This window comes from Microtus pennsylvanicus, chromosome 1, assembly GCF_037038515.1.
Source record: "Microtus pennsylvanicus isolate mMicPen1 chromosome 1, mMicPen1.hap1, whole genome shotgun sequence".
NCBI lineage: Eukaryota > Metazoa > Chordata > Mammalia > Rodentia > Cricetidae > Microtus > Microtus pennsylvanicus.
In genome coordinates, this window is record NC_134579.1 from 62851430 (window position 1) to 62994816 (window position 143387).

A 143387-nucleotide genomic window follows, 5' to 3' on the forward strand; every position below is an offset into this window, starting at 1 on the left:
TACGTGCAGTAGGATCAAAAACCCATTGCCATTGTTCTGGAGTTCTCAGTAGACCTCATTGTCCGCTATGTTCAGAGAGTCCGGTTTTATCCCAAGCTTTTTCAGACCCAGGCCAGCTGGCCTTGGTGAGTTCCCAAGACATTTAAGGTCATGCTCAACTTCCTTAGCGATCAGGGAAATGCAAATCAAGACAACTTTAAGATACCATCTTACACCTGTCAGAATGGCTAAAATCAAAAACACCAATGATAGCCTTTGCTGGAGAGGTTGTGGAGAAAGGGGTACACTCATCCATTGCTGGTGGGAATGCAAACTTGTGCAACCACTTTGGAAAGCAGTGTGGCGGTTTCTCAGGAAATTCGGGATCAACCTACCCCTGGACCCAGCAATACCACTTTTGGGAATATACCCAAGAGATACCCTATCTTACCACAAAAGTATATGCTCAACTATGTTCATAGCAGCATTGTTTGTAATAGCCAGAACCTGGAAACAACCTAGATGCCCTTCAATGGAAGAATGGATGAAGAAAGTATGGAATATATACATATTAGAGTACTACTCAGCAGTAAAAAACAAGAACTTCTTGAATTTTGCATGCAAATGGATGGAAATAGAAAACACTATCCTGAGTGAGGTAAGCCAGACCCAAAAAGAGGAGCATGGGATGTACTCACTCATATATGGTTTCTAGCCATAAATAAAGGACATTGAGCCTATAATTAGTGATCCTAGAGAAGCTAAATAAGAAGGAGAACCCAAACAAAAACATATAGGCATCCTCCTGAATATTAACCTTCATCAGGCGATGAAAGGAGACAGAGACAGAGACCCACATTGGAGCACCAGACAGAAATCTCCAGGTCCAAATCAGGAGCAGAAGGAGAGGGAGCACGAGCAAGGATGGTGGCGCACATCTTCAATCTCAGCACTGAGGAAGAAGAGGGAGGAGGATCTCTATGTATCTGAGGCCAGCCTGGTCTACAGAGTGAAGTGTATGTGTGCATGTGTGTGAGAGTGAGAAAGGGTGGAGAGAGATTGATTTTTGCTGTGTTTCTTAGGCTGGCTCAAAAATTCGGGGCTCTAGCTGGATGGTGGTAGTTTATGCTTTTAATCCCAGCACTCGGGAAGCAGAGTCAGGTGGATCTCTGTGAGTTTGAGGCCAGTTTGATCTACAGAATAAGATCCAGGACAGGCTCCAAAGTTACACAGAGAAACCCTGTCTCAAAAAACAAAGGAAAAGAAAGAGAGAGAGAGCGAGAGAGCGAGAGCGAGCGAGAGAGAGAGAGAGAGAGAGAGAGAGAGAGAGGAAGGAAGGAGAGAGGGAGGGAGGGAGGGAGAGAAGGAGGGAGGGAGGGAAGGAGGGAGGGAGGGAGGGAGGGAGGGAGGGAGGGAAAGAAAGAAAGAGAGAGTGAATCCGAGGTTCAAAAATATTGTTCTGTCTCAGCCTAAATGGAACAATATAGAATGGAATTAGCAAGTTCTTTGGAAAACACGAGTAAATAAAATGGATACGAAAGAGAGAAAAACATCTGAGCAGAGCTATAAACTGAATCTGTAATTAAAACTTCCCTCTAAGAAAATTCCATTTCCAGATGGCTTTGCCAGCTACCAAGATGTTTAAGGAAGAAATATATTCTTCAAGAACATTTCAGTAGTGGGGAAAAGAATATTTTTCAACTTCAGTTTTGTTTTGTTTTGTTTTGTTTTGTTTTGAGACAGGCTCTTACTATGTGGCCTGGATTGTCCTCTAAATTGGAATCCTCCTGCCTTAGCCTCGCAGGTGCTGGGGTTATGTACCATCATGCTTACTTTAATTTGTTTGATTTTTCGAGACAGTGTTTCTTTATACAGCCCTAGGCTGTCCTGGAACTTGCTCCATAGACCGGGCTGGCCTTGAACTCACAACACTCCACCTGCCTCTACCTCCAGATCTCTAGGGCTAAAGGTCTGCACCACTATGCCCTACCCAAATTGATTTGAAATATGCATAATCCTAATATCAGACCTACAAATGACATTGCTAAAACAGAAGATTGTTGAATGATACCTTTAATGAACCCACACACGACTACTCTACATAAATAGAACAAATCAATCCAGAATTATTCAAGAAAAGACACAATACCTTTTAAGGAACCCACCCCCAACACACACACATGGTGGGGGCTTCCTCCTAGACCCCAATAAGGCACAAACTACACCCAAACACTGGTTTTCACAGAGAGATCCTTTATTAAGTGAGGAAGAAAAGTTAAAGTAGCTGCTTTCTGGCTAAGGCAAAAAAAAAAAAAAAACCAGCAGCAATGATCTTGTAGGTGCCATTTCTGTGCTGGAGTGGATTAGGATGCAGTGGTTGCAGTGGTGCTGAAGAGGAAAGAGGAAGGGCTACCTGTCCCAGAGGGACAAAAGACTGCCTCTGGATAGAGAGGACATCGGGTGTGGTGCATAGGGAATGATGATTTCTAAAGGTAAGGGGAAGCCCCGTGTTAGGATGAGGTGTTTAGTTTTAATTGGGCATGTTAATTAGGTGAGCCAAAGGGGGCTTGTGATTGCTGGATTTCAATACTTTAATAGCTGGACCTTGGTAGTCAGCCTCAGGATGAGGAAATGGCCAAATAAGGGAATAGACCTTGGTGGCTAGCTTTAGGACTGCAATCTAACCGGTTTTTTAACAAGGCAAAGGGAATGGGAGAGAAGGGCAAGGCCTACCAGAGCCAGCCACACACTCAAGTGTCCCTTGAACCTGGATTAGGAATGCCAGGTTTATCCAAGGAATATGAGATCAACATATCACTCCAAAATCAGCAATGCCAGTCTACCGTCAACACGCTAAGAGCAGCTGCAACTGCTTCCGTGTGTCAAAGGCCTGGACAGAACATGGCATTTGTTTGTGTCATGATGCTTAGGAAACCAATAGCAAAAATTTCTCTAATAAGTTGTATGCATCTATTAAAAGCTTATAGGTGCCAAACTCAATACATTAATACTGAAATGTCATTTCATGGCCCCGATATCAGAAGCATGTCGGTAAGACTGTAGTGTATGCTCACCCAAATACACAAGAAAATTGAGATGACTACTTAGAAGAACAAAGCAGAGGAAGATTTTGAGTTCAAGGTCACTCTGAGCTATAGAGTAAAAAGAGCAAAACCCAAATCAACCTGGGCTATGGAGTGAGACTGTCTCAGAAAATAAAAATAAGTAATTGAGATTATTTTTAAAGGCACTATTTAAAAAGTGAAAAGGCAAACCTTGAACTGCACTTTCACTTTCCAGCTGCCCAGACCCGAATAATCACACAAAAACTCTATTAATTACAACACTGTTTGACCAACCGCTCACTCTTATTCCTAGCTAGCTCTCACATTTTAAATTAACCCATTTCCATTATTTTATATTTTACCATGAGGCTCATGGTTTGTTACCTCACATCTTGCTTCTTGGGTAGCTACATGGTATCTGCCTGACTCTGCCTTTTTTCTCCCTGCATTCAGTTTAATTTTCCTGCCTAGCAATATTCTGCCCTGCCACAAACCACATGGTAATAAAACACATTCATAGCATGCAGTGGGGAATCCCACATCACTTGACCTGGGAGAAGAGATTCTTAATGTGTGTACCCAATGAAGGACTCACTATCTGTATATATAAACAACTTATAAAATCAATAAAAAGTCAGTAGAAGGGGCTAGAGAGATGGCTCAGCTGTTAAGAGCACTTGTTGCTCTTGCAGAGGACCTGGGTTCAACTCTCAGCACTTACATGGTGGCTCACAGCTACTTAAAACTCCTTTTCTGGGGCATCCTGCAGCACTCTTCTGACCTCTGAGGGCACCAGACATGCATGTGGTACACATACATGCATTCAGGCAAATCACTAATAAGATGTGGGGTGTCTTTCTGTATATGTAATGCTTTTGCTGGCTTATGAATAAAGTTGTTTTGACCTATGGCAGGGCAAAATATAGCCAGGCTGGAAGAGATATATATAGAGAGAGTAGACAAAGTCAGGGAGATGCCAAGTAGCTGCCAAAGGAGACAGATGCCAGATCCTTACCAGTAAGCCTGATACTGATACACAGATTAATAGAAATGGGTTGATTTAAGATGTAAGAGTTAGTTAATAAGAAGCCTGAGCTAATAGGCCAAGCAATGTTGTAATTAATATAGTTTTGTGTGATTATTTGGGTCTGAGTGGCTGGGAAACAAACAAGCAGTCTCCGTTTACAAAATGGCATACCAACATGAGACAACTACATCCATATAAAAACTGAGAGAGCTTGAGAAGAAATTTTAGACACAAAAGAACAGAGTTAAGCACAGCTTCTTTATTTATTTATTTATTAAAGATTTCTGCCTCCTCCCCGCCACCACCTCCCATTTCCCTCCCCCTCCCCTGATCAAGTCCCCCTCCCTCATCAGCTCGAAGAGCAATCAGGGTTCCCTGACGTGTGGGAAGTCCAAGGACCACCCATCTCCATCCAGGTCTAGTAAGGTGAGCATCCAAACTGCCTAGTAAGCACAGCTTCTTGGTAGCCACACTTTTTCGGGATAGACTCTGTTTTCTGTCAGTGAGCAGAGAGGCACAGCTCCTTTAAGATCCGGCTTCCTGGTTCATGCTGACAGAATGAACTCTGGCTCTTTCAGGAGGTCCTGCACTTAAATGGGGTCTGTGAGCAGAGTGTTACAGATTGTTTAATGGTGACATAGACCCACTGAGTCCCTGGAGCTGGGGCAGTGTGCACAGCTCACAGAGGCAATGAACATGCCTCTGCCATGTTGGACTGGGTAGAACAAATTCTAGCCATGCTCGCTTAGCATTTTTTTTTAAAAAAAGTGCTCCTGGTCAGAAAATGATTACAAATATGCAATAAAGACAGATTCAGATGAAAAAAGACCTCTGAATGGGTCACTGTGTTGGACAAATATACGTAGGCTTGGGAAAAGAAAAAAAAGAATATAGACAGTTAAAAAAACAAAGTCTTTAAAGAGACAGTAAAAGTAATATAAAAGAGCACAGACAAACATAGATTAAAGGAGTAAAAGTAATTTTTAAAAAGCCACCTAAAGTTGGAAAACACACAGAAAGTCTGGATTATGTATACTATTGTGTTTTCTTTGAATTTATTGACTGCATAGAGACATTTGATTCTGAGGGCTGCTAAGCTAAGCCACCATATCCATTTTAAATGTATCTTGACTTCAAAATTTGACTGTAAGAATATGTTGCTTTGGAAAATAGGTTCTGCTTTTGTTTCCATGGAAGAACAAGAACCTGTAGATTCCTCCCAGGCTAATGTGGTTTGATGGACCAAGATCCCCAAAACATCTCCATGAACCCCAAAAATACTTTGCCCAACAAAAAGCAGGAATCAGTTTGGAGAGAACTACATCCAAATTCCCAAATATTGTTTATAAATGTTTGTTTTCATTCAAATGGGGATACGATATAGAAATGAATACATTGGTATGGATTTTGATTTATTGATACAGATTTAAGGTCAATTTTGTTATGTGTATATTTTTGCTCTTGATTAAGGTATTGTGTTTGTACAACTCATTTAAAACTGTAATGTTTAACTAAGAAATACAAGTTAATAGATAGTCTATAATAGTCAAGCTTGTAGTCATGTTAGGTTTTCTAGAATGTACAGAGATATATTTCTGAAGGATAGGTATTCTACAAACCTTTCAAAGACTTACAGAATAAGACTTTTAAATGTTTTAAGATCTTAGACTTTTCTCAACAATGAGATGCATCTGCTCCTGGCAGCACCAATCTACTGCAAGAGGATGATGGGCATCGAAGAGGCTCCTTATGGAGTTTGTTAGCCATTTGGGCAAGAAACTGCTCTTGCTTAGACTGCTTGATGGTATGCTGTATAAACTGGACATGCAGGACACACAGAAAAAAATGACTGCTGAACTTGCCTAAAGGTGAGACAGTTCTTCAGGTTTCCTGCTTCATGAAAGAGTCTGCCAGACATTCTGTAGGACACAGAAGAAAGTGACTGACAAACTGCCAAGACAGACAAAACAGTCTTTCAAATTTCCCGCTTCATGGAAAAGTCTTTTGGAAAAGTCTGCTGGATATTATGGGCCTACATGCTGAAGATGGATGCCCCAATGTTATTTAAGAACTTTGGGTGGCTGTCCAGACAGTGAGATATCTCTGTCAATTCTAGAGTTTTGGAAGTTGCTTACAATGTGCTTTCTGTTAACTTAGGTAATATTATATCCTTCTGGGGTCTTTGAAGAGTTGAAATTATAGTTTTCCTTAGTTATAATAAATGATAAATTAGATGTAAAACTTTAGACTCATGAAAATAGGATAGATGGTAGAACATTTTCCTTAATTTGTCAAATGTAAATGGACTAAACATTGTAACTATAATTCTTGCTTGATACCTGTGTAATTTTACCATGTTAAAGTTAAAACCTTCCTTTTTATTTAGAATGAATGGGGAGATGATGTGGGATTCCCCTCTGTATGCTATGAATATATTTTATTATATTCTATTATCTGTTTTATTACCATTGGTTAGAGTAAAGCCAGGTGGGAAATCTTGAACAGAGATATAAAGAGAAAGTAGTCAGAGTCAAGGAGACACCATGTAGCTGCTGAAGGAGAAAGACACAAGCCACCAGCCAGAACCTTACCAGTAGGCTACAACTTTGTAGTGATTCACAGATTAATAAAAATGGGTTAATTTAAGATGTAAAAGTTAGCTAAAAAGATGCCTAAGCTATTGGCCGGACAGTGTTGTAATTAATATAGTTTCTGTGTGATTATTCAGGTCTGAGCAGCCTGGAAATGAATGAGCAGTCTCTGCTTACACAAATACACATCAAATAAAAAATAAATAAGTCTAAAAAAAAATCAAACACCTTTTTGTCGTGAGGTGGTGGCATACACCTATAATCCCAGCACTCAGGAGGCAGAGGCAGGCAGATCTCAGAGTTCAAGGCCAGTCTAGTCTATGGAGAGAATTCCAGGACAGGCAGAGCTACACAGAGAAACCCTGTCTCGAAACAAAATAAAAATTAAGCAACTTAATTTTTATATATCTGTATGAGTGTCTGCCATGTGAGGTCAGGTTCCTTGGAGATCAGAAGATAGTATAAGGTCCTGTCTTAGTTAGGTTTCATAGTGAAAAAACACTATGACTAGGACAACTCTTATAAAGGAAAACATTTAATTGGGACTGGCTTGCAGTTCAGAGGTTCAGTCCATTATCATCATGGTGGGGAGCATGGCAGTGTGCAGGCAGACATGGTGCTGGAGAAGGAGCTGAGTTCTACATCTTGATCTGCAGGCAGCAGGAGTCTGTGTGCCACACTGAGTGTAGCTTGAACATATAGAAGACCTCAAAGCCTGCCCCCACAGTGACACACTTCTTCCAACAAGGCCACACCTCCTAATGCCACTCCCTCTAAGCCAAGCATTCAGACACGGGAGTCTATGGAGGCTGTTCCTATTCAAACCACCACAGGCCCCTTAGAGTAACAGGTGGTTGTGAGCTTCCTCACGTGGGTGTTGGCTGTCAAATTTCCATCCTCTAGAAGAGCCGCAAGTGCATTTAAATGTTGAGCATCTCTGCAGCTCCAGTGTCCAGCTGAGCAAGGTGGCTCATTTCCTAAAATGCCAGCACTCAGGAGGGAGATGCAGGAGGATTGCCACAGGTTTGAGGCTAGCCAGGGCTGTGTTGCAAGACCCTGTCTTAGAATCAGAGGATTCCAAATAAAGCAGAAAACACATAAGATGCAGATTCAACCTCCAATAATTTACTAACACCCCCCTACAAGAAAGGGCTTGTCTTTTTTTAAAAAAATATTTATTTATTATGTATACAATATTCTGACTGCATGTATGCCTGCAGGCCAGAAGAGGGCATCAGACCTCATTACAGATGGTTGTGGTTTTTTTTTTTGTTTGTTTGTTTTGGTTTTTGGTTTTTGGTTTTTTTGTTTTTGTTTTTCGAGACAGGGTTTCTCTGTAGCCATGGAGCCTGTCCTGGAACTAGCTCTTGTAGACCAGGCTGGCCTCGAACTCCCAGAGATCCGCCTGCCTCTGCCTCCCGAGTGCTGGGATTAAAGGCGTGCGCCACCACTGCCCAGCCTTACAGATGGTTGTGAGCCACCATGTGGTTGCTAGGAATTGAACTCAGGAACTCTGGAAGTGCAGGCAATGCTCTTAACCACTGAGCCATCTCTCTAGCCTCGGGCTTGTCTTAAAAACACTTGTGATATCAATTTTTTCAGTATAGGGAATCACTAATCTTTGGTAGGAAGGCAAACGGAGGCAATCTGGGGAAGTTTTATGATATTATCTACTAAAGCAAATACAGGATAGATATGTATGTTTTCTATGATCCGGCAATGCCATTCCTACCACACAAGGGAAAACAAGCCTGACAAAGGCATTTAGATGAACACTTGGCCTTATTCACAATCACCCTCAACTGGCAAGAGTCTACAGATCTGTTCACAGGGGGCTAGATGACCAAACTGTAACACGGCTGTCAATGGAATGCCACACAGCAATTCAAAATAGTAGGCTGCCACTGCGTGTCACATGCCACTGAATATCTGCATCTCACTGTCCTGGGCTAAGCAAAGAAATCAGCCGCCGGAGTGCACACTGCAAGATCCAGGGATGTTTAAGATGGGAACAACTGTGTGTGCAACTGAGAACAGTGCCTTTGGGGCACTGGACCTTGACTAGGGAGGTGACCACACAGGACACGGAAGCAGGTACACCTTGCTGTACTTCCACAAAGTGAAAATAACTACAGGAGAACAATGACGGACAACTAGACAACAGGCAAGGAAAGCAAATGTGGAGACAAGGTGAGGCTCATGAGACTGATCCTTGGGGACGTGGAAGAACCGATAAGGACATCGCCTTAGAAGAAAGGAAGGGCTAAATCCGGCATCCAGTGATGAACGCATACGCGCACTTTCTTTGCCCCATTCGTCTTACATTTGAAAGGATACTGATTCTTTAAGTACTTGATAGAAACTTTTTTTTTCTTTTGGTTTTTCTTTTTTTTTAAATATTTATTTATTTATTTATTATGTATACAATGTTCTGTGTGTATCCCTGCAGGCCAGGAGAGGGCACCAAACCTCATTACAGATGGTTGTGAGCCACCATGTGGTTGCTGGGAATTGAACTCAGGACCTTTGGAAGAGCAGGCAATGCTCTTAACCGCTGAGCCATCTCTCCAGCCCTCTTTTGGTTTTTCCAGAGAGGGATTTTCTGTAGCTTTGGAGTCTGTCCTGGAACTCGCTCTGTAGACCAGGTTGACCTTGAACTCACAGACACCCACCCGCCTCTGCCTCCTGAGTGCTGGGATTAAAGGCCTGCACCGCTACTGCCGGCAATAGAAACATTTTTCAAAAAGCAAATCACCAACTGGTGTGGTAGCACCTGCCTGTTATTTGTTAAAAAAAAAAAAAAAAAAGCAGCGCAGGAGAGAAAGACACGGTGGACGGGTTTTTATTAAGGGAAAGGGAATGTAAAAAGAGGGAAGGGGGCCGGGCAGTGGTGGCACACACCTTTAATCCCAGCACTCGGGAGGCAGAGGCAGGCGGATCTCTGTGAGTTTGAGGCCAGTCTGGTCTCCAGAGCGAGTTCCAGGACAGACTCCAAAGCTACAGAGAAACCTTGTTTTGGAAGAGAGAGAGAGAGAGAGAGAGAGAGAGAGAGAGAGAGAGAGAGAGAGAGAGAGAGGCAGGTGTGTGGGGGAGACCGGCCTCTGCGGACAGGAACAGCGGGGGTGGGGGGTGGGGGGTGGGGGGGATGAGAGACAGACAGAGAAGCAGAGAAAGGAACAGAGAAAGAGGGGGGGGAGGTGGGAGGGCCCTTTTAAGACAGACTAGCAAGTGTCCACAGGAGGTGCTCTTAGTGGCTGTATCCTGTCAGGACCCCAAGGACAGGCCAGTACAGATGCCCGAGTACAGAGTGAGTACTCTGCTAGCCAGGCTACACAATAAAAGCCTGACTCAAAAAACAAAAGTCTGGGAAGGGTGGAGCACATCTTTAATCCCATCGCATCGAGACTAAGCAAGGGGATCTCTGAATTCAATTCTATGATTCTATGTAGCACTTTTTAGGCCAGCCAAGGCCAAATAGTGATACCCCATAAGCAAAAACAAACAAACAAAAAATAAACACCAGAAAGAAAGGAAGGAAGGAAGAGAGAGAGAGAGAGAGAGAGAGAGAGAGAGAGAGAGAGAGAGAAAGGATTACCTAAATGTTACAATCTACCTTAGGAAAATTTGTTGCAGGGCTTGTCCATTATTGAACACAGCTTGTGTATAACGCGTGCTGTAGAGAATGGTCCTTCAGCCAGGCTGTGTTAGTGCCTTTAATTCCTGCAGAGACAGGAGGATCTCTGTGAGTTCAAGGTCAGTCTTGTCACTAGAGTGAGTTCCAGGACAGCCAGGGAAAGGGTAGAGGTTTCCTCTACTAGGACATGAAGACCTTTCTCTCCTGGAAAATATGTTCGCTAGGGAGATTTTTGCTGAAACAGGTGTGAACGAGATATCGTGAAACAGCCTAAGGCAAATTACAGGTACTAGGGTCTACTGACCTGCTACCTTGATGCCACAAAGAAAGGAAATAGCCCAAATTTGGTCACATGTGTACAATGTTTATTATAAGGTACAGAGAGAAATCATCTTAAAACATGCTTTGTGGGTTTATGAGGCCTTGGGTCTCTGTCCTTCCAGGCACCCCTGTTCTCCCACAAGGAGGCGGCTGCCATCTTGTCAAGTCTTTCTGGTCATCAGGACCGGTTAGAAGAGGCTAGAATGCCCTTCAGTCTACGGCATGGGTGCCACAGGCCTGTGACCCTGCTTGGCAATGGCGTGATTTCTCAGCGGAAGACATAACGTCAAGGTTAGTGGAAGTGGCCAAGCCTCTCTCTTTGCTGTTCAGTACACGGCAGGAAGGACTGGAGATGACAAAACCTTGGCTGGGATCTGGTTCCTTTGGTAGGGTGCTCACCTAGCATGTGTGAAGCCCTGCGCTCCATCGGAGCACCAGATAAAACTACTATCCCAGGTGCTGCACGCTTGTAATCCCTGCACTTCAGAGGGAGACAGCAGGCTCAGAAGGGCACAGTTATCTTCAGCTGCGTGGTGAGCTTGAGGCCAGCCGGGGGTACACAGGACTGTCTCTAAAAGGGGGACGGGTGTGGAGAGCTAGAGAGATGGCTCGGTGGCTCAGAGTACTTTCTGCTCCTGCAGAGGACTGGGTTCAGTTCCCAGCACCCACACATGGCAGTTCACAATCACCTGCAATTCCAGTTTCAGGAGATTTGATGTCCGACACCTCACACACATGTACACAAACACATAAATAAAAGAAAATGGGGAAAAGAACAGGAAAAATTACAGTAACATTGTCTAATTTTTTAATTTAGTTTTTAAATTTTTTTTCTAGTTTTTTAAGACAGGGTCTCCCTATGTAACAACAGCCCTAACTGTCCTGACTTGCAGGGATTTGCCTAACTCTGCCTCCCAAGTGCTGGGATTAAAGGTGTGAGCCTCCACTGCCCACCTGTTCTGTTGTTTTCTTTAGTTAGCAAGAGGGCGGTTGCAGAGATCAGTTATAACTTCCAGTGAGCTCGAAGCCACGGACTGAGCTGCCTCTGCCATTCGCCAGTTTCTAGGTCACCTACTGCTCACTTCACCCACTCCTAAGTATAAGGGCACCAGAAATTCCTACTAAGGATCTCACAGAAGGCCCAACCCTGGCAGGCTAAAATGGTGAGTCACCAGAACACTACTGTCCCCTGGTGGCAATATTTAGAACTGCATGGACAGGGCCGGAGGCATGGTGGGGGGGCAATGTGGAAACCACTGAATGAAATCCTCTTGCCTCCCTGTCCTGTCCTATGCCATCACTGTCCACTATGCCCTGCAGGAAGTTCCAGAAGCCGCCCACCTACTCACAGGAATTGAAGTTCCGCAGCTTTTTTTTTTTTTTAATTCTGCTTTAGTGAACTTGGATCTGTTCCTGTCTTCCTGTCATTAGGGGATATGATCAGAGTCCAAGCCTTGGGAGAGAAACAAAATCCAACCAAGAGCAATTTAAATAAGTAGGCCCTACAGGACATGGGCAGCTGGAAGAACAGGGAATAGACTCAAGATTGAACAAAGCAGTAAAGTGATTAATTGGGTTTAATTAAGGGGAAAAGCAGTTGAGTTATGGAAGTCCCGCCAACCATAGCAGGTGCAGGAGTAGGAGTCAGGCTTTCAGGGGAACTCAAAGCAAGGGGACTACAACTCCAACCCTGCTGGCAGGGCGGCTTTCTCCTTTAAAAAATCAGTATTTGATTTGTATATATGTGTGTGGAGCTGGAATGGGAGAGGGAAGCAAACAACAGAGAAGAGAAAGAAAGAGGGGGGAGGAAGAGTCTAGAGATGGGGTTTGAGTGAAGAAGAGGCAGAACCAAGTCTTTGTATTTAAGTGCTGACCCCCAGCTCTGGTTCTGTCCCTCTGCAGCTGGCTGCCATAGTTGGGGGGCTGGTCAGGTGGTGGCGTGGGTGGTGGGAGGGATTTAGAATATGCCTGCTGTTTGGCAACGTCCTTTTCTCAGTTAGTCATAGAGCCCGAAGCTCTTTCCGGGTCACTGCTCTGGCATTCCCTGCTTTTGCTAGCGTCCCCGGTGCGTGCATAGAGTGATAGGGGTTTTTTTTTCCCCCTCCTTCTTGAGTCCTGGTTTCTCCGTGTATCCCTAGCTGTCCTGGGACTCGCTCTGTAGATCAGGAAGGCCCCAGAGATCCACCTGCCTCTGCCTTCTGAGTGCTGGGATTAAAGGTGTGCGCCACCACCCTCCAGCAGCATGATGGGTTAGTCTTTTTTTTTTTAAGATTTTATTTATTATGTATATATTCTTCCTCCCTGTATGCCTGCAGGCCAGAAGAGGGCGCCAGATCTCATTACAGATGGTTGTGAGCCACCATGTGGTTGCTGGGAATTGAACTCCGGTCCGGTGGAAGAACAGTCAATGCTCTTAACCACTGAGCCATCTCTCCAGCCCGATGGGTTAGTCTTAACCATCAGTTTGGCCCAAGAAGGGAGTCTCAAGTCCAGATTAGGGTGGCCCTCAGGTGAGGAATTTTCCCAGTTGAGGCGGAAGACTCCTGTTGACTGTGGGCGGCACTGTTTCACTGGCTGGGCGTTAGACAGTAAAAAGGACTCCTGAGCCGACAAGCCGCGTGCACTAGTTCTCTCCGCGCCTGGCTATCATGTGACCTGTTCTTCCAAGCCCTTGCCACCGGGATCTCGCTGCTGTCGAGAACTGCAGCCTGCAAGTGGAAGCTAGGAGTTTATGCTCTGTAAGGACACTTTATCGCCGGAGCCGGAATGAAGGTGATCCAGCTACCACAGCTCCACAGCTGATTTCACAGATGTCTTCCTGATGGCTACGTGGTCGGTTGTTTCCAGGGGCCCCCTGCCATTAATGGTCACTTCTCACTTGTTTTTTTTTTTTTTTCAAAACCGTCAAACTGGCAGGCAGTCTTGCTTCCCCATTTTACCACTGTATCTCATTTCCTATTGAGCAAAGCTTCCTCTCCAGGTCAGTTCTTGCCACACCCTGCAGGGGCGAGCCCTTTTTCCACAGAAAGAAGAAGTAGAAGGATCTGCCCTGGGCCCCAGGAAACATACCGGTTCCCCTAGTGGCTGCACACTGTCTCGCCCTGGGGCTCCCCGAGAGCTCAATAATCTGCCGGGACAAATGTCAGGATGACTTGCGCAGGTCACAGTGGTCCTGGCAGCAAACGGGCCCTCCCGTGGAATAATGGACTCCCTCAGTGCTGTCCCAGGACTTGCTCCTGCTTTCCGGGTCACCAACAACACGATTCCCGTGTCAGCAATGCCCTTCCCTCTTCCTCCTGCAGAGATAACTTTCCCTTGGAGGATGAACTTGAACCTAGTCTGCTTTTTAAAGTGTCCCAGTTGTCTCTAGCCTACCTCACTCCTTCCTCTGCACAGAGCCTGTGTGAGGATGAATCCTCACAGGCCCAGAGGGTTGTGGCTGTGGGGAGGCTTGAATGGAGGGCCGTAGATAAACCTGGATCTAGTAGAATTATTGTGAATGTTCCATAAAGCAGAGACCACAGTGGGATATGGTGGAGTTACCAGAACAAAGGAAAATTGTGGATTTTCAAAACTGAAGAACAAAAGCCTAGTACAGTGGTTCCCAAAGTGTGGTCCGGGGACTATTAGACTGCCAGGCGTCGTGGCGCACGCCTTTAATCCCAGCACTTGGGAGGCAGAAGCAGGTGGATCTCTGTGAGTTCGAGGCCAACCTGGTCTACAGAGCGAGTTTCAGGAGAGCTAGGGCTGTTACACAGAGAAACCCTGTCCCAAAAAACAAAACAAGCAAACAAACAAAAAGAATGCTGGTTTCTGTCCTTTCCCAGGCTTGTGGAGTCGGAAGCCCTGGGCCAGTGACCCGAGTGGTGACGGGTGGGTCTGCCCATCCTGGCTAGCTTGAGTTAGAGGCTCGAAGGTCATGTCTTGATATGACTCAAAAGTCCCAGAAATGTGAAGAAAGTGGAAAACAATTACTACTATCCCATTTTCTGCACCAGTGGGTGTCAGTGAGGTGGCTCAGTGGGGAGGGACCCACCGCCAAGCTAAAGCCAGTTTGAGCCCTGAAATCCATGTCTGAAGGAGAGAACGGACTCCTGGCCTGGGAGCTGTTCTCCGACCTCCACCCACACTCCTGGTAAGTGCTAAACTCCATCTCCAAAAGAAGTATGAGTTCAAAAATAAAATTGGTGCCCAGACAAGATCTGAGGAGTATTTTCTTCATTGAGGTTTTCTTTTGGGGCCACCAGTCTCAGGGATGACCAAGCATACGGATGCCGCTGTCTATGCAGATGCCTGAGCTGCAGCCTACAGCCTCAGGGGAGGAGGAGGTGCCAGGCTTAGCAGGGGTCAGATGACGACCTCTGATCTGGAAGGAGAAAGAGCTGCTGGCCCTTTCCACACGGGGTGACAGGCTTCCGGCCTTGTGAATGAAGCCAGAGGGAAAGAATGCTAAACCACAAGGATAAAGTTGGATTTAAGCATAAATTTCTATAAAATGTGACTTGGTCGTGCGGTGATGGCAAACGGCGGCTCTCCCTGGCTGGTTCTCTCTGCCGGGCTCTCTCTACCTGGCTCTCCCTGGCTGGCTCTCTCTACCTGGCTCTCCCTGGCTGGCTCTCTCTGCCGGGCTCTCTCTACCTGGCTCTCTCTGCCGGGCTCTCTCTACCTGGCTCTCCCTGGCTGGTTCTCTCTGCCGGGCTCTCTCTCCCTGGCTGGCTCTCTCTGCCGGGCTCTCTCTACCTGGCTCTCCCTGGCTGGCTCTCTGCCGGGCTCTCTCTGCCTGGCTTTCAGACCCTGCAGCAGGAGTGACGATGGCGGAGGACAGACCTCACGGCACCCACTTTATCGGCACAGCACTTACGGCCATCTGATATTTTTATTGATATTTCTCCTTACTGAAATGTGAGCTGCTTGTCCTCGGTGTTTGATTACTGGGGACAGCGCTTGGCATCTTGTCAGGGCTTGAAATGGATCATATGGATAACGAAAGACTCTAATACATCCAGATATCCCGCATCCCGAAAAGACTGCTAAAAGGTACCTAGAGGTTGAGCAAGGCTCACCACAGAGGCTGACTAAGGCACATGGCTTAGGTTATAGAACACATTGCCTACATCCTTCTGCTGCCTAGTGAAGGGGCCTTTGGATAAGTGAAAAACAAATACTGCCCTCTGATGGTAGTTTTTTTTTTTCCTTCCACTTTTTGTTTCAGCAGCAATAAACATCCTGCTTTTCTTGTGGTGAAAATGTTAAGAGTGCAGGCTGGGCATGGTGGCGCACACCTTTAACCCCTGCACTCTGGACATAGAGGCAGGTGGATCACTGTGAATTCGAGGCCAGCCTGGTCTTCAGAGCAAGTTCCAGGACAGCCAGAGCTATACAGAGACACCTCATCTTGCGGTGAGGTGCTGGATCTTGTTGTTTCCAGCTTCCAGCACTTTGGAAGCTAAGATAGGAGGAGGATTGAGGACAGCCTGAGATAGGGTGAGATGCTGTCTCAAAACAGGGGTGGTGGGGCTGGAGGTTTGGCTCAGTGGTTAAGAGAACCTGTGTTTTTTTTTTTTTCCAGAGGGCCTGAGTTCAATTCCCAGCACCCATACAGTGGCTCACAACCATCTATACCAGTCCCAAGGTATCCACGGCCCTTTTTAAATCTCCAGGGACACAAGACACACATGTGGTGCACATGCATGCAGTAGTGCCTATCAAATTATAAAATAAATAAAATTTGCTAAGCAGTGGTGGCACGTGCCTTTAATCCCAGCCAGCACTCAGGAGGGAGAGGCAGGCAGGTCTCTGAAGTCAAGGTCCTCCTGGTCTACAGAGTGAGTTCCAGAACAGCCAGAGAAATTCAGTCTTGAAAAACCAATAAATAAATAAGTTTCAAATTGCAATTAGGAAGGCATGTCTAAGATGGCTTAGTGGGTAAAGGAACCTTGCATCAAATTTCACGACCCGAGCTCAAGCTCCAAAATGCATATAGTGGCAGGAGAGAACGGACTGCCATTACCTGTCCTCTGATCTCTACACATGAGAGAAACTCAAGCTAGGTATGGTGGTACACATCTGTAATCCCAGTATTCAGGAAGTGGAGGTAAAAGGATTAGGAGTTCAAGGCCAGCCTTGACTACAGAGTAAGTTTAAGGCCAGCCTGGGTTACGTGAGACTATGTCACAAAAGAACAAGGATAAAAACTCAGGTTGACTACGATAATGCATACCTGTGACCCCAGATCCTTGGAAGACTGAAGAGGGGCTGTTTAAGCCCAGCAGTTCCAGACCTGTCTGGACAACACAGTTAGACCATTGTGTGTGGGAGGAGGGCAGTGAGATGGGTTAGTGAGAAAAGGCGCCTGCCACCAAGTCTAACAATCCAAGACTCACATAGCGATGAGAAAAGATTCCTACAAGTTGTCCTCTGCACAAGCATGTTTGTGCTTGCATGTGCATACATACACACACACACATACACACATACACACACATACAAATGCAACTGAAAAATAAAGAACTCATGTAAATATAAAATGGATACATATTAAGATATATTAACTTGGGCCAGGTGGTAATGGCGTGTGCTTTTAATCCCAGCACTTAGGAGTGTAGTAATAGGAGCTGCAGGCTACGTTCTTGCTGCCCGGCCACCGGCTAGCTTTATACCTGAAATAATTACATGGAAACTGTATTCTTTTAAATACTTCCTCGCCCATTAGTTCCAGCCTCTTATTGGCTAGCTCTTACATATTGATCTAACCCATTTCTAATATTCTGTGTAGCACCACGAGCTGGCTTACCAGGAAAGATCTTAACCTGCATCTGTCTGGAGTGGGAGAATCATGGCAACTCACTGACTCAGCTTCTTTCTCCCAGCATTCTGTTCTGTTTACTCCACCCACCTAAGGGTTGGCCTATCAAATGGGCCAAGGCAGATTCTTTATTAATTAACCAATGAAAGCAACAGATTAGAAAGAAATCACTTCCACATCATAGGAGGCAGAGGCAGGCGGATCTCTGTGAGTTTAAGACCAGCCTGGTCTACAGAGCAATTTCTAGAACAGCCAGAATTGTTATACAGAGAAACCCTGTCTCAGAAAAAAAATGTATTAATTAGTGACTAGTATAACAGGCAAGTCTGGCTTACATACTTTAAATATCCCGCGTGTGTGTCTATGTGTTTGGATCAAATCACTCTCTATTCCTCCCCTCTAATTCTTCCCCTTCCCCTCCACCATTTTCTCTCCCAATTTATGTGGCCTTTCCCTTTTTCTTGTTGATTCAGATAATCTTGAAGAACTGAGAATTTACAGGCATTTACAGAAAGATGTTAAAATGATTTTTGGGTTAGACATAGACTGGCTAATAGCAATAGGAAAATAAACCATATTCTCTATGGCTATCTTCTTTATTGGACAGAAATCTTCAAGTTAACATAAAAATGCACAATACCGCCTGGCGGTGGTGGCACACGCCTTTAATCCCAGCACTCGGGAGGCAGAGGCAGGCAGATCTCTGGGAGTTCGAGGCCAGCCTAGTCTACAAGAGCTAGTTCCAGGACAGGCTCCAAAGCTACAGAGAAACCCTCTCTCGAAAAACAAACAAACAAAAATGCACAATACCTGGGCTCTAAAAAAAATGTAAACAGCAAAGTTAAGCAGTCATGTCACAGAAGACTAGGGTTTGGGTTTAGATCAGTGGTAGAGTGCTGGGTTCAGTCTGAACCTCACAATAAAGAAATCCCAAATAGAACTTCTAAGAAATGCTTAGAGAAGACACATGGCCTTACCTCTTGCCTCATTCATAAAACTGAAATGTGGATAATCACTGTAAGTCGATACATTTCCTCTTGTTACTAGCTGGTGACCCCACTTTTAGGGTGTGGTGGAATTGTGAGGAGTGATGGGAAAAGAAGAAATGGGGGAAAAGAGATTAGGAGTTTGGGATAAAATGAACTTAAGGATTATATTAAGATTTCATTTTTATTGCCTCGCCTAATGTAAATGGAGGTTTCTCTGTCCCACCCTGTCCTGTAGCCACTTCCAAATAATCACTCAGAGGCTTATATTAATTATTAATGATCAAGCAGTAGCTCAGGTTTATTACTAGCTCTTACATTTAAATTTAACCCATATTTCTATCTGTGTTTACATGTGGCTCAGGGCTTGTTACCTCATTTTCTACACATCCTGCTTGTTTGGCCAAAAAAAAAAAAACCCTCCAACTACGGTGCCCTTATCTCATTCCTGATTGTTTAGAATTATACTGCCTAAAGGCTTGTCATATGTACATCTATTTTATTTTTTCACTCGAGCAAATAACTATATTTCCTTGAGCAGGTGAAAAGCCAAGGTAAGCACACTCTCTATTGCAAAAGGCAACAGTAGTGTGTTTGTCGCGTTGTGATATCTCCCTTTATTTCTAGTTTCTCTGGGGCTTAATCATGAAAGAATGTTGAACTTCATCAAAAGCCATTTCTGTACTGAACTGGTCATGTGATCTCTATCCATTTATGTAGTGTATTACATCTATTAATCTGCATGTACTAAACCAATCTTACATTCCTGGGATGAAGCCAAGTTGGTTATGATAGCTGGTCTTTCTTAATGAGTTTTGAGGTATTTTATTTAAAATTTCTACATGTATGTTCATGAAAATTGGTCTGTGATTTTTTTTGTTTTTTGTTTAAAAGATTTATTTATATATTATATATACAGTGCTCTGCCTACATGTGTGTCTGCAGGTCAGAAGAGGGCACCAGATCTCATCGCAGATGGTAGTAAACCACCATGTGGTTACTGGGAATTAACTCAGGACTTGGAGAAGAGCAACCAGTGCTCTTAACCTCGGAGCCATCTCCCCAGCCCCCTGGTGTGTGGTTTTGTTGTTGTGTCCTTACCCAGCTTTGGTGTCAGGGTAAGGCTGGCTTTGTGCAATGGTTTTGATATTTAATGTGGTCCTTATCAAAATTCCAGTGACATTCTTTACTGCTGTAGGAAAAAAAACTATTAAAATTCATATGACAGCATAAAAGACCTTGAGGACAGGCAATGGTGGCACAGGCCTTTAATCCCAGCACTCTGGAGGCAGAGGAAGGAGGATCTCTGTGAGTTCGAGGTCAGCCTGGTCTACAAGAGCTAGTTCCAGAACAGCCTCCAAAGCCACAGAGAAACCCCGTCTCAAAAAAACAAAACAAAAAAAAAAAAAGAAAGAAAAAGACCTTGAGGAGCCAAAGCAATCCTAAAAAGAAAGAACAATGGTGAATGCTTCATTTCTGTTCTCAAACTACACGACAGAGCCATAGTAACAAAATCCGCATGAGACTAGCACCCAAACAAGATGTCAGCCGGCACAAGAGAATAGCGGATCCACATAATTACAGCCGTCTAGTTTTCAACAAAGGTACTTAAAACACACATTAGAACAAAAAGAAAGCCTCTTCAACAAATGGCGCTGGGAAAACCGTATGCCCACATAGAGAAAATGAACCAGACTCGTATCTTGTAGTCTACATAAATATAAATTCCAAAAATCTAACCAGCTCCAAATGGATCAAAGACCTTAATGTAAGACCCAAAATTCCGACACTGCTGAAGGAAAAGACTTTAAAGTTAGGTGTAAGGCAAGGACTTTGTGGAAAAGACTCCTTTAATCCCAGCACAGGCATAGTAAATAACCCTAAACTTGACAAAGGTTCTGTACAGAAAAGGAGACAATCAGCACAATACAGAGATAATCTACGGGATGGGAGTAAGGAGTGAGAACATATACCGCTCTTGCAGAGGCCCAGAGTTCTGGTGTAGGAGGTCTTCTGTCTATGTGTTGCTTTCATTGGTTGAATAAAGAAACTGCCTTGGCCTTTTGATAGGGCAGAACTTAGGTAGGCAGGAGGACAGAACTGAATTTTGGGAGGAAGAAAGCAGAGCGAGAGAGCCGCCATGGAGCTGCCAGGTCAGACATGCTGAATCTTTCCCCGTAAGCCACGACCTCGTGGTGACATACAGATTATGAGAAATGGGTTAAATCAAGATGTGAGAATTAGCCAATAAGAGGCTAGAGATAATGGGCCAAGCAGTAATTTAGTGAATACAGTTTCTATGTGATTATTTCGGGTATAAGATAGCAGGTGGCCAGGAGGACAAGCAGCCCACTCCTTCTGTTACAGAGTTTGGTTTCTAGTACCTGCATTGGATGGCTCATTGGAATGGGTGGCTACATTGTAACTCCAGCTCTAGGGAACGTGATGCTCTTTTCTGGAATCCCCAAGCACCCGTCCTAACAGTATGCTGTGGAATAATCCTTTTGTACACCATGACTATGGTTTGCTTTCATTGTTTTAATAAAGAGCTAATGGCCAATAACTAGGCAGGAAGAGGTTAGGTGGGATTTGCAGACAGGGAAATGCTGGGAAGGAGAACAGAGTTGCCAGCCAGATGCACAGGAAGCAGGAGATGAACATGCTGTGCTGAAAAAGGGTAGCACAATGTGATAGAGCATAGGTAAGAAATATGGGTTAAGTTGTAAGAGCTAGTTAGTAATAAGCCTAAGCTATCGACCAAGGTTTTATTTATTTATTTATTTAGGATTTTCAAGAAAGGGTTTTCTCTGTGTAACTTTGGAGCCTGCCCTGTAACCTGCTCTGTAGAGCAGGCTGGTCTCAAACTCACAGAGATCTGCCTGTCTCTGCCTCCCTAGTGATGGAATTAAAGGTGTGTGCCATCACCCTCTGGCTTTGGCTAAGCATTTATAATTAATAAGTCTCTGTGTTGTTATTAGGGAGCCAGGTGGCAGGAAAGAGCTGACTGACAAGACAAAAAAAAACTCTGTGTACACACACACACACACACACACACACACATTTTCAAAAAATGTGCTGGTTGTTTTTTGTCATGTTGACAGAACCTAGAGTCACCTGGGAGGAGGGAATGTCCACTGGGAAATCGCATCCATCACATTGGCCTATGGGCCTGTCTGTGGGGCATTATTTTGATTGTGGTTAATATGGTAGGATTCAGCACACCATGAGTGGTGTCACCCCTGGGCAGGTGGTCCAGGCTGGGCAAGCCAGGAGGAGCAAGCTGGCTAGAAGTGTTTCTGCCTTTGCGGTAGACTGTAAACTATATGATGAAATAGACTTTTTCCTCCCCAAATTGTTTTGACCAGTGTTTTATCATAGCAACAGAAAGAAAAAGATGACAAAAAAAATCTAAAAACAATGGGCTAATGTTTGCCAACTACACATTATATACCTAAAAATCTATCACCTTCTATTAAAGACCTTAGATTCTCTCGAGAACTCACAAACTCCCACCCCAAACCATACAATCAACAAAAAAGCTGACTAAACAGTTCTCAGAAGAGGAAATACTAATAGCAAGTAACTCATTGAGAAGTGTTCCCATCTGTGGCCCTTAGAGAACCACACACTGAACTGCTTTGTGGCCCAGTCAGAACGACTCGAGAATGAGAGGAAGGAGGAACCCTTGTGCACGCAGCCACTGGAAATTTGTATGAAGGCTTAGAAAAAAATCTATAAATGGGACAACCAAATGACCCAGGTATCACACTCCCAGGGGAAGACGCAAAGGACTCTAAGTCAACTACTACAGACACACTCGCACATCCACGTCTGCTGCTCCTAAGTCAACTACAGACACACACACCCACGTCTGCTGTTCCTAAGTCAACTACTACAGACACACACATCCACGTCTGCTGTTCCTAAGTCAACAACTACAGACACACTCGCACATCCACGTCTGCTGTTCCTAAGTCAACTACTACAGACACACTCGCACATCCACGTCTGCTGCTCCTAAGTCAACAACTACAGACACACTCGCACATCCACGTCTGCTGCTCCTAAGTCAACAACTACAGACACACTCGCACATCCACGTCTGCTGCTCCTAAGTCAACTACTACAGACACACTCGCACATCCACGTCTGCTGCTCCTAAGTCAACTACTACAGACACACTCGCACATCCACGTCTGCTGCTCCTAAGTCAACAACTACAGACACACTCGCACATCCACGTCTGCTGCTCCTAAGTCAACTACTACAGACACACTCGCACATCCACGTCTGCTGCTCCTAAGTCAACTACTACAGACACATTTGCACACCCATGTCCTCTCCTGCTAAGTCAACAACTACAGACACACATCCATGTCTGCTGCTGCTGTATTCACAACTAGGAAATGCAACCAGCCTAGATATCCATCAAGAAATTAGTAAAGGAAATGTATACATACACACAATGTAATTTTATTTACAGGAAGTGGAGACAAAAGGAAATCATCATGCTATATAAAATAAACAAGTTTAGAAAGACAAAGGCTGCATTTTCTCTCCTATACAACATCTAGGGTTTTTGTTATTGTTGTTGGAGACAGGTTTCTCTGTAGTCCTGGATGTTCTGGAACTCACTCTGTAGACCAGGCTGGCCTCGAACTCACAGAAATTCACGTCTCTGCCTCTTGTGTGCTGGGATTAAAGGGGTGCAAGGGGTGCACCACCACCACCTGGCCAAACTCTAGTTTTTTATATGGGTATGGATGTGTGTCAGGGTGGGTGGGGCTAGAGAGAACACTATGAAGGGGGAGTAATGAGCTTAAGGGGTACAGAAGGTAATGGCACACACGGGACACAAAAGCAAAAAGGGGTGACTTGGGAAGAAGGGGGTCAGCAAGAAGACATGGGGACACAGAGTGGGGGTGGAGCAGGAACAGATGACATCGATGCAACTGTGAAAATGCCATAACAAAGCATGTTGCTTTGTCTGCTAACTTACCTGAACCCTGACAAACAAAACACGACTGAAGGAAAGGAAAAGAAAAACTGGTAAGACTCAGGACTCACAGGTACAGCTTTACTCAATGAATAGTAGTTTCCTTGTAGAAAACAGATGCTTTCTATCGCAGAGAATATTCTAGTAAGAGCAAACACACCTGCACACGGTGGCCTTGTTAAACAGAGATCACACTGTACCTCTAAATTCCTGGGCAGGTTTCAACAGGCAGAACCTATTGCTCACTTGCGGGTGGACTTCCCACCGTGTAAACCAGCCTCTCACAGGAAGTGGTTCTGGGTTTCAGAACAACTTTAGTGTACATTTCCTGAGTGTGGAGGGCCAGAACTGCCTTCGTCTGCTGCGTTGCATGCACCGGCAGCTGTGAGGCATTTGCAGGTGCTTTTGTCTACCCCAGAGTTAAATTCGCAGACATAATGAACACAGGTTAACTCCAATCTTGTCGGACTATAATTATTCACTCGTTCTCAAAAATGTCTATGCAGTGTCCTCCCCCTTTGCTTCATCTAGAAACATCTGTGGCCTTCGGGGGGGGGCATGCACAGGCCCCTTTCTGCTGAGGGAAGTCTTCCCTGCTATCTTCCCGTAGTAATCCAGGTTCTCACCTTTTCAGCCTTCATCAGAAATCAGGCTCTAATCTCTTTCCCGAGTAATATTATTAAAATATCTTTTTACAAGTTTCTGAGTTACCTTCCCTTTGGATTGCCATCTCTAACGGGATTCCTAAGCTGTGTTTCTCATAGGCCTACGCAACACATGCAAGTATCTTGGTTTTATATTCTGTTAGCGTTCACAGATTTTTCTGGGACCGAGCTTTGTTCTTCGTGGACATGGAGCAGGAGGTCTCAGAACTCGTCAGCTGACTCTGTGTCCCAGCTGCAGGACAGCTGCTCATCCTGCAGGAACTCAACTTCAATGTCATACACAAAACCGGGGTCATCCTTTCTCTTCTGATTTTTCTCAAAAAGTTCATCCATGATGCTCTTCCTTTTGGCCAGCTCCTTGTCATCGAGTTTGTTCAGGTCTTCCTCGGGGTCAATGGTTGTTTCCCGTTGAATTTGTTCCATCGTCTCTGCCAAGCTCTGCCCCTGCAAGTAACCTCGTAAAAAACTGAAGAGCTTCTCCAGCTGCTTCAGGGACACCTGCTCCAGGTAACTCTTGTGCCGTGGGTTATTCTTTAATTGCTCAGCAGCTCTGGTGCAGTCTGGGAGGAAGAAAAGTATATGGACAGACACATTCATCACCAATACTGGAAAGACTGAGATAGATCAAAACCCTGAGACCACCAGTTCCAAGCCTAAAGGGGCCTATAGAAATCAATAATTATTCTTTAGAACTACAGTTTTATAGTAAATTGAGTTTTGTAGGGTATAATCATGCTGTTATATAGCAGCTTATTTATTTTTTTCTGAGATTAAAACATACCAGCCAAACAGCCCAAATGAAGCAAAAACCAGTGGAGCTGCCTAGAAGAGGCTCAGACCAATGGAGTCAACTAAAAAGGACGCTCTCCCACCTGCTGAGCTGCCTGCAGACTGTGCGCTCCAGGTTCCCAGTTTTGTGAGCTGTCGCCCATGCTGGGGTAGATGTCGGTGATGCAGCTGCCTGTGAGTCATTTCTGCTCCCGTAAGTAAGGATCTACTATCATCATATTCCTATAAGTAACCCCACTAAAGCTCATTGGTTCACCACGCTGAACTTCATGCTACCTGTCATGGCCTCCCTATCTGAGATAAACACGTAAATATGTAGTGTCTCCCTAGGAAACGATTGTCACACGATGAGCACACGCCTGCACTCCTCACATTTGGAAGAACTGGGGAGAAAGAATGTTTGAAGTTAGCCTGGGCTACTTACTAGATCCTGCCTTATAAATGAAACCATAACTGCATGGCATGATGGTGCATGTTCATAATTGCTTCTCATCCCCGCATCAGGGAGGTGACCTAGAGAGCTCCTGTGTCATAAAATACCCAAAGGAGCTGGCTGATGGCACCAATGCTTTTAATTCCACACCTTTAATTTCAGTGTGACTGTTTGCCTGAATGTACGTATGCATACCATGTGTGTGCAGTGCCAGGAGAGACCACAAGAGGGCATCAGATCACCTGGAATTGGAGTTAGAAGATGGTTGTGAGCCACCAGGTGGGTGCTGGGAACTGGACCCAGCTATAATAGTAGCAAGAGCTTTTAATTGCTGAACCATTTCTCTAGCCCCCAAATGAAATATTTTAAACAAACAAACAAACCTAGTTTTGGTGTAGAGAAAGACAAATGGATTTTTTTCTTTTTTCTTCTTCTTTTTTTTTTTTTACTTTCTTAACCAAAAATTACTTTGTGGGATGTTAAAAACTGCCAACTGAAGAAACTGTCTAAGGATGAAAAATGCCATAATTTTTACTTATTTTAGAGATTGAATCTCACTATGTAGCCTTTGTAGGCCTAGAGGTCACTGTGTAGACCAGGGTTGGCCCCCAACTCTCAGAGATCCTCTGCCTCCTGGTGGCTAGGATTAAAGGCATACATAGCTGGTGAAAAAAAAAACTATAGTTTTTAAAAGGCAGCCATGTGATGATGGAGGAAGGTCATTGGCTAATAAAGAAACTGCCTTGGCCCATTTTATTGGTTAGAACATAGGTGGGTGGAGTAAACAGAACAGAATGCTGGGAGGAAGAGGAAGTGAGCTCAGAGATGCTATGCTCCCCTCTCCCGGGCAGATGTGATAGCTCTGCTCTCTGAAGCAGAAGCAATGGAGCAAGCCGCCAGGTCAGACATGCTGAATCTTTCCCAGTAAGACTGGTGCTACACAGTTTATTAGAGATGGGTTGAGAGGTTGAAACTAATGGGCCAGGCAGTGTTTAAAAGAATACAGTGTTCGTGTAATTATTTCAGGGCATAAGCTAGCAGGCGGCCGGGGTGCTGGGGACGCAGCCCCGCTGCTCAAATTACTACAATGTGACACTAATAAAATGCTGTCTACAAATGAAAAACATTTGGAGATAGAAGAAAATTTAGTATTATTAAACAGTAGTATATCATTTAACTCATGTAACCATTCTAAAATGTTAAATCATCAATTGACTGTTAAAAAGTACAGATTAGGAAATTCTTAGTCAGGGCCTCTATTGCTGTGATAAAACACCATGACCAAAAGCAAGTTGTGGTGGGAGGGTTTATTTGGCTTACACTTCTATGTCATTTAGTACATGACTGAAGAAAGTCAGGACAGGAACTCAAACAGGGCAGGAAACTGGGGGCAGGCGCTGGTGCAGAGGCCAGGGAGGAGTGCTGCTTACTGGCTTGATTCCCTCTGGTTTGCTCAGCCTGCTTTCTTATTCCACCAGGAGAGTTACACCACCCACAGTGAGCTGGGCTCTCCCACATCACAAAGGTTTGTCTACAGACCCAGCTGTTGGGGGCAGTCTTTCAATTGACACTCCCTCTTCCTAAATGACTCTAACCTGTGTCAAACTGACATAAAATACCAGTACAGAAGCTGAAGTTTATGAATGACAATCTAGTCCCTGATAGTCATGATTTAAACCTAAGTTTAACTCTGAAGAACCTCTCATTCCGTTGCATGAAACTAAAACCTCCCCCTCTTTGTCTCTCTCTGCCTCCTCACTCCCTCGGTTCTCCCTCTCAGTAGGGACTGCATCCAGGACTCCCTACATGTTAGGTAAGTGCTCTTTCACTGACCTACATTCCCTTCCCAACCCATCAGTTTTTATTTCAAATTTTAAGGCAGGTTATCTCAAGCTATCCAGGCTTGAATTTGCAATTTTCCTGCCTCAGCCTCCTAAAGTACTTGGATTATGGGTATATGCCACCAGCCCTGATTATGTCAGGCTATTTTTATTAAGACAGGAGGCAAGGGCTGGAGAGATTGCTCAAGGTTAGGTGTGCCTGCTGTTCTTGCAGGGTTTCCAAGTTCAGCAACTCACAGGCTCGTAACTCCAGTTTCCTTCCAGGCTCCATAGACACCCACATGCATGGCGAACACTCACAGAGACACGTATACATAAGTTAAACAAGGTAAGAGGCAGGATAAACTAGGGGTACCTGAGAACTTCGAGAAGTTTCGGACTGGCATAATGCGCTGGCGGCTCTTTCCCTCCGTCTCATTGTCGTAAATCAAGACGATAGCCGGGGGCTGGAATCTAATTCCACATTTCTTGGCAACACATTTCATGTTGACATACAATTCAGTGTACACTGGAGGAACTCTGAGAAAGACAGAATAGCTGTGGAACAAGTTTCAGAAAAAGAAAACCCAAATTGAGGTCGGTATTGCAGAAATCTGCTTTCTCCTTCTCCTTAGCGGATCTGACTGAAGTCTCAGCCCTGGAACTACAAACTCAGCTAACAAAGTTCAAGACTTTGAGGGCCACCTTGAAAGTTCAGCTGGCCAAGGCTAGCCTCGTTTGTTGGATCTCTGCTTGTTTGGGATGCAGGTCCTTCCCACATGTCTTTTGGTCTGGCCCCTTAGTGTACAGCATTCTACCAGAGGTTACACAGGAACCTCAAGCAAGCCCAACAGGTGACCGACTAGCCTACAGAAGCATTCTGATTTTTCATTTAAAGGATGCCTGAATCACCTTCTATCAATATTATGGTCTTTTAACTTTTTCCTTTTTTGAGTCAGATTCTCATATAGCCCAGACTGGCCTTGAACTTGTGATCTTCCCGTCTCTACTCCCCCAGTGTTAGAATTACAGGCATGTGCCTTCAACCTTGGTCTATGGGGTGCTGCAAATGGAACCCAGGGTTTCGTGCATACCAGACAAGCACTCTGCCAGCTACGCTACCTCCCCAGCACGTTTTTCTTTTAAATAAACATTTTATACGAAGATGTTCACTAGACCAGATCTACCCCACCCTGTACTTTATGAACTCTTTTATTCATCAAGAGGTTATTTTAAGCAGTCGGGAGATGGTGGTGCACACCTTTAATCCCAGCACTCGGGTGGCAGAGGCAGGCAGATCTCTGTGAGTTCAAGCCCAGCTTGGTCTGCAGAGCGAGTTCCAAGACAGCTAGGCAGAGAAACCCTGTCTTGAAAAAACAACAAAAAAGGCTATTTTAAAAATCATTACTTACCATCTATGGTCCCTGTTAGTCTCCTTACTCTAGGGAGGCAAGAGTGTGTCCATTTTCATTTAGCTCTTAGCACATATCTGCAACACAAGAAGGGTAATACTTATTTAATGCTATGCATTCATATAAACGAAGGTTTCTATATATTATCCTGGGGCACTGGGGCAGGAGCTGAGCGCTGTTATACATTGTGAAATAATATTAAGCACTGTTAATTGTTGCTCGGATTGTTAGTTCTGTGTGGCTTCTTTCTGTGAATGATTCAGACCATGTAGGGCAGCGGCTTCACGGGTCCTTCTCTTACACCTAGGGCCTGGAGCAGGGACCTGTCAGCAGCCCCTTCACTGGGCAGACCCAGCTTTCCTTCCTTCCTTCCTGTTTCTCTGAGAATGCCAGAGAACCACAGCCAAAGACAGCCATGGTGAGTTCTCCAGCAGGCAGGCTCAGGTCTTGGAAGGCGCACACTGGGCACAGCCTCACTGAGCATTAGTAACCCTAGGTTCACAGTGCCAGTGTGCAGTAATCCCGGTGGCTCAGCAGCAGCTCTGGGATGCAGATCACGACATCCACTTGCATGAAGGGCTGTGTAAACATCCTCGGTGCAAGCATCCTTGCCTAGCATCCATCTGGCCGCTCACTTCTGGAGTCACCTGCGATACACCCTCTTTGTTCTGCTCCAAGTGCTCCATGTTACAACATTAGGCTCATTCAAATGCTTTGCAAACAGCCTCGGTCTTTTCTTTCCCGCTTTTGATCTTTAGGACTAGCAGACCAGACTTCAACTCCAATAAGACATGGTAAAACTGGCACACTGGGAGCAGCCTCCATCCTGGTAGCAGCAGTCACAGCCCCACGAAGGCAACTGAAGGTTCCAAGAGTAGGTACCTGTGGTGGTCTGAATAAAAATGGCCCCTACCAGGAGTGGCACTCTTAGGAAGTGTGGCCTTGCTGGAGGAGGTGTCACAGATCTCTTCCTCCTACCTGAGGATCAAGATGTAGGACTCTCAGCTCCTTCTCCAGAACCACATCTGCCTGCACACCACCATGTCTTATCGTGATGATAACTGTAAGCCAGCCCTCATTAAATGTTTTCTTTATAAGAGTTGCTGTGGTCATGGTGTCTCTTCACAGCAATAGAAACCCTAAGAAAGCAACTGAAGCAGAAATAGTAGAGAAGTTATGAGGCCTAGGTGCCGAAGAGTTTCAGGGGGGCTTCCAGGCCTGGAGGGCTTAGGGCTCTTGTACCCTGGTCCAGCAGCAGTAAGACCAGCCATTGCAGGAAAGGAGACACTCAAGGCCCCAGGAGCTGTAACTTAGTTCTGCTGGAGAACAATTATAGGCATATTATTTAAGAAGTTGACAGTATTTGTACTGGTTCATTATAGAAAAATAGGGACAAAAGAGAGGAAGAAAACATGAAATATTCACCTAACTTCCATCTTTATGTTTTATGCTTGCCAAGTAGACTTGTCATACAGGACCGTAATCTGTAGTCTTACCTCTGCTGTTAGAGGTGAGAATTTGTATTCCTCTGAGAGTAGGCATAATAAAGAGCTGGTTTTCAAACTGCTGTGCCCTGCCTCTGATCTGAGTCAGTGGCTAGGCACTACTCCCAGGTCACCTCATTAAAGTATGATGTTAGTGTACTTCCTAAAACGACTACTAAACACATTATAACAGATGACCACACTTTTCAATACAACTGACGATAATGTAGGGCGTTCGCTATAGAGTTTTCCTTTTTGAATTTATTTTTAGGGACAGGATTTCTCTGTCTAGCCCTAGCTGTCCTGGAAACTAGCTCTTGTAGACCAGGCTGGCCTTGAACTCACAGAGATCCTCCTGCCTCTGCCTCCCAAGAGCTGGGATTAAAGGTGTCCGCCACCACACCTGGCTGTCCATATTTTTTAACTGCAGGCTTGTAGTGTTATATTACACCCGTTCCCACTCCGAGACCTCATGCCTGGTCAGCACTAGCACTCTCCAAAACTGCTAATGCGTCCCAGAGTTGGGAGGAGTGACAGCATGTTTCCCTAACTGTTCTTGGCCGCATGAGTCCCAGGGATCAACGACTGCCCCTCAAGCACCTAAGGGGGTACGGATTTCCTCCTGATGTCCTCACTAGTGCAAGGCGACCCTTCTTACCCTTGAAGAAGTACAGGAAGTGCACATCTGAACAGCAGTGAGAGGGTCGTTTCCATCCAACCTCATTGCACAGAGGACTCATTATACCGACTTTGAGGTGGAGCGGAACTTGGCGCTGCAGGAAGAAGCGACAGCCATACCCTACAGGGGTAACCATGGGGTGAGCTCAGAGGCAGGAGGCCTAGCCCACACCACCCGGCTGCGGACAGGAAGCCGGCTAGAGCTCTGCGAGTGTGGTCCTGAGACCGTGCTCGGTCTAGAGGCCGGTCGGGCGCCCCCTTAGGATGGTTTCCAAGGCAACAGCGCGGGCACGCAGACAGCGCTTGCGCGGCTTCTCGCCCCGCCCCGGCTGGGACGGCAAGGGGCGGAGTCAAATGCGGTCCTCTCGGGAACTTGGAGTTACAGGGATTCTGAGCTGCCCAGTGGGAGCGCTCTGTGGGTTCAAGGACGTTCGCGCACGGAGCGCTCCGTCCCAGTCACCGGGGCCGGTGGGAGTACAGCCTGCCTCCGCGACCGCAGCTCGTCCCGCGCGCCCCTCTCGGGCGTCGGCGCTCCGGCGTCCTGGCTGCCGACACTGTGGCCTGGCTGCTCCTCTGGGCGGCTGGGCTGGTCGGCAGGCTCGCCGCTGACATCAGCGATGCCCCCTTCAGCTCGGGTAAGGGCCCGGGGCGTGGGCGCGGGTGGGGAGTACCCGCGGTGTTACGGGTACCAGGGCCGGGAGGAGGTTAGCAACAAAGGCCGCGTGCGCCCCTGCCCTCCCCGTGATCTTTGCGCGGTGTTCCATCCTGGACATCGGACCCGGGCTTTGTTCTTCCGAGGCTGACTGGCCACACTGTAGCAAAAGTACTAAACAAGTCCAGCCACGAAGCGTCTTGGGATGCTTATGGTACCCCCGAAGCTGCTTTCTGCATGCTGAGAGGCCAGGGAACCCTTCGAGTCCCGGGACGTGTGAGAATGCCCAAATTGCATGTAAAGGAGAAGGGGTGAGGTAGTGTGATGCGTGACAGACTTCCCAGGGAGATGCAACACACACACACACACACACACACACACACGAGAGAGAGAGAGAGAGACAGAGACAGAGACAGAGACACAGAGAGAGACAGAGACAGAGAGACAGAGAGAGAGACAGAGACAGAGAGAGAGAGAGAGAGACAGAGAGAGAGAGACAGAGAGCACATTCACCCAGAAAGGTAACCTTTGTACCAGTATCCAATTTGATGAACCAATGAATTTTTTTATTGGCGTTACCAGTGGAAATGTGGGCGAGGAGTTACAAGGAGCAGGGATAATGCAAAAGAAGCTGCTTCACTAGAAAGCCCACCCCAACATGGGTGACACCCCCACCCCGAAACTGCAACCCTGGAGCTCGCTAAGCAGCTTGCAGGCAGCTCCACAGCCCCAGCGTCTGGTTTTTCCCCCTATCTCTTTCTGCAGTTTGTCCCCAGCAACTCTTGATTCCCTTTCATAGGGTTGGTAGGGACCCTCAAGAATCTTCCAAGTCTTACTCTCCTGGGTTCACGTGCTTTCTTCAAGTTCCTGCGGAACAGGTTTATTGCAGTGATTCACACTCCCTTACTGTCCTTCCCACACATTTCTTCTCAAAGTTTTATAGCAAGGTATCTGACAACTGAATATTTAATGTCTTTTTTGCTTTTTGTTTCTTTTTTTTTTTTTAATTTTTGACACAGGGTCTCACCAGTCTTGAATTTTTACCCATTGAGTAATAGTTTTAATATCCAAAATATGCATGGAATCAGTTTATGAAGACTTCTGTTTACCCCGCGTTTGTAAATGAACTCTTTGAATCTTCAGGTGCCTCTCCTTTTCTTGCCTTTTTCCCCCCCTTTAACTCTCCGAACATCTTCACAAAGCATGAGTGTCCAATCTTCCAAGATGCGTAGACATGGACCAGGGAATACAGAGGGTGCTGTTATGTCTCTGATGAGGTTTGGTGAGTTAGGAGGATGGACAACCTCAGAGAAGGGCTCTCACTCAAAGACACAGCTGTTAAGTGGTGGACTAGGATCTGAAACCAGACATTCTCAACCTCCATGATTTATATGTAATAGATTTATGTGGAGCTCAAACTGCTTGCATTTAAAATGTTTACCTTTCCGTTAAATGATTAGATTTTTCTAACAAGTAAAGCTTTTTCTAATAGTTATTTTCTAATTATTTAATAGTTCTCTTAATATGCTTATTTTCATTTTTAATGTCTTGATCTTTATAGGTATAAGGGCCACTTGTTCTGAAATCATTTTGAGGCAAGAATTCTTGAAAGATGGTTTCCACAGGTAAGTTGCCCACTGATTTCTAGTTATATTCAAATACTGGCTCATAATTTACAGCAAGAAATTGATAGTTGAAATATGGATAAACTGAAAAATTGTTTTCATTTTTGTTTGTTTTGAGACAAGATCTCATAAAGTCCAGGCTGGTCTCCAATTTGCTAAGTAGTTTGGGATAACCTTGAACTCCTAATCCTCCTGCTCATTCAATACTGGGATTACAGGTTTGTGCCACCAAACCTGACTATTATTATTATTGTTATTATTTTCTTTCTTTTTCTTCTTTTTGTTTTTGTTTTTGCTTTTTTGAGACAGGGTTTTACTGTGTACCCTGGCTGTCCAGCAACTCACTTTGTAGACCAGGCTGACCTCAAAACTCAGAGATCCGCCTGCCTCTGCCTTCCAAGTGCTGGGCTTAAAGGCGTGCGCCACTACCGCCTATCTTTTTCTTTCTTGAGACAAAGTATTGCTGTATAGCCCATGTTGGCTTGGAGCTTAAAATAATCCTTCTGACTCAGCCTTCCAACTTGCTGGAATTATAGGTGTATACCATGATTCCTGACTGACTTTGTTTTTATTTTTGTTACGAATTATCTTTTCTTTAAAAAAAAAAGTCATTTCTCAGCATTCTGTTTATGATTAAGTATACTTTGCATGTTTTTCTTTTTGTAGAATTTTGTTCCCGATAGCTCATTCCAGACTTTCTCTTCTGGCTTATTCTTGTCTTTGTTGTTCTCTATATTGTATGAACTTTTATTTTGATACCTTTGTCTCCAGTGACTGACTGTACAGTAACATGCTTTGGTGTGGTTTTGTCTGTGTTTTCCCTGCCTGAGGGTTGCTAAGTTTCTTGGGCTTAAGGAATCATAGTTCTCATGAAATCTGAACAGTTTGGGGCTATATGTCTCTGTTCCCTGCCCTGTCTTTCCCGGTACCATTGAAGCGGTTCCTAGATTGTGTGCTTTATTTTGAGTTCACTGCTTCAGTTCCTTCTTCCCTGCCAGTCTTTTTTTGTTTATTTTTCTCCTTTTTATGATCCAGTTTTCCTTGTTTTCTGTGGCTTCCTCCAAACCATCTTTTATTAGTCAATGTTTAATTGCTTCTAATCATACATTTAGAAATTTTATTTTATGTAATTTGAATTTACATAAATCAAGTCTTTAAAAATTGAAAACAAAATTGGGCTGTTAAATGGCTTAGTGGGTAAAGGTGCGTGCCACCGAGCCTGATGACCTGAGTTTGGGCCCTAGGACTGATGTGGAGGAGAGAACCGGCTCCCACAAGTTGTCCTCTGACCTTCACCTGTGAGCCATGGCAAGTGCATGCCCACACATGTGTACACACAGAAGAAAAGTAATTATTAAAAATGCTTCCTTTTGAGCCGGGCGGTGGTGGCACACGCCTTTAATCCCAGCACTCGGGAGGCAGAGGCAGGAGGATCTCTGTGAGTTTGAGGCCAGCCTGGTCTACAAGAGCTAGTTCCAGGACAGGAACCAAAAAGCTACGGAGAAACCCTGTCTCGAAAAATCAAAAAAAAAAAAATGCTTCCCTTTTCCTTATAATATTCTTGTTTATCTTTAAATCCTTTCACATATTAGGTATATTTATAAGATTTGTTATTAAAATTTAAAATTTTTGTTAAATTTATTCATTTTAATTTATGATATTTTACCTGCATGTATATTTGTGTGTGTGTACCACATGCATGCTTGGTGCCCAAGGAGGTCAGAAGATGGCATTGGATCCCCTGGAACTGAAGTTACAGATGGTTGTGAACCACCTTGTAGGTGCTGGGAATCAAACCTGTGTCCTCTGCAGGAGCAACCAGTGCTGTTAATCCCTGAACCATCTCTCCTGTCCCATATAAAGACTTTTAATGTCCACCTGCTATTCCATTTCTTTTTTAACAACATAAAGAAAAGACATTTGTTTAGGCCCCTTATTCTGGAGGTGCGAGGTTCAACTATGTCTTAAGTTAGGGTTTCTGGTGCTGTGATCAAACACTTGAATCAAAAGCACCATGGGGAAGAAAAGGTTTGATTCGATCTTACAACTCTGAGGTTCCACTCCATCACTGAGGAGCTGGAGCAAAGCCCCTAGAGGAATGCTGCTTACTGACTTGCTCCACATGGCTTGCTCTGTTTGCTGTCTTGTCCAGCTGCCCAAGGGTGGCACCACCCACAGTGGGCTGGGTCCTTCCACATCAAACCTCAGTTAAAGCCACCTGATGTAGGCATTGTCTCAACTGAACTTTCCTCCTCCCATAGACCCTAACTTATGTTGACAAAAACTAAACAAAAACCCTAACCAGCCCCAGAGGCCGTACCTGGTAGTGGTTTTCTTGCCGATCAAATCAAAGGGTAGCTCAGTGCATCAGTTACATGACAAGACAGAAAGCAGCTTTGGCAGTTGTAGACTTGGTTTTTCTTCCTTTAAAGACTGTTGGTCTCTTCTCCTGTTAATAAAGGTTTTAATTTATCGTCCTGATCCTATAAGCTTTTTGTTCAGTTATAAAGTTACAGTGCTCTTCGTTTCAGGGCTAATCTGTCTAAGACTTTACCCTGTTGGGGTCTGCTGTGAATGTTTCTGTTTTACGTTTTGATGTTAGAACTCGAATGCTTTCTGATCGTTCATGAAAGTTTGGAATGTTTTACTTTTCAGCTCCTTAGTCACTTTTGTTTCCTGTTCTTCTTAACTTCTTAATTACACTTACCTTAGCATTCAGCAAAAGCAAAGAATTTCTAGTTGGATTTTTAAAAAAACTTTATTGGTTTTTTGAGACAGGGTTTCTCTGTGTAACAGCTCTGACTGTTCTGGAACTTGCTCTGTAGACCAGGCTGGCCTCGAACTCATGAGCTCTGCCCACCTCTGCCTCCCAAGTGCTGGGATTAAAGGCGTGTACCACCACTGCCCAGCTTTTTTTTTTTAACTTTAAAAAAATTATTCATTTATCCTCTCATATCATATATCCCAACGGCAGTCCCCTCCCCCTTTATTTTTAATATGAGCTCCTTCCTTTCTGGATTTTCTTATGTGTCTTCCCAGCCACTACAGTCTCTAGCCGCCCATCTTGCTATTTCCCTAAGCAGAAGCCACCATGCTGTGCTTGGGTCTCCTCTGCACTATAGTCCAGAATTTGCCTCTGAACAGAAAGCTGGGTAGGTGTGTGTACCTGTGGTATGTGTACGTGAATGCAGGTGTGTGTACCTGTGGTATGTGTAAGTGAATGCAGGTGTGTGTACCTGTGGTATGTGTACATGAATGCAGGTGTGTGTACCTGTGGTATGTGTAAGTGAATGCAGGTGTGTGTACCTGTGGTATGTGTAAGTGAATGCAGGTGTGTGTACCTGTGGTATGTGTAAGTGAATGCAGGTGTGTGTACCTGTGGTATGTGTACGTGAATGCAGGTGTGTGTACCTGTGGTATGTGTACGTGAATGCAGGTGTGTGTACCTGTGGTATGTGTACGTGAATGCAGGTGTGTGTACCTGTGGTATGTGTAAGTGAATGCAGGTGTGTGTACCTGTGGTATGTGTACCTGTGGTATGTGTACGTGAATGCAGGTGTGTGTACCTGTGGTATGTGTACGTGAATGCAGGTGTGTGTACCTGTGGTATGTGTAAGTGAATGCAGGTGTGTGTACCTGTGGTATGTGTAAGTGAATGCAGGTGTGTGTACCTGTGGTATGTGTACGTGAATGCAGGTGTGTGTACCTGTGGTATGTGTAAGTGAATGCAGGTGTGTGTACCTGTGGTATGTGTACATGAATACAAGTGTGTGTGTACCTGTGGTATGTGTAAGTGAATGCAGGTGTGTGTACCTGTGGTATGTGTACCTGTGGTATGTGTACATGAATACAAGTGTGTGTGCTTATGGGTATGTGTATGTGAGTGCAGTTTTATGTGTGTGCCTGTGGGCATGTGTGTGCCTATGGGTATGTGTCTATGAGTGTAGTTGTGTGTATGCCTGTGGGCATGTGTGTGCCTGTGGGTATGTGTCTATGAGTGTAGTTGTGTGTGTGCACCTGTGGGTAAGTGTGTATGCCTGTGGGCATGTGTGTACCTGTGGGTATGTGTATATGAGCGCAGTTGTGTGTGTGTGCACCTGTGGGCATGTGTGTACCTGTGGGCATGTGTGTACCTGTGGGCATGTGTATGTGAGTGCAGTTGTTTGTGTATACCTGTGCGCATGCTGTGGGCATGTGTGTACCTGTGGGTATGTGTATGTGAGTGCAGGTACCTAAAGAGAGATATCTGATCCCTTGGAGCTGAAGTTACAGACTGGTGTAAACCACCTGGCATGGGCGCTGGAAACTGAACTCAGGTCGTGTGCAAGAGCAGCACTCTTAACGGAACCATCTGCAGACCTAAGCTAATTTTTGTGGATGTTTATGACATCATCGCTCCTTTTGTTTGTCGATAGCCAGTGTCAGTACCACTATTGAAAAGACCCCGCTTTCCTGTCAAATAATATTAGTTCTTTTCTTGGAATATTAACATGTGTGTGACTTTTGGATTTTCTTTCTGTTGATCTTCATCTGTTTTTACATTAATGCTGTGCTGTGGCTCGCGATAGGAATTATGAGATATCCAATGGGTGATTTCTTGTGGTGTAAATATTTCACTTGACATGATAATCTACTCTTGGAAAATGAGTTTGAAATGTAGTGTCTATGCTATAATGGATGTTATGTTAATCTATCTTATTTAATAACTGAGTGAAGAGATTTACTTTGAATGTCCTTGTCTTACAGAGACCTTTTAGTAAAAGTGAAATTTGGAGAAAGCATTGAGGACTTACAGACTTGCCGACTCTTGATTAAACATCACATCCCAGCAGGACTTTTTGTGGATCCCTATGAGTTGGCTTCATTACGAGAGAGAAACGTAACAGAGGTACAGCTATTGGGGAATTTTTAAAGAGAAATTAATATAGGCATGCAAAGATTTGGATTAAGGTAAAATGTTAGATAAGACAACATTGTAGTTTAAATTTTGTTGAAGTTTTTAAAAGTCTTTTTTTTGCAATAGCGTTCTTCAACAAATGAATGACATTTGTCAGGACTAAGCCACCTAACCTAAAGGATCTGAATGCTTTTCAGCAGTATAGTTCATAGTTTAGTGACTAAGAAAGTTAATGTGTATTTGTGTATGTCTCTGCATCTAAGATTAAGGATTAATAAATTGTGCTTAGCTTTGTTAATAGGAAAGACATACTGGCTTTTTGTTTTTCTTTTTATTGTGTATGTGTGCTAGCATTTGTGCATGCACCTGTACACATACATGTGAAGGCCACAGGTTGACATAGGATGTCTTCCTCTATCTTTCCATCTTACTTTTGTTGTTGTTGTTGTTTTCAAGACAGGGTTGTTCTGTAGCTTCGGAGCCTGTTCTAGAACTAGCTCTGTTGACCAGGCTGGCCTTGAACTCACAGAGATTCGCCTGGCTCTGCCTCCTGAGTGCTGGGATTAAAGGCATGTGCCCAGCATAATACATATTTCTAAGGGAAATAAAAAATAGTGAATTAAGGTGAGCATCCAAACTGCCTAGGCTCCCCCAAGGCCAGTACATACAGTAGGATCAAAAACCCATTGCCATTTTTCTTGAGTTCTCAGTAGTCCTCATTGTCCACTATGTTCAGCAAGTCCGTTTTTATCCCATGCTTTTTCAGACCTAGGCCAGCTGGCCTTAGTGGGTTCCTGATAGAACATCCCCATTGTCTCAGTGTGTGGGTGCACCCCTCGCGGTCCTGAGTTCCTTGCTCGTGCTCTCTCTCCTTCTGCTCCTGATTTGGACCTTGAGGTTTATGTCCGGTGCTCCAATGTGGGTCTCTGTCTCTGTCTCCTTTCATCGCCTGATGAAGGTTAATATTCAGGAGGATGCCTATATGTTGGATGCTCACCTTACTAGACCTGGATGGAGGTGGGTGGTCCTTGGACTTCCCACAGGTCAGGGAACCCTGATTGCTCTTCGAGCTGGTGAGGGAGGGGGACTTGATCGGGGGAGGGAAATGGGAGGTGGTGGCGGGGAGGAGGCAGAAATCTTTAATAAATAAATTAAATAATAAAAGAAATAATGAATTAAAGAAAAGTGAAAATAGACCCTCACAATTAGTGGGTTGCTGTTGTAGCAGGAGCGGCGGGGCTGCGTCCCCAGCACCCCAGCCGCCTGCATGGCTAGCTTTACCCAAAATAATTATACGGACACTATATTCTTTTAAACATTGCTTGGCCCATTAGCTCTAGCCCTTACTGGCTAATTCTGATATCCCGATCAACCCACCTCTAATAAACTTGTGTAGCACCGGTCTTACTGGGAAGGATTCAGCATGTCTGACCTGGCAGCTTGCTCCATCGTGTCTGCTTCAGAGAGCAGAGCTATCACATCTACCCGGGAGAGGGGAGCATGGCGTCTCTGAGCTCACTTCCTCTTCCTCCCAGCATTCTGTTCTGTTTACTCTTCCCACCTATGTTTTAACCTATCAGGGCCAAGCAGTTTCTTTATTGCTTAACCAATGAAATCAACAGATTGATATATGACACTCCCACATAAGGTTGCTACTAAAGATACTTAGGAAGAAATTCATAGCACTAAATGACTATATTAGAAAGAAGAAAAGCCTCAGATAAATAATTATGGGTCTGAGTCTGGCAGTGGTGGCTCACACCATTAATCCCAGCACTTGGAAGACAGAGGCAGGTGGATCTCTGTGAGTTCAAGGCCATCCTGGTCTATAAAGTGAATTCCAGGACAGCCAAGGCTACTTACACAGAGAAGCCCTGTCTCGAGAAGCAAACAAAAATTAGTAATAACCCAGAAACTCACGAGTTAGCTAGGCTTGCAGTGTCCCAAATAAGTTGGAAGGCAAGGACTGACACCTGAGGCTGTCCTGTTGATACTCAAATTTGCACATGGATGTTATTTGAGTGTGTGTGTGCACATGTGCGTGTATACTCACACACAGACAAAAAGGACCCCAGCTTTCTAAGTGCTGGGATTATAGGTGTGTGCCACCATGTCTGGCTTGGGATAGTTATTTTGAAATAGTTCTAACACATTTAATTTTTGTTTGCTTTTGTTTTCTAAGACAGGGTCTCACTATGTATCCCTGGCAGGCCTGGGACTCACAATGTAGACCAGGGTAGCCTTGAACTTATACAAATTCACCTGTTTCTACCTCCAGGTGCTGGAATCAAAGGCTTGTGCCACCATGTGCTCTTAGTACTTTTTAAAAAACACATAATTTTTATTTTAATTTTAGTTGTGTATACATATGTGTGTGTTGTGTGGACATGTGCTTGTATGTGTGGATGCCTGTGGGAACAGAAGAGGAATTAGATCTCCTGGAGGTGGAGTTACAGGCAGTTATGAGCTGACCGACGTGGGCACTGTGAACCAAACTCAGGTCCACTGTAAGAGCTCTTCACCACTCACTGAGCCGTCTGTCTCTCCAGCCCCTCTTTTATTTAGTGTTGTGTGCCAGTGTGCATGCCGTGCACACATACAGATCTGAGGACAACTTTTTTTTAAAGATTTGTTTATATTTTTATTATTTATATTTACATATGTGTTTGTGTGAGTGTTTTTGCACATGGGTGTCCACAGAGTCAAGAAGAGGATGTCAGATCTTTTGGAACTAGGGTTCCCAGGTGTTTTTGAACTATCCAACGTACTTTCCATTGCTGGTCTAGAAGACAGAGAAGCATGTAGTCCTAACCACTGAGCCATCACTTTAGCCTGGTGGAAAACCTCTGGGCGGCAGCTCTCTCCTTCCAGCATGTATTCCAGAGTTTGAAGTCAGGTGCTCAGACTTGCATGGCGAGTCCTTCTGTCTATGGAGCATCCCCCAGAGCTTTGCTGGTTGGGAATGATGTAAGTATAGTATAGTTTTAGCCCTTGGGTAGGGCAAGGCAGGAGATTGGCAATTTTGTGGCCAGCCTGAGCTGCAGAGTAAGGTCAAAACCAGCCTTAGCTACACAGTGAGACAGTGTGTCTGTGTGTATGTGTGTGCACGCAATTTGTTTGAGGTTGGTAAGTGTTGTTCAGTGGTAGATCCCTTGCCTAGAGTGTATAAAGTCCTGGTTTTGAGCCCCAGCACTACAAAAATAAAATTGTTTTTCACATTTCCATTGTATACCCACTCTAGAAAGTTGCTGACCTTTGCCTGGCTTCCTGCCTGCGGTGCTCTGGCTTATTCACTACCGTTTACCTCACCGAAGAACAGGAAATGGCCAGGACGATACCAGTCATTTCAACCTAACACAAGTTAAACGGTTTTGTCATAGTTGTTCCCCCGTTTGCTTTTATTATTTGCGGATCATATCCTGCGTTTTCTACATGCAAGTGAGGATGGAAACGGAGTGGAAATGGCCTGTAACAGGAATACACTTGATGTTTCTGCCTATCTGTACAGCAGTCTTCAGGTTTTACCTTTGTCTTTTTTATTTTTTTTCATTAGTATTTTCTTCTTGATTAATATTTGTTTTCTCTTCCACAGGCAGTGATGCTATCAGAAAGTTTTAATATAGAAGCTCCCAACTATTTGTCCAAAGAGTCTGCAGTCCTCATTTACGCACGACAAGACGCACAGTGCATCGACTGTTTTCAGGCCTCTTTGCCTGTGCACTATCGCTATCACCGGCCCCATAGGAAGGATGGAGACACCCTGATTGTGATCAACAACCCAGACCTACTGATGTACTGTGACCAAGGTGAGGGTAGAATTAAGACTAAAGGTGTGGTGGCGGGCCTTAGTCGAGAACAGAATGGCAAACATGTCTTCCTTTATTAACTTGTAGTGAATTGTTGTGAGATGGATACCTACGGAAAATAAAACTACAGGCCTGAAGACGGCTTGGAAGGTGAAGGATCGTATTGCTAGGCCTGACCAGCTGTATGCATAATGAAGGAGAGCCCAACTCCTGCAAGTTCTCTGACCTCCACGTGTGTGCTAGGTGCACACGTACACACACATGCACACACACACACTAACTGTAATAAAGCATTTTAAAGGAGAAACAGGACTTTCCCACCTGCTCTCAGAGCTGTCCCATGTGTTCTGTCCCTATCATAGTGTCCTCTTTCCTTTCTAAGACTAACTCATTTTACTGACTTTATCAGTCACTTCCGCTTTCATTTTAGGATTTTTAACACTCTGTGTATATTTGGGTGTCTATTTGTGGGTATGTGAACCTGGGAGTACAGTGCCTGGAGAGGCCAGAAGCAGGTGTCCAATCTCCTAGAGCTGAGTTAAAGGCAGTTGTGATTCACCCACTGTGAATGCTGGGAACCAACACAGGTTCTCTGGAAGAGCAAGAAGTGCTCTTAACCTCTGCGCCTTTTCCCCATCCCCGATCCTCACTTCCTAAATGGACGTGAATCTTTTGGGGGGCATTTCGAGACAGGGTTTCTTTGTGTATCCTGACTGTCCTAAAACTCACTATGTAGACCAGGCTAGCTTCAAACTCGAGGTCCACCTGCCGCTTCCTCTCGAGTGCTAGGATTAAAGGTGTGCCACCACCATCTGTTTGTGAGCATGAGGCTTAAATACTATAATTTTAGTCTTGTCCATAACAATAGCAACAAAAAATGTTATTTCTATTAAATTTCTTTAGTTTTGCTGTTTCTCTCCTGTCTCTCTCTTTTCCTTAAGATTCTTTTGGAAGGCCCATTGATCTGAAGGTTTCTTTCTTACGGTTTGGGCCTATTTGCATTCATGTAAAACGCTTATTTCCTGGGATTGACTCCATGTAGTCAGAGATTGCTCATTTGTTTCCTGGCCTCCCAGACCCGAAGTAATCACACAGAAACTGAATTAATTACAACACTGCTTGGCCAACAGCTTAGGCATATTCCTGGCTAACTCTTATGTCTTAAATTAACCCATTTCTATTAATCTGTATATTGCGATGTGCTTGTAGCCTGCCAGTAAGCTTCCATCCCGCATCTGTCTCCTGCGGCAGCCCATGGCTTTTCTCTGACTCTGCCTGCTCTCTTTCTACATCTCTATTTAGATTTTCCACCGGGCTTTACTCTGTAAAGCCATTGGCCAAAAGGAACTTCTTTATTAATGAATGCCAATAAAATATATTCACAGCATAGAGAGGGGAATCCCACATCACCTCCCCTTTTCTGTCTAAATTTAACATAGTAAAATTACATATAACAAAACAGATATCAAACAAGAATTACAGTTACAGGGCTGGAGAGATGGCTCAGCGGTTAAGAGCATTTCCTGTTCTTCCAAAGGTCCGGAGTTCAATTCCCAGCAACCACATGGTGGCTCACAACCATCTGTAATGAGGTCTGGTGCCCTCTTCTGGCCTGCAGACAGAATATTGTATACATAATAAATAAATATATAAAAAAAAGAATTACAGTTACAATATTTATATCTATTTTATCTTTTATCATAACTAAGGAAAACTATAATTATGACTATCTGTTCTTCAACTCCATCAAAGACTTCAGAAGGATATAATATTACCTAAGTAAACAGGAAGTGCATTGTAAGCAACTTCCAAAACTGTAAGATTGACAGAGACATCTTGTTGCCTGAACAGTCACCCAAAGTTCTTCTGTAACATTGGAGTATCCATTTTCAGTCTACAGGCCCATAGTATCTGGCAGACTTTTCCATGAAGCAGGAAATTTCAAAGACAGTTCCATTTATATTGACAGTTTGTCAGTCACTTTCTTCTGTGTCCTGCAGAATGTCTGGCAGACTCTTCCATGAAGCGGGAACCCTAAAGGACGGTCTCACCTTCTTTAGGCAACTTCAGCAGTCATTTTTCTGTAGATTCTGTACGTCCAGTTCATATAGTATAATATCAAGCAGTCCTGGCAAGAGCAGTTTCTTTCCCAAAGGGCTAACAAACTCCATAAGGAGCCTCTTTGATGCTCATCTTCCTCTTGAAGTAATTGGTACTGCCAGGAGCAGATGTGTCTCATTGTCATGAAAAGTCCTAAGTTCTTAAAACATTTTAAGTGCCATAATCTGTTAGTCTTTGAAAGATTTGGAGAATATCTATCTGAAATATATCTCTGTATATCTAGAAAAACCTAACTAACATGACTACAAGCTTAATTATTATAGATGATTATCTATTAACCTACATTTCTTAATTATACATTACATTTTTAAATGATCTGCACAAACAATACCTTAATCAAGGGCAGAAATATATATATATATACATATATATGTATATATATATTTATATGGTCAATTTATATATATATAACAAAATTGACCTTAAATTTGTATCAATAAACCAAGATCCATATGAATGCAAAGCATTTATCTTTATGTCATATCCCCCTTTAAATGTAAACAAACATTTAGCAACAATATTTGAAATTTGGGCATAGTTCTCTCCAAACTTCTTACTGCTTCTTGTTGGATGAAGTAATTTTAGGGGTTTACAGAGATTTTTCAGGGGATCTTAGTCCATCAAACCACATTAGTCCGAAAGGAATTCACAGGTTCTCATTTTCTGTGGAAACAAAAGCAACATACCTTTAGACCCAAATTTTGAAGTCAAGATACCTTTAAAATATATATGTTGGTTTAGCTTAGCAGCCCATATGATGAAAATGTCTCTCTGTATTTAGCTCATTTACAGTCAAAAAATTCAAAGAAAACACAATAATATACATAATCCAGACTCTCTCATATATATTCCATCTTTACGTGGCTTATTATTCTTACCCTATTACTTTTTCTACAAGTTTAATATTTTATCTTTACTCCTTTAACCTATGACTGTCTTATATTATATTATGTATATTATAACTGTCTATACTCTTTCTCTTCTCTCTCTCAAGCTTACATACATTTATCCAACACTTTGACCCACTCAGAGGTCTTTTTCATCTGAATCTGTTTTTATTGTATATCTGTAATCCTTTCCTGACCAGGACTGCTTCTTAACATGCTAAGTGGCGTGGCTAGGACTAAGGCTGCTTTGCCTTTTGGCTCCACCCAGTCCAACGTGGCAGTCTGCAAGACATGCACATTGCAGCAGGTCTATTTTGTGCCATTAAGCAATTTGTAACACGCTGCTCACAAACCCCATTCAAGTGCTTGGCCTCCTGAAGAGCCAGAGTTTGTACTGGCAGCATTAACCAGGAGCTGCCATTTCTTATGCTGAGTCAATAAGCCTTTTCTTAAAGGAGCTGTGGCACCCCTGCTTGCTGCCAGCAAACAGAGCTCATCTGGGGGAAAAAAATGCAAGAAGCTGCACTAAACTCTGTTCTTTTCTGTCTAGAATCTCTTTTCAAGCTCCCTCAGGTTTTATGTGAATGTTGTTGCCCCACGTTGGGCGCCAGTCCAGATGTATGATCAGTTTCATTCATGTTTGGTTCCTTTGTCAAGAACATAGGTAATACTAAGTTCTTTTATTAGTAGGCATGTAACATCTGGCCATTTCTCTTTTCAGGGGAAGGGAATGAGATAGGATCTTCCTGTGGAGGCCACTCTTGCCTTAAACTTCCTTTATTGCCCCATACTCCTAAGTGGTGGGATTGCTGTGCTTTGAGGATGTCTCCTTTTTATAGTGATCTACCTCCCCTTTGCTGCTTTCTGTTTTGCTTTTAGATATATTTTACATATAAGTATTTGCCTGCATGTGTGTATATGTACCACATACATACCTATGCATGCTTGTGAGCCACCTTATAGGTGTTGGAAACTGAACCTAGGTCCTCTGTAAGAAGAGCAAATGCTCTTAACTAAGAGACTAGTCCCTGCTTTCTTACAAAGCTAACGGTGTTGTTACTAATAGATAGCAGAGAGGGATTTTTAATCTTACGTTACGTTGTTGCTGTTCAGCCTTTCCTGACAGGAATATTAAACGCTTTTCCACTCTGTCCGCTTTCTTTATCCAGTGGTGTTTTCTGCTCCTGTTCAAGATGCCGTTGCTTGTCCTACCTAAGCTCTGAAGAAGTGTTTCTCCTGAGAGAACACACAGGATTCTGATAGTTTGTTTTGATCTGAGTGCTTTGTGTTGATGTTTGATATGGAAATTTATCAGGCTTTGTAATGAAGATGTGTTCATTTTTTTGAACATAATTTATATCCTTTAGAACAGGTTTTTGAAGTAATGATGTCTTTTTTTTAAGTAATACTTCAAAAAAAGTCACATATTTTTAATGGTATCTGTTAACAAAACATGTTTCATTAATGTGGTTACCATTGCAATTTCATGTTTCTTAGGTATCCACATAAGAAAGAACACCAGCATACTAGCATGTGATGATGGATGGGTGTGGGCTGTCCTTCTGTATATGTGTTACTTTTATTGGTTGATGAATAAAACTGTTTTGGCCAATGGCTTAGCAGAGTACAGCCTGGCAGGAAATCTGAACACACACACACGAGAGAGAGAGAGAGAGAGAGAGAGAGAGAGAGAGATAGAAAGAGAGAGAGTAGGTGGAGTCAAGGAGATGCCATGTAGCTGCCAAAGGAAAAAGACACCAGAAAACCTTATCTGTAGACCACAGCCTTGTGACAATACACAGATTAATAGAAATGGGTTAATTTAAGCTGTAAGAGCTAGCCAGGAATACACCTAAACTATTGGCCAAACAGTGTTGTAATTAACATAGTTTCTGTGTGATTATTTGAGTCTAGGCAGTTGGGAAATAAAGTGCAGTCTCTATCTACAGGTGGGTCCAAGCCATCTACACTGTGTGTAGAGATGTCTGAATTCTCATATCCCAGCATGAACAGTTCCTGATGAAGTGAAAGGCAAGCTGTAGCCTTGAATCCAAAGATGAGGTTTCTGACGTCTTGTTTTTACCCCTTTTTTCAGAGTTCCCTGTTTTGAAATGCTGGGGTCAGTCAGAAGTAGCAGCTCCTTGTGCTTTGAAAAGTGAGGAGATGTGCCGGTGGAAGAATATGCAGTATAAATCAGTAAGAAGCTTTATGCTGTTTTTAAATAGCACTGTCTCACTTCAGTCTCTGCTGTGTTGAAAGGTTAGCATGCTGTATTCTCATACAGAGCACCTGTGTTGTTTTAAGGTTCTTTGCTACTGATGATCACAGTGAGTAAAGTCAGTGTCATTTGAATTGGGAGCTGGTGGGGAGTGAGTCCCATGCCTCCTTAGTTCAGAGTATACGTGTTACTGGGATACTTTGTAAAGGTGTGAAGAAAAACTGCAGATGCATTCAGTTTTCCTTCAGCAGGAAGGCCATCCTCCGCTACATAGTGATTCGCAGCCAGTCTATGCTGTGTGAAACCCTGATTCAAACTAAAATAATACAAAACCATAAAGGAATATACCATTTTTTAGGAAAGGAGACCCAGAATGTAGGTTAGTGGAAGAGTATTTGCCTATCAAGTGGAAGACCTTGGGTTCGAACCCCAACATAGAAAAATTAAAAATTTAAATGAAAGTATGATATGTGTGTATTCCCAGTACCCAGGAGGTTAAAGCATAAAGAATATGAGTCCCAGGCCAGCCTTGATGACATAGGGAATTTGAGGTTAGATCCTTCTCTCTTTCTCTCTTTTTAATTTTCCTTGTTATTATTAGTGGTGTGTGTATGTGTATATGTAGAGGTCAGAGTACACTTTTAGGAGTTAGTTTTCTCCTCCTATCCAGGGTTTCTTTCTTTTTTTCTTCCTTTCTTTCTTCCTTTCTTTCTTTCTTTCTTTCTTTCTTTCTTTCTTTCTTTCTTTCTTTCTTTCTTTCTTTCTTTTTTGTCCTTGGACAGGGTTTCTCTGTGTAGTCCTGGCTGTCCTTGAACTCAGATCCTCCTGCCTCTGCCTCCTGAGTGTTGGTTAGCACGCCTTTCTGTACTACTGTGGCTTGGCATAGCCACCGCTGCACAACAAGGGTTCCTTTCCCTGTGGGTTTGGGAAATCAGACCTAAGACATCAGACTTGGATAGCAAGTGAGTGCTTTTACCCACTGAACTATCTTGTCAGCCCAAGACCCTGTCTCTTAAGAAAAGGTAGTTAGAATTAATACAAACTTTTGAGTTAGAGAATCAAAGAAACGGTGTGATCACCATAAGATATACATTTAAGTGACTCTAATTTTTCTTTTTCTGGTTTTTTGAGACAGGTTTTCTCTGTGTACCCTGGCTGTCCTGGAATTTGTTCTATAGATCAGGCTAGCTTCAAATTCAAGAGATCTGCCTGTCTTTGCCTCCTAAGTTTTGGGATTAAAGACATGGGTCGCCTTACCTGGCTAAGAAAAGAAAACTTTTAAGAATAAAAAAATAGTCTTTTGCCGGGCGGTGGTGGCGCACGCCTTTAATCCCAGCACTCGGGAGGCAGAGGCAGGCGGATCTCTGTGAGTTCGAGGCCAGCCTGGTCTACAAGAGCTAGTTCCAGGACAGGAACCAAAAGCTACAGAGAAACCCTGTCTCGAAAAATCAAAAAAAAAAAAATGGTCTTTTAAAAAAGAAAACAAAGATGGATGGTGGTGGCGCACGCCTTTAATCCCAGCACTTAAGAGACAGAGGCAGGTGGATCTCTTGAGTTCGAAGCCAGCATGGTCTGCAGAGCCAGTTCTAGGATAGCTAGGGCTGTTACACAGAGAAGCCCTGTCTTGAAAGGCAAAAAAACAAAACAAAACTTTATGCAATGTATATATATATTTTTTTTTTTTTGGTTTTTCGAGACAGGGTTTCTCTGTGGCTTTGGAGCCTGTCCTGGAACTAGCTCTGTAGACCAGGCTGGTCTCGAACTCACAGAGATATGCAATGTATATTGATAGTATCTATCAACCATTACTCCTCCTAGTGCTCCACACCCTCCCAAGTTCATGTCCTCTTTTTAAATAGTATGTATAACCTAATGAATCTGGTCAGGGCTCTCCATGTACACATGGGTGTGTGGCCATCCACAGGGGCATGAGCAGCCTGCCAGTGACATGTCCCCAAAGGAGACTAACTCTTCCTCCCTTAGCAGCCATCAACTGCTGTAGCTCCTCCACTAGCTGTGGAGCCTCAGAGGCCCTGCCCCCAACTGAGCTGGAGTTTTGATTGACTTGATCTTACACATGTCTTGTGCATGTAACTGCAGCTTCTGTGAGCCCATACAGACAACAGCCATGTCATGTCCAGAACTATGCATTTCACAGCTGCCTTCCATACCTTCTGGCTCTTCCATTCTTTCTGCCCCTTTTGTGAGAAGTTCTAGCCTTGGTTGGTAGGAGCTTGATGTAGATGAGCACCTAGAGTTATTAAATTTTCTGTTTCCCTCTCTCCACAGATCCGGAAGAATTTGACCCTACAAGTTCCAGTGGGACTGACGATCCACACCTCTTTGGTGTGTTCTGTGACTCTGCTCATCACCATCTTGTGCTCTTCTTTGATCCTTGTAGCTGTTTTCAAATACGGCCACTTTTCCCTGTGAGTTTTAGACAGTTAGATGTTTTCTATGAACCTAATAAATGGGACCGATTCACTTGTGACAAGGCGTGTTAACTGGCTATTTTGTCTTCTTTATGGTTAAAATTTCATTTCCGGGCAGAGCTCTGTCAGTTCATGGCTAGCTTGGTCTACATTGTAAGAACCTGTCCAATAAAACAAACAACAAAAAATTTTGTTTCCCAGAGGAAATTTTGGGTCATTGCCAGCTAAATTTAGTGTCTGTTCTATAACCTCAAATACTATTGGGTAGTCTGGTAGAGGACGCTTCTTTGTGTTAGATTAATACTTAGAAGTGCTGTCTTCATCTGGTATAGAATGAGTAGAATGAGTTCTTTGTTAAATTATTTACTTGCATTTTATGTGCATTGGTGTTTTGTCTATGTGTATGTCTGTGTGAGGTGTTGGTTCCATAGGAACAGAAGTGCAGACAATTGCTAACAGATGTCTGGGTGCTGGGAACGAACCTGGGTCCTCAGGAAGAGCAGACAGTGCAATTAATCCCTGAGCCATCTCTCCAGGCCCCTAAGCGTATGTTTTACAAGCATTAACTGTGAGATTAATAATGTGACATTGAAATGGGATTAGCTTTTCTTTTTTCCTTTTTTACTTTTTGGAGTGGGGATATGACATTTATTGAATTTATCTGCTAGAGTGGAAATGATGTCTATAAACATCCAAATGTTTGTTACTATACTTCTACAACACAATTAAAGTCCAAATGGTTTTTGCCAGATAGTGGTGACACATTCCTTTAGTCTCAGCACTCCAGAGGCAGAGAGGAGGGTGAATCTCTGTGAGTTTGAGGATAGCCAGGAATACACAAAGAAACTCTTGACTGGGGGAGAAAAATCCTAGTGGTTTTTAAAAAGTAAATTCAATCAAAACTCATTACTTCAGAACTGATAGTTTCTTTAAGGCCACAGTAATACTTAACTAGGGTGTAAGAATTGAATGCCGACATTTGGTTAGTTGGTTGGAAAACTAAACTTCCAGCTTGCTCAAATGGAATCACAGTGTCTTCAGAGAGGCAGAGTCCACTAGATTCACTAACGTTGGATAACTGTCAGGAAGTTTTAGAGCCAGGCATAGTGGCTCGTGCCTCTAATTCCAGCACTTGGGAGGCAAAGGCAGGTGAATCTCTGTGAATTCAAAGCCTGCCTGGTCTACATAATGAATTCCAGTACAACCAGAGTTTTGTGTATTTGTTTAGTGTGTTTGTGTTTAGTGAGGCCCTGTTTTGTTATGTTGTATATTTGTGTTTAGGGAGACCCTGTCCCCCCAAAACAAAAAACTAACAAAAAATAGGCTATTTAAAGTGGGAAGGGTATTGGGGTTGAATACTCACACCTGTAATCTCAGCACTTCATAGTAAAGGAAGATAATCAGGCTTTAAAAGCTAGCCTGCACTACATAGCCAATTCAAGGTCAGGCTGGACTATGTGAAGAGCAGCCAGTGCTCTTAACCACTGAGCCATCTCTCCAACTCCCCAGAAGGAAGATGTAGAAATAAAAACAAAGCAGAGAAAAAACTAGTCAGATAAACACCTAGATCATACTACTTACTCCTTTATCCTATGGAGAGTCAAACTGCATTTTAAAAGTTTCTTTTTGATTTTATGTGCCTGAGTGTTTGCCTGCATGAATGTATGGGCACTGCATATCTTTGGTACCCGTGGAGGCCGCATGAAGGCATTAGATCACCTGGAACTGGAGTTACAGATGGTTGTGAGCTGCCACATGGGTGCAGGGAAACGAACAGGTTCTTTGGAAGATCAGCCAGTCTTAATTGCTGAGCTGTCTCTCCATCCTTTCTAAAACCTTTATTTAATAAATTCCACCTTTGCTTAAGTGTGGGTATACGTGTGTGTGTGTGTGTGTGTGTGTGTGTTTTGTGGGAAATCCTTCTATGTTTTACTTTTATTGATTAATGAATGAAGAAGCTTCTTTGGCCTGTGGTAGGGCATAGTAGACCTAGGTGGGAAACCTAAACTGAATGCTGGGAGAAAGAAGGTGGAGTCAGTGAGAAGCATGTAGCCGCCAGAGAAGAAAGACGCAAGCCACCAACTGGAACCTTGCTTGGTAGGCTACGAGTCTCATGGTAAAATATAAAATAATAGAAATGGGTTAATGTAAGATGTAAGAGCTTGCTAGGAATACACTAGAATCATTGGCCACGCAGTGTTGTAAATAATACAGTTTTCTGAGTGATTATTTCGAGTCTGGGCAGCTGGGAATGAATGAGCGGCCTCTACCAACATGTGTGCATTTAAGAGAAATATTTGTTTTCAGTTTAACCAAATTTCATTAGTCTGCAAGTGTAAAGTTAATATTTAAGATTGTGTCCTATTATATAATCCAGTTTTGTAGTCATTTAGATGGATGTCAAGAAGCACATGAAAACTATGGGAATGACACCCCACAAACATTGACATGACTCACTGCCTAATTTTGATACAAGCACATGTCTGTGTTTGGCTTCCTCATATTATCTTCCTTTGATAGACATGAGTAGGTGTTTATGTTTTCAGTCAGTTTGTAACTCCATGTGTGGTCCTTTTTGTTTCAGGCCAAGAGAAGGGATACTGCTGTCTTGTTCATTATGTCCCAGTGTTTGTTCCACTTTTATCATTTATCTGTCTTAAAGATTGGTGTTAGGCTCTTTTGGATGCAGAGAACAGAAAACAACTCAACCAGGGTGGTGCTAGGCCTGTGTATTATTACACATCCTAGTTGTTCAGCTAATTGTTTTGGAGAATGCTACATGGTAGGAATTAGAATGACCCTTTGCAGCCCTAATGACTTGGAATATAGGGAATTTAAGGACTGTTCTAGGGAAGCTACTTATTTTGATAGCCCATGTTCAGTGCTAATTATATGGAAACGGAATCAGAGTAAAGTGACGAACGTCCATCTCTCAGACATGCGTCCTGTGTTGCCAGCAGGCGGCTGAATGCAGGCTTGGGTAGACTACAAGAGAGTAAAGTGGTGTGCACTGAGTATGCCGTCAGAATCGGCCTAAGCAGTGAGCGTATAGTTACTCATTTATTGTTCCTTTACCTTAGCCCCCCCCCCCTCGGGTGTCATACAGCTTATCTGGTCTCCCACTCACTATGTAACCCTTGAACTCCTTATCTTTCTCCTGCCTCCCAAGTGCTGGGATTTCCAGCTGGCACCACTATGCCTGGCATGAATTACATCTTTTCTCAATCTCTGTTGCTAATGTTTCTGTTTTAGTTTGATGATTCAGCTACATGTACATTTCTAAGTTATTTCTCTCAGTACTTTCGGGCATTTCCTCCATTACAGACTGGCACCCATGGTTGCTTTGGTCAGGCTCACCTGTTACAGCCCAGGCTGACTCAGATTCACAGGTGTGACGCACTATGTGCAGCTAAGAAATCTGGTGTGGGTTCAGTGGTGGAGCTCATCTGTGGAGAACTGTCTTTCTTCAGTTTTCCCCCGGTTGCTGTATCTTTGGTATTCTGCAGCTCCACCGCTCTCTCCTAAGCAGCTATCAAAACCCTAGAGATTTCCAAGGAAAGTTGGTATCTTTTAACCCCAGCAGACATGGCTTCGTTCACTCTGCTTTTCTCCTTGTTTGGGGCTGAGCCTGTGCCTTGGAGAGCTACCACCAGAGAGAGGCATTCTTCGCTAGTGACAAGGATCTCACTTGATTATTTTATTTTTTGGGAGGGGGCAGGAGTGCAGGTGTGGAAGTCAGAGTTCCTACCCTGTGTGTCCTGGGGATCACACTCAGGTGGAGTCTAGAGGCAAGTACCTTTACCTGCTGAGCTATCTAGCTGTTCCCTTTCTTTTTTCTTTCCTTTTTCTGTTTAGCTAAGTCTTTATGCGTGATCCAGAGTAGTGTTGAACATTCCTGCCTCAGCCTCCCAAATGCTGATAGGCATGCACCATCGAACCTGACAGTCTCATGAGCTTAAAGGGTAAACCAGTAGGTAACATTACTTCTCTGCTTAAAATTGTTTAATGGCTCCTGGAAGTAAAGGACACATTTCTTACCGCATCAGTCCTGTCTGCTGCCAAGTTTGTTTGGCTATTTTGTTTGGGTTTTTTTTTTTTTTTTTTTTTTTTTTTTTGGTTTTTCGAGACAGGGTTTCTCTGTAGCCTGTCCTGGAACTAGCTCTTGTAGACCAGGCTGGCCTCGAACTCACAGAGATCCGCCCGCCTCTGCCTCCCGAGTGCTGGGATTAAAGGCCACCACCACCGCCCGGCCGTTGTTTGTTTTTTGAGACGGGGTCTTGTACTCAAGCTCCTCCTCTTTCCTCAGCCACCCTTGTGCTGGGATTGCCTCTTTGCTCCGTCATATCTGTTGTGCTCTAGGATTTCCTCATAAACCCGTCTTGCACCAGACTGCAACTATACAGGTCTCCTTACGTTCTAGTGAGCCTAACCTTCAGTGGCTGAGTCATCTCTCCACCCCTACATGGAGCTGAGGACTGAGCCTAGGGCCTTGCGCTGGAGCTTGCACTCTACCTCTGGGCCATGTGGGTGTTCTTAACCAACACGGCATTCCTTTTCCTTCCTGCCTGTAATCCTTTCCTCTGGGTGTTTCTGGCTTTCTCTTTCTGTTTTCACTTTAAATATCACCTTCTCTGTCCAAAGTAATCTCCCTCAATTTTTTCCTTGTAACAGATATAAATGCTTTATTTTGTTTTCATTATTTATGTTTTACAAAGACTATGTAAAACATGTCCATCCCTGAATCCATGGTACCTAAAGGTGTCCTTTATATGCATTATACACTGACATAATTGTAGAATAAGAATACATAAATTAGATCTGGCAGTGGTGGCACACGCTCTTAATCCCAGCACTCAGGAGGCAGACTCAAGCGGATCATTCCAGGAGAGGTTCCACAGCTACAGAGAGTTTCGGTCTCGAAAAACAAAACAAAAAGTTACATAAATTAATTCCTCCGTTGATAAAATACAAAGGTATTTGTTTGCAAAGAGGGGGGACCTAATTTAGCAGCATTATCTGGTCTAATTTGTAGGTTTATAAAAAAGCAAAGTGGTAAATGGATAAATGCTCAGAAACAAAAATCTTGTATACGCAAACATATAGAGATCAGATGTTCTCCGTCAGCATCTTCAGACAATGCAGAATGCTGAATTAAATGAGGGACAATTTTTCTCTAATCCCAGAACGACATCCCCGCTCACCCTCCCGTCAGCAGACGACTGGACTACGGTTCCCAGCAGCCCTGTGCGAGCCCGCCCCTCGGGAGTGACGCCACCGGCGAGGGCGGGTCTGTGCTCTGGCCCCGCCCCTCGCCCCGCCGACGCCCTCCCCCAGGGTTGTGGCCACGCGCAGCGGCTGCAGTTGTTCCGCTTCCCCCCCGGCCCGGGCCGTCGCCATTGCCGAAGGCTCCTGCCCTCCCCTCCCTGGCCCAAGGGGCTCCGCGCCTCACGGCCTCGGTAGCGACGGCCGCGCCCCGAGCCGCTCCCCTCTGCCCTGCCCTCCTCCCTCTCTGCCGCCCAGTGCAGCGTTCGCCCGCGTCGTCCCGGCAGCCCGCCCCGGGTCGGGTGGAGACCTTCCCTCTCTGGTAAGTGCGGACGCTCTCGCCCGGGCCGGGCCGCCGCCCTCCTCCCGCCTCCGCGGCCTGGGCCCAGCGGCCCGGGACACAGGCACCTGCGAGCGGGCCCTCGGTTCCGGGCGGTGGCTCATTGTCTGCTCCCGGACTCTCAGCCTCGGCCGAGAGGAAGCTCGCGGGGCTGCGCGTACCTGGCTGTACCCGGCCGTCCTCGCCCTGCTCTACCGCGGCGCTGCACCGGACGGCCCGGGTTTGTTCCAGGATGTTCCCTCCTTTACCAGCTGCGTTCGCGGCAGCCTTGTGGCTCCGGATTCCTGTCGCGAGCCCCTTAGGTTCCGTCTGTGAGCTCTTCCTCATTCTCCACATCAGGAGAAAGTTTTTGCAGGGCTCCGGGAGCCTCCGCTTAAGAACAGAACTTAAGGATCTTCTCGTAGTTTTTGCTTGATCTTCAGCCAGGAGGTGAATGTTTGCTTCTTAAGGTTAACTTGGGTTGAGGTTGGCTTTTCACCATGTTTGGCTGTCTGAAACACGCGCGCCCTCACTCACAAATACGTTGCCGCAAATAACTTAGTGGGCTCAACCTTTCGTTTTAGAGATCAGTCATCCAAGACAGAAGTGTATAAAACAGTTGCCATTGTGGCTTGATGGGAGATTCTCCCCATCCTTTATCTTAATTTTAATAGGGCTAGGTAGAGGGGAGAGATTTGTTTCCTCTTTGATAAATAACCAACTCCTGTTTGCGGCCAGGTTCTTCTTTACAAGTGACCTATAAGTTTTCTATCTTTTAATTTCTAATCTTTTAAAAAAATGACAACCAGACCGGTTAGGCCCAAACCTAGACTACCCAGGACGAACTGTGTTTTGGATGAAGGTTGTGCGCGTCACGTTTTCCCCCCCGCTGTGCTTGACTCTTCCGCTCTTATAAGTAGGCAGGATATTGAAATAAATACACAAGAATTTGCTCCGGAGATTTTTTTTGGTAGAGTTATCCAAAAGAATAGCATGAATAAAATTAGGTTGGGATGAAGGCAGTGAATTGTAATTTTTAAAGCAGGTTAGGGCATGTCAACTTTGTCAGAAGCCCTGTGGCATTTGTAGAACATTCTTGCCCAGCTCTTCAGTGTGTGTGTGTGTGTGTGTGTGTGTGTGTGTGTGTGTGTGTGTGTGAGAGAGAGAGAGAGAGAGAGAGAGAGAGAGAGAGAGAGAGAGAGAGAGAGAGAGAGAGAGTGAGTTTAAGGGGAAGGCCTTTTCATTGCTTTTACACCCATCCTCTGCCCTTTTTCTAGGCGGCCTCATTCCTGCTCAGGCTGGCCTGGCACTTCCTAGGAGTCTCAGCCTTATGTGCTAGGATTACACATGTGAGCTAACATACTTGGCAGCCCCTGCTTTTAAATCTTTCTAGAGATTAATTAGCCAGGAACACTATTGTACATTTACGTCATGGAAACTGAACTTTGCTTTGGTAGGTAGGTAGGTAGGTAGGTACTGAATCTCATGTTGTTGCTTAGGTAGATGCTCATTTTAAAGTAACTTTTGGATTTTGGTAAAGAGGTTGACCTGATTCAGAGTGTTTTGTTTTCCCTAAACCGTCTATCATTACTTTTCCCTCTGCTGGGCTGTGGGGACACGGCCCAGTACTTCAGTCCTGTCATTCCTTGGTACTGTCAGTTGTTCTTACGCTAATGACATGTCTTGCCGTGAGAGGTTTAGATGTAGAAATGCCAGGGAATGAAAAAGTACCTTGAGGTCACCTTCTGCTATTTCTTTTCTTTCTTTTTTTTAAAACCCCTTATACTGCATTGAACCAAAGCCCTCCCTCTGATGCTAGGTAACCACTCTATCGCTGAGCTCTAACCCAGCCCTCTTTAACTTTTGAAACAATCTCACTTAGTTTTCCAGGCTGGTCTTGAACTCGTTCTCGACCAGGCAAGTCTTGAACTGGTGTTCTTCCTGTCTCAGCCTTCCTAGTATCTGGGATTGTAAACCTGCACCAGAAGAATGACTCATTTCTTTCCAAAAGCAGGTGTCTGTTTAATTTTCTTTTGAGACTGGCTCTTTTCATGATACCCTGACTTGTTTCAAACTCCTGGCTCCTAGTAACTGAGATCACAGGTATGCGTACCATTGTGGTGAGCAAGGAGACACTTAAAAAAAAAATAAATTCTTGGGTATTTCACTTCTCTTGGGGCCATGATTCCAAGTTTACCCTCAGAGAGAAAGATTGATTCTTCTGAATTTTGTGTTACATGATACCAACACTGCAAATCTAAATTCATGAAGTACAGTTTTTAGTTGATGTATGTCTGATAAAGGAGTGGGAGTTCTTGTGTTTCTTTGATCTTTATGATAGGCAGGTTTCCAAGTAGACACGATGAGGGTAGTTTATATTTCAGTTCAATTACATGTTTTAAGTGAAGGAACTTAGAACTTGTTCTGGTTAGCTAAAGATAAACTTTGAATTATACTTTCACAGAAGTCAAGAGCTTTTATAAGAAGTCAAATATAAAACAAGTAGGTATGGTTGAATCCTTACTATTTTTGTCATTAATGATTATTACAGTAGTAATATTCAGTATACATTTCCTTTGGCTTTCTGAGTTTTGTTTTTGGGTTAAATTGGACTTTGGTTCAAGTCTTGAGATTAAATCAGGTCTTTTCCTGTTTTGAGTGCTTCTAGTTACAGAATTAGCTGATTCTTATTTAATGAGAGGAAGGTTGTTGTTTGTAAATTGTGCTTCTGAGTTCTTGTATCCTTTATGTTCAATGTTTTGTCTGCTTGCATGTCTGTGAGTGTGTCAGAAGTCTGAGCTGCCATGTAAGTGCTGGGAATTGAACCTGGGTCTTCTGGAAGAGCAGTCGGTACTCTTACCTGAGTCATCTCTCCAGCCCCTCCTTTTTACTTTTTTAAGGAATTGTTCTTTATGTATGTGTGTTTTTGCCTTCATGTGTATATGCAACATGTGGATGCCCATGAAGGCTAGTATAGAGCGTCTGATCCCTGGAACTGGAATTACAGACAGTTGTGAGCTGCCATATGGGTGATAATTGAACACTAGTCTTCTGGAAGGGCACTCAGTGGTTTTTACCGCTGAGCCATCTCTCCAGTCCCCCATGGCTAACAGTTTTGTTTAATAAGAAGTTAGAAGTAAGCATTTGTTCAGGGTGTGTATTTTTTAGTTGATTTAAATTCTTTTGTTTAGTGCTTCTTGGACAGAGTCTCCAAGTATAGTCTGATTGACCCGAGTGCTTGGGTTATAGGTTGAGCTACCACGGCCAATTTACCTTTATTTTTAAAGTGGGGGTGGAGCCCTTGTGTGTTGATTTCCATATCAATACATACAGTGGTACCTGTCTCTTTAACAGTTATGAGTTACCCCGTTATATGGTACTCTATCTGCTCATTATGGTTTTCTGGTGGAGTGGGGAGAGTCTTAATGACTATCCCTGTTGTGTATTTTCACACAATTCCCAGCAATCACATGGTGGCTCACAACCATCTGTAATGAGATCTGGTGCCCTATTCTGACCAGCCAGGGAATGTAGGCAGAACACTGTATACATAATAAACCTTTTTTTTTAAACTTTCTTCAATGTATGTTTTCTCATCTATATTTCTTTATCTAATGGGTATTTATTTTGCCTGTGTTGTAAAATCTTGCCTATTTCACTTTTTACTAAATAAAATCTATTTTATTTTGAACTTTTAGTCGTAATTATTTATATGTGTACATGTATATATGTATTTATATGTGGTTTGAATGAAAGTGCCCCACCTCATGTTTGAATGCTTTTTTTTTTATTTCAATGACAAATGTATAATAACGTGTTGAAGAAACACACACAATCGTTTCCTATACAATCAAAATTATTTGTGCTGGCCTGGCATGGTGGTACAGTTCTTTAATCCTGGCACTTGGGAGGCAGAAGCAGGCCTGGTCTACACAGTGAGTTCCTGTGTAGTCAGGGGTACATAGAGTGGCCCTGTCTCGAAAATTATAAAGCAAACCAAAAGAATTGTCTGTTCTTTCTATTCATTCCTCTTGAGCTCAAACCTTTGGGTGAGCTCGGGCCCTCGGACTACTGAGTCATGTCTTGGTTCTGTCTGCCATATGTTCCAGGTGATCCTCTTGTCTCTGCTTCCTGGCTCACTGTAGCATGCCCACACACAGCGTATAGCTCTTGTGATTCTGAGGTCAAACTCAGGTCATCAGGTTTCCATGGCAAGTGCGTGCTTTTACATATTGAGGTATCGTCTCAGCTCAGGGTCTTGTTTTCAGTTTTTTCATTGTGGTATGAAATATACCTAAGAATGCTTGCCATCTTAACGGTTTCTAAATTTACGGTGCCATGGCATTGCATTTCTTCACTGTGCTGCACGGCAGCACTACCACCCCACTCTGTAGCTCTTTTCATCTTGTAAAACTAAAAGTCTGTGCCTACTAATGAGTAATTCCTTGCTTTACATCCAGTCTCCATGATTCTGACTGCATGTATAAGTTAATTGTACCTTTGTCTTATTTCACCTAGCCTAATATGCTCAGTGATCATCCATGTTGTGGCATGTGTTAGTGTACCCTTCCTTTTATGGTTGAATACTTCGTTCTGTGTATTACCATAATTTGCTTAACCAAAAGAGTCAAAGAACATTGAATGATGCTATATAGATATCAATATAGACAGATATTTCTTCAAGAATGTCATTTTCTCCAGAACAAACTGCTGGCTTGTATGGCAACTACTTTTACTTTTTTAAAATTCATTTTTATTTTATGTGCGGTGGTGTTTTGCATGCATATATGTCTCTTGTGAGGGTGTAAGATCCCCTGGAACTGGAGCCACAGACAGTTGTTAGATGCCATGTGGGTGCTGGGAATTGAACCTGGGTCCTCTGGAAGAACTTAACTGTTGAGCCACCTCTCAAGTTCTACTTTAAATTTTTTGAGGAGTCACTAAACTTTTCCATGGTGGCTGTATTGTTTGACTGTTTTACCAGCAGTACACAGAGTCTTCAGTTTCTCCACATCCTTGCCAGTCTTAGTTTTCTGTTTTTTTTTTTAAACAGTAGCCATCTTACTGTGTATGAAATATCTGATTGTAGTTTTGATTACATTTGTGTGCTAGTTGTCACTTAGTATCTTTGGAGGAATAGCTCAGGTTCTTACAGGTCAGTTTTCTGAGGATATAACTTTTCTGCTGATGGGGTTAAAGAACTGGATTGGGTAGTGATATATTTAGTTGCATGAGAAACTTTGTACTGTTTTTCAAAGCTGCGTTTTCTTGCATTCCACTCCCTGCTAGCATGTGGTCGATTTAGCTTTTCTAAAACGTGTAGTAGCAGTATATGCTTAGTTATTGTCTTTTAAAATCTCATAATGATGTGTAATATTAAACATCTTTTTTTTTTTTTTTTTTTTTTTTTTTGGTTTTTCGAGACAGGGTTTCTCTGTGGCTTTGGAGCCTGTCCTGGAACTAGCTCTGTAGACCAGGCTGGTCTCGAACTCACAGAGATCCGCCTGCCTCTGCCTCCCGAGTGCTGGGATTAAAGGCGTGCGCCACCATCGCCCGGCTTAAACATCTTTTTATAAGTCATTTATATGTCATCTTTGAAGAAGTGTCTCATTAGGTTTTTTTTTTTTCTTTTCTTTCTTTTTTTTTTTTTTGGTCAAAATTTCTCTGTGTAGCTCTGGGGGTCCCAGAACCAGTTCTGTAGACAGAACTGGCCTTGAACTCTCAGAGATTCACCTGCCTCTTCATCGTCTCTGCGTCCCAAGTGCTAGGATTAAAGGTGTGCTCTGCCACCACCTGGCTGTTTTGTCCATTCTTACTAGAGTTGTCATTTTCCTATTGCTGGGTTATGAGTTCTTTCTATTTCATATAATAGTCTTTTATATCGTGAACATCTTTTTTGTCTTCTAGCTGATGGCTTTATGATGTGTTTGGATGCGAGAGTGTTTGGTGACTGTTCTTCACTACTTGATCCTTTTTACTGATTGTGTGTTATCAGTAAAATAACTATCCTATTTAATATTTTTGTATGAAATGTTTATTTTTGGTATTTATTTCTGTGGTGGGGCACAGATGTATCAGAGGACACCTTGCAGAGTTCTCCCCTTGCGGGTTCAATGGATGAAACTCAGATGGTTAGGCTCGCCATCAGGTGCCTTACCCATCTCGCCAGTCCTTCTGTTTGCTGTTTGAGGAGTCTCAAGCAGCCCAAGCTAATCTAGAACTCACTGTAACCGAGGATGATCTTGAACTCCTGATTGATCTTCCTGCCTAACCCCTTACAGCCATCCGCCTAAGTGCTGGAATAACTGGCGTTACAAGTGTGTGCAATTCTGCCAGGCTACCTTAGTGTTGCCTTAGGAGCGGTGGGGCTGCGTCCCCAGCACCCGGCCGCCCGCCCGGCTAGCTTTACCCGAAATAATTACACGGAAACTGTAATTCTTTTAAACACCGCTTGGCCCATTTCTATCTAGCCTCTTCTAGGCTAGCTCTCGCACCTGGACTAGCCCATTTCTAATAATCTGCTGTAGCCCACAAGCTGGTTTACCAGGAATGATCTTAACCTGCGTCTGCCTGGAGTGGAAGAATCATGGCGACTCCTTGACTCAGTTTCTTTCTCCCAGCCCTCCGCTCCGCTTACTCCACCCACCTAAGGGTGGGCCTATCAAATGGGCCTAGCAGTTTCTTTATTGCTTAACCAATGAAATCAACAGATTGATATATGACACTCCCACATCACCTTAGATTTTTTGTTTTGTTTTGTTTTTTTGTTTTTTTGAGACAGGGTTTCTCTGTGGTTTTGGAGCCTGTCCTGGAACTAGATCTTGTAGACCAGGCTGGTCTCGAACTCACAGAGATCCGCCTGCCTCTGCCTCCCGAGTGCTGGGATTAAAGGCGTGCGCCACCACCGCCCGGCTATCACCTTAGATTTTTGTCTTAAAATCTTATCTGTGTCTTTTTGGCTCAATAGATTAATTAATCTTTGTCTTCCTTTCCATTTTGGTTTTGTTATCTCCTTTAAATTGCTTGTAGTCTGGCGTGGTAGTACGCACGCCTATAATCCCAGCACGTGGGAGACTGAGGCAAGAAGATGGAAAGTTGAAACCTAGCCTTGGTTACATATTCATACGAAAGACCTGTGTACAGTTTATCTTTGTTTTATTCAAAAATGGGTTTTTTAAAAATTTCGGCTGGAAAGATGACTCAGAGGTTAAGAGCACTGGCTGCTCTTCCAGAGGTCCTGAGTTCAATTCCCAGCACCCACGTGGTGGTTTACAGTCATCTATTATAGGATCTGGTGCCCTCTTCTGGTATGCAGGCAATGCAGGCAGAACACTGTATATATAATAAATAAACAAGCCTGTAAAAAATTTTATGCTTTATTGTAGTAGATGATTAATGATTGGTTTCTAATGTTTGCTTTACTTAAAGATTGCCTGCTTAATTATTGTCAGAAGGTTTTTATTTTTAAACTTTTATTGAACCTATGTACTGTGAAGCTATCTTAACTATCTTAACGTTTTTTATGGTACAAAAAGGTTTCTTATAAGGCATGTGCCAGGCATTGGTGGCACATGCCTTTAATCCAGCACTTGGGAGGCAGAGGCAGGTAGATCACTGTGAGTTCGAGGCCAGCTTGGTCTACAGAGCAAGTGCCAGGACTACACAGAGAAACCCTGTCTCAAAAATAACAAAAAAGGCATATGTGGTAGTGCACGCCTTTAATTTTAGCACTCAGGAGGCTGAGGCAGGAGGAGTTTGAAACCATCTGGACTATGAGCTCCATATCACCAGGGCTACATAATACACCTGTCTAAAAGGAAAAAAGTTGCAAAATAAATGCGACCAAAATATCTAATAATTTACATTGTCACCAGTGCTAACTACAGACCTCTGTCCTACCTTTCCTGTCTGAATTGGTGTAGGGAAGGGGTTTTTCTCTGGTTCCCCAGCTCTCAGCTTGACAAGGAAATGAACACCTCTCCTAGTGCATGAACCATGTTGTCATCTGTTTTTACTCTTTGCTCTTTTGGGGGACTGCCACGCAGCTCCCAAACAAATCACACAGTGAAACTTACTCTTTCTTATAAATGCCTGGCCTTAGATTCCCCCCCCCCCCCGGCTTTTCTTAACTTTAAATTATCCCATCTACCTTTTGCCTCTGGGCTTTTATCTTTCTCTATTTCTGTTTATCTTTTCTTTCTTTCTTATGCTGTGTCTGGCTGTATAGCTGGGTACTGGCCCCAGAGTTCTCCTCTCTTCCTTTTCTCCTTCCTTGATTTTTTTTTCTCTCTGTTTCTCCTTCTGTTTATTCTCTGTCTGTCAGCCCCACCTATTCTTTCTCCTGCTTTGCTACTGGTCATTCAGCTCTTTATTAGACTAATGAGGTGTTTTAGACAGGCAGTGTAACACAGCTTCACAGAGTTAAACAAATGCAACCTACAAGAATGCAACACATCTTTTCATCATTAAACAAATGTTCCACAGCATAAGCAAGTGTAACACATCTTAAAATAATATTGTATGACAGTCATCTATAAAGTTCCCTTTTCAAAACTGCCAGGTTGAGTTGCCTCCCCCATCCCCACCGACCCCAGCACTTTTCCTGTATCATTTGCTTGTTATTTTTTATTGTTTTATTTATTTATTTTTTCAAGACAGGATATCTCTGTGTAGCCCTGGCTGTCCTAGAACTCACTCTGTAGACCAGGCTGTCCTTGAACACACAGAGATCCTCAGGCCTCTGGCTCCCAGTGCTGGAAATTAAAAGCTTAAGGCACCACTCCTGGCTTTCTTTGTATTTTAATTACATTTATGATTTCGTGTTGGGCCACATTTATAACTACAGGTTGAACTCGCAGCATTTTGCAGGCAGGGAGTTGAGACGAGGGTGTCTGGTTCCAAAGATGGGGGGGGAGCAAGATTTTTAGTTTCCAGAGGGGTTGGTTCCCCTGGGCTGGACAAGTCAGTCTCTACTCAGGAATTCTTATCTGCTCCCATCCTTTTAAGATGCCTCCTGTGGTGACCACACAGGAGGCTGTTGGAGCTGTGGAGGCTGCTGCTGTGGGGAGGGGAAGGTTGGTGACCTGCTGGGAGCTGGCACCAGTTTCACAGGGGTGATTCTTTTCTTTTTTTTTTTTTTTTTTTTTTTTTGGTTTTTCGAGACAGGGTTTCTCCGTAGCTTTTTGGTTCCTGTCCTGGAACTAGCTCTTGTAGACCAGGCTGGCCTCGAACTCACAGAGATCCGCCTGCCTCTGCCTCCCGAGTGCTGGGATTAAAGGCACAGGGGTGATTCTTTTTTTAAAAAATATTTATTTATTTATTATGTATACAATATTCTGTCTGTGTGTATGCCTGCAGGCCAGAAGAGGGCACCAGACCCCATTACAGATGGTTGTGAGCCACCATGTGGTTGCTGGGAATTGAACTCAGGACCTTTGGAAGAGCAGGCAATGCTCTTAACCTCTGAGCCATCTCTCCAGCCCCAGGGAGTGATTTTTAAACACTAGGTACACTCCCAATATTGGACAGCTGTCACTGTCATCCTCTCCAGAACGTGCCTCTTCTCCAAGAGCACTCACTTCCTGAAACACTAGCCAGTCTGCCTAGTGATCGTCCTCTGATAACCTATGTCCCATCTCTGCTTTCTGCCTCTGAATTTGCCGCTTTTTGGATGTTTTATAAAAGTAGAATCATACAATGCTTGTTCTTCTGTGGTTGACTTATTTTAGGGTACCATAAAGTCTTCAGGGTTCATCACATTGTGAAAAGTACCAAATTTCACTAATTCATTTACCAATGTTTTATGTTTTGAATTTGTAAAGTATATTTTGTTTCCTTTGGTCTCAGGTGTTTGAAATGAATGAGTTCTATAAAATACACTGGATTGAATGAATATTGGTGTCTAATTTCCCCACCCTCTTTTTAAACATCAAAAGCAGAACCATACTTTATAGGAAAAGTTCTGGTCCTTTTCTCCCTGGTAATTTAAATCTTTTGTTTTGTTTTTTGTTTCTGTTTTTTCATTCAGGGTTTCTCTGTGTAGCCCTTGCTGTTCTGGAACTCATTCTGTAAACCAAGAATTCTGTAAATCAAACTCAGATCTGCCTGCCTCTGCCTCCCAAGCCCTAGGATTAAAGGTATGTGCCACTGTACCCAGCTGATATCTAAATCTTAATTTGTCAGTCTAAAAATTCTGAATTCAGCCACACTTTTAACTTTTATTTTTCATGTTTTGCTGATAATTATATTCTGTGAAAGTAGATTCAGGTTTTCCCTTTAAGGGTGGCCATGTGCAAGTCAGCATGCATTGCAGGAGCACTTGGAGGCCTCTTGCAGCATTGCTGACCTCGGGACTTGTGTTAGTAATGTCTGGTGTCATCTCTACTTATCCTTTTGCCTTGGGTCGTCTTTGGCTCCCTCCTGGTATTCCTTGTGTCCAAAGGTAGGATCCCCTGCTCCTTCCTTCCTTCCATTTTGACAGCTTATGTCTTGTAAATAAAAGTTCAGTGGTGTTACCTGAAACATGACTTGACGTTTCATTTCCATAAATACCTCTGATTACTTGTGTTTAGGTTGTCCTGTTTTCTTCCTTGCATACGTCCGTCATTATTAGGCTGGCTCACTATCCTGTCCTCTCTGTGAGCTACTCAGATGTTTGCTGTGTTTACCTCTGACATCAGCTTTATTTCTCTTATTATACTATCATATCATAATTCTTTTATATATATTTTTAAATGTACTCTAGTACATTTTATTTATTTTTTTAAAAAAATATTTATTTATTTATTTATATATACAATGTTCTGTCTGTGTGTATTGCAGGCCAGAAGAGGGCACCAGACCTCATTACAGATGGTTGTGAGACACCATGTGGTTGCTGGGAATTGAACTCAGGACCTTTGGAAGAGCAGGCAATGCTCTTAACCGCTGAGCCATCTCTCCAGCCCTCTAGTACATTTTAAATGATATTAAAATGTACCCTTTTCTTTTTAAATTATTCATATTTCATCTTGGTCTTTTATCCCCATATGTACCTGTTTCATGGAATTTACCAAACAGCGTTAGCTCCATGTTGAAGCATCTGCCTTTCCAGGCAGATTCTCCCTGTTTGCAATGATCTTTCCTTTTTGTTTTCTTAGCTTTATGATGGATTTTTTTTTTGGTTCATCATTGAGTAGTAACTTAATTATAGCGGATGTGCATTTGAAGAAATGTCTGTGAGCTGGGCGGTGGTGGTGCACACCTTTAATCCCAGTGCTTGGGAGACAGAAGGGGGATCTCTAAGTTTGAGGCCAGCCTGGTCTACAGAGTGATTTTCAGGACAGCCAGGGCTGCACAAAGAAACCCTGCCTCAGAAAACCAACCAACCAACCCAATAAATAATAAAAGGCCCAAGACCAACTATAATATGTAACATCAAGTTTTTTAAGACTTCAAGCAGTTATTTGAATTTTTTTTTTTAATTTTAATTATGTGTCTGTGTGTCTGTCTGCATGTGAGGTTGTACAATGCCCGTGAAGGCCAGAGACATTCCCAGAAACTGGAGTTACAGGCAATTGTGACCAACTTGACATGGGTGCTGGAACCAGACTCTGAGAGCAGTGTGAGCTCTTACCTCTGAACCTCCCTCCAGCCCCAAGACTTCAAATCTTTCATTCCAAATTATCGCTCACAGGTAAGGTTTTTAGAAGATTTGTTTGATTATTTAATCCCCGTCAGCTGAAGGGAAAACTCGTTCAGGAGCTATTGCTGCTCTTCCAGAGGACCTGGTCTGTCCAGATGTGGGACTCAGCACCCTCTTCTGGCCTCCCACACAGTGACAACATATAAATTAAAATCTTTTTTAAGGCTTTTTTTTCTCTCTGAAAACATGTGACTTTCTAGATTTGATGCTTGTTGTTATTAGAGTCCCCCCCCCCCCCGCACACACACTTTATAAGACTGCATACACTAAGCACATTTTGTACCCAGCCATATTTGGTTTGTGCGCCTGTATATATGTGTGTGTCAGAGAGAGAGAGAGTACCATGGCTTGTGTATGTTTGCATATGTGTGGAGACCACAGGCTGACATGGGGTGTCTTCCTTGGTCCCTCTCTGCCTTATCCAGTAAGTCAGAGTCTTTAGCTGAACTCACAGCTGGCCAGTAGTAGTAGCTTACTCTGGTAAACTAGCTTGCTCCTAGGATCTTCCAGTGTGTCCACCTGCTTGGGAATGGGGTTTCCAGCAGGCCAGCAGTTCCACCTGGCATTTATGTGAGTTCTAGAGGTCTGGACTCTGGTCCTCATTCTTGCACAGTACTTGAACCACTGAGCCATCTCTCCAGCCTTATTCTGGATTTTTAAGACATAGTACACTCCAGGTTTAGTAGACCAACCCTGTAAGCCTAACACTCCAGAGACTGAAGTGAGAGATGGGGGGGGGGGGTTCCAGTCTCAAAAGAAAGAGGAAAGGGAAGACATAATGATCCTTAGTCAGCCCAGTCTTTACCCTCATCCTTTAGTAAAAAGTACTTTGTTTAGACTCTGAGCATGACTTTAATAGGAAAGAAGCATGTTGTCCTAATTTGCACCTCTTTGCTATTGAGTGAAACTGTGCTTCTCATGTGTTTACTGTCCCCTTTGTCCTCTGCTTTGTGTGTGTGTTGTCGTTATTTTTTCCTTTCCCATTTTTGATTGCCATTTAGTGGTTGTGACCAAACTTATGGAAACCTATATTTCTAGTATTTAGTCCATGCTTTAGTTTTTAGTAATCTTTGTTGCTCGCCTGTTCTCTTTGAGAGCATTTTCCTGGCCATGACACTTCATTGCTGGTCATGTTTTTTTCTATGAGTATGGTGCTTGGTTGGAGACAAATGAAGAAAGAAAGAATCAGTATGGATTGCCACAATTCTCTATACTTGCTGTCTCCTCTGAATACCTGGCAAACTGCTTCTTTAGTTTCAAAAGCCACCTGGCTAATAATGCGTAGAACCAGGAGTCTTTTCCCCACCATGTCTCACTGGCTCTTCATAGCCTTGCCTTGTTGCAGTATGGTACTATTTTCCCAAACCCCTTGAAAGGCTTTTATGCAGTGAGCCAATACAATGCAATATTTCTAAAGTTGCTAACTGCCTTGTGAGGGGTAGTCTCTGGGAATCTGAGAGTGAAAAGTAAACTTGGATAATTGGAAGCAATGATTAAATCATAGGCTAGAGTGATTTGAGAAATCTGTTTTGGAAGTCGCAGGAAGTTTGGAAATTGAAAATTAGAGCAAGGTATGGAAACTTAATGATTTTTTTAAAATCATCTTCTAAAATATTAGTTTCCTTTTTTTGTTTGTGTGTGTTTTTTTTGTTTTGTTTTGTTTTTTTTGAGACAGTGTTTCTCTGTGGCTTTGGAGCCTGTCCTGGAACTAGCTCTGTAGACCAGGCTGGTCTCGAACTCACAGAGATCCACCTGCCTCTGCCTCCCTAGTGCTGGGATTAAAGGCGTGCGCCACCATCGCCCGGCTTGGAACTAGCTCTTGTAGACCAGGCTGGCCTCGAACTCACAGAGATCCACCTGCCTCTGCCTCTCAAGTACTGGGGTTAAAGGTGTGTGCCACTACCGCCTGGCTGAAATGTTAATTCCTTAAAAATGAAAAAAAAAGAAACAAAATTTTTAGCATTATTTTATGTGCATTGGTGTGAGGGTGTCAGGTCCCCTGGAACTGGAGTTACAGATAGTTGTGAGCTGCCATGTAGGTGCTGGGAACTGAACCCAGGCTCTCTGGAAGGACAGCTAGTGCTCTTTCCCACCGAGCCATCTCTCCAGCTTTTTTACTTTTTTTTTACTTTAATTATTTTTGTCACTAGGTGGAATTTTTACTAGAAGAATAGTCTAGATAAACAGATGTCTGGCATACCACCCTCCAAATATGCTCAAGTACATTCTGTCCAAAAAACTTTGACAGCCTGGCATGGTGGTGCACATCTTTAATCCTAGGATTTAGGAAGCAGAGACTGATGAATCTCTGTGAGTTCAAAGACAGCCAGAGCTATATCATGAGCTCTTGTCTCAGAAAGCAAAAACAAAGCAACGGCATAAAATACAGAATAATGTTGGGTCCAGTGGGGTCACGCAAAGATGGGGACAGACCACCAAAGTCTAATAGACCAGAAGCAAACTTTATTCCAGAAACCAGAATCCAGGAAAAAAATAAAATAAAAAAATCTCTATGGAGCACAAAAAGCTTATCAGCTGAGACCACAGCCAGAAATGGTTTGTGTAAAGCTGTGGCCAAGGCCAGTTTCTAAACCCACCTTTTTATAGTAGGGGCACCAAGCATTAGGTCTGAACAAAGGAATTGTTATAATCTCGAGGTAAAACTCAGATACAGATTGCCTTACTTTACAATCTCCATTAACAGTTTTTTAGTTAAACTAGTGTTTGCACTTAATCTTTCTTGGTACTTCCAGATAGTGTTTACTGAAGCTGTGCTCTCCCCTTTGCTGCTGCCAGTTTCACATACAGGGATAATGCATAACCCAGAGGTCATATATCTATTACTAAAAGTTGACTCAGCTCATATACTAGACTAGCTCTAGTTTGCAGAGAGATGCTTTGGTCTTGTAAATAGAGCTATGGGTTGTAAAGCAGAGTAACTCACTGTTAATAGTTAATCCTTAAGATATCGAGAAAGCTGCTGACAGTCTATTCTCATTCTCCTAGGCTTACAACTTATTTATTTCTACGTTCCTGTTTCTGGAATCTACATTTTTATATTCTTATTCTTGAACCCTTCAGATAAAATCATGAAAACAATTCTTTCTGAGAACATAACAAAATCTATATAAATGGTTTTGTCGTTTTTTAAAGTAGATGCACTCAAAAGCTGTGTGCACTTAAATACTAAAATAAATCGGGCATGGTGGCACACACCTTTAATCCCAGCAGTTGGGAGGCAGAAGCAGGCAGATCTCTGTAAGTGTGAGGCCAGCCTGTTTATGTAGTGAGTTTCAGGACAGGGTATAGCACACTCCTACCACTGTTGTGCCTCATGTTGTCTTTCAGACAGGTGTAGCTGAGATTGCCCTTGAGTTCTGATCCCTGTCTCCACTTTCCAGATGCTAGAGTTACAGACATATGCCACCACTACTGACTTGATTGGTCATCTTAATTCTTGCCAATATTGACATTATAAAGTGATATCTGCTGGTGGCCTTATTTACATTACTATAGTATCTGAGGTTGGTCATATTCACATGCTGTTTGCTTATTATTTATTTAGATTTTTATTAAGATTTATTATAATAATCACTTGTTCAGAAAGGATGGTATATACCGCCACCCTCCTGAAATGGGGGAGTTTTCTGGCTCCCATTTTTATATATTTTCTATGTCTGCGTGAGTTCCTGCATGTATGTGTGAGTACCATGTGTATGCCTGATAACTCAGAAGGTAAGAAGAGAGAGGTATTGAATCCCTGGAACTGCACTCACAGGTAGTCCTGAGCTGCCAGGTGGGTGCTGGGTGTCAACTAGGTCCCTGCAAGTGTTCTTAATTGCTGAGCCATCTCTCCAGCCCCATTTGCTTTCATATTTAGTTTGAAGTATTTTTTGATGCTATACCTATAAGGTAAAGTTGAGCTCTTTCTTTGCCTGGATCCCTCTAAGAGAGGCTAAGGGTTTATGTGACTACCGTATTAGGAAGTACATTCCCAGAGAACAGAAGTGTGAGGAAATGGAAGTGGAGCCTGGAAGGAGTCGTCGCCAAAGGGAAATCTAACCATAGGCTTCTTGCATTGTCCCATCCAGACAGGGTGAGAATGGAGTGGTCCACCCACAGTTAATCCCCCGTGCCACCAGATTGCATATGTTTGGGTACCACATAACATATCCGTGTTGTGAAGTGTTATCATGTTGTCCTGAATGAAAAAGTTGACCTCATCCAAAAGCTGTTTGCTGGGGTAGTAGTAGTTTGAGAAGATATGTCCAGAGGCTCTGAAAAGCAGCAGGTAATACAATATCAGAAACTGATTGTGTAATATAAAATTACAAAATATTTTCCTATTAGGTATTTGTGTATTATGTATGTGTGTATAATTATTCTTCCAAAACATCCTTACTGTTTCGTGGGCTTTTCGTCTTCCGTATAAATTTTAGAATTGGTGTCCCATTGTTTCACAAAGGCTTCTTGGAATTGATGATGATGATTGTAATGAATCTATAGATCAGTTTGAAGAAAGTCTGCATCTTTACAATTTTGAGTAAATTCATAAACATTATTATCTTTCCCCATAACAACAGACCTCTGGGCATGTCTGAGGGAGTGTCTAGATTGTGGGACAAGCCACCTTTCCATGGGCTGGGTGGGACAGACTGAATAAAAAGTAGAAAGGAGCTAAGAACTAGCATTTCCCCTGCCTGCTTCCTGAGTGGGCTAGAGTGTGGCCAGCAGCCTCATGTTCCCACCACCACGCCTTCCCTACCAAGATGGACCGTGCACTCAAACTGTGAGCCAAAATAATAAGGCTTTCTTTTGTAAGTCATTTTTGTTACATATTTTACTACAGCAACAAGAAACGTCACTGATGAAACTTCAAAATACTTCGTCCACATCTGCCTTCTCCCCAACCCTACTCTTTGTGAAAGAGTAGGCAATACAGAGTATTATTCAACTTACTTAGTGATTGAACAGAGTCTAAAAGTAAAGGTTGACTTTGTTTTCAAGATACAACTTGAATGGCAGCTGTCCGTTTAAATTTGCTAGCATTATTTATTTGAAAAACATTTTCAGATTTTATTTAATACCTTGCTGGGTACTTGTAGTTAATTGAAAAACATTACGTCAGACGTGGTGGTACACGTATAATCCAACATTCTGTAGGCTGAGGAAGACAAACTTCAAGTCTACCCTGGACTATGTAGGGACCCTCTGTTCCTCCCTCTGCAAACCTATAAAATTAGTGTCTCCTCACAAAGGATAGAGTTCAGGAGAGGATGTAAGATACATCAAATCAGGTAATGATAGTGGCAGTGTCAAAATCTAGTCAGTATGTTTAATACACAGTGCAGAAAACTCCTATTGTAGGTGCTACTGTCTGACTGTGTAAAGATGAGAGTTAGCAGTCACTGCTCACAGTCAATTTTGTTGAGCCACACACATTTCAGTTCAGCATCCACATGGCAGCTCACAATCAACTGTCTGTAACTTCAGACTCAGGGGATTTGATGCCTTCCTCTGACTTCCACCAGCACTAGACTTGTATGTGTGCAGACAAACACTCATACACAGAAAATAAATCTTAAGAAGTAGCTGTGGCCAAGCACACCTGTAATCCCAGCAGTTGGAAGATAGAAGTTGAAAGTTACCAGGCATGATGGCATATGCCTTTAATCCCTGCATTTGACGTCGGGAGCTGCATGGTGAGACTCTGTTTCAAAAAAGCTTAAAATTATCCTCCATAAATAGCAAGTTTGGAGGCCAGCCTGGTCTACATCAGACCTGTTGCCAAATGTGTATATTCTTAGGTATTAGTTGATAGTTGTTAAAGCTCATTTCTCCTGAAGAAGTTTTGTATTGTTTTTTGACTCCCCAGAGCATGCTACCAAATGAAGCTGTATCCCACAGAATGAGTTTAGACCATTAAAATGTATTTAGAGCTGGGAATGGTGATTCATTCCTGTAACCTTAGTGTACACTAAGGATCACAGGTTCAAGGCCAGCCCTAACTACACAGCAAGCAAAGGTACATGTGTGGGTGGGTTGGGGGGGTGAGCTGTTAGGATTTCTCGGTGGTTTTGTTTGCTCCCTTTCACTATGATGAGGCTTGCTAGTTAAGGTATTTTCATTTCCTGCCCAAAGAGATTTATTTTGATTTGTGCCTGTAGAATACAGCTTTTTAGATCCTAGCTTTATGTGAAAGGGACTTCCATTAAAGTTTTCAAACTCAGGCATACTGGTTTTGTTGCCTGTCCCTTCTGATGCCATCAAAGTAGAAGTTTTTGGTAGGTTTAATCAAGCATTGAGAATAATGGCTTAGTCTCTCGAGTAACTTTGCTTTGTTTCTGGACTTAATAAAATCGTCTCTCATCTATTTACTAATATCATTTGTGCACTATAAAAACTTTCCTTTTTACACTCATTTGTGTATGCATGTATGGAGGTCATACATGGTGTGGATTCTGGAGATAGAACTAGGCCATTGTGCTCAGCAGAAAGTATCTTTGCCAACTGAGCCATCCCCCAGGCCCCATGAGTTAAAATCTTTTCATCAGTTACCCAAACTTGTATTTATATGAATTTGATGCAATTTGATTTCCCTTTTTTCTTCTCTGCCTTGCCTCTTTGCTATGGAGCTTTGCCATATTAACCTGGCATTTGACTGGTGTTCTCATCAGGTGGACGCCTGCTTCCTCTGTTTGGAAGCCTCTGTGTGTGGCAGCACTGTAGGTAGTTTGGGTGTGTTTTCATCTGTACTTACGCTCTCAGAGGTTCTTAACGTTTGGGGTACGATGATACCAGCTTACGGCGAGAGTGTTAGAGTTCTGCTTAGTGTTGCTACATTAATAAGTTACTGAAAATATATAAAATTTAAGTATGAAATTTGAATTAGAATTCCACTTTCTTACCATGTTTTCTGGTGATGCGTTTTTCCCTTGCTGTGCCACAGTCTATCCCAGTAGATTATAATAAATTAATTTCTGCTGGTTAGACTGACTGGTTCCAGACACCACTTCTTTATTTCTGCCGTGTATTTAACTACCCCTGGTCTTCTTCAGTACACAATTGAGTAATTGTTTGTGTTTGAGGCTCGTCACAGTTAAACAATGGGCCTGTTAAAAAGTACAGTGTGTTTTGGGCGCACTTTTTGTTTCGCCTACTTGTTTGTCACTGAAAAGTAGCAAAAAGTGAACAGTCAAGAGCGACACTACTTACTTGCTTTTTTTTTTTCATATGTTTTTGAGTAGTGGTAGAACAGAATATAGGGCACATTATCAGTTTATCATGGAATTTGTTTTAGCTTGGTTTGATTTTGAGACAGGGTCTCATGTATCTCTGGCTGACTTCAACTCCTTATGCAGCCAAGGATGACTTTAAACTTCTCGCCTCCAACCTCCTTGTGGTAGGATGCATGCACCCCTTGTCTGGTTGTGTACAGTTCTGGGAGTTGTACCCAGAGCTTCATGCACACTGAACAAGCAGGCACTCTACTAGCTAAGCTGCATCTCCAGTCCCATAAGTTGGTTTTGTGTCTATTGTTCTTGCCTAAATATAAGATTAAAGAATTTTATCACATTATTAGGCACTTTTTAGGCACTTAACACTGTCAATAGAAGCAATACACAAAAAAGCTGCTTTGTAGAGAAGAGACTGAGGTCATAAGTCAGCTGTGAGGGACAAGTACGAAGGCTTTCAAAGGTAATCCTGTTAATATGGCATGCTTTATCTGTGTCTAATAAACTGCTGTGTGAGAAAATGACTCCTACTGTCAGGAAGGATAGACTTCGTCAGGGAATAGAAGAATATGGTCGACATGAGTCATTCAGCATTCCTGTCTAAGATATGCAAAGCCCTTGCCCTTTGGACTGAGTGAAATGTTGAAGAAGAAAATGACAAATCATGACTAATTGTCACAGTTGTAATTCAGTGCCAAAAGTCATCCAGTGCACCGTGTTAGCAAAGAGACAAGCATGAGGAAAGAGCTAGGATTCTTGGATTCTGGTAGTAGATCTGCTGCACAGAATAGATCTGTGTGCAGGTTTTAGGTAAGTCTCTTATTTTCTGGTAGGTTATTTCTTTGACCTATCAAATGTGTCAGATAATGTATGTCAAAGTAATACACCAGAACAAGTAACATTTGTGACATACTCTGAAAGAAATAAAAGCTGCAGGATTCAGAGGGAAATAATAATGTCTGCATCTCATTCTCAAATTATAGCTGCTTTTCTCCGAGTCATAGAAATTGAGCTAAATTGAAGAAGTAAAGATTATTTTAAATTTTATAGCCGGGCGGTGGTGGCGCACGCCTTTAATCCCAGCACTCGGGAGGCAGAGGCAGGCGGATCTCTGTGAGTTCGAGGCCAGCCTGGTCTACAAGAGCTAATTCCAGGACAGGAACCAAAAGCTACAGAGAAACCCTGTCTCGAAAAATCAAAAAAAAAAATTTTTTTATATGGATGCAGTTGGCCTCCTTTTATTGTAGATAAACGAAGGTTTCCTCACAAAAGATCAATATCCAATTACCATACAAAACTTTGTTTACTGAGGAGTTGTTTGTTTTCCTAACATGAATACTTTTATATCAGAATTTACATAAGGTAGGGATCTTTAGCTGCTGTAACTCACTCTTTTAATAAGACTAAAGAGCCAGTGAGATGGCTCAGCTTTCTCCAAGCCCGATGACCTGAGTCTGATCCTCAGGACCCACACAGTGAAAGGAGCAAATTCACTCCCTCAAGCAGAGAGAGGTAGGACTGGATAGATGGTTCTGTGGGTAAAGCACATGGCAAACTATCATCAGGACCCGAGTTTGGATCCCCAGCACCCATGTAGAGCCAGGCATGGTAACATATGTTCTCTGTGTTCCTACAACAAGATGAAGACAGAGACAGGAGAATTTCCCAGAAGCTCATGAGCCAGAAAGCCTGTCATACTGAGCAGTAAATGATTCAAAAGGTGGTGGAAAGCAAGGGCTCATACCTGAAGTTGCCCTGTGACCTCCACATGCATCCACGTGCACACTTTCAGGAAGATTAAAAAACAAAGGATACTGGAGAGGCAGCTCAGCAGTTATCCTCAAGAGGACCAAAACCGAGTTCAGTTATTAACCCTACATTTGGTGGCTCACAAACTCAGAGAATATCAACACAAGGGAATCAGATACCTGTTTGTCCTCCTCAGGCACCCACACACAGGCAAAATATACTCACACAAGCACACACACACAAGATAATTTAAATATAAATGTCGAATTCATAACTATACTTGAATGTAAATGAGGTTAGCTATGGGGGTGTGTCACCTATGTTTCTGAGCAGAGCATTACAAGGTGACAGATAGTCTTGGCATCGTAGCCACACTGATTCTTGGGCATGTTATACATTTACCTTTATCATTGTACTCAGATCAGTCAGGTTCCATGTGTCAGCTTTTCAGAGCCTGACTCCAGCATCCATAGCACACAATGCCCTGTGCTCCATTCTCCTTGCCTATCTCATTAGTTCACTTTGTCCCTTTAGACACTTGTACTTCCAAGTCACATATAGTCCCGATTTTCTTTATCCTCTTCATGGTTCCCTATGTCTGTGCTATAGTATAGCTCTGGAATAGTGCTGTAGTGAGCACTGGCCACTGGCCTTCTTGTCTCTGACATGCTGAATAGGAGTCTGTTGGTAAAACCATCAGTGATATAACTGGGTCTCAACAGAAGTTCTTGTTTTAGTTTTGGGAGAAGCCTCTATGGTCACTTTTTTAATTGTATTCTTTTTAAAAATAAATAAATTTTTTTTTTCATTTTACATACCAATCCCAGTTCCCACTCCCTCCCCTCCTCCCATTCCTTCCACCTTCCTCCCTCCCCGCTTCCGCTCCTCAGAGAGGGTAAGGCACATTACTTAGAGGAAGGACCAAGGCCCTCCCTACAAAGAGAATGGGTTCCAAAAAGCCAGTACAAGCAGTAGGGATAAGTCTCATGCCACTGCCAGTGGTCCTGCAGTCTGCCCCAGCCCTATAGCTGTCACCCACATTCAGAGGATCTAGTTTGGTCCTATGCTGGTTTCTTCCCTGCTCATCTGGAGTTGGGGAGTACCCATTAGCTCAGGCGAGCTGTTTCAGTGGGTGTCCCCATGATGGTCTTGACCTCTGCTCATGTTCTCACTCGTCCCACTCTTCGACCATGGTTGCTTTCATAATGACTGGACACTCCAACCAGTAATGCTGAAGGGGCTCCCTTTGGACTCTCAGATAGCATTTATTGTTACTTGTTTTCTTAATGACTGCTGTTTTTAACAAGTGTTAAGCTGGAATCTCAGCCTAGCTTTGATTTGCTTTTCCCTGATGGTTTATTGAGGTTGGATATTTTTTTTTATATTTATTGCTGTTTGTATTTCAGATTTATTTTGTGTGCATGTGTTTGTGACTAACAGCAGTGCCAGAGGAGATGGTTGGAATTCAGTTTACTTCCTGTCACTTTGTAGGGTTGTCAAAATGTCAGACCTGGATGCAAGCACCTCTACCTGCTGGGGCACCCCACTGTCCTGTATTTTGATTCTGAGAATTGTTCATTTCATTAGCCCATGTATTGATTAGGGTGTTTGATTTCTTGTTATTTAGGCTTTTTAGTTTGTATATTGTCAGGCATGTCCAACCTGTGGTTCATGGGCCACATGGATAGAAAGAGACCCAAAACAAAATATTAAACTTAGTTCAAATATTATGATTTTTTTTAATCTCTTGTGTGTGAGAGAGAGACAGAGATTCAGTTCTGCTTTGTAGATGACAACGAACATAGCTGTTTGATATTAAACCTCTATAAGCTATATAGCTAGCAGAATTTCCCTATTCAGAACATCCTTGCCTACATCAGTATTGGAATCTTTTTTCCTCTAGCGGTTATAGATTTTCAGTTCTTACATTAAGATCTTCGATGCATTTGGAGTTGACTTTTGTGAAAGTTAAATATGAAATTCTTCTGTATATGAACATCCAGTTTCCTAGCACCATTTGTTGAAAGGCTATCTATTATTCAGTGTATATTTTTAACATCTTTGTCAAAAATCAGGTGTTTTTATCTGTGGGATTGATATCTGGGTCTTCTATTCTGTTTATCTGTGTGTCTGTTTTTGTGCCAGTACCACGGCTCTATAGTGTAACTTAAGCTCAGGTGTGGTGTTACCTCCCACATTCTTATTTTTGCTAAGGATTATTTTGACTCCCTTGGTATTTTGTGCTTCCATGTAAACTTTAAGATTATTCTTCCCATTTTTTTGTTTTTGTTTTTAAGACCAGTGTGAGTGGGGTGTGTGTGTGTGTGTAGCTTCCGAGCTACAGAGAAACCCTGTCTTGAAAAACCAAAACCAACCAAACAAAAAACTCCAGGTGTTTGTTACACTCCCAGTACTAGGAAGGTATAAACGGGGATCTTTGGGGCTTGCTAGCCATCCATTCGATCCAGTTATTGAGTTCAGGCTTCAATAAGAGACCCTGTCTAAAAAATAGAAGGTATAGAGTTATTGAGGAAGACACCTTTATCCACTTCTGGCCTTCGTTGCATGTGTGCACATCCATGCACATATAAAGGAGAGCCAAGGACCATCTCTGCTTCTGACAGTAGACCTACCAGAGATATCCAGTGTGGCTGTTCCCTGCAGAAATTAATTTTTCTTAAGACTCCATATTATGTGGCATGCCATGCCTTTAATCCTAGCGCTTGTGAGGCTGGAGCAGGAGGAGCCCTACGAGTTTAGGCCTAATTATTTAAAAACAAACAGGCTGGAGAGGTGACTTGGTGGATAAGAGCATGGCTGCTGTTGGGAAGATCTGGATTTGATCCCCAGTATCCACATGGTGCTCACAACTGTCTGTAACTCCAGTTCCAGGGAATCTGACGCCCTCTTCTGGCTTCTGCGCCCACACACACACACATAGAGGCAAAACACAACACATTACAATAAAAACGTTAAAAAAATTGAATTTTTCTAATTTGCTTCTCTAATGCTGTGGCAAAACACGGATACCTTATGAAAAATTTAAAACAAGATATTGACCAAAAGCAAATTGAGGAAGGGAAAGAAAGAAAATGTATAGATTGCACTCTGCTATCAAGGAATGGCGCGGGAGGGATGCTGCTTACTGACTTGTTCCCCATGTCGTGCGCAGTTTGCTTTCCCAGGACCTGCCCGGGGAGGCACTGCCAGAGTGGGCTGGGCCCTCCTACATTGTCATTAGTCATGAAACTACCTCAGGCCAGTCTGATGGAGGCAGTTCCTCAGTTAAGGTTTTCTCTTCCCAGGTGATTCTAGTTTGTGTCATGTTGACCAAATGAGACAATACACAAACATGTTCATTTTTATTTTGGAATCATCTCAGAATCATTGGTTAGTTAAATCACTTGTAATGTGTTAGCGTGAACATATTCTTCAAGCGTTCAGTGCAGACTGGTTTTATTGAGGCAAATTTGTTTTATCTTTTATCATGTATTTACCCAGATTTTGCTAATATAACTAACTGGATCACATTTTCTAATTTGCAATTGTAGTGATTACTGTCTGTGCTGTCTTTAACCTTGTTATTAATTGAATGTTTTGCATGTTACCTCTCTTCCAGGCCATTTCATAATTCTGAATCATGTCTGATAACGGAGAACTAGAAGACAAGCCTCCAGCACCTCCTGTGCGAATGAGCAGTACCATTTTTAGCACCGGAGGAAAAGATCCTTTATCGGCCAATCACAGTTTGAAACCTTTGCCTTCTGTTCCAGAGGAAAAGAAACCCAGGAACAAAATTATCTCCATATTCTCAGGCACAGAAAAAGGTAAACAGCTGCTATAATTTCGGAAGTCTCCTATTGGCACATGATATGTTTCCTATCTTGATACTGTCTATGGTGAATAATAGACGGATCTACGAGAACCCTTGAGGGCTGGAGAGATGGCCCAGGAGTTACGCTCATTTGCTGCTCTTGCAGAGGATGACCCAGGTTTGATTCCCAGCACCCACGTGGCAGCTTACCACCGTCTGTAACTCTAGTCCCAGGGGATCCAACACCCTTTTCTGGTCTCCACAACTGCTGCCTATACCTCTCATACATGTGCTGCAGGTACATACACTCAGGCAAACACCCATACACATAAAATAAAAATAAATAAACCTTAACAAAGAAAAAAGAAAACTCTTGATATCGGCACTATTAAACAGACTCTCGTGGGCTTGATGCCTCAAACCCTTACTTAGTACTTGGAAGACTGAGGCAGGAAGATCAGTTGAACTCAGGAATTCAAAGTCAGACTAGAAAACACAGGGATACCCTGTCTCTAAAACAACAACTACCCCCCCCCCCAAAAAGATGTATTCATTCATTCAGCGTCTTATTGTGTAGCCAAAGCTGTTGGTCCTCCCGCCTGCAGTGTGTGCTGTCACGCCCAGCAAAACTACCTTATTAAAGTGTGAATGCTTGTTCAGTTTGCTTGTTACATAAAGTGAATTTCTGTTCTTACCTTCATTTTCTGAGACCTTTATACAGCTTCCTGACATTAGTGGGATTTGTGATTGCTCTAGTCTATTTTGTGTGGCTTTAACAAAGTATCTGAGAAGATAGGTACTTTATGTGGGTGTGGTGATGTGCACCTGTAATCCCAGCACTCAAGGGGCAGAGGCAGGTGGCTCTCCATGAGTTTGAGGCCAACCTGGTCTGCATAGTAAACTCCAGGTCATCCAAGACTATGTAGTGAACTGTCTTAGCCCTCACTCCACTCCCCCCAAAGAGGTTTATTTTGTCTGTGCTTCTGATGGCTAGAAACTCCAAACAGCACAACAACCCCAGTGTCTAATGAGGTCCATGTCACAGCGTGGTGAAGATTCAGAAGAGGACCCAGCTACTTATGAGAATGTTTAAAACCCAGAAGCAGGGGGCTGGAGAGATGGCTCAGTGGTTAAGAGCACTGGTTGCTCTTCCAGAGGTCCTGAGTTCGATTCCCAGCAACCACATGGTGGCTCACAACCATCTGTAATGAGATCTGGCACCCTCCTCTGGTGTGCGGGCATACATGAAGGCAGAATGTTATATACATAATAAATAAATATTTTAAAAAACAAAGCCCAGAAGCAGAAAAGTCAGGAGGGGCAGCTACCCTTTGTGAGAATCTGCTCCCTCAGAAATTACTGTGGTGACACCATTAATCCATTCTGAAGGTGGTCATTACTCCTATGAGGTCCTTCCCCTTAAAGTTCCAACTACTTTTCTATACCATTTTTATTGTTTGGTTGATTTTTGTTTTGTTTAGACATTCCCTATAACTGAGACTGGCCTCAAACTCTATGTAACTGAGACAGGTCTTATGACTGCTAGTACTCTTGCTTCCACCTCTCAGGGAACATGAGTGATTACAGACATGCAGAACCATGGCCTGCTTTTTTATAGAATACTGCTTACTGGGGATCAAGCCTCCAGGGTATGAACCATTAACAAACAAGTCATATATAAACTAAACTATAGCAGTGATATTTGAGGTACATGCTCATGATGGTTAATATCAGTTGTCAGCTTGATCTAGAATCAAGATGGAACCACCTGCCCACTGTCGTTGGCCCACTGGCTGGGATCCTGAACTATATCAGTGGGAAAAGGAAGAAGAATGGCAATTTGAAAGCCTGTTCAAGTATCAGCATCCACATAATGAAAGAGAACAAACACCCACAAATGGTCCTCTTATTTAAACACATACCACATGCACACATAAATTAAAAAAAAGGAGGGGGGGCAATGTGGAATGAGATTCAGTGGGTAAAGTGCTTGTTCTGTAAGCATGAAGGTCTGAAGTCGATCTGCAACCCCTATATAAAAAGCCAGATTGCAGTGTGTACCTGTAACCCCAGAATTGGGAGGGAGGGGACAGGCAGATCCCAAGGGTTCACTGGCCAGTCTAGCCAGCTGATGAGTTCCAGGTTCAATGAGAGACACTGTCTCAGAAAGTAAGGTAGGGGATGATACAGACAATGTAGACATCTGGCCTTCAGGGTATGCACATAAAAAGAATTAGGCCTTTTATAACAAATTCACAGCTTGGCGGTGGTGGCGCACGCCTTTAATCCCAGCACTCGGGAGGCAGAGGCAGGTGGATCTCTGTGAGTTCGAGGCCAGCCTGGTCTACAAGAACTAGTTCCAGGACAGGAACCAAAAAAAGCTACGGAGAAACCCTGTCTAAAAAAAAAAAAAAAAATCACTGAAGGGATCCTTTGCTTGCCTGTTAATGTTTGCATACTCTATGTGAATCATCAGGAATTAAATGATGAGCAAAGCAGACAGTGTCCCTACTCCTACTATACACGTCCAAAAGCTAGTGGAACTGGGACTGTATCTCATGGGTAGTGCACTTGCCTTAGCATGTTGTGAGGCCCTAGGTTCATTTTGAGGGATGGATGGAGTGTCGTAACATGTAGTTGTGAACTGTGAAGACTGACACAATGGTAGTGTAATATGTCTGACTAATTTGGAGTTTTAGGAAGGCTTTCTAAGGCAGAACAGAGCTTGAGGGTGTGACATTCACATGGAACTGCACACAACAGAAATGAAAAAGTGGGGAAGATCTGGTCACAAGGGCCTTGTCTTCTATGCTGTAGAACTCGAATTTTTCTTGTTTCCTGAGCAACCATTGCAGAATTTAAGGAGACTGGTAGCAGTATAGAAATTAGGTTTTCTTGGAGGTCTAAGACTACCTTGAAAACTGTGGGGCTTTTGCAGGAGGCTTAAGCCAATTTAGTAGTTTTAATAATGAAAATGACAATGAGCCCTTGTCTTGGCTTATTATAGGCTCTAGTTAGATAGCTAGTGTTGAGTTGATAGAGTGTTCATCAGCCGAGGCAGTTTTGCACCCAGTTATTAAGCTTGTGTGCACTTTACATATCCGATGGGGTTTGAAGAATGAAGATGTTACGTAAACATCCTTTCTTGTCCAGAAATCCAGTACTAATATTAATACTGGTTTATACTTCACCTACTTCCTTGAGAATAAATACTCTTTGTTCTGTGTTATGAAACAAACTTAGTTTCATGAATTTGGAGATAACACTGATTGTTGGACTGGAAACTGAGGAGTCTTCATTTAAGTAGATAAGTGTTCTTTCTTCCTCTTTTCTGTTCTGGAATGCACCACAATCTTGTGCCTCATTCTGCCAAGTGCTGGGATGGTGGGTATGAACCCCCAGGCCCAGCTGCTCAAGAGGCTGTTCTGTGACTCCAGCTAGGTCAGTTGTAGAAAAAAGCAGTGACTTTAAATTTCATGTCAGCATGAGCCTCAGGATTTTATCTCCTGTCCTTCCCGCCACTGCTGTTTTGTTATTTAAAGATTTTAGAAGTGAGTCAGAGAAGTTTCCATGGTCTGTTACTTCCCATCAAGTGATCTGTTATTTGTAGACATCTTATAGATTATTATTTTTGACAAGCAAAAGTGGGAAGTTGACTTATTTTTAAACATGAATAGATTTCTCCAAAGCTAGGGTGTCTTGCAGAATTATTTATTCCTGCCCAATGTTGGCATCTATAGTTACAACCAATCTGTAGAACAGGTCTGTCTAATATGTGTTTGTTCTGAGGCTTACTTTCATATCTTTTTATCAGTTGCTGTTTCTAAAACTTTGACCCTCATCCAGGGGCTACTAAAATATGACCAGTACTTGTGAAAAAAACAAGTGAAATTCAATAGACTTTAGTTTTAGGATATTGTGTCGTTTTCTTTCTTTTTTTCCTTTAATTGAAAAGATAAGCACATAGTTGGGCAGTGATGGCACACACCTTTCTTTAATCCCAGCACTCAGGAGGCAGAGGCAGACGGATCTCTGTGAGGTTGAGGCCAGCCTGGTCTATAAGAGCTAGTTCTGTGATAGCTAGGGACTGTTGCACAGAAAAACCCTATCTCAAAATAAATAAAGATAAGCACAAACAAACAAAAGGGTATAGTGGTGCATGTCTTTAATCCCAGTACTCAGGAGGCAGAGGCAGGTAGATCTCTGTGAGTTCAAGACCAGCCTGCTCTACATAGTGACTCTGAGACAGCCAGAACTACACAGAGAAACACTTTCTAAAATATATATATATACATATATTAGGCCAGGTGACACATGTCTTTAATTCTAGCACTTAGGAGGCAGGCAAATCTCTATGAGTTTGAGGACAGCCAGAGAGCTATAATAGAGAAAGAGACAAGAGACCCTGTCTCAACAAACTAACAAGCAAAAAAGATTTATATTTATTGTAGGTGTGTGCATACGTGTGCCTGTAAACTGTGGTGCATGTGTAGAGATCAGAGCACAGCTTGTGAGACTTGTTTGTCTCCTTCCAGGATGTGCGTCCACAACATGGAGCTCAGTTGTCAGGCCAGGCAGCAGGCATCTTTACCCACTGAGCCACCTGGCTCTCGTCATTTTCCTTATCTAGGTCCATCTCTAGGCTGTTATTCTTTAACTTCTCAAAGGTGGAGAAGCTGCTGGACCTTAGATACAGTAAAACCTAGCAATGCTTTTGCTCACTTCTCTTTCTTACTCTTCCCCATACTTATTTGCTGTTCTTTGCTGATTTAAACTGGACTTCATTTTGTTAGGAAAGGGAACTTTCACACCAGCTGTCCTTCCTTATAATCTAGTCAGTGGAGCTATGCTGTTTTTTTGTAATTCTGGCATAGCTCAGTCACCCTGTGAAACAGTTGGCTGGAATGTTAAATGAGGGACTGGGGCTGTTGATGCCCACCTTAGATTGGTTATCTGTGATCAAGGTCATATAAGAAAATGACATTGTTTTCCAGTCGTACACATTGGGAAATGGTGAAGAAGTACCTGATGTAACAGGAGAAAAGCCTCTGCAAAGGACTTTTTTGGTTTTTTGAGACAGAATTTCTCTGTAGCTTTAGAGCCTCTCCTGGAACTAGCTCTTATAGACCCGGCTGGCCTCGAACTCACAGAGATCTACCTGCCTCTGCCTCCCAAGTGCTGGGATTAAAGGCTTGCGCCACCACCGCCCGGCTTGCAGAGGACTTTCTAAAAAGAAGAAAGATCACTGGAGAGATGACTCAGAGGTTAAGAGCACTGGTTGCTCTTTCTGAGGTCCTGAGTTAATTCCTAGCAACCACATGATGTCTCATTAACTATCCGAAATGAGATCTGCTGCCCTCTTCTGGCCTGCAGGCATACATGCAGGCAGAACACTGTATACAAAATAAATTTTTAAGAAGAAATAAATAAAAAAAAGAAACATTTTCTTAATACACAAGCTTTGTTTCTCTCATCTTTACAAAAATGGTATACAAGCCGGGCAATGGTGGCGCATGCCTTTAATCCCAGCACTCGAGAGGCAGAGGTGGGTGGATTTCTGTGAGTTCGAGACCAGCCTGGTCTACAGAGCTAGTTCCAGGACAGGCTCCAAAGCCACAGAGAAACCCTGTCTCGAAAAACCAAAAAAAAAAAAAAAAAAAAGGTATACAAATTAAACTATTAGTTAGTGGCTGACAAATCCTTTGTCCTGTTTGCAGTATAATGAGTTTTAGAAGCCTGGGGACATGAAAAGAACTAGAGGTCCTGACCTGAGATTACTCAGGTCAATCTGGTGGAAAATGTAAGGTTGCTTATGATAGATGTGATTGTGTGTTGTAGTAAAGACAACAAAATTTTATGCAAGCTTAGTAGTTGCCTTTCCACAGTTGGCATGACCTTCCTTCTTGCTACATCTCTTGTTGGTAGATATGTATATCTGGAGAATCTAGAGAAAGCATGGACATTTTGCAGAGATGTGTCACTACTGGCCAAAAATGGTATTGTTTCCTGTGAGTGTTAGATTAGTAGTGTCTCTGGGAGCAAAGAACAGCATGCACTAGCATGTCTATGTACAGATTTATCAAACAGCAGTGCAGTGGAATCTTGTTGATTAAATATGACATATTGATCAATTTTTAATTCTTCAGATTCTGTTTGAAAACCACTTTGCTCTTCCCCCTGAGATTACTAAAATACAGCAAGTACTTGAGAAAAACAAGTGGAATTAAACAGATTTGGGTTTTAAGATACTGCAATATTTTATTTTTTTATTTTAAAATCTTTATATTGTGTGTGTGTGTGTGTGTGTGTGTGTGTGTGTGTGTGTGCCAAACCCCAAAACCTAACTAAAATGTCAGCTTAAGTATTGTTTGTTTTTAAGTCACTATAAGGGTAAAGGAAAGGAGAAGGCAGTAGTGTCCAAGATTCTCATGTGCACTGGGAAGATTGCAGTGGAAAGAAGACACCTGCCTGAGTGGACAGAGAGACGGCGATTGCAAGATGGAGTGTGAGAGAGAAGGGATCCATTTTTCTCTCTTAAGAATCTGAGTGACAGCTGGGCGGTGGTGGTGCACGCCTTTAATCACAGCACTCGGGAGACAGGCAGGTGGATCTTTGTGAGTTCAAAGCCAGCCTGGTCTACAAGAGCTAGTTCCAGGACAGGCTCCAAAGCTACAGAGAGACCCTGTCTTGAAAATAAAAAAAAATAAAAAAAAATCTGAGTGACTCAGGATTTAAAGACAGTAATGGAGGGGAGAAAAGTTTAGGCATCAGGATAAAAAAATACAGATTTGGTCCAAGTCATCACACAGAGCTCCTTTCCTCTGTCTTGTGAACGTTCCCAGTACTTTGTGTCTGTCCTGGCCCTCAGACCAGATGTGGGGGCTTTCTCTGGATAAGCAGAGTGTTCTGGAGGAAGGTGCTTTATATACCCTGAGCCTGAGCCTCATCCTCATCTTTGATCTAGCTGGTCTCCCAGTTAGTTGTGTAATGTTTTTCTGTAAGAGTGAACAGCAGCGGGTCACCAGACATCGGAAGAAAACATCTAGAGCACCGGATAGCACATGCCTTTGAGGCCTGCCTGGATTACTAAGTGAAATCAAGGCTAGCTGGGGCCAGATAGCAAGACTCTGACTCCAAAAATCAGGTAATTTTATTAAACTGAAAGTTAGAAGCCTTCCACTTTAGAAAAAACCAACAACCAGAAAACCCAGCCTACATCATGTATCTACCTACAACATGGTCTTTGAGGAACAAAGACAAGTTCATGAACAAGATAAGGGTTTTCAGAAAGAAGAAATGATTGAAGAATGAAGAGAAATAATTCTTGGAAAATCAGTATTAAAATTGACAGAACAAATGTGATAGGAGGAAATTATTGATAAATACTGATAAAATAATCAAGAAAATTCTCCCACAGTTTTTTTAAAGCATTCAAATGGGAAATGTAAAAGAAAACAGTCATATGTTGAAAATAATGAACAAATTAAATAGAACGAGGGAAATAGAAATAATAGGGAAAAGATCCATGGCCGGAAGGTGACTTACCGTTAGAGCACGTGCTGCTCCTGCAAAGACTTGGGTTTGATTCCTAGTACCCACAGAATGGTTCACAACCATCTGAAGCTCCAATTCTAGGGATCTGATGCTATTTTCTGACCTCCATGAGCACTTCACATAGGTGGTATGCTTATATGTAGAAGGAGCTGCAGGCAGGCCTGCTTTTTGTCCCGCACGGCTCCCGCACGGCTAGCTTAACACCCGAAATAATTACACGGAAACTGTATTCATTTAAACACTGCCTGGCCCATTTGTTTCAGCCTCTTATTGGCTGATTCTCACACCTTGACTAACCCATTTCTAATAATCTGTGTAGCACCACGAGGTGGTGGCTTACCGGGAAAGATTCAGCATGTCTGACCTGGCAGCTGGCTCCATGGCAGCTGACCCGGCGGCTGGCTCCATGGCGTCTGCCCCCATGGCAGCTGCCTCACTGCCTTCTACCCAGCATCCTGTTCTGTTTACTCCACCTACCTAATTTTCTGTCCTATCAAAGGGCCAAGGCAGTTTCTTTATTAACCAATGAAAGCAACACATAGACAGATGACCGACCCTCCTACATCACTTATATACTTGTGTAAAATACTAACACATGTTAAGAAAAATAATTCCTTTTTTAAAAAACTGGAGGATAAAGAGATGAGTCAGTGGTCAAGATTGCTGAGCACTGCTGTTCTTACAGAGGACCTAGGTTTGGTTCCCAGTACTCACAGCGTACCGCTGACAGCTTGCTGTAACTCCATTTCTAGGTCATCTAATGTCTTCTGGCCTTTGAGGTACCTTGCACACAAGCAGTGGACGTATTCTCAAGCAGGCATATCCACATACACATGAAAATAAATAATACTGAAAAAAGATTATTATTTGATGAAGGGTTACAGTAAGGTAAGAGTAAAAGTGCTAATGGATACAAGGTTTCTTTAGGGGATGATAAAAATATGCTAGTTACATGGTGATAATTTTATGGAATTCTAGATATACTAAAATTCGTTGGATTGTACAATTTAAACAGGTAGATGTGACACAAGAGATGGAAGAGAATAATAAAACTTGGTTCGAGTGATTGCAAAAACAATAAGTAAAGTAGCTGAAACTACCTTTAGGAAATCCACTTCTTTTTTTTTTTTTTTTTTTTTTTTTTTCGAGACAGGGTTTCTCTGTAGCTTTGGAACCTGTCCTGGAACTCGCTCTGTAGACCAGGCTGGTCTCGAACTCACAGAGATCCGCCTGCCTCTGCCTCCCGAGTGCTGGGATTAAAGGCGTGCGCCACCATCGCCCGGCTCCACTTCTTTATATAACATTTTTGTATGAACTTACATGTTAGGGTAGAATCAAAGGTTTGCTGGGGTTGGGGGTAAAAGTCAGGGTAAAACATATAGAGTCCAGGTTCAGTCTCCACTGAGAAGACACAAGGTAATGTTTTGTACAAGTATGTACTGATAAATTCAAATTATGGAAAATGAATTATTTTATATGCCAATACAGGGTTTCTCTGTGTAGGCCTGGCTGTCCTGGTACTCGCTCTGTAGACCAGGCTGGCCTCGAACTCACAGAGATCCACCTGCATCTGCTTCCCAAGTGCTGTGATTAAAAGTGTGTGCTTGACACTACCTGACTGAAATTTCTTTTCTTAAAAGATACAGATTTTCAAAGCTTATTTTAAAAAAAGAAAGCAAAGATTAAAGAAGACCGTATTTCCTAGAAAAGCTAAACTCTTTCTGCTGTGTACTTGTACAATGCTCTTGTACGCTGTAAAGATTTGTCGCTAATATTGGTTTAATCAGGAAGAGTAAGCCGGGCAACCACACTAAGAGAACTGAGAGAAGAAAGGCAGTCACAAGCCAGATGCAGAGGAAGCAAGATGAGAATGCCTTACCGAGAAAAAGTACCAACACACATGGCTAAACATAGACAAGTATTATGGGTGAAATAGTTGTAAGCGCTAGTTAGTAATAAGCCTGAGCAATAGGCCAAATAGTTTATAGTTAATATAAAACTCTGTTCATTTGGTACTGAATGGTTGCAGAACTGTGTGGGACAGAAACTTCTGGCTACATCTTTCCACAAAGAAAATCTTATGACCTGCCTGGCTTCATTAGTACATCAATGAAATATTTAAGGGAGAAGTAATTACCAGTTCTATACAATTTCCAGAAAATTGAATAGAGGTAATGTTTCCCAACACATTTAATGAGCTTCACGTTACCTGGATACCCAAATCAAAAACATTACAAAAGAGAGAGCGCTCCACATTTCTTGAACATAGATAGACAATCTTGGCAAAATTTTTACAGTGGTAATCCAACAGTGTTTTAAAAAATGCAATGGGTGAGGACCAAATACAGTAGCACACACCTTTAATCCCAGCATTTGGGAGGCAGAGGCAGGCCATCTCTGAGTTCAAGGACAACCTGGTTTGCAAAGTGAGTTCCAGGACAGCCAGGACACAGGTTAAAAAAAAAAACAAACCACCTGTCTGGGGGTGGGAGGAAGCAAAAACCAAAAATAAATAAATAAATACCCACCTTCATTGAACCATGTTGTAGACTAGGGACTAGCCAATTTAATTAGGTTAAATAAGTAAATAAATGAATAAGTAAATTGTCCAAATTTGAAAAGGCATGCAAGCTTTTCCTTACTTTACCACAGCATGTTACTTTATCCTGTGGTGCCCTCAAAAAAATTTAAAATAAGTAGAAGAAAGTCTCGGAATATAAGATCAGTCCTGAAGAATGTGTTTTATTTTATATTTTCTGGTGGCACTGACCCAAGATTTCAAGCATGCTTAGACAAGCAAGCTTTCTCTGAGCTACATTCCCTAACCCCAAAACTGCCATTTTTAGTAGCATTAAAAATTATTAAGTATTCCTCTGCAGAAGTATGATGAAGGTAGTAGAAGGATCTGTATTCTGTTTTCTAGTACTAGCAGACATGGCTGAAAGAAAGACCTAATTAATACAGATTTGCTGTTGGTCATGGGTCAGAAGGCAAGGTGTCAATAAACTCTAAATTGATTCATAGAATTAAATGCAATTCCTGTCACAGTCCTAGAAGGCTTTTTGTAGAAATTTAAAATATTCTTAATTTCATATTATAATATAGAGAACCTGAAATAATCCCAGCAGATTTGAAAATAAGTTAAAAGAAAAATAAGGACTTAGACTGTTCTTTCAATGTTTGTATGAGGATGACAGTAATCAAGGTAAACAGGATTGGCGTAATGATAGACAGATGACTTTAGGGGAGCAGAGCATCCAGAAATAGAACCACAGGTTTAGAAGCTGCGGGTTAGAGCAGGAAGACGGAGGAGGAGAAGGAATTGCTGTTTGAATTTGCAAAGAATGTTATATTGATAGTGCAAAAAAAAAAAATGTGCAGTGAAGCCATAAGTCAGTTGGGTAATTTAAAGATGAAACATTTACAACTGTAACAAAAAGGAAAGTGTACTCCAGGTGTGGTGGCTCATGTGTTCAACCTTAATATCTGTAGGCTGATACCAAAGAATTACCATTAATTTGAGGCCATTGTAGGCTGAATAATGAGGCCCTGTCTCAGAAAAGCAAGGTGGAGGAGGAGGAAGGGAAAGAAGGCTTTAACTTGCTCAAGTGACCTCTGTAAATGTGTCTTTGGAGGCACCTTCCAGCAGGATGAATGTTTGTGTGCCAGTTTCCTGTCAGCCACTGTTCCCAGAATAGGATTCTTTTGCAATAACTTCATTCCGAATCAGTTTCAGAAAAAATACAAAATAATAAATGCCATAAATAGCCTTGTTTAAAGAGATTATTTTTCTCTCCCCACCCCCATGCCCTCTAGGAAGTAAAAAGAAAGAAAAAGAACGGCCAGAGATTTCTCCTCCATCTGATTTTGAACACACCATCCATGTTGGCTTTGATGCTGTTACTGGAGAGTTCACTGTAAGTTTACCTACTGGAGGTTTGTGTATGGCAGTTAAACAGTGCTGAAGGGTTGCGGGAACACTCGGTGAAGAGAAGCGCTTACTGTACAAATGTGAGGACCCAAGTTTAAATCCCCAGAATGCATACAACACAGAATACAGAAGTAATTGTGATACTCGTACAGTATGATGGGAGACGAGAGTCTCTGAAGGCTCCAGGGCAGCTAGCGTGGTATATGATGTAAGTAGTGAAAACAGGAGACCTTGTCTCCAGGTAGAAGACAGTGATGACTGAGATGATCCTCTGACCTCTGCAAATGTGCACATACTCAAGAAACAGAAAAGGCGTACTCAAGCATTTTTAGGATTAAGTTTTAAATCAGTTTTTCTCTCTGGTTTTTTGAGACATGATTATTATGTAACCCAGGCTGGCTTCCTATGTACTCATTTTGTTGTTGAGGCTAGTCTTGAACTCAGCCCTCCTATTTCTGCCTTCCTGTCTGTGTGCTGGGGTGACAGCTATGAGTTAACATGACTGGTGTTGAACTTTTCTATCCCATGTGATTAGTTCCTTTTCCTTTGTCATCATTTCTTTAAAGCAAATTCTCACTACGATCCCAGTAAAACCTGAAACTCTGAATGCCCCTGAGAGAGTGGGGTTACACGCTATCATGACTAGTGTTAGTTATCAATTTTTTACTGTTTTTTGCTTGTCATAAAAATATTAGTAATTGGGGCTGGAGATGTGGTTCCGAATTACATACATGCAGGCAAAACGTTCATATTCATAAAATAACCTTTAAAGAAATTAGTAATTGGATGACCTTTTTCTCTAGAGAGCTGAGCCTATAAATTATAGTTATGAAAAAACAGATACAGAGAAATGGAATTTTAGGTCTAGGTAATGGCTCAGTTGGCAAAATGCTTGCTTTGTAAGCATGAAAAGATCTGAATTCAGGTCCCTAAAACTCAAATAAAATCCAGATGCTATGCTGGGAGTGATCCTGCATTCCCAGCATACTTGTAACATTTTAGGTCAGTTGAAGACCGTATTTCAAACAAATGTTGGAAGCCACCTGAGGATCACACTAGAATCTGTCCTTTGACCACATAGTCCTTTAAAAAAAAAAAAAGATTATACTTTTGGTCGGATATGGTAGCTCAAGCCTTCATCCCAGCTACAGAGTCTACAGGATAGCCAGGGCTACGCAGAGAAATCCTACCTCAAAAACAAGCAAATAGAAAAGCGTATACTTTTATAATCCCAAAGCTTAGGCACCTGAGGGTAGTATTGTGAGTTCCAGGCCAGGCTGAGCTATATAGTTAAAACTTTGTTTCAAAACTAATAAATAGGGGCTATATAGAGATGGCTCAGTAGTTACTAGCACTTGTTCTTGTAGAGGACCTGGTTTCAATTCCTAGCACTCACATCACAACTCACAACCATCCATGACACATACTGTACAGACAGACATATATATGGACAAAACATTCATGCATACATCAAAAAAATAGTAACTTTAAAAAAAACATCATTTTAGCCAAAAATTTATGTGTGTTGGTTGGTTATCATTGATCTATGAAAATGTTCTTTACTAGAGCAATTCAAATCCTAACTGAATTGTGAATTTCTTTCTGTTAGGGCATGCCGGAACAGTGGGCGAGACTGCTGCAGACCTCCAACATTACCAAACTGGAGCAGAAGAAGAACCCTCAGGCTGTGCTGGATGTCTTGAAGTTCTATGACTCCAACACTGTGAAGCAGAAGTACCTGAGCTTCACTCCTCCTGGTAAGACACCAGACAGTGCCAGAGCCTTGTCAGATGAAAAGATTCCTCTGGGAAAGTGAAAACCGGAAGGATTGCTGTTGTCCCTCCTCTCCTGCATAAATCTGCCTTTAGAGAGTGAGGAGGTTGACCATGATGCCATGACTGAGTGTCCGGAGGTTGTAGTAACCTCATCATTTGCCAGAAATGGAGTTGGTGGATGTTTTGGCTCTGTTTATTTAGTCTTTTCTTCTTGGATGCTTTTAAATGACTTTCAGCAGTAGAAGGCAAAAGGTCTGAATTAATAGACAAGCTCATGCTAGAGATGGTTATTGTTAGTGGTATAAATTGAAGTGAGTTTTATAAATAAATGGCAGGCTTTGAAATGAAATGCTTTTCCACTATCTTGAAAAACCAAAAAGAAAAGAAAAGAAAAATGCTTTTCTAATCTTCTGAGTGTGCTGAAAAACACCTTAATCCCATTACACAGGAGGCAGAGACAGGCAGGTCTTTGTGAGTTCAAGGCCACTCTGGTCTACATTTTGAGATCTGTACCAGCCAAGGATACACAACAGTAAGACCCAGTCTCAAAGAAAAGAAAAAAAATTCTGTTAAAAAATTGAAACTTCCTGGAGAGATGGCTCAGGGATTAGGTTAAGAAGTGCTAGTTGTTCTTTGAAGACCCAGGTTCAGTCCCCAGCACCCATGTGGTGGCTCACAATCATCCCTAACTCCAGTTTCAAGAGATCCAGTGGGGTCACCAGACACATGTGCACATGCATGAATGCATGAAGGCAGAATACATACGCACACGAAAGAAAGGAAGTCTAAAACTTGAAAGATTATTCAGGGATTATAGCAGATACCAGGCCAGCCAGAGCTACATTGCAAAAACCCTGTCTGCCTTTTTGCACATACATTTATTTATTTATTTATTTATTTGTTGTTTTCTCTCTCAAATTGGTAATGTCTTTTCTGTTTCACATTTAGAGAAAGATGGCTTCCCTTCTGGAACACCAGCAGTAAGTTAATCATTTATTATAGTTTATGTTCTAATTTAGGTGACCTAAAACAAATCTTTATTTTGCTTGCTAAAATATAAAAACAGATGTCATAGCTCATGTCTCTGACTTCATAACTCACCAAGGTAGTGAGTTCACTGTATATTTGAAGGACTGGATAACTAGTAAGATCATGTCTTAAAAAACCAAAAGTAAAATAAAGTTAGCCATCAGATAAATAACTACTTTTTGTTTTTGTTTTAAGTTAGCTACTTGATTAGTTGAAGAGAAGAAGTAAATAGGATTTTGGTGGGCACTTTAAAGCCACTAAACTTTATAATGCCCTCCAGAGCAATTTAGCTACTTCTCCAGTGTTTCAATATCGAACTTAAATATGGTGAACTGAATGGCATAGTCTCTTCTCCTATCAGTACCATTCGGAGTATGATAAACTATGGCACATTCTAAGTAGTTAAAACATACCAGCACTTTTTCTTGCTTTATTAACTGGTAAACCAGGATCTTTCAAATGCCTCAAAGTGAGGTTTGTGTCTATATCATCCAGAGGACCTTTGCTTTGCTCCCATGAAGTCGATTCCCTACTTATAGAGCACTGTGTGTGCGTCTGTAAAGGGCAAGAATAGTACTCCAGTGGTTCAGTGCTAGAGCAGTTACAGCATACACAGGCCTTGGTTCAGTCGTTAGCAGAGCCTCCTCCCCACTAAAAATTATATTCACCACATATATTCATTTACTTTTTAATTCATTGTATCAGAACCAGTAAAGTTTGATTGTTTTTAAATGAGCTGTTGAAAAAATAAACTTTTTTTTAAAAATCCTTTTGTTTTTATTGAGCTATAGATTTTTCTTTAAAATATTTTAAAAGGGAGTCACATTTTAACCTTTTAATTTTATTGGTTTACCCTCCTTTTTTGCTCATGTGATGAATGCAGCTGAATACCAAGGGATCAGAAACATCAGCAGTAGTAACAGAGGAAGACGATGATGATGAAGATGCTGCTCCTCCTGTCATTGCCCCTCGGCCAGATCATACAAAATCAGTGAGTGATTGGCTGGTGACCTGCACTGTGTCTTTGAAAACACTGGTCTGCATTTGACTTGCAGTTGTTTAAAGGCCCTCAAGCTTGAACTACTGTAGTCTGGAGAAACTGGTTAATTATCAGAACCTACTTTTTGGAGCTGATGAGATGACCAGCAGGTAAAAGTTGCTTACTACCAAGCCTGGCAGCTTGCATGTAGTCCCCAGGACCCACAGGTAGAGGGAGAGAACCCGTTCCTACCAGTTGCCCTCTGACCGCCTCATGCACATTCTGGTGCGTGTGTACATGCACACAATAAGCAAATTAAAATTAATAAAACTACTTTGAAAAGTAATGTCTTGAATAGGCTTGGTGGTGCCCATCTTTAATCCCAGCATGGTAGGTGGATCTCTGTGAGTTAAGGTCATTGTTTAGTGAGTTCCAGGCCAACTAGAGCTACATAACTCACTGGGTTTTTCTTTCTGTATTTCTCTGTTCCTCTATGCTAAGGAGGATCTATTTCTTTAACTTTCTCAAGATAGATAACTATTATATCTAAAACTAAATCATTACTATTCCCTGGATTATGTATTTTACCTTGGTCTCAAAGACTGTGTGTTTATTCAAGAAGCATTTAAGAGTGAAATTACTTACTAAGAAAATTTTAAGCATAGGGGCCTTAAGTAGAGACAAACAGTGATAAGCTGCTCCAGTCCTGCCCTTCCCGCTGTGATGAGGTAGAATGCAGGATGTGCTTTGCTGCCCTAGGACTCTGCTCTGCTCTGCTCTGCAGGCAGAGCTGAGACTGACATGGTGGTAGAGCACTGTTATTTCTTTATGATTTAGGACTGGCTGTTGGAAAGGGAACAATCAATGTCGAGTTTGTAAAACTTATGAGGGGAGGTGGTTAGAGTTATTTCAACATCAAGACTCTTTATTCTTTTCTGTTTCTAAGCTGTGCTGGGTTTGTTTTGTTTTTGTTTTGAGCCAGGTTCTCATGTGGTCTAGGCAGTATGTAGCTGAGGCTGGCCCAGAACTCTTGATCCTCCTGCCTGTTTCTCAGGCACCCAGATAGAGGTGTGTGTACCATCCCTGGCTGCAGGTGTGCTTTTTATTTATTTATTATTTTTATTTTATGTGTGTGACTATTTTGCCTGGGTGTGTACCTGTGTACCACATTGTACCTGATGCCTATGGAAGTCAGAAAACGGCATCAGATCCTCTGGAACTGTGTTACAGGTGGTTATGAGCAGCCATATGGGTGCTGGGAATTGAATCTGGGTACTTTGGAGGAGTAATGTGTGCTTCTTTCATTACATTGTTCTCAGTTTGTTAGATATGGAATTTCATAGACCTATTTTGCTAGATACTTTCAAAATACATACATGCTGTGTCAAAAAAGATATTATGCATTATTTCCTGGTTACATGATTTAGGGAGGTGGGAGTATTTATAACAGGTCTTTGTGTAGCCCAAGTTATCCTTGCTGTATCTGCCTCCTGAATGTTAAGCTTACAGACATGTACACTATGCTTGGCAGTTATGTGTTTCTTTTTTTTTTTAATATTTATTTATGGCCGGGCGGTGGTGGCACACGCCTTTAATCCCAGTACTCGGGAGGCAGTACTCTCTGTGAGTTCGAGGCCAGCCTGGTCTACAAGAGCTAGTTCCAGGACAGGAACCAAAAGCTACGGAGAAACCCTGTCTCGAAAATCCAAAAAAAAAAATTATTTATTATGTATAAAATATTCTGTCTGTCTGTATGCCTGCAGGCCAGAAGAGGGCACCAGACCCCTTTACAGATGGTTGTGAGCCACCATGTGGTTGCTGGGAATTGGAAGAGCAGGCAGTGCTCTTAACCGCTGAGCCATCTCTCCAGCCCCCATGTGTTTCTTGTGTGAATATACTGTCCCATTCTTCCAAACAGTGGGAAAAATAACTTAGTTTTGCTAAGCAAAAAAAAAAAAAAAAGGTCCAAAGGATGCATTTTCTGCTACTAAGACCATGTGATAATGTTTTCTCTCAAGTCTCAGCAATGAACTATTTCTTTGCAGATTTACACACGGTCTGTCATTGACCCTATTCCTGCTCCAGTTGGTGATTCTAATGTTGATGGTGGTGCCAAGTCTTCAGACAAACAGAAGAAGAAAGCCAAGATGACAGATGAAGAGATTATGGAGAAATTAAGTATGCAGACTATACTTTATTTCCTTAAAAACATTTGTCTCGGAGCTGGGGATAGTTGTTGCCTGGGGGAAGCACTTGCTTAGTGTATGCAAAACCCTTGGTCCCTGCCAGCCACATCCAAAGGACATAGCTTGACTCTGTCAGAGGGTTGCATATAGCTTCTCAATACAAACCTATAAAAGGGCACTTGCCGTCAAGCCTGATGACTCAGTCCAACGTCTAGGATCCACATGGAGAAAGGAAAGAGCCGACTCCCCAAGTTTTCTGACCTCCTTTTGTGGAGACTTAAGCGTGCACCCATGCATATACATACACACTAAACAAAAAAGAAACATAAAATTGTTCCTAAAGAACACGACCTTCTGTAATATGTGTCAGCAAGGTAACAATAATATCTGTTCACAAATCTATAGCAGCTTCCAATAGCACAGACCTGTGGGGAGGGAGTCCTCAAGGAAAGACTCTGGGTAGATAGTGTTTAAATCATGGATGTGCTCTAGTTATTATTTTTATTCCCTTTAAGTATGAACCTGCTTTTACCGTGGCATTCTATAGAAATACATAATAATCCTTCTTAGGAAAGCTGCTACTTTGAAACAATAAACCAGAACGGTGGTTGCCAGCATTTAGTCATGACCTCTAGTTGTCTCGCCCCTCTTTTGCTGCAGATCTTTTTTCGGTATCTTACTGTGGGTCTTGGCTTTGTGTTTTATAGCTTAGAGGTAGAGTACTTAGGTAGATTATAACTTTGCTTCATGTATTCATGTATTGCCTTGAGCAGCTGACAGTGCTGAGATATTTTCTCCAGTTTTAATAGTAAATATGAGTTTCAATTATTTTTTCTAATTTCTTGAATTTAGTATTTATTTCCTAATATATTGAAGTTTTTTTTTCCAAAACATTTAGTTTTTTTAAGTATATTAAAAGGTAGAAGATGGCTGGGCAATGGTGGTGCATGCCTTTTATCCCAGCACTTAGGAAGCAGAGGCAGGGGTATCAACCTGCCTGGTCTACAGAGTGAGTTCCAGAACAGCCAGGGCTACATAGAGAAACTTTGTCTCAAAATACAAAAAAAAAAAAAAGTCCAACCGGATGGAAAAGTGTGCCACCACTTTTTATTGCTTATTTTTCTTAATTTCTTTTCAACTTCAAAATTTTATGTATATTAAGTGTTTTGCCTATATATGTGTATATGCACTGCATGCATGCCTGGTGCCAGCAGAGGTCAGAAGTGGATGTTGCGTCCCCTGGAACTAGAGTTATGGGTGGATGTAAGCCACTATGTAGGTGTTGGGAATTGAACCCAGGTCCTGTGATTTTAACTGTTGAGACAATTCTCTAGCCCCTGCTTATTTTTCTTTAGTGTTGATTGTTTAAAGCAAATTATTTTGAAACTTAGTGTATGGAAAAGTACTTTTATAATCAATGCAGGTTATTAAAAGGAATAATATCAAATTTTATTTATATTTAGTTTGCTTGACTGACTTCTAATTTTTGTTTTAAATAGGAACTATTGTGAGCATAGGTGATCCTAAGAAAAAATACACAAGATATGAAAAAATTGGACAAGGGTAAGTTTGATTCTATTGATACGATACTCAGTACTCATGGATATACAGAATCTACCCTCTGACACTGAACACTTCACTATTTTGGGTGGTACCTTGGGAAATTGTGTAAATAGAAACTGTACTTCTAATTGGGATATAATGATGCATACTTGCAACACCATCACTTGAGATGCTGTGGCAAGATTGTTACAGACTGGAGCCCAGCCCATAGCCTGACCCTGTCTCAGAAAATAGACTGAGCAGTGGTGGCGCACGCCTTTAATCCCAGCACTCAGGAGGCAGAGGCAGGTGGATCTCTGTGAGTTCGAGGTCAGCCTGGTCTGAAGAGCTAGTGCTGCTACACAGAGAGATTCTGTCTTGAAAAACCAAAAAATAAAATTAAATTAAAATTAAAAAAATAAAAATAAAAGTAATCCAGCACTGATTAGTAGTAACTTTGTATTGTCTGTCCTCCCTCTCCCTCTTTCTCTCTCTCTGACCCTTATCTCTTCTTCACTTCCTCCATCATCGTCATCTTCAACAAAGTTCCCTGTGTGGCCCAGGCTGATCCCACACTCACTGTATAATCCAATTCTTAGTAATCGTCTGTCCTTAGCTTCCCCAGTGCTAGGACTAAAGGTGTGTGTCGCCATGTGTGGCTTTCATTGCTTTTTCCTGTATATCATTTTCCATAGATGGTGAGGTAGAAAAATTGCACATATATAATGTATTTTAAAGACAGTTTATTTATTATTTATTTACTTACTGTTTTATTTCCAATCTTTTTATTTTAGATTTATTTATTATGTATACAGTATTCTGGATATTCTGTCTGCATGTATTCCTGAAGAAGGCACCAGATCTCATTACAGATGGTTGTGGCCACCATGTGGTTGCTGGGAACTGAACTCAGGACCTTTGGAGGGGCAGGCAGTGCTCTTAACCACTGAACCATCTCTCCAGCCCTTATTTCCAATCTTAATTTAACACTGATTTTAATAACAAAAAAATAGAAAGTCACCATTTGTTTTCAGTGCTGGAGAATAACTCAAGCCTTGTGCCTGCTGGGCAAGGCTTTACTACTGAGCTACATCTCAGGCTTCCTACCTTTGTGTTTTTACATAATTGATAAGTTACACAGTAATAGTGATGAATGAACAAGAATAATACTTAGGAATGACAGTCACAGATTGAGTGTTGAAATTGCAGAGTGCTGAGATTAAAGGTGTGTGCCAACATGCCCTGCCACTTAAGCATAGAAGGAGATTTTTGAGGATGTGCTGTTTTCTACTACTACTGCTTCTCCTCTCCTTCTCCTACTTCTTCTTCCTCTTCTTTTTCCTCCTCCTTCTCCTCTTCTCTTATTCCTCTTCCTCTCCTTCCCCCTCCTTTCTTCTTCTTTCCTTTTATTTTATTTTTTTATTTTTTTAAGCAGACTGGATGTGAGATTTATTACTGAACATGATTTGGTAGGGTACAGGAGAGCACCATGAAAGCCCTCAGGAGTGTAGGGCTCGCCACTTGTCCAGGGGACCACGATTAGGAATATATTTGACCCCACAGCCATCAGGAATGAGTCACTTCTCAGCAACCATGTCTTTAAATTCATCTGCATTAAACTTAGTAAAGCCCCATTTCTTTGGGATATGGATCTTCTGGTGGCCAGGGAATTTGAACTTGGCTCTACGAAGAGCCTCAGTCACATGTTCCTTATTCTGCAGCTTAGTGTGGATGGACATGATGACCTAGCCAATGTGAACTCTGGCCACTGTGCCCTGGGGCTTCCCAAAGGTACCACGCATGCCTGTCTGGAGCCTACATTGGAGACAGCATTGAGATCAGACTTGAATAAGTGGCCAGAAAATTGTCTCCAAGGTCCCTTAGGGCAACCCATACAGGTAACAGGCTGCGTACACTACCAAGGAGGCTGCTGTTTGCAACCATTGCACACCAGGGCCCCAAGGGTTTCCTTTTATTTTTATAGGTCTGAAAAATTTGTGTTTGAGTTTTGGCCACAAGGATCACCTCACTGTTTTCTCCCCTCTTTTCGTTTTAGGAGTATTAGTCTAAGATGTTGAATCTTTTTTCAGTTGTTCAAAGCCTGAAGTGTTTGAATACTGTAAATGGTGTAACTTAAGAACTTAATTCTATTCTTTTTTTTTTTTCCTACAGGGCTTCAGGTACAGTTTTTACTGCAACTGATGTAGCACTGGGGCAAGAGGTAGCTACTGTTTAGTCTTCATGTTGACTATTTGTGTAGGGAGAAGGAATAATGAATAGAACCATGTTGTGGGTCATGGAGTGTATATGCTTATCTGTACATAAATGTGTAGTAACCAGAGGCTATCCTCACCAAATAAGTGAGGCTGGCTGACCAGGGAACCAGGGGATCTGTCTATGTGGACTTCCCCAGCTCTGGATGTATAGATACATGCCACCACAAAAGGTTTTGGGATGGAAGGAACTGAGATCTTTGTACTTGGAAGTGCTTTAGCAGCTGAGCTGTCTCCTCGGCCCTAGAATGTAATGTATTAGAAGAATTGATCTAATTCTTATAATAATTAGCAACAGTATTATGTTAGGGGAAAAAAGATGAATTTGTACAGGATCATGAATAAGGAAATACTTTTAAATATTTGCTAGTTTAGAATTTTTTTTAAAAAGTAATTCCTTGTATAGACTGACATTAATCTAGGGTCAGTGAGGTAGTTGAGCAGGTGAAGTCACTCACCAACACAGAGCCCACACGCAGAAAACAAACAATTTCATTTTAAAATGTTTTAAATACAAATTCAAATATAATTTAGAATCTATATCACAAAACATTGTAGCTCGGCAGTATACATGTAAAAACATCATGTATGAGTAAGTCACAATCTCACTGTAAGGTATACATATATAACTAGCTAATTGGTGCTTGTAACTCTGTCAATTAGGAATACTGTTTTGATGTTTCAAATATGTTTCTATTATAGGTTGCTATTAAGCAGATTAACTTACAGAAACAACCAAAGAAGGAATTGATCATTAATGAAATTCTGGTGATGAAAGAATTAAAGAATCCCAACATAGTCAACTTCTTGGACAGGTAAATACGAATATTTTCTTGAAAGTTGAGATCAACTCGGGGTAGTGATTCATGACTGTAACTCCAGCACTGGAAGACGAGAGTGAGTGAAAGTCAGAAATGAGAAAGGGAGGCTGAAGACATAGCTCGTGCTCTTCATGAGCACATACCCAACACCCACATGGCAACTTACAACTTCCTGTGACTCCACTTCCTCTTTGAGCCTCTGTTAACACTCACATAGTGCATAGTGCTCAGTGAGGCAAACATACACATAAATTACATAAATAAATCTTAAAACATAAAAATGAAAAACATACATTGGGATAAAAATATGGGCATTTGTGGTTGGAGAGATGACTGAGCAATTTAGAGTCCTTGCTGCCACGTAATGGCTTATACCCACCTGTGACTCTGGTTCTAGGGCATTCACCTCTCTCTTCCAGTCTCTGCATGCATGCATACACGTAAGCAAAACACACAAAACAAATTTAACAATTAGTACTTAACTGTCTTCAAAAAACAAAAGAAAAAAGCAAAAACCCAGAAATTTGTAGTTTCATTATTTGGTACAGGCATAGCATTTTAGATTGAGATGCCCCTGCTGAAAAGAAAGCCGAAAGGAGGAGGGGAAGAAAGGTGAAAACTGTACACTGCAGTCGAGGGCCTTTCTGAAAGGACCTCCCTTGACAAACGAGAGGACATGTCCATGAAGGATGGCCGGCAGTGCTGTGTTCATTGAAGTGAGCAGAGCAGAGACACTAAGGAATGGCTGGCTGTTATTCATGCTATGATCTCAGAGATGACTAGCCACACAGTTTTTAAACTGTGAGTACAGTTTTTGTTTTATATAACCCAGGAAAGCCTCAGGCTTGCCATGTGCCTGCTTTGGTCCCTGGAAGCTGGGGTTATAGCATTATTAGATAACTAGTGAATGATAGTATAGGTTGCATTAGACATAATAGATTAAAGATGGTTTTCTTCTGTATTTAAATTTGCTTAGAATAGGGGAAAGATAATATATTATGAGACTTTAATCCTTATTTGTAAAGACTGTATTAAAAAAAACAAAATTTTCAGGTTCATTTCCTTGCTTGCTTTTTGGAATCTCTTTTTATTTTTTGAAATTATAATTATATCAATTATCCCATCTCCTTTTAAGAACTTTTTATTTATGTGTATGTGTGTGCCTGCTTGTCTATGTGCACTACTTCACACGATGGTACCTAGAGAGGCCAGAAGAGTGTCAGAACCGAAGACTGGAGTAGAGAGTCACTATGAGCCACTGGTGTGGTGTTGGAACAAACTCTGGTCCTCTGGAATGAGGATTTCCCCTCTCATTCTCCAGCTGGAGAGATGACTCAGTGCTTAGGAGCACTGGCTGCTCTTACAGAGGTCCTGGGTTCAATTCCAAGCACCCACATGGCAGCTAACATTGTCTCTAACTCTAGTCCTAGGGGATCCAGCACCTTCTCTTGCCTCTAGGCTGTTCTTCGGTGCACAGACACACACGGAGGCAAGACACCCATATACATAAATTAATTTTTAAAAATTTTAAATAAAATATTATTCCACATCAACATAGAATGAAAGTTTAGACAAACCCTAAACTTTGGGGTCATTGATTTGTTTGGTTTAGGATTTTGTTCTTGTCAGTAACTATCTGTGTGACCTTGGATGAGTTACTGAACATTTTCCCTCACCCCACACAAACATACAAGGGGGAGAATCTTATATTTTCTTTTTGTTTGTTTTTTGAGAGAGGGTGTTTGAACTTGCAGCTCCTACCTTAGTGGCTGCCTAGCTTGCCTCAATGAAATAATTTTCTCTCTCTATTTATTGATTGTTATATTGAATTTTTTGGGTGTTTTGGTTTTTTTTTTTTTTTTTTTTTGGTTTTTTTGAGACAGGATTTCTCTGTAGCTTTGGAACCTGTCCTGGAACTAGCTGTGTAGACCAGGCTGGCCTCGAACTCACAGAGATCCGCTTGCCTCTGCCTCCCAAGTGCTGGGATTAAAGACGTACGCCACCACCGCCCAGCCAATATTTGGCTATTCTAATTGCTACAACAGATTTATACACTCAAACAAACAATGTAGGCAAGCTATAACATTAAAATGATCTTAAAACTTTTTTTCTGGCTTTCATTTGTTTTGTTTGAGACAGAGTCTATATAGCCAGCCCTTCTGGCCTCATTCAGGGCAATCTTGGTAACTGCTTCCTGAGTGTTGGGATTGTAGATGTCTACTACCTCACCCGAATGAGGACTTCTTAATTTTTTTTTCATTTTTTTGATTTTTTTCAGATAGGGTCTCACTACATAGCTCTGGCTGTTCAGAAACTGACTGTGTAGACCAAGCTGGGCTCAAACTCACAGAGATCTAGTGCTGGGGTTAATGGTCTGCACACCACACTCAGCTGAGAACATCTTAATTTGTGTTGTTGTACCTGTCTAGTGCTCTTCCTAGTTCTCAAACTGTTGGTTCTTTGGTTTTATTACATTGTTTTTGGCATTTTAATTCCACAACACAGAGAGCCATGTTCTTAGAAAAAAGTAAAAACACGTGTATTTTCTTTTGTTTCCAGTTACCTGGTAGGAGATGAGTTGTTTGTGGTGATGGAGTACCTTGCTGGTGGCTCACTCACTGATGTTGTAACAGAAACCTGCATGGACGAAGCACAGATTGCAGCTGTGTGCAGAGAGGTGGGTTTGCAGCCTTTGATGTTAGGGTATGCACTTAGCCAGGGTGAAGAAAGAAAATTTTTTTGTGTGTAGAGACTTTTTCCCTGTATACTTTTTGTGGTTTGTTTATTTGTTTGTTTCTGTTATTTAATCCAAGATAAGAGCTTCAATCCTGCTGGATGTGGGGGTGCATAGGGAGAACTCCATAAATTGAGACCAACCAGGATGCAGAATGAGACTCTGTCTCCAATAAAAACAAAAAGAACTTTAGCCCTTTCCTTCCTGTGGAAGATAATTTGGGAACAAGACATGGTCCTGTAAGGTATAGAAGTCACAGGCAGACTTCAGCAGTGTGATTATGATCCAGAGGAGAATGGGAGACCATTGAAAAATGTGTGAATCAGTAGTAGAATCTAGAACCAATGTTACAAACAAGATCAAAATGTTTATGCTTACAAATCTGTGCAGTGCCCCTGGCTTTAGTAAGACCACTGAAAGTGAAGAAACTAGTTATTTACGTACATATTTTTAAGTTTTATTACATTTTTACTGTATGTGTATGCATATGTGTGGGCATGTGCATACCATGACACATACATGGAAGTCAGGACAGCTTGTGGGAGTTTGTGCTGAATTCACAGGACTCTGTTGGCTCCCTGTGATTTGATGCAAATGTGAACTGGAAAGATTGCATATAGGAGGTCTTTTTCAGCTTGTATCAAAGGTGATTAAAACACTATTCTGAGAAAATATCAACTAGCTGCAATGTTAAGACAGGGCCTCATGTGAATCCTGCTGGCCTCAAACAATGTGCAGGAGGATGGCCTGGATGAGATCCTCTGAATGCTGGAATTACCGTGTGCACCACTGTGCCCAGGCGTCACGCAGTGCTGGAGTTCGACTTCATGTACTCTACCAGCTGAGCTCTGTAATAGTTCCAAATAGCATAATCCCTTAAAGGGTATGCTGGTCACTGAAAAGCTGGCTAAAATTTAAAAATTTGTGTTTCATTGGTTTTTCTAGAACTTCTCGGTTGATCTCACAGTTTTAGAAGTTCTGTTGTCCAGTCACTTTGATCTTATGTGCCAGGATAGTTTGTATAAATATTTTCCAACCCTTTTTCCTTGCCCAAGAAACTGACTAAGGTGTACTGAGATAGATCTACCTCTCCCCTCTCCCCAAATGAGCAGTTGATAATCAGGCATGGTGATGCACCTTTAATCCCAGCAGAGAGGCAAGAGGATCTGAGTTCAAAGCCAACATGGCCTACAGAGCAAGTTCCAGGGCAGCCAAGAATACAGAGAGACACTGTCTCAAAAAGCAAAAAAAAGAGTAGTTGAGATTTTTAATTGTTATAATTGGTAGATAAAGTTTGTTCTACTCTGATGGGAATAATAAAAATACAATTGACATTTCTCAGATTTACAATTTACAGTCTCCTTTGGGATAAGATTTTTAGTTGCTATAAATGGTGCATAAAACTGGAAGGGGGGCACACACCTTTAATCCTAGCACTCGGGAGGCAGAGGCAGGCGGGTGGATCTCTGTGAGTTTGAGGTCAGCCTGGTCTACAAGAGCTAGTTCCAGGACAGGCTTCAAAGCTACAGAGAAACCTGTCTTGAAAAACCAAAAACAAAAAGGGTGTGTGTGTGTGTGTGTACATAAACTTTGTTACAGTCTGATGGAAATAATAAAAATACAACTGATTTTTCTCATATTTACAATTACAGTCTTCTTTTATATTTAAAAACACTGGACCAGGTTTTATTTTGTTTGAGGTATTATTTATTTTGTGTGTATGGGTGTTTTGCCTGCATATTAGGTGTTGGTTTGCATGCAGTACCTGAGGAGGCCAGGAGAGGGCTTTGGATCATCTGGGGCTGGAGTTACAGTTGCCCTGCTGTGAACCCCAGCTCTCTGGAAAAGCCACCAGTCCTCTTAGTGGCTGAGTCATTTCTGTATCCCCCGAAAATCTCATTTTCTGTTTAAGGAAAGGAGAAACTTTGTCTTTTATACTCAGTGCATTAGGAAAGTTTATTTATTTATTTTTACTTTTATGTCCATTGGTTTTTTTCCCTGCATGGTTGTCTGTATGAGGGTGTAGGATCTTGGAGTTACAGACAATTGTGAGCTGCTATGTGGCTTCTGGGAATTGAGCCCAGGTTCTTTGGAAGAGCAGTCAGTGCTCCCAACCACTAAGCCATCTCTTAAGCCCCAGAAAGTTACTTTTTTATACTAAGGATTCTTTATTTTGTTTTTGAGGTGCTGGCATTGAAGCCCAGCGCCTTGTGCATACTAGTGCTATGCCACTGAACCCTACCACTGCCCTCTCCTTTTCTCAGACCGTGGATATAGTTTAATATAAACTCCACCATGAAAGCATGAGGACATTAGCTTAGACCTCAGTGAAACCCTGAACAGGGCCACACTACCCAAATCTTCACTGCTTAGTCTGTGACTTTGAGGTAGCTATGGTTCTAATGGGAATAATCACAGATTTACTCTGTGTATGTGGAGGGAGGAAAAGGAGAGAGAAGGTCTTACTGTGTAGCTCTGCCTCCCTTATAAAAATCCTCCTTCCTCTGCCTCCTAAGGACTGGGACTAAATGCTGGGACCTCCATGCCTCTGCCTGGTCACAATCCACTTAAGGTTAAGATAATTTCTCAAAAGCCTTTGTGTGCTTACCAAGTGCAGTGTAACTTTACGCGTTTAAGCCTGAAAAGGCCTAGAAGTTAAATAGGCCCAGTCATCATTTTATAAGCAAAGCTACTGAAGACTAAGTGTTGAAAACCAGTGGGAAGATGGCACAGTAGTTACAAATGCTTCCTGAGCTTCCAGAGGACTGGAGTTTAGTTTCTAGCGCCATGTCTGGCAACTTTCAACTGCCTGTAACTCCAGCTTCAGGGGATCCCATTCCCTCTTCTGACCTCCTAAAGCACTAAACCTGGTGCACAACTACCCTTTCCACACACAAAAAAAAGTAAAGTGTTATTAAAAAATCAGTGGGGAGCAGTCAGACCTTGAGAGGGAGGGGGAGAGGAGTGGGGGGAGAGGGAGAGGAGTGGGAGGCTGGGAGGAGGCGGAAATTTTTTTTCTCAATAAAAAAGAAAAAAAGAAAAGAAAGAAAGAAAGAAAGAAAATGCAAAAAAAAAATCAGTGGGGAGAAAGCCTCCAGGTATGGTGACTTGTACCTGTAGTCCTAGCACTTTGTGAGGCTGAGGCAACAGGGTTACTAGGAGCTCAGAGCCAGCATGGGATACAGAACAAAAACCCTATCCTGTCCACCTACCCCTCAGGAAAATAGATGAGACATTATTTAATATGCCTGGAATAATAACCCATCTCTGTAATCCCAGCACTGTGGAAGTAGAGGCAGGGGGATCAGGAGCTCTGAACATTCTCTGCTACACAGTAGAGTTCAAGGGCAGACAATGGGAGACAATTTTTCTTTTTTGAGGCTATTTATTTATTTGTTCGTTCGTTCATTCATTCGTCAGAGACAGAGTTACTCTGTGTAGACGTAGCTGTCCTGGAATTTTCTGTAGACCAGGATGAACTCAAAATTCAGAGATCCACCTATCTGCTTCCTGAGTGCTGGGATTAAGGGCCTGCACCACCAATGCCTAGCTGCTTTTCTTGTTGTTTTTTTTAAAACAGTGTTGCTTTGTACAGCCCAATTTGGGCTGTCCTGGAGCTCTCCCTTCTCCTCCCTCAGCCTCCCAGTGCTGAGATACAGGCATGTTAGATATATCATGCACAGCCAAAGCTGTAGTTTTTTGTTTGTTTTTCTTTCTTTGCAGGTGAAAGGACATCTTTTCTCTCCCAATGTTAAATCTTGGAGGGCTTCTACCAGGCAGAGCAGTGTGCCTACCCTCACACTGTGCGTGACCTCTCTTGGACTTGTTGGGTCGTTTCATTGATAGGTGTTTTCTCTGTTCAGTGTTTACAGGCCTTGGAGTTTTTACATGCTAATCAAGTGATCCACAGAGACATCAAAAGTGACAATGTGCTTTTGGGAATGGAAGGCTCAGTTAAACTTAGTGAGTAGCAATGAAGTGACATTTCAATGTATCTGTGATTGGCTGTGAAGGGGGGTGGCTTGTTAAATGTGCCTTGTGAACCCAGCAACTTGTGTTCATAGCAGACCTACTGCTTGATGAGTATTTTGAGCAAATCACTTTGTGTCCCTTTGTTTCGTTTTGTTTCATATGAACAATAAGAGAAATACTAATGTTGGAAATTATTTTTGAAAATTAAAATAAAACAAAGTGATATCCAGAGGATTGTTGTCTGGGCTACCCTGATAGGATTCTTCTCTGTAGGAAATGTGACTGGGTATAATTTTTTGGAGTGTTTTCTCAGCCTGCCCCTTCACCCTCAGGGAATGTTTGGAGACTGTCTGACCAGAAAAAGACCTTGTGTGACCTTGACCTCAGGGTGACAAGATTTAGGTCTCCTGGGCTGAACTGCGGTGGCGTACTCCTTCTTGAACTCAGAGATCTGCCTGTCTCTGCCTCCCAAGTGCTGGGATTAAAGGCGTGCACCACCAGTGCCCAACCTCGCTCATATTTTTTATACGAAGTAAAATTAAAGTCTAAGGGTCACAAGTTCACAGTCAGTGGATGCCAATAGACATGGTAGCACATACTGCAATCTCAGCAATCGGAAGGCTGAGTTATAGGAGGCTCACAAATTCAGGGTCATTTTAGGGGAAGTTTTGTTTTCTTGTTATTTTTGTTTTTGTTTTGAGACAGGGACTCACTATGTAGTTCTGTCTGTCCTGGCACTCACTGTGTAAGCCAGACTAGCCTCAAACTCACAGAGATGTACCTGCCTCTGCTTCCTGGGATTAAAAGGCGTGTGCCACTGTGACTAGCTTTCAAGGTCATTCCTGACTACCTTTTTTGTGTTCAAAGCCAGCCTAGGCTATATGAAACCCTGTCTGAATAAAACCTAAAAAATAAGGTTTAACCTTATTAAAAGAATAGTTTTGGGCTGGAGAGATGGCTCAGTGGTTAAGAGCATTGCCTGCTCTTCCAAAGGTCCTGAGTTCAATTCCCAGCAACCACATGGTGGCTCACAGCCATCTGTAAAGAGGTCTGGCGCCCTCTTCTGGCCTTCAGGCATACAGACAGAATATTGTATAAATAAATAAATATTAAAAAAAAAAATAAAGCAGTAGCTTAAACTTTAAAAAAAAAAAAGAATAGTTTTAACAACAGAAGGAAAGAAAAGAATTATAAATTCTCATCCCAGCTAGTGTAATATCAGGTACTACAGTAAGTATCTTGTTCCTTGAACGTAAATGAGACAGTTGGAGCACCTTTCCTGTGCAGTTACAGTTAAGTATGCTCTTTTTCTAGGCCTTCTGCTGAGTTGGATGCATAATAATTCCAGCTTTAGCTGTTCTTTAAAATTCTTGCTGGCCAGGTGGTTCAGTCAGTAAAGGTGTCTGCTGTCAAGCCTGGCAACCTGAGTTTGGTTCCTAGAACCCACATGTTGAGAGAAAACAAACTCATGAAAATTGTCCTCTGGGGCTGGAGAGATGGCTCAGAGGTTAAGAGCACTGACTTTCCTTCCAGAGGTCCTGAGTTCAATTCCCAGCAACCACATGGTGGCTCACAACCATCTGTAATGAGATCTGGTGCCCTCTTCTGGCATGTAGGTACACATGCAGACAGAACATTGTATACATAATAAATAAATAAATCTTTTTAAAAAAAATTGTCCTCTGAACTCCCACGTGTTCTGTGACACATGCACCCCGCATACTCAAATAAATGTTCAAAGAAACTATTAAAAAACAGCAACCTGTACCGGGCAGTGGTGATGCACACACCTCTAATCCCATCACTCAGTAGGCGGAGACAGGCAGATCACTGTGAATTAGCAGCCAAGTTGGTCTATAGAGTGAATTCCAGGACAGCCAGAGCTGTTTCCCAGAGAAACCCTGTCTCAAAAAAATAAAACAAAATAAAAAGAAGAAAGAAGGGAGGGAAGGAAAAAAGAAATTAATTCAGTTTCCATGTCCTGAACATTGCTAGATTTAATCATTGTGTTTAGGTTTTTGGGTTTGTTTATTTGGTTTGGATTTTTGAGACAGGGTTTCTCTCTGTAGCCCTGACTGTCCTGAAACTCAGTGAGATCTACCTGCCTGCCTCCTGAGTGCTGGGTTTAAAGGCGTACACCACCAGTTTCTGGCTCGCTGCATTTAGTTTTATAGTTCACCTTGGATAATTTTTTTTCTTTCTTTTTCTATTTTCTTTTCTTTTTTTGGATATCTTTTTTACCACTTTCAATTTCAATTCTTTAAAATAGAATTAGTTATTAAGAAGAAAATACCTGATAATGTGTACTTTGTTGTCAAAAGTAAATGTGAAAATTACTAGTAAGTAACGTCCTCAAATTTTGAACTCACTGTCCTTCATTTTCACATTCTTTCCAGAGAAGGGGTGGGTGATGGGATGCAGCCATGTCTGCTGGCGTGAACTGATGAAGCATCCTTTGATACCATTAACCCTGGTACTCTGCTTTCTTCTGTAGCTGACTTTGGCTTCTGTGCCCAGATCACCCCTGAGCAAAGCAAACGCAGTACTATGGTTGGAACGCCGTACTGGATGGCACCAGAGGTGGTTACACGAAAAGCCTATGGCCCCAAAGTTGATATATGGTCTCTGGGCATCATGGCTATCGAGATGGTTGAAGGAGAGCCGCCATACCTCAATGAAAATCCTCTGCGGGTAAGACTAATGAAACACTAGCTTTACTGTAAGAAAACACTGTGCTTCCCTTCTTTAAAAGGGCTCTACATTTGTTTGTTTGTTTGTTTGTTTGTTTGTTTGTTTGTTTGTTTGTTTGTTTGTGTGGAAGGGGCACATATGTGCCATAGCATGTTGAAGGTCAGAGGACAACTTGTGGGGATGGCTTCTCCCCTTAACTCTTAGGCTGTCAGACTAGGCAGCAAGTGTCTTTACCTGGTGTCATCACTTAGGCCAAGGAAGAAGTACTTTTCTTCAAAACATACTATGTACTTGTTTGTGTCAACCATTGGAAAAGAATTTAGAATATGGTTGGTGAGATATAATCTCTTTTCCTGTATCTAAAAATTATATTGCCTCTGAATTAAAGTGTAGAGTTCAAAAGTTTGTAGATTTTGGGTAGTGAGTCAAACAGTTTTGTCTATGTGAATGTAATCGCTTTTCTGCAGAGCTGAAAAACCTTAGATAGTTGGTTTTTTCTTTGTTGTTGTGTGTAGAGAGTGCTTTGTAGCTGAGGATGACTGAATTTCTGATTTTCCTGCCTCTGGAAAACACTGGACATGCAGAAGTGTACCAACCACCCAGTTTTATGTGCTGTGGAGAACTGGACCCATGGCATCATGCATGCTAAACGCACTATTAGTTGAGCCATATCCCCAGCCCATTAGGTGCCTTTTCCTACACATTAGGTATTCTGGATATAGCAAGGTTATCACCAATGAACCTTGGCTGCTATGTCCCAAAGATGAGAAAAGTTAGATCTCTGAGGTAAGATGCCTAAATGGTAAAGTTAAAATCTGTATTCCAACAAATGAATAGACTGAGCTGAGTATTCTAGGAGCTGAGGGATGGATTCTACCACTGTTTCCTCCCTTCAAATTTCCTAACAGTAGCTCTCAGGCCTATAATGTGGCATCAAGAGGCTGAAGCAGGAGGATAGCCACAAGTTTGAAGCCATTTTCATCTACATAGTGAGTAGCCAGAGCTACAAAGCCAAGATGCTGTCTCAAGAGAAAAGGGGAGGGTCAGGAGAGATGCTCAGTTAAGAGCACTGGCTGTTTTTACAGAGGACCAGGATTAGGTTTCTAACACTCACATGGCAATTCACAACCATCTGTAACTAGTTTCAGGAGCTACAACATCCAGTCGCATGATATACAGACAAAATAACCATACACATGAAACATATAGTAAAATTTAAAGAGAGAGAGAGTGACAGGTGAGTGGGGTTATTTTTTAGTGTGAACCTTTGCTGTGCCACAATAAAATTAACACTGATCTAGTCATGGGAAATGAAATATATCCTGGAATAAGAAAAGGAGAATAGCCAATTGGTGGTGGAGCACCTTTAATTCTAGCACTGATGAGGCAAAGGCAGGCAGGTCTCTGTGAGTTTGAGCCAGTCTGGTCTATAGAGTGAGTTCTAAGATAGTCAGGGCTACACAGAGAAACTGTCTCTAGCCGCCCTCCCCATCTCACCCCCCAGAAAGTAAACAAAAAGAAGGAGAATAAATGGAGTAGGGGAACCTTGCTTGAAAGACTCTTGATTGGGAACACTACGAACCTATAGGAGTTAGTAAGTGGTATTTTTACCTTATTTGGGTTTTTTCTTTGTGTGCTTGGGGCTGAGGCACTGTAAGCTCAGCCTGGCCTAGAGCTTGCTGTGCATAGACCATGTAAGCCTCCTGCCTCTTCATTTGGAATGCTGAGATCTGTTGACTGATATCTCTGTCCCACCAGGTCCCACAGCCGTTTAGTCCCAAATAAGTACACAAATGTCTACATTAGTCATAAACTGATTGGCCCATTAGCTCAGGCTTCTTATTAACTCTTATAACTTAGATTAGACCATAATTCTTGTCTGTGATAGCCACATGCCTTGGTACCTTTTTCGGCAAAGCAGTCACATCTTCCTTGCTCTGTGTCTGGCTTCCTCTCTCTGGGTGATGACTGTAGACTAAAATTTCCCTCTTCCCAAAATTCTCATTGCCACGCTCTACTTCCTGCCTGGTCGCCCCGCCTATACTTCCTGCCTGGCTACTGGCTAATCAGTGTTTATTTAAAATACAAGTGACAGGGCTGGAGAGATGGCTCAGAGGTTAAGAGCATTGCCTGCTCTTCCAAAGGTCCTGAGTTAAATTCCCAGCAACCACATGGTGGCTCACAACCATCTGTAATGGGGTCTGGTGCCCTCTTCTGGCCTTCAGGCATACACACAGACAGAATATTGTATACATAATAAATAAATAAATAGATAGATAAATAAATAAATATAAAAAAATAAAATAAAATACAAGTGACAAAGTACAGACCATTGTCCCATAGGAAGATTCCATGCCCAGTTTAAACAGATGTCAGTTTTAAGGGATGTCAGCCAAAATGGTTTTTTCTTTTTGCTTTTACAAAGTGGTTTCTCAGGGGATGGAGCGATGGCTCAGCAGTTACAAGCATTGCCTGCTCTTCCAAAGGTCCTGAGTTCAATTCCCAGCAACCACATTGTGGCTCACAACCATCTGTAATGAGGTCTGGCACCCTCTTCTGGTCTACAGGCATACACACAGACAGAACATTGTATGCATAATAAATAAATAAATATTTTTAAAAAGTGGTTTCTCTGTGTAACAACCCTAGCTGTCCTCAACTTTAGACCAGGCTGGCCTTGACAGCAAAGTGCTTTTCAAGCATGAGGCCCTGGATTCTATCCCCACACAACAGGAAATGATGAACACTGGGAAGATCAGAGACCTGGGACTTGGTGTTGTCACAGAGTCACTGGCATTGGGGTACTAAGAGTGAAAAAGATGAGCTGTAGCCAGGTGATGGTGGCACATACTTTCAATCCCAGCACTTAGGAGGCAGAGACAGGTAGATCTCAGTAAGTTCCAGGACAGCCAGGACTGTTATAGACAAACCCTGTCTAGAAAGGAAAAAAAAAAAAAGAGCTGCAGAGTAAACCAGTTACTGCAGTCAGTAGTCCTGGAAGGTGTGCCCATAGCATGCATCTAAGGAAGCATCAGGGGGGGAAAGATGAGGGACTGCAACATGCTTCTCGGTGGCTGCTGAAATCACCACAGGTTAGGACAGGAGTCACATGAGAGATCGCCATGTAAAGAGCTATAGTGAAGGAGGAGGGAGGAGTTGCCTGAAGTCCCTGGGTGTTGAAACAAAGACCCTTGCACCGTCAGAGCATGAGTTAGGAGGTAGGTGGTGAAGGTCTCAGATTAGCCTCTGGTTCCTGAGTTGTGGGAAAGAAGGCAGCTTGCCACCGGGGAGCACAGGATGGCAGAGGCCAGAGTATGAAACTCAATGTACTATCATTTTGTGAGTGGCTTTAATATGCCAAAATGTTTTATTTTTTAGGCTTTGTACCTGATAGCAACAAATGGAACTCCTGAACTTCAGAATCCAGAAAAACTTTCTCCAATATTTCGGGATTTCTTAAACCGGTGTTTGGAGATGGATGTGGAGAAAAGGGGTTCAGCCAAAGAACTGTTACAGGTAAATTTGGTGAAGGTAACTTTTGGAGGATGAACTTTCTAGTGCTGATGCTTCCCTTTTCACTTGCCACATGCCCGGCAGTTGCTTTATTTTAGGCTTTCGTTTCTAGCAATAATTTTTTTTTTAAAAAAACTTAATTGTGGGGGGCTGGAGAGATGGCTCAGTGGTTAAGAGCGTTGCCTGCTCTTCCAAAGGTCTTGAGTTCAATTCCCAGCAACCACATGGTTGCTCACAACCATCTGTAATGGGGTCTGGTGCCCTCTTCTGGCCTTCGGGCATACAGACAGAGTATTGTATACATAATAAATAAATATTTTTAAAAAAAAAACTTAATTGTGGTGGCCAGGCAGTAGTGGCACACACCTTTACTCCCAGGACTTGGGAGGCAGAGTCAGACGGATCTCTGAGTTTGAGGCCATCCTGATCTACAGAATGAGGTCCTGGATAGCCAGGGCTATACAGAGAAACTCTGTCTCGAAAAACAAAACAAAAACGTGTGTGTGCATTTGTGTATGTGAACAGACATTATGGAGGTCAGAAAAAACTAGCAAGAGTCGGTTCTTTCCTTCCACCAAGTAGGTCTCAGGGATGGGGTACAGATCGTCAGACTTGCCGGCAAGTGCCTTTACCTGCTGAATCATCTCTTCCTCCATTAAAAAAACAATTTTTAGTTGCATAATTTTTAATCATAGTATCAAGTCTTGGACCTGTTCAGTGCTGTTACGAGTATATTTATGGGTCTTAACTCTGTAGAACTATTTTATTTCTTATTCATTTCTGTGTGGCCCAGCCAGGCCTACAGCTCGCCAATGTTGTTGAAGATGGAGACTGATCTTGCCTACCAAGTACTGAAATCACAGAGATGAACCACCATCTGCCTGTGCAGCTAGGGATTGAACCTGGCCAGGACTTTCTGCATGGAAGGCAGGCACTCTGCCTTCTGAGTATACTCCTGGCCCCTTAAATCTTTAGATGTTATGCAATTAGGAAAACGTACTGGGGGTTGGTAAAGTAGCTTACTGAGTGAAAGTGCTTTGCACCAAGCCTGAATACCTAAGTTCAATCTCTAGACACACACACACACACACACACACACGAGTCTCACACACACAGAGTCTCACACTAAATAAATGTAATTAAAGAAAGGGGGGGAAAGAGTCTAGGCATTATAGTTCACACCTTTAATCCCAGCACTCAGAGGATCTCTGAGTTAGAGGACAGCCAGGGCTTCACAGAGACACCTTGTCTTTAAAAGCTGAAAAGAGAAGAAAGAAGCAGAGTAACTTCTTAGTAGGCAAAGATTGCTGTGAGTTTGAAGCCAGGATAAGTTACAGCTCAAAAACCAAAGCCAGGGCTGGGGAAATGTCCCTTATAAAACCCAAGCATGAGTTTTGATCTCTAGTACACATCCAAGAAGCCAGGTGTAGCTGTGTATGTCTGTACACTATATATCTATACATTATATGTGTCTATACACTATGTCATCTATATACTGTATATGCTATTTATACATGACATGTCTAGGCACTATAGTGTCTATACATTATATATCTGTGTACTGTGTATGTCTATACATTATATTGTACTGTATCAGTCTAGATACTATATATGATGTCTATGCACTATGTGTCTATATGCTATATGTCTATACATTCGTCTATATACTATATATACACTGAAGTCTGTACAATATATATGTATGCTATATGGCTATACACTACATGTATCTGTACAACACATATGTCTATATGCTATACATGTCTATATACTTTGTATGATGCCTATACATTATATATGTTTATGAACTATGTGTGTCTATGCACTGCATGTCTATATACTATATATGGTATCTATACACATATATGTGTCTATACACTCTAGTGTTGGGGAAACAGACAGATCCTTGGATGTTTGGCCAGTTTAGCCAATCAGTGGACACCAGGGTCAGTGAAAGGCACAAGGAAAAGTGATAGAGAAGGGCTCCTGACATTGACTTCTGGCCTCCACACTTACACACAAATATGAAAACAGCGTACAAGCTCATGCCACACACACAAACCAGTTCTCCTTGGAGCTGTAAAAGTGATGTCCTGACTGTAAGAATTTTAGGAATCAAAGTACATGTTTTGTTTAATAAACAGTGATCCATGGATAATTTGGGGCTTCAGTTTCTAAATGTGTAACATTTCTATATTTTCTTTCTCCCCTCCATTTGGCAGCATCCGTTCCTGAAACTGGCCAAACCATTATCTAGCTTGACGCCACTGATCCTGGCAGCTAAAGAAGCCATGAAGAGTAACCGCTAACGCCATCACTGAGGCCTTGTATTCTTTTATCCATTTTCTAAAAGAAGTTTTTTAAAACATGAAATTGTTACTCTGAGAGATGTAAAGAGACAGTCTGCATCACAAGGAGAAAAACAAGCCAACTTCTATTTTCTAAAGATGACCAAGAAAAAAATTACAGTAAGAGAATTATGACTTCCAGATGAGCCCCTGCTTTAGGGTCCAAAAGGAATTGTGGACTGCCTCGCTAGCCTTCCATTTCAGCAGACAGCGCTTGCTGTGCACGTACGTGCTGTGCCACTGCAGTAGATCCTGTCTGTTGTCTCCTTTGGGATACTTCCATACTTGAATGTCAGATTCGAGTTTTTCTGAGTATTTCTTAATCTGCTGGTCTCACCTCCCCTTTGTAGCCTTCCCTTCCTCTGATCTGATCCTCTGGAGTTGTTGCCTAAATTGAAGGCAAGTGTGACAGAAATTATGTAGCTCTTTATATTGGCCAAAGAGCTTGACATGTTGTGACTTTTTATAGAAGTTAGGACCAGCGTTGTACATGTATTTCAGCCTAGAGCTTAAACTGAAGGGGAAAGTATGTGATTTTTACCTTTTTTAACAAATGTGAAAGAGTCAGCTTTAGAAGTTTCATGGTAATGAGTTTGACATTTGTTACATGTATAGAAAGGACTAATAATCTATATTTATAACTAAATCATTGATACAGAGAAAGACTCCACTGACTGTATGTTCTTACCATTTTTGTCTTTTCTGCCTGTTTCTCCTCAGATTTGGCTTTAGGAACCAAAGTGATTTGTTCTTCCGTTTGGACTGCATGCCTTTGGTGCCGGTCCCTTCCCTTTTGTTCCCTTGGGAATGAGTGTCTGTATATGTTGCGATTTTACGTATCGGGTTTTGTTCAAATTATTTCGCTTACACCCGGGCAAGTAACAACCATTGAATTTTCAGAATTTAAAACTTAAGAACTATTTTCCTCTTTAAAAGGAAAAATATTTGGGAGTAGCAGAAAGCAAGAGGGATTTGAACCTTGGTATTCTAGGCTAGTTGTAGAAATGAGATGGCAGTGTTGTAGAGATGAGGCTCATGGCAGTAAACTGTAAAGATTCATCTGGTTTACAGTGCTCCCAACCCATTATGTTTTATTGCGAGCGATGAAATAGCAGAGTACATGGTGTTGGGGTAGTTTAGTTTTTGTTTTTCCAAGTGAATATTCATGTAAAAAACTGGAGAAAGAGACTGCAATGTGCATATTGATAGTGATACTTGTTATTCTAAAGATTTAATGAGAGGTCTGTGACCTGTAGCGTTAGCTCTTAGCCTGCCCTCCCCTTCCTGTCTTTTCTCTCTGCTTCTCCTTATTGCTTTGTTGTTTTGCCTGTGGAGGAGGAAATTGTCTATTCTGCGTTCCTGGGGCCACAGAAGAGGAAGTTCTGTGGTTGGTTCAGGCACCTGTCCCTGCCATTCCCTTTCAAAAGAACTTGACACATGCTTGCCATTCTGCACAGTACGAATCATGAGTAAATAGGTGTGCTCTTTGGGACACTTGGGGAAAGGGTCAGAGTTTCATTTCCTATTGAGGTCTCTGGGGTCTTCATAGCAGAAAGGTCTTCAGTGAAACTCCATACTAGAGCACTTAATGTCCTGTTGTCCTTGTGATTGCCTTTCTCTCTGGACTGCATTTGGCCTTCTACAGCTATCACTAAATTACAGAAACAACTGTATATTTCTGTTGGGAAGCTGCAGTGTCTCTTGAGTTGCAGATGTGAGCATTGTTTGTAAACAGTTGTCTGGGTAGATGATAATGGTGATGCTGCCGACAAAGTAGAAAGCCAGCGAGATGATGGAACTGGTCATCTGTCCCATGACTGCTCAAGAAGGCACTCCATCCTGTCTTAGAGACCACAGGGGACACGTGCCAATGCCCCCGCCGTACGCTGTGACTCCACAAGGGCTTTTCCCTCAACAGAAGCAGTTTGGGGTTTGTATTTACAATTTCTTGGATGGTTACTTGGATGTCCATTGCTGGCGACGGACTTTGTCATTCACACATGACTCCGAGGTTAAGGGAGCTGCACTGTTGTTTATTCTCTCCTGACCTGGACAAACTAACCTGTAATAGTTTAATAGTAATGGTTAATTTTGAGATGTGTCATTTTTAAACAAAATAATCTTTAAAGCAATATAGAATTGTGATTTATTAGTTAATTTTAAATTAAAATGTTGAGATCCTGTTAAAAGACAATTGTATGACTTGAGATTCATATTTTTTTAATAATTGCCTCTGTATCCCTCTCTTTTGTCATCTCTTAGAGTAGGAAACCCCATTGAACCTACTTTAGTAGTCCTCTAGTGTTGTTAGGAACTGTCCCTTCCTTATTTATTGTCTTACTTTGTGGTAGGCCCAATTGTATCTATCTCTCTTGTTCCTTTTGCTGCTTTTACAGAACACTTTATCCTACCTAGAATAGTAAAAAGTGACTGCAGCGTTCCACACCGTGACTGGCACAGCTTTGCCGTCATGTATTGAGTTCCTGGAACAAAGTAGGAGCCTTCTTCCCTTCAACATAAAATATTTAGCTGCTTGAAATGTCTCTAGTGACCACCAGTCCTAAACAGGCTTTGCCTTTGACAGGCAACTTTAAGCTGCCTAGAAGTATTTCTCATGGGTTCATGTGTATACACTGTGTTCTTACCAGAACATGTTTACACCTTATCAGACCTTGGTCATCTGGTTTTGAATATGAAAATGTTTGAAGTGTATTGAGATCTGTAGTAAGTAAACTGTCAAAGTGTTATGGGGTTGCCAGCAGCCGCTAAGGCCATTTTCTGCCAAGCCTAGCCAGTAGGATTTGAGAGTACTGACTCCTGCATGTTGTTATCTGACCTCTGAATATGTATGTGCGCACACGTACACACACACACACCGTCACATGGGCAAATGTAATTGTTATTTTCTTTTTTTACATAGGGTCTCTCTGTATAGGCCTGGCTAGCTTAGAACATAGGTAGATGAGGCTGATCTCACTCAGAGATTCCCCTGCCTCTGCCTTCCAAGTAATAGGATTAAAGGTATGCACCACCCTGTCCTGCACTTAGACTGTTTCTAATGTAGCTTCAGACTGTAGTTAATGGGACTGGAGCTGTAGCTCAGTGATGAATCACTTACCTAGCACACACAAAGCTCCGAGCTGATCCCTAGTTCCAATAAAAACAGAAAGAATCTAGGCTGCTATTTGACATTACTGCATAATTTAAAAATTAATTATTGCTAAAATCCAATTAAACGCTTCTTTTTGGTTTTTCTAACAGAATTTCATAGCACTATACAAAACAGATTGGTCTTCCTGGCCGCCCTTGTGCCTGTGATAGATAGTTTAGTGGTTTTTCTGTAGTGTAGCATGTGTAAGGAAAATCCAAACATGCTGTACATTCGCTGACCTCTCCGGCAAAGATGCTGGGTTAGATGATGTGGCATTCAGGAGCAGAGTCAAGCACTGGCCTGCTCCTTGAAAGAACTCAAGTCTTTCTCATTTGCTGTATTCTATATTACCCAAAGAGCAGAAGAAAATACACGGTAACCTTGTCAAACATGTTCATTCTGTATCAAAAAGCAAAGCAAATAATTGGTCTTCAAAATTTTTGGTTGGAAAGTAGTCACTTTTTTATTTATTTATTGTTTTTCTCTTTTGATAGGTGGAAATTGAGTTGAGTAAAAAGTAACATTTCTGTTTTGTCTTCAAATTTCATATTGCCTTCTATTTTTAATTTAATCCCACATAACTGTTCTTTGCTCTTAACTGCTGTATTTCATGACTGAATAATTTTGTTCTTTGAGAGCTAGAAATAAATTTTCATGTCCATTTTTTCTTTTCTTAAATTTCCACTTTTTGTCAGAATAACATCAAAGAATAAATATTTAAAAGTCTCAATAGATTTTCTGCCAGGCGTGGGGGCGCATGCCTTTAAATCCAGCTCTAGGGAGTTAAAGGCAGGCAGATCTCTGAGTTTGAGGTCAGCCTGGTCTACAGAGTGAGTTCCAGGACATCCAGGGGTGCACAGAGAATCCCTGTCTCAAGAAACAGAAACAAAAAAGGTTTTCAAAGAAAATACTAGGATTTTGAAGGGGAAGGAACAGACTGTCACATAGCACAGGCTGTCTTCAAACTTGCTATGCAACCTAGGGTAACAAACTTCTCCTGCCTCTTGTTCCAAGTGCTGAGATTACAGACATATCCACCATATTCAATCTCACGAAGTACAAGCACTCAGATGCTGGATTTCACATATGTTAACAAGGATTCCACCAGCTGAACTGCACCCCCACCCATTATGCTAGTGTTTTTAATGATGACTGTTTTAGACCAGTTCATGGTGTCATGGTACCATATTTGTTTGTTTGAACTCAATGTCGCCCAAGCTGGCCAAGGTTTGTCTTGAACTCCTGATCTGCTCAGCCTTCTAGGAGCTGGGATTACAGGCTGTGCCACCACAGTTAGCACTATCTTAACTCTATTCCAAAGCTCCAAATTAAGAGGGGTCCTTAGAGAGCCTGAGTAGGGGACTGGAGAGATGGCTTGGGAGTGAAGAAGGGTGCTTAGTCTTGCAGAGCATTCTCAAAACCATCTGTAAGTCCAATTGCAAGGGATCAGATGCCTTCTCCTGACCTCCCTGGCCACCAGGCATGGTACACATACATTCATGCAAGCAAAACAGTCATGAACATACAATAAACTATGGTTGGACAGAAAACACAATCCTTTATCCTAAATCTGATTCAGAATAAACTTAAAAATACTCCTAGCTGGGCTAGGAGTTCAGTCAGCAAAGTGCTTGCCAAATAAGCATGAGATTGGATTTGGGTTCCTAGAACCCAAGTAAAGAGCTGGGTGTGGTGCCTCACACATAAAGTCCCAGCACTGAAGACCTGTAGAGATGGGCAGGTCCCTAGGGCTCACTGGCAGCCAGCCAGCCAATCCCGTAAGTGACAAGACACTACCTCAAAATACATGGTGAAGAGTTGACACCTGACGTCAGCCTCTGGCCTCCTGGTGCATATGTGGACACATAGCCCACTGCCCTTCTGATGTGCCTGGGCATCTGAGAAACTAATGTTTACCTGACTGAAGTGTAGCATGGGGGGCAGGAAGAAGGTAGAAGAGAGGGGAGTGGGAAAAATGTATAGTTCAATAAAAAAACCAAAACACTAAAGTACATTACTTAAGTCATGTTGTTTGTAATGGTGGCGTGCATAACTTGTTGTGACACCTGAAAGTCCACTATGAAGAAAGCACAAAATGTGTATTGTTTTAGACTGGGGTCCAAGGCATGGCTTGTGAAGTATTTATTAAACTATTGGGTTTGGTTCTGTTCTAACGCACCCATTTTGGGGAGGGGGAACTTAGATGAATTAATGCATGATCTTAACATGGTATAACTTTATGTGCATGTGTTTCTCTCTTTGAAGTTTGTTAGCATGTATTATACATAATGGATTTCATTGTATTTTTCAATATGTACAATGTCTTTGGTCCTATCACACACACCTCATAACTCTCATGTCTCTAGTCCCAGTTTGTTTTTGTTCGGTTTTTTGTTTGTTTGTTTTGCAGCAAGGTCTTCTCTGTGCTCCCCAGACTGGGCATAAGCTCATAGAATTAAGCAGCGCCCTTACCTCAGCTTCCCAAGTAGCCAGGGCCAGATTCTCACCCCTGGCTTCTAACTTTTTTGCAGGTCTCAAAACCTTTGCCTAAGAACAGCTAAAAAGTGCCTCAGTGGTTGATACCAACTACTTCTATGATTTATTCTGTGCTTGTCTTTGATGTCTCTGACAGTTCCCCTCTGATCCCAGCAAAATCACACTTGCCAGCATCACCAATGACTTCCTAGTTTCACAACTCTTGTTTGTTGTGTGCGTGTGAAGGAGTCAGTTCTCTCCTTGCCACTGTGGACAGATTTAAGCATCGGTGCATTTGCTATTGAGCCAAATCCCTGGCCCCTTACCAGCTCTTTGTCGTCTTTCTGAATGACTTCTGTTACATTGGGCATAGCTGACTTGGTAGTGATTGGCCAAGCAGTGTTTTAATTAATACAGTTCTGTGTAATTATTTCAGATCTGAACATCCAGGAACGAATTAACAGCCTCCACCAAGACTAACTCAAAAAAAAAAAAAAGGAGAGAGAAAAGCTGTTGCTGGGCGGGAGAGATGGGCCCATGGGTTAAAGTGCTTATTGGGAGCATGACTTGAGTTCAGATACCCAGAACCCACATAAAAGCTGGATGTGTAGCCAGCCAGGTGGTGGTGGTGCACAGCTTTAATCCCAGCAGCACTCAGGAGGCAGAGGCAGGCGGATCTCTGTGAGTTCCAGGACAGCTAGGACTACACAGAAACCCTGTGGTGGGGGAGCTGGATGTGTAATCCCAGCATGCCATGGGCAGGTGGGAGATAGAGACAGGATAATCCCGAGAAGCTATTGGGGCTCACTAGTCTGGTGTACACAGCAGAAAAGGAGACCCTATCTCAAGTTTTTTGTTGTTGTTGTTGTTTTGGATTTTTTTTGCTTTTTGTTTGTTTAGTTTGGTTTGGTTGGTTTTGTTTTTTGGAGACAGGGTTTCTCTGTGTAGCTCTAGCTGTCCTGAACTGTAGACCAGTCTATCCTCAAATTTAAAGATCACCAGCCTCTGCCTCCCCAGTGCTGGGGCTAAAGATGTGCACCACCACTGCCTGTCAAGAAGATTTTGTTGGGGCTGGAGAGATGGCTCAGTGGTTAAGAGCATTGCCTGCTCTTCCAGAGGTCCTGAGTTCAATTCCCAGCAACCACATGGTGGCTCACAACCATCTGTAATGAGGTCTGGTGCCCTCTTCTGGCCTGCAGGCATACATGGAGGCAGAATGTTGTATACATAATAAATAAATTTAAAAAAAAAAAGATTTTGTTTACTTTGGAAAGAGAGACTGTCTCGAGGCCGAAGTTGAGGACCAGCACCTGATGCTATCCCAACGACCTCCACCTGCTCATTGTGAAGTATGTGCCCACATTTACAGCTACTCAGCTACACAACACGTGGTAGACAGCCCTGGCTGCCCTGGAACTCAGTAGATACTCCACCTGCCTCTGCCACCCAAGTCCTGAGAGTGAAGCCATGCATGACTAACCAGCATGCACAAAATTAAAAAAAAAAAGAGGAAGAAGAGAGGAAGAGAAAAAGCTAGACTGGAGAAATTACTCAGTCATTAAAAACTTTAAAAAGCTGTGCATGCCAGGGATGGTGGCTTATGCCTTTAATCCCAGCACTCAGATCTCTGTAAATTCTAGCCTAGTGAAGGATACATAGACCCAGTTTTAAAAATAAATAAAATAATCTCTTGGCCCTCCTTTTTCTCTCTTCCTTTTCCTTTCTTGCCCTCTACCTCTCCCTCCCTCTTTCCAGGCCCAGTTCAGACATCTTACGTTTCATGTATACCTTACATACATAGTCTGAAGGGAATTTTATATAATATTTTTAGTACACCTGTGTCTGTGACATGTAACATGAGATCCAAATGTGAGGGTTTGTGGTACCACATCAGTACTCCAAAGAGTTTTGGATTTGGATCATTTTGCATTTCAGATTAGGGCTGCTTAACCTGTTAACCAAAACTGTCTGTGACATCACCTACTGTCATTTTGTCTGTTGAGTTCCATGGCAGGTGAGATGTTTCTTGCTTTGCTGTCTTCTAAAAACCCGCATGGGGAGAATGCCATGCACACTTAATATCTTCACCCTTAGATTTGCTTTTGAGACAGAATCTCGTTATGTTGCCTTCAACTTAAGAGCCTCGTCCTCCAGCTCCAGAATGTTAGAATTACATTTGTGCCTATGAAGGAGCAGAACAAACTCCATTTTGAGAAAGAACTTCATTTTAGACAGGACCTAGGGGCTGGAGAGATGGCTCAGAGGTTAAGAGCATTGCCTGTTTTTCCAGAGGTCCTGAATTCAATTCCCAGTAACCACATGGTGGCTCACAGCCATCTATAATGAGATCTGGTGCCCTCTTCTGCTCTGGTGGCATACATGCAGACAGAACACTGTATACATAATAAATAAATCTTAAAAAAAAAACAAAAACAAAAACAGGCTCCAAAGCCACATAGAAACCCTGACTCGAAAAAACCAAAAAAAAAAAAAAAAAAAAAAAGACAGGACCTAACGTGGGGGTGGGGTTGAATGCAGCCTAGCAAAGTCATAAACATTCCCAAGAAGCTGTGCCAGCCCTGGTCAGAGTGACCCCATCAGGGTCACATCTGCTTACATCTACTTGCTGTGAATACCCTTGTAGGCATCTGATTAGCTACTGTTTTAAAATTCCCCTATACCCCAACTAACATATTCAAAAGAATATATTGGTTTTTCAAGACAGGCTTCTCTGTAGATTTGGTGCCTGTCCTGGAACTAGCTCTTGTAGACCAGGCTGGCCTCGAACACACAGAGATCTACCTGCCTCTGCCTCCCGAGTGCTGGGATTAAAGACGTGCACAACCACTGCCCAGCTCAAAAGTTATATACTTTTATGCAATCCCAAAACGCCAAGGCTTGTGCCACCGTGCTTGCAGTGTTCCCTTTAACATCTCCTTACCCTAAAGCCTTGGGGCCGTTCCCCCCACCCGCTGCAGTGGTGTGTTGAATTGTGCTAACTTGTAATCAGTAAACCCCAATGCGTTTACATTGGATACTGGCTCTGTCGTGGACTTGTTTAGGTTTTGCTTTTGAGGATTGTTTAGGATTCCATGTGACACAGACACAACACCTAAGTGCTCACTAAGACCCTAAGTGTTAGTGCATTGCTGGAGCTGGAGAGGTGGCTTAGAGACTAAGAATCCAAGGTCAGTTCTAAGCAATTAAAAAAAAATTGCATTGCTCTGTCAGCAGGATATATAGCTCAGTGAATTAAAAAAGTGCCAGGTATGCGGATTTGTTTTTTTTATCAAGTTGTTAGAGCCATCTGGAAAAAGGAAACTGCAACTGAGAAAATTCCTCCATCAGATTAGCCTGTAGGCAAGACTGGGGCATTTTCTGGATGAACGGTTGATGTGAGAGGGGCCCAGCCTACTGGGGCAGTGCCACTCCTGGGCAGATGGTCCTGTGTTGTCTAAAGCAAACTGAGAAAGCTGTGGAGCCGGGCGATGGTGGCGCACGCCTTTAATCCCAGCACTCGGGAGGCAGAGGCAGGCGGATCTCTGTGAGTTCGAGACCAGCCTGGTCTACAGAGCTAGTTCCAGGACAGGCTCCAAAGCCACAGAGAAACCCTGTCTCGAAAAACCAAAAAAAAAAAAAAAAAAAAAAAAAAAAGAAAAGAGAAAGCTGTGGGGAGCAAGCCAGTAATCAGCATGCATCCATGGCCTCTACTTCACTCTGACCTCTCCAGGATGGATTATAAACTGTGAAGTGGAAGAAATCCTTTCTTCCTCAGGTTGCTTTTGGCTGTCGTGTTTATCACAGCAGTAGAGAGCACACATGGCCACCACGCAAGCCGGAAGACCTGAGTCTACAGCAGAGAGAAGTGACTCCCGAGAAAGCTGGCATGTAATCCCACGTTCACCGCGGCACACATGTGCCCGTTTCCCCTCCCACGCTTCTCTCCTTCCCACTTCTCTCTCTAAATAAAACCTAAATTTAAAAATGTGTTGCCAGCTGGTGGGGCAGCACACGCACACACACACACCCCTTTAATCCCAGCATTATGGAAGCAGAGGTAGACAGATGCTCTGTGAGTCCAAGGCCAGCCTAGTCTACACAGTGAGCCCCAGTCCAGCCGGGCTACACAGTGAGACCCTGTCAAAGCAACAACAAAATGCACCGTCAGTAGAGTAAGGTCATCAAAAAGAGACAGGGCCTCTCTATGTAGTTCTGACTACCCTGGAACTAGACTAAGCCGACCTTGAATTCAAGAGGTCTACCTGTTTCTGCTCTGGAGTGCTGGGATAAAGGTGTCTGTCATTAGGCCCAGCCTCTGTTTGATTTTTTTTGAGACACAGTCTCACTGTAGCTACACTGACCTCAAACTCTCAGCAATCCTCCTGTTTCAGAGTCCTGAGTGCTGGGATTATAGGCATAACCCCCCTCGCTGCAGTCTTTCTCAATTTTTTGTTTGCTTTTATATTTATGGGCATGCGTGTGCCACAGCATTCATGTGGGGATCACAGGACAACGTTGGGGAGTCCATTCCCTCCTCTCATCATGTGGAGATCACAGGACAGCTTTGGGGAGTCCATTCTCATGTGACTGTGGGGATTAAGCTCAATTTCGCCTCAGGGACAAGCTCCTTAACACACTGAGCCATCTTGCTGGCCCCTCAATTTCTTCAGTTGCAACACTTCCTCTTCCTATATTTAAAAACAAAAGTGCAGCTGGGTGGTGGTGGCACGCCTTTAACCCCAGCACTCTGGAGGCAGCTTTGAGAATTCGAGGCCAGCCAGGTCTTCAGAGCGAGTTTCAGGACAGGCTCCAAAGCTACACAGAGAAACCCTATCTCGAAAAACAAAGTGAAATCCTACCTTAGAAAGGGGGAGCAGCAAAAGGGTGGATAGGAAAGTTTAAATTGTGCTTATTGAAAAGAAAATATAGTATGGTACAATTGGGGGCTGGCCATGTAGCATGGTGGTACATGGGGGGTGCCTCAGGGCCCTGGATTTGATCCTTAGCCCTGCAAAAACAATTCAGCGTGAAATACTGGCTTGAAGTTGGACATATTTCCTGGAAGACATAGAAGATCCTAGAAGCCATAAAAGTTACCCATACTAATCTAGCCAGTTTTTTCCCCCTCCAGTGTTTTCTGTTCGTTTTTTTAATTTGAGACAGGGTCTCTGTATGTAGAACGGCCTGGAGCTTGCTATCTAGACCACACTGATCTCAAACTGAAAGAGATCCACCTGCCTCTGCCTCCAGAGTGCTGGGGCCCAAGGCATGTGCCACCAGGCCAGGGTTTTTGTTTTTACAGTGTCTCTAGCCCAGGCTGTCCTGGTACGTAGCTAAAGATGAATGTGAATAGCTGATCTTCCTACTTCCACCTCCCAAGGGTTGGGATTGGAGGCCAGGGTGTTGTGCACGCTAGTCAAGCACTTTACCTAGTAAACGACATAACCTGCCCCACAACACGCTCCCCTTTTTGTTCAGTTCTAAGACAGGGGCTCATGTATCCCAGGCTGACCTGAAAGTTACTGTGTAGCTGAGGATGACCTTTGATCTTTTGATCCTCCTGCTTCTACCTTCCAAAGAAGGGATCACAGGCACGTGCAGCAAGGCCCAGGTTAGGCATTAGGGGGGTCAGACCTTTGAGTGTTAGCCAAATGCTTTACCAACCTGGGCCTAGCTGTTTCTTTCTAATAGCTTTAGTGTATTACATTAATCCATGGTGAACATGCACAGTCTGTTGTGGGTCTGTCTTGTGGGGCGGAGGATGTTGTGTGACAGACTCATCCCTGGGAGTCACAGCATGCCCTTCTACTCACCTCAGATTTTGGAGTTCATGATAGACCAAAGTACGGATCCCATTAAGTCTAACTTGGTGAACCAACGAGTTCCTTTTTTTAAATGACTTAATTTTATTTATGTTCATTGGTGTTTTGTCTGCATATGTATCTATGTGAGGGTGTCGGGTCCCCTAGAACTGGAGTCACAGACAGTTGTTAGCTGCCAGGTGGGTGCTGGGAACTGAACTCAGGTCCTCTGAAGAGCAGCCAGGGTTCTTAACAGCTGAGCCGTCTCTCCAGCCCTGAATCACAAGTTTTGTTGGAGTTATTTACAGGAATATGAGAGATGCGTTACTTACAAGGACAGAAATTCTTCAAAGGCAGCTGCAGCACCAAAGCCCACCACTACACAAGTGACAGCTCACAGAAGCAGGGAACCTGGGGCACTCTGCACAGCCTGCAGGCAATGCAACAGATTGGAGAGTGGTCTTTCCGGGTGCCTCAGTTGGTCTAAACCTCTTCCAGACAGAGTCAGTTTCAGGGACTTCCTGAAGCTGTGTTTGCTTTGTTTACCTTCTTGTCTAAGGAGCTTCGCTGCAGGATGGAACGTTTTCAATCTGAGGAAACTTCTCCAACAGAGAAAGGCATAAACAAAGAGTTCAAATACTGGCCCTGTTCAGAATTGCAGAGTACCATAGCTGATTTATCTATCTATCTATCTATCTATCTATCTATCTATCTATCTATCTATCTATCTATCTATCTATCTATCATTTTGTTTTTCAAGACAGGGCTTCTCTGCATAGCCCTGGCTGTCCTGGAACTTACTCTGTAGACCAAGCTGGCCTTGAACTCACAGAGATTCACCTGACTCTGCCTCCCAAGAGTGCTGGGATTAAAGGTGTACGCCACTACCACCTGGCCACATTTTTTCAAAATTATGTTTATTTACTCGTGTGTGTGTGTGTGTGTGTGTCTGTTTGTCTATCTGTCTGTGTGTTTGTTCCCATATCACAGTGTAAATGTGGACATCAACTTGCTGTAATTTGCAGGAATGGGTTCACACCTCCCACCATGTGAATTCTGGAAACTGAGCTGAGGTCTTCAGGCTTATTCAACAAACCCTTTTACCCAGTGTCATGCCGTGGCCCTCACGGCCGCTTTGAGACAGGAGACTCTGAAGGGAGGGGGAAGAGGTTGATGATTGGCACTCAGTCTGTTCATGCTTAGGTTTCCTAGATCCATGTCCATTACTGTGGGCGTGAACCTGGAGTCTACACATGCTAGGCGAGTACTGTGCCCCTCAGCTATATTCCCAGCACCTTCCCCGCCCCCACACATTTTATTTAGAGACAGTCTTGGTACAGTCTAAGCCAGCCTCCAGTCACCGTAGCCTAGACCAGCCCAGGACTTGTGATCTTGCTGCCCCAGCCTTAGGAGTGGCTGGAAACACAGGCCTGTGCCACCAAGACAGGCATGCTTGGATTCCTGCACTAAAAGGTTCTGTGAAGTGCACAGCCTTGCTGCCGGGTTATAATGAAATCAAGTATTAAACCAGTGCACACCTGTAATCCTGGGCTTGTGGCCGAGAGAGGAGGATTGGGAATTTGAGACCAAGCTCAGCTACACCATGAGTTTGAGGCCAGCTCAGGCCACATGAGATCCTATCTCAACAAAGGGTGTAGGGCCTGTGACTCAGCAGGTAAGGCAGTTGCTCCCCAGCCTGACCTGAGTTTCATCCTTGGGACCCACATGGTAGAAGGAGAGAACAAATTTTTTCCTTAAACAACATAAATTCTTCATTTTTCTTGTTGTTGTTGTTGGTTGGTTGGTTGAATTTTTTTTTTTGAGACCGGGTTTCTCTGTAGCTTTGGAGCCTGTCCTGGAACTCGCTCTGTAGACCAGGCTGACCTCAAACTCACAGAGATCCACTTGCCTCTGCCTCCCAAGTGCTTGGACTAAAGGCGTGTGCCACCACGGCCCAGCTATTTTATTTTATTCTAATTGAACTTTAATCTTTATTTTATTGTTTTTTTTGTGTTTATTTATTTATTATGTATACAAATTCTGTCTGTGTCTATGCCTGTGGGCCAGAAGAGGGCACCAGACCTCATTACAGATAGTTGTGAGCCACCATGTGGTTGATGGGAATTGAACTCAGGACCTTTGGAAGACGAGGCAATGCTCTTAACCACTGAGCCATCTCTCCAGCCCCTTACTGTTTTATTTTTATCTGTTTATTTTATTCCAATCTTTATTCTAATCTTTTTATTGATTCTCTGTGGATTTCGCATCCTGCATCTGGATCCCACTCATCTCCCTGTTCCTTCTTATTCGCCCTCTGCCCTTGCAACTCCCCCACAAGATAAAAAGTAAAGAAAGATCTCGTTGAGGAGGCAGTGTGTGACACAGTGAGTCACACAGTGTGACGCAGTTTACCCTTTAGCCCATCTTCATTTGCAAGTGTTCACTGCTCTGAGTCACTGGTCTGGTTCAAGGCCTCCGGTTTCTGCTACACCATCAGAACAGTGTCCTCACTGGAACTCCTCTTGGATACCCTGTTGTTCTGGCATGGAAGTCCTGCAGCTTTGGATCTTCAGTACCAGCCCCTTCTTGTGCTCCAGCAGATCATAGATGGGGTGGATGTTGGGGTGGGCCTGGGTCAGCCCCCGCCCCCAGCTCTCTCCCACCTTCAGCACCAGGGTGAGTCTTCCAGCGCCACCCCAGCCAGCCAGCAAGGCAGCAAGTAGGCAGCCAGTAGGCAGCAAGGGGCAGGGCCAGGAGAGGATCAGTTCTGCCAACTGTCCTCTGCCCTCCACACATGCATCACACCGCATATACACCCGCCTGCCCACAGGAATAAATAAATGTTAAAAAGCTGAAGATAATAAAAGAATTAACAACCAAAAGGAAAGAAAACCAGAGAGAAAGAAAAAGGAAGGATGCAGCTCAACTGGTAAGCGTTCCTAGCAGGCCTGAGATCTTAAGCTCCTACATGGGATGTGGTAGTGGCTCTGCCTGTAATCCTGTAACTTAGAGAATACAGGCAGAAGGCAGAGGGATCAGATGTCCAGGGTCATCCTTGACGTGCTGCCTAATTTTATGTCAATTTAACCCAAGCAAAAGTCGTCCGAGAGGAAGGTGCTGTGGGACAATGGTTTTACCTGTAAACATTTGTTTAGTGCACATGTTTAATAAAATGCTGATTGGCTGGTAGCCAGGCAAGAAGTATGGGGGGGGGGGCAACCACGCAGGAAGTAGAGGCGGGTCAATGAGAACAGGAGAATTCTGGGAAGAGGATTCTGCAGTCTGCAGTTGTGACCCAGACACAGAGGAAGCAAGATGTGACTGCCTCGCCAAATGGCTAACATAGACAAGAATAATGGGGCTAATGTAAGTTATAAGAGTTAATAAGAAGTCTGAGATACTAGGACAATTAGTTTATAATTAATGTAGACCTCTGTGTGATTCTTCGGGACTTAATGACTGTGGGAAAGGGAAGGACAGAATCCTCCGTCAACAGGAAGGAACCTCCAATTAAGAAAATCCCTCCAGCAGGGCGGTGGTGGCACACGCCTTTAATCCCAGCACTCGGGAGGCAGAGGCAGGCGGATCTCTGTGAGTTCGAGACCAGCCTGGTCTACAAGAGCTAGTTCCAGGACAGGCTCCAAAACCACAGAGAAACCCTGTCTCGAAAAAAAAAATCCCTCCATAAGAGTGAGTTGTAGACATGCCTGTAGAGCATGATTGATGTGGGAGGGCCCAGCCCGTTGTGAGAGACGCCATCCCTGGGCTGGTGGTCCTGGGTTTTATAAGAAAGCAGGCTGAGCAAGTCACGAGGAGCAAGCCAGTGAGCAACATGTATCCATGGCCTCTCACACAGAAACTATATTATTTGCAACACTGCTTGGCCTATTAGTTCGGGCTTTTTATTAAGTAACTTTTTATCTTAAATTAACCCATTTCTGTTAATCTATGTATCACCACGAGGCTGTGGCCTACCACTAAGGTTCTGGCATTTGTCTTCAGCAGCCACATGGCATCTCTCTGACTCTGCCTTCTTTTTCTCCTCATTTGGTTTAGTTTTCCCACCTAGTTCTATTCTGCCCTGCCATAGGCCGAAGCAGCTTCTTTATGAACAAATGGTAATAAAACATATTCACAGCATACAGAGGAGAATCCTACATCAGGCCTCTGCATCAACTCCTTCAGGTTTCTGCTCTGTTTAAGTTCCTGTCGTGACTTCCTTGGATGATGAACAGTGATGTGGAAGTGTAAGCCAAATAAACCCTTTTCTCCCCAACTTGCTTTTGGTCATGGTGTTTCATCACAGCAATAGAAACCCTAACTAAGACACTTGGCTACATAGATTGAGACCAGCCTGGGATACAAGGGAATCTTAGCTCAGAGAGAAAAGAATGAGAGACAGAGAGGGGAGAAGGTAAAAGTGTCAGGCCTAGATTCTGTGACACATCTACAAGTCAATACTAAAGCATGAACCCAGCCTGTTCCTCAGCCAGCTTCTCAGTCTTCTTAATAATTTGCCTATACAGTCAGAAAGTTCAGCTGAGGCAGAGAAGGAAACAGAGGCCTGGATTCTGTTACCTCTAAAAATGGCCTCATGTAACTGTAAACCTTGGTATCAGAATTTGCGTTGGCTAGCCGGGCAGTGGTGGCACACGCCTTTAATCCCAGCACTTGGGAGGCAGAGGCAGGCGGATCTCTGTGAGTTCGAGACCAGCCTGGTCTACAAGAGCTAGTTCCAGGACAGGCTCCAAAACCACAGAGAAACCCTGTCTCGAAAAACCAAAAAAAAAAAAAAAAAAAAACCAAAAAAAAAAGAATAAAGAATTTTCTTTGCCTGTCACCACAATGAGCGAGACAGGAACTGAATCTTTGAGTTGTTCCTCATCAGAGAGCTGGCAGTTTGAGAAGGTGACATAGTAACATCTTTAGAGCACTCCCTGACTCCTCAGTGGGTGGAGTGCTCTCACCGGCTACACAAGGCTCTGGATTGGTTCATTAGGTCTACACAAGGCTCCGGATTGGTTCATTAGGTCTACACAAGGCTCCGGATTGGCTCATTAGCAACTACCGAATAAGCTGGGTGTGGTGTTGTGCACCTGTACAGAATCCCAGAATTTGGGAGGCGGAGACAGAAGGATCAAGAGTTCAAGGTGTATGAGGCACCTGGGCTGTATGAGGCTGCGCCTCAAAAACAAAACAAACCAAAACTTGGTATGAGTTTTATACGGATGGGCACAAAGGCAGGCAGTCATTCCAAAGTTGCACCCTGACCCTCTGACCCAGTAGTCAGCCTTGTCTCTGAGATTCCTGATGTTGGTGTCTCTCCTAATCTCCTGCATCCTCCCCCTCAGGATGGTCCGTGCCATAGAGTTTGCATGCTCGCACGGCCGCTGAGAGACTTACAATCCAGGTTCAGCCAGAACAGACAAGCCACCGGAGTGTGTCCATGCTAAGGTACCTACAGTGTGTAAGTGTAGATTCCTTTCTAAAACGGGAGGTGCGAATGTGCCCTTAGAAGACACAGGCAGATGAGATGGCTCAGCAGATAAAGGCTTTCCCTGTCAAGCCTGATTCCCTGAGTTCAGTTCCTAAGACCCAGGAGGAAGAGAGCTGACTCCCAGAAGCTGTCTCTGACCACCACACCCACACATTCTCTGGAATGAATCCCTCCCTAAATAAATAAACAACAACTTAGAAAGTAACTCTTCTAATAAATATCTCCTGCAAAAAGATTACCCATCACTTCAGTGTCCCTCTTGAACCCCGAACCAGGACCTTTCTTCTAATTTTTAAAAAAATTAGCCAGGCAGTGGTGGCACGTGCTTTAATCCCAGCACTCTGGAGGCAGAGGCAGGCAGATTTCCGGGTTTGGTGTCAGTGTGGTCTACAGAGTGAGTTCCAGGACAGCTAGGGGTACACAGAGAAACTCTGTCTCGAAACAACAACAAAAATTTAAAAATTATGTGCATTTCCAGGCATAGTGGCACACATCTTTAATTCCAGAATTTCAGCAGAAGCAGAGGAAGGCGGATCTCTATAAGTTCAAGGTCAGCCTGGGCTACAGGACAACCAGAGCCACGTAGTGAAACCCTAGCTCACAAACAAGCAAACAAACTACATGTATGTGTGTGTGTGTGTGTTCCTGTTCCCTTTCTGTCGCTATGGTAAAACACTCTGACCAAAAGCGGCTCACAGAAGGGAACTGGGTTTCTTTTTTTAATTTTTTTTAAAGATGTATTTATTATGTATATAGTGCTCTGTCTGCATGTATGCTTGCAGGCCAGAAGAGGGCACCACATCTCATTACAGATGGTTGTGAGCCACCATGTGGTTGCTGGAATTAAACTCAGGACCTTTGGAAGTGCTCTTTTTTTTTTTTTTTTTTTTTTGGTTTTTTCGAGACAGGGTTTCTCTGTGGCTTTGGAGCCTGTCCTGGCACTAGCTAGACCAGGCTGGTCTCGAACTCACAGAGATCCGCCTGCCTCTGCCTCCCAAGTGCTGGGATTAAAGGCGTGCGCCACCACCGCCCGGCTGGAAGTGCTCTTAACCTCTGGGCCATCTCTCCAGACGGAGGATTTATTTCATGTTAGACTTCCAGGTCACAGTCACTAACTGAAGGGAGCTAGGACAAGAACTCAAAGAACTCAAAGCAGCTGGTGGTTGATGTCTTCCACGCAGCATAGCCACTGACCAGCAGAAGCTATCGGTAGCACTTCTGGCTTGCTCATGGCTCAAGCTCGGCTAGCTCTCTCATAGAGCCCAGCATCGCTTGCTAAGGGATGGTGCCACCCGGAGTGTGTTGTGTCTTCCTTCGGCAGGCAGCGGTTCACATCCACAGCTGAATCTGATCATTGAGGTTTCTCTTCCTCAATGACTGTGGGCAGGGTCAAGTTAACAGTGCTAACCAGGACAGTGTATGTATGTCTGTGCACACACATGTGTTGTGTGGCAATATTCCCAGGTAGATGTGAACAGACATATACTCCCTCCAGACAGATAACCATGTGTAGCATGAATTCTAATTGGTCTTAATAAATATCCAGAGTTAGATATTAGAGGGTGAAAGCAGAGAGATCAGAGAAACATAGCCACTAGTCCTTATCTCTACGAAATTCTCAGACCAAATGGGGTATCCTGTCTCTACAAGTCCTCAGACTGAATGCGCAAGCTCCGGTCTCCTCCCACCTTATACTCCTCTCTCTGCCCAGCCAAGTCTCTTTCTGTCTCCACCTCCCTAGTGCTGGGATTGAAGATGTGTGACTCCCAAATACTGGGATTAACGGTGTGAGTCACCACTGCCCAGCTCTGTTTCTCTTTAGTCTGGATCAGTCTCATGTAGCTCCATCTGCCTCTGAATCCCCTAGTGCTGGGATTAAAGGCTTGTGCCACCACTGCCTGGCTGCTATGGCTGACGAATGGCTAACTCTGCACTCTGATCTTCAGGCAAACTTTATTTGTTAGATCACAAACAAAATATCACCACAACCATGGACAGACTGAAGTAAGCATACCACCCCAGTCTAACTCAATGAACCAAGTTAGCTCCCACCCTCAGCAGGCTTCTATCAGCAGTGAGGATGTGAAGAGAGACACTCTCCGACCTATCCAGCTGCCTGCAGGCTGAGCAGTATGCTCCAGGTTTCCAGCTCTCGTGAGCTATCATTCCTGCTGGGGTGGGCTCTGGTGATGCAGCTATCTTTGAGTCATTTCTGCTCCTGCAAGTAACCCCTCACCCGTATTCCTGCAGATCACTCCAATAATCTCATTGCGTTACTCTTGCTCTTGTTCTCTCCTTTTTAAGAAGTGTCCTGTGTAACCTAGGCTAGACCTAAACTCCAGATCTTTTTGTCCTGTGTAACCTAGGCTAGACCTAAACTCCGGATCTTTTTGTCCTGTATAACCTAGGCTAGACCTAAACTCCAGATCTTTTTGTCCTGTGTAACCTAGGCTAGACCTAAACTCCAGATCTTTTTGTCCTGTGTAACCTAGGCTAGACCTAAACTCCAGATCTTTTTGTCCTGTGTAACCTAGGCTAGACCTAAACTCCAGATCTTTTTGTCCTGTGTAACCTAGGCTAGACCTAAACTCCAGATCTTTTTGCTTCCATCTAGCTCCCAAGTGGTGGTGCTGGGATTGCAAGTGTGCACATGATGTTTTCTTTCTTTCTTTCTTTCTTTCTTTCTTTCTTTCTTTCTTTCTTTCTTTCCTTCTCTCTCTCTCTCTCTCTCTCTCTCTCTCTCTCTCTCTCTCTCTCTCGACAGGGTTTCTCTTTGTAGCCCTGGCTGTCCTGGAATTCACACTGTAGACCAGGCTAATGTCAATCTCAGAGATCCGCCTGCCTCTGCCTCCCAAATGTTAGGATTAAAGGCGTGCGCCACTACCACCTGGCAGGCTGTTTTCTTTCTTTCTTTTCTTTTTTTCCAGACAAGGTTTCTCTCTAGCTTTTAGAGCCTATCCTGGAACTAGCTCTTGTAGACCAGGCTGGCCTCAAACTCACAGAGATCCACCTGCCTCTGCCTCTCAAGTGTTAAGATTAAAGGCATGCATCACTACCACCCAGCAGGCTGTTTTCTTAAATTCCAATAAAATCGTCCTTCCTGAGTTTCCTTCTGAGTATCTTTTGTCTGCAAAACAAAGGTCTTGGAAAAGAGACTTTAGACTAGAGTTTTCAGGGCAAAATTTTGCCTGAGTGCCCTTCAAAGTTCGGCTCTGCCTGCTGTCTCGCAGCTACGGAGAAGTGTGATGAGAAAAGGCAGAGAGGAGATTCACAATGGTCACAATGAGAAGAGGAATGAATGGAGCCTAATGACCCGACATCTGTGCTGGACAGTCTAGTGGTCATCTTCCAGGTTCTGACTTGAGGACTAGGTTTTAATACACAGCAAGTGGTATGCATAATTAAACAATCTTGGTTAAGATGGAGTCCAGGCCATTGCAGAGTTATTGTCAGTTCCAGTCCTGCCTGCAGGGTGCTCTGATATATTGTTAAGTTGCTTGTCAATTTGAGAAGGGGCAGTACTAACCGCATAGATCAGTGGTTCTCAACCTATGGGCCATGACCCCTTTTGGGGACGGGGTCAAATGACCCTTTCACAGGGGTCACCTGTAAAGGGAAGTTTCTGTCCTGCCTGGTCCCGCAGCCGTCCTGTCCCAAAGAAACACACAGAAGTTTACATTATTATAAAATGTTTAGCCTATTAGCTCAAGCTTATTATTAACTAGCTCTTACAGCTTAAATTAACCCATAATTTTTATCTATGTTTAGGCACATGGCTTGGTACCTTTTCTCAGTGCAGCATTCTCATCTTGCTTCCTCTGTGTCTGGGTGGCAACTGCAGTCTGAGACTTTTCTCTTCCCAGAATTCTCCTAGTCTGGTTGCCCCACCTACACTTCCTGCCTGGCTACTGACCGATCAGCATTTTATTAAACCAATACAAGTGACAAATCTTTACAGGGTACAAGACCACTGTCCCATAGCAGTCACCTAAGACCATCAGAAAACACAGATATTTACATCACAATTCATAACAGTAGCAAAATTACAGTTATGAAATAGGAATGAAAATTTCATGGCTGTGGGTCCCCACAACATGAGGAACTGTGTTAACGGTGGCAGCCTTAGGAAGGTTGAGAACCACTGTCTTCCCCTCAGGGTGGAGGTTTCTGTTCTGTAAGGTTTTGTTCCTCATGGAATTCAAGATTCCAGAAGAAACGTACCACTATGCCTCCCTCCAGAGTACAGGCCAAAATGAAGGCAGAAGATGGCAAACTTTGCTTCAACTTTTAGTTTTTTTGGCACAAGTGAGTAACCGATGCTGTACGGCAAAAGCTTGTAAATGTCTGTTTTTGGACCCTGCCCTGGGTGACAAAATGGCTGAAAAATCATTGACAAAGAAAATTTAAACTCTCTCTTTCTCCCCTCTCTCTCTTCCCCCTTCCTCCATCTCTCTCTCTCTGTCTCTGTCTGTCTGTCTGTCTGTCTGTCTGGCTCTCTGTCTCTCTCTCTGTGTGTGTGTAAATTGTAAAGTGTCTCCACTTTGGTTAAACAATGACAGTTCCCAAAACTAAAGTAACTCGTTTGTCTAGATTCTTCCCCTTAACTGCCCAGGGGGGGTGTTTGTCTTTTACCTCACATTCTTCAATCTGCTGCTAGTCTTGTTTCCCTGGATACTCCTAGCAACAACCAACCATGGGCCAAAAAAAAAAAAAACAAAAAACCGAGAAGAGAAAAGAAAATAAAATTGTAGTCCTCTTCCCACTTCTGTTTCTCTGCCCTGTAACTGGGCCTGGCTCCTCTCACGCCTTCCTCCTCTGGCAGCTCCAATGGCGGCTGTCACCTTTGTAGTCAGGCTTCCACAGCTGGCTGAGTTTGGAGAATTTTCTCTCTGAGTGAGAACACTGGGTGAGTTTGGAGAATTTTCTCTCTGAGAACTTTCATTCCCATCATCTATCAGGTAGACTTCTCAGAATCCTTGTGTGGGGGTCTGAGGAAATGCTGAAGGAAGATACCGACTCAAATAGTATGAGAGCAGAGAGGACTTATTAATATTCCCGCACGCATCGGTATGTTCATGTGTGCAAAATGGCGGCGACCCTGAGAGGAGTGCACAGGCCCCTTTTCAAAGGTCATCTCCAACATAACTGGAGAAGCAAGCAGCAGTTACATTAGTATACTTCTTTTGTTTGTTTGGTTGGTTGGTTTTTCAAGACAGGGTTTCTCTGTAGCTTTGGACCCTGTCCTGGAACTAGCTCTTATAGACCAGGCTGACCTCGAACTCACTGAGATCCTCCTGCCTCTGCCTCCCGAGTGCTGGGATTAAAGCCGTGCGCCACCACCGCCTGGCACATTAGTATACTTTTAATTGGCTGAAGTTTTATCTTTGGACATACTTGGGTAAGTTTTAGGGGGGTTGCAGGAACTGTTCTTGAGTTGTGGGGCTGACTTAGGCCTTGCTGCTGTTTTCTGCCTTGTCCCTGAATGTAATTTCTTGCTAAATGACCCTTTGTTGGGAGAAAGACCTGTTTGCCCCTCTCAGAGAACTGAAACCTAAATCCAGCTAAAAGTGGGAACGTTGAAACCTTCACTTGGTATCAACGGAGCTTGCCCCTGACCCTGCTGCTCATGGAGACCAGTGGACGCGGCCCTCTCTTCTCCAGGGGCATCTCACTGAGCAGAGTGTCTAACTTGTGAGATGGCCTTCCTTTTTGTCCTACTTCCTGCCGGGAAAAATTTTCTTTCTAACCCCTCCTCAGCAGACCAAATTCCTGCTAGAATGCTTAGGGACTCTCCTTTGGAGCCTCACAGGTTTCTTCACCCTGGGCCTAACAGGCTCTATTGCAACAAAATATCCTTTTTTTTTCTTTTTTTTCTTTTTGAGACAGTGTTTCTCTGTGTATCCTTGGCTGTTCTAGAACTTACTCTGTAGACCAGTCTGGCCTTGAACTCGTGAAGATCCGCCCACCTCTGTGTCCTGGGTGCTGGGATTAAAGGGATGGGCCACCACCGCCTGGCCAAGCTTGTTTATTAAAACAAGCCAGGTGCACTTGCCCAGGGATACCACTGTCCAGCCTGGGCTTGGACTTCACATAAATTACTAAGAATCAGGAACATGGTGCACAGACTTGTCGGCAGGGCAGTCTGATAGAAGCATTTTCTCAGCTGAGGTTTCCTTGTCCCAGATGAAACTGTTTGCGGCATCCCCTTTCCCAGTTGTCTGACCCTCTCCAGTGATGGAACATTCCGGAAAAGTTCCATATGCATATTATCTTTCAGTGACCACAGAACAACTTCCTTCCCTCCTCCTCTGCTGTTCAGATTTTCTGCCCTCCCGGACACCTGCACAGCTCTCTTACCCTCTATTAGGTCTGGGACACCAGACACACACACACACACACACACACACACACACACACACACACACACACACCACTGTCACTATCCACCGTACCTCTATGGTAATCAAACCACAGGACCCCTCCACATTTCTTTGTCAAGTCTCTGTCCTCTTACTCCCTATGGACTCAGTGGATTTAACCTGTAAGTATCAGACTCCTGAAAGTCCACACTTCATGGCCTGCAGATCTTCCACACAGCTCTCCCGAGCAAGTCAGACAGCTTCCTCCCCTTTGCTGAAGATCTGCTTAACCGAGTGGCAATTCCTATTCACCCAGTAGCCTGCCGATCTTCCTCCTCTCCATCCCTCATTCCTCCTTCCACTTCTCACTTCTCAGTTCCGGGTCAAGACCTTTTCACATTGATTTGGCCAAACCCTGATATCCAAATGTCCTGGACAATCCTTCCCGAAGATTTCCCTGTAGCCCTCTTTTCTTTGACCAGGCTCTTGCTGGCAACCTGCAAAACCTCAACTCTGTTCCCAGCACTCTCCTCCAACACGTAGAGAACCTCTTCTTTGACCTGTCTCTACAACACACCCCTACTGTCCTGAATTTTCTGGCCGACCTAGGATACTTAGTGTTCCCTCCTAAGGTCTGGATAGCATCCCCTATATAAACTAACCTTGGCCTCCCCTGACTCCCTCTTCCCCTGGCATATCTGATTACTGCATAGTTGTAATCCAGGATATACCCTTCCCAAACACACTAACCAACCTAAACAGTACCTTCCCCTCTTTCCCCAGCTTAGCAAACGATCTTTCTTGTATCTGATCTGGATTCCTAACTTTGATGTCTTAGCCAAACTTCATTCCCAAGCTACTTAGGGTGCTTACAGAACTTCTGGACCCTCCTACCTAATCCTCCCCATTCCCCAGGGTCAAAGGGGCCCTTCCAACTACTACAGCAATAAAGACTCTAGACCCCCTCTAAACCCTTCACCCTGTTTTTAGAATCCTCTCATAACCTGGCCTTAGTCTCCTCTTAGTTCTACTGAGAGACACAAAGTGATTGTTATTCTCATGTCATGAGCCCCCCAGATGTTGGGGACTGAGGACCCTCAGACCCTGAATTTTCTATGACCCCCTGCCTGCCAGAATAAGCAACTTGTTTTCCTGGGCTTGCAGCTGCTCTGGGCATGAGACCCTCATGAGTTCCTGATGGCAGGGGAGTGGTTTCTGGTGGGCTTGCTGATGAAAAATCTTGGGAGCTAGGGCGTGCCCATTATTCAAGGAGAACCCTATATAAGCTGCCCTGGAACACAGTAAAATGGGTATTCTTGTTTCAAGGATAACCCGTCTCTCTCTCTCTCTCTCTCTCTCTCTCTCTCTCTCTCTCTCTCTCTCTCTCCTCTCTCCCCCCCCCGTGTGTGTGTGTGTCTGTGTGTATTTGTATGTGTGTGTGTTTCAATCTCCAGCCTCTTGTCCAACTCCCAAACCGTCGTGATGCAGGTGCCACACCAGAGTCCCCCAGCAGTCTGAGTTTGTACACAAAAGCAGGGAGCCTTTATTGCAGGCTTGAGCGTGGGCTCTCCCTCTGCTCAGACACAGCGGTTGGATCAGAGAGCATGGGCTCAGCTATGGCAGGGTTTTTAAGGAGTAAAGGATGGGCGGGTAGGGGAATTCGGATTTAGATGGGGGCTGAGCTTCTTTCTGATTGGGCAGGAGTGGGGCAGCAGGAGTCTTGTCAAACAGGGATTGCTACAGGCTTTGCGGCAAGGAAATTGGCAACCTATATACGTTAGGAAAGCTGGCCTTACTGTTCTGGAGCATCTAGTACTTGTTTGTCTCAATTCTGATTGGTCCGGTTATTGTAAGGGTGAGGCCTAGTCCCAGTATTGTTAGTCTACAGCCTGTTATGGCTGCACAATGTTGTTAGGCCTTTCATTAATATCTATATATCTAAACAATAGCCTGCATGTCCAGACACACTCAGGATCACAGGGCTGGTCTAGTCTTAGCGCTTAAAGACTCTTGGAGCTGACTTCCTCTTAACCTTCTTTTTTTTTTTTTTTTCAAATCTAGACATAGGAATTTAATGGAGAATCAGTTTCAGCATTACACTATAAGGTTAGAGATAAACAGCCTAAGATTTTTTTTTTTAATTTTTTGAGACAGGGTTTCTCCGTAGCTTTTGGTTCCTGTCCTGGAACTAGCTCTTGTAGACCAGTCTAGCCTCGAACTCAACATATAGGCATCCTCTTGAATATTAACCTTCATCAGGCGATGAAAGGAGACAGAGACAGAGACCCACATTGGAGCACCGGACAGAAATCTCAAGGTCTTAACCTTCTTTTTAAAGACTGTTTTTGAGCTGGGTGGTGGCGGCAGACACTTTTGAGGGAGGCAGATCTCTGTGATCTGGTCTACAGAGTGAGTTCCAGGTCAGCCAGGGCCACATGGAGAAACCTGTCCCAAAAAACCAAAGGGGAAGCCAGGCGGTGATGGTGCATGTCTTTAATCTCAGCACTCAAGAGGCAGACGCAGGTGGATCTCTGTGAGTTCGAGGCCAGCCTGGTCTACAAAGTGAGTTTCAGGACAGCTAGGGCTGTTACACAGAGAAACTGTCTCTAAAAACAAAAAACCAAAGGGGGAAAATTTTTTTTTGAGATTTATTTTTACTTTTTAAAATGTGTGTGAGTGTGTGTGTGTGTGTGTACCTTACGGATGTGAGTATCCTGGGAGGGCAGAAGAGGGCATCAGATCCCTTGGTACTTGGGTTGCAGATGGTTGTGAGCTGCCTAATGTGGGTACTGGGAATTGAACTCAGGTCTGATGAAAAGCAGGAGGCACTCTTTACTGTGGAGCTAGATCTTTCCTGGTGTCCTGGGACTAAGGGGGTGTGCCCGCCACATCTGCTATTCTGCCCTGATCTATTGTTTGGGGTTTTTATTTGTTCTCCTTTTTCCAGGGCTTTGGGTGTATCATTAAGTTATTGGAGATTTCAGGTTGGAGAGATGGCTCAGAGGTTAAGCACTGGCTGTTTTTCTAGAGGTCCTGAGTTCAATTCCCAACAACCACATGGTGGCTCACAACCATCTCTAGTGGGGTTTGATTCCCTCTTCTGGTGTGCAGGTGTACATGCAGAGAGAGCACTCATATAAAGTAGATAAATATAAATCTCAAAAGAAATGTATCTGATTATCTAGTGTAGTCAATTAGAACTCCCTGAACAGTTCAGATTCTGTTGGATTCTGGGATTTAAGTCTCCATCATTTCATCAAGGACATGTTTGTTGTTCAATCACGTGCTTGTCTATTCTGTGGCAGTTATTCTGTGCGCTAGCATTTCTCTTCTGGTTGATGTGTAGTTTTATTCCATTTTGATCATTTCAG

General features: G+C 43.0%; 3 protein-coding genes and 1 pseudogene across 5 annotated transcripts; 2 read left to right on the forward strand and 2 right to left on the reverse strand.

Moving 5' to 3' along the window:
• Positions 1 to 22865: 22865 nt before the first annotated feature.
• On the reverse strand, positions 22866 to 30958 carry Cep19 (centrosomal protein 19). Of its 2 annotated transcripts, none has more exons than XM_075967102.1 (4): positions 30666 to 30958; positions 28524 to 28600; positions 27488 to 27651; positions 22866 to 24629 (listed from the first exon to the last, which is right to left on the reverse strand). In XM_075967102.1, the coding sequence occupies exons 3-4, from the start codon at positions 27615 to 27617 to the stop codon at positions 24271 to 24273; spliced, it is 489 nt and encodes a 162-aa protein (XP_075823217.1). In that variant the 5' UTR covers positions 27618 to 27651; positions 28524 to 28600; positions 30666 to 30958; the 3' UTR covers positions 22866 to 24270. The 2 variants fall into 2 exon arrangements, with proteins under 2 accessions (XP_075823217.1, XP_075823227.1); XM_075967112.1 differs by having other exon boundaries at positions 27488 to 27669.
• Positions 30959 to 31021: 63 nt separating this feature from the next.
• On the forward strand, positions 31022 to 49385 carry Pigx (phosphatidylinositol glycan anchor biosynthesis class X). The gene is made up of 6 exons (XM_075967123.1): positions 31022 to 31320; positions 32899 to 32962; positions 37709 to 37850; positions 41452 to 41665; positions 46769 to 46869; positions 49181 to 49385. The coding sequence occupies exons 4-6, from the start codon at positions 41458 to 41460 to the stop codon at positions 49322 to 49324; spliced, it is 453 nt and encodes a 150-aa protein (XP_075823238.1). The 5' UTR covers positions 31022 to 31320; positions 32899 to 32962; positions 37709 to 37850; positions 41452 to 41457; the 3' UTR covers positions 49325 to 49385.
• A 5388-nt stretch (positions 49386 to 54773) lies between these two features.
• On the forward strand, positions 54774 to 118927 carry Pak2 (p21 (RAC1) activated kinase 2). Of its 2 annotated transcripts, none has more exons than XM_075967079.1 (15): positions 54774 to 54907; positions 79191 to 79398; positions 90756 to 90856; positions 92480 to 92627; positions 93594 to 93625; positions 94558 to 94665; positions 96699 to 96831; positions 98339 to 98402; positions 100554 to 100602; positions 101357 to 101469; positions 104035 to 104152; positions 108073 to 108172; positions 110676 to 110872; positions 114251 to 114388; positions 116608 to 118927. In XM_075967079.1, exons 2-15 carry the CDS (start codon positions 79212 to 79214, stop codon positions 116692 to 116694), a joined length of 1575 nt encoding a protein of 524 aa, XP_075823194.1. In that variant the 5' UTR covers positions 54774 to 54907; positions 79191 to 79211; the 3' UTR covers positions 116695 to 118927. The 2 variants fall into 2 exon arrangements, with proteins under 2 accessions (XP_075823194.1, XP_075823204.1); XM_075967089.1 differs by lacking the exon at positions 54774 to 54907 and adding an exon at positions 66493 to 66578.
• On the reverse strand, positions 100244 to 100365 carry LOC142842815 (small nucleolar RNA SNORA70; annotated as a pseudogene).
• Positions 118928 to 143387: the final 24460 nt, after the last annotated feature.

Bases quoted from the DNA above. Each gene is read 5' to 3' on its own strand.
- Pak2 (XM_075967079.1), top strand. From the start codon at position 79,212: ATGTCTGATAACGGAGAACTAGAAGACAAGCCTCCAGCACCTCCTGTG. The intron at 90,857-92,479 runs GTAAGTTTACCT...TCTTTCTGTTAG, and splicing joins CTGTTACTGGAGAGTTCACT to GGCATGCCGGAACAGTGGGC. The intron at 96,832-98,338 runs GTATGCAGACTA...TGTTTTAAATAG, and splicing joins AGAGATTATGGAGAAATTAA to GAACTATTGTGAGCATAGGT.
- Pigx (XM_075967123.1), top strand. From the start codon at position 41,458: ATGCTATCAGAAAGTTTTAATATAGAAGCTCCCAACTATTTGTCCAAA. The intron at 41,666-46,768 runs GTGAGGGTAGAA...CCCTTTTTTCAG, and splicing joins ACTGATGTACTGTGACCAAG to AGTTCCCTGTTTTGAAATGC. The intron at 46,870-49,180 runs GTAAGAAGCTTT...CTCTCTCCACAG, and splicing joins AGAATATGCAGTATAAATCA to ATCCGGAAGAATTTGACCCT.
- Cep19 (XM_075967102.1), bottom strand. From the start codon at position 27,617: ATGAAATGTGTTGCCAAGAAATGTGGAATTAGATTCCAGCCCCCGGCT. The intron at 24,630-27,487 runs GTACCCCTAGTT...TCTTCCTCCCAG, and splicing joins AAACTTCTCGAAGTTCTCAG to ACTGCACCAGAGCTGCTGAG.